Source organism: Artibeus jamaicensis, unplaced genomic scaffold (assembly GCF_021234435.1).
Source record: "Artibeus jamaicensis isolate MK-2021 breed Jamaican fruit bat unplaced genomic scaffold, CSHL_Jam_final contig_490, whole genome shotgun sequence".
Taxonomy (NCBI): domain Eukaryota; kingdom Metazoa; phylum Chordata; class Mammalia; order Chiroptera; family Phyllostomidae; genus Artibeus; species Artibeus jamaicensis.
In genome coordinates, this window is record NW_026521861.1 from 525681 (window position 1) to 668709 (window position 143029).

At 44.6% G+C, this 143029-nt stretch overlaps 4 protein-coding genes and 1 pseudogene across 6 annotated transcripts; 3 read left to right on the forward strand and 2 right to left on the reverse strand.

Moving 5' to 3' along the window:
• The first annotated feature begins 1924 nt into the window (after positions 1–1924).
• Positions 1925–26222, forward strand: WNT8B (Wnt family member 8B). The gene is made up of 6 exons (XM_037159495.2): positions 1925–1992; positions 22651–22684; positions 23444–23582; positions 24405–24530; positions 25331–25473; positions 25677–26222. Exons 1-6 carry the CDS (start codon positions 1925–1927, stop codon positions 26220–26222), a joined length of 1056 nt encoding a protein of 351 aa, XP_037015390.2.
• A 3759-nt stretch (positions 26223–29981) lies between these two features.
• Positions 29982–65021, reverse strand: SEC31B (SEC31 homolog B, COPII coat complex component). Of its 3 annotated transcripts, none has more exons than XM_053668598.1 (26): positions 64954–65021; positions 62376–62462; positions 61898–62021; positions 53867–54062; positions 53560–53655; positions 52487–52630; positions 52001–52143; positions 51012–51111; positions 50722–50883; positions 50041–50175; positions 45098–45328; positions 43783–43857; positions 43416–43514; positions 42960–43059; positions 42264–42442; positions 41870–41996; positions 41351–41496; positions 40432–40605; positions 39806–39967; positions 33892–34069; positions 33151–33465; positions 32835–32893; positions 32298–32444; positions 31904–32014; positions 31364–31435; positions 29982–31142 (listed from the first exon to the last, which is right to left on the reverse strand). In XM_053668598.1, exons 2-26 carry the CDS (start codon positions 62452–62454, stop codon positions 30963–30965), a joined length of 3534 nt encoding a protein of 1177 aa, XP_053524573.1. In that variant the 5' UTR covers positions 62455–62462; positions 64954–65021; the 3' UTR covers positions 29982–30962. The 3 variants fall into 3 exon arrangements, with proteins under 3 accessions (XP_053524573.1, XP_053524574.1, XP_053524575.1); XM_053668599.1 differs by lacking the exon at positions 64954–65021 and adding an exon at positions 64703–64852; XM_053668600.1 differs by lacking the exons at positions 53867–54062; positions 61898–62021; positions 64954–65021 and having other exon boundaries at positions 62376–62460.
• Positions 65022–67597: 2576 nt separating this feature from the next.
• NDUFB8 (NADH:ubiquinone oxidoreductase subunit B8) lies at positions 67598–72125 on the reverse strand. Its single transcript, XM_037159408.2, has 5 exons — positions 72002–72125; positions 71612–71738; positions 70338–70437; positions 69759–69914; positions 67598–67782 (listed from the first exon to the last, which is right to left on the reverse strand). Exons 1-5 carry the CDS (start codon positions 72084–72086, stop codon positions 67690–67692), a joined length of 561 nt encoding a protein of 186 aa, XP_037015303.2. The 5' UTR covers positions 72087–72125; the 3' UTR covers positions 67598–67689.
• Positions 72126–72347: 222 nt separating this feature from the next.
• Positions 72348–90927, forward strand: HIF1AN (hypoxia inducible factor 1 subunit alpha inhibitor). The gene is made up of 9 exons (XM_037159407.2): positions 72348–72436; positions 76645–76863; positions 77146–77396; positions 80636–80784; positions 82576–82721; positions 83695–83801; positions 84114–84177; positions 84406–84516; positions 85324–90927. The coding sequence occupies exons 2-9, from the start codon at positions 76687–76689 to the stop codon at positions 85366–85368; spliced, it is 1050 nt and encodes a 349-aa protein (XP_037015302.2). The 5' UTR covers positions 72348–72436; positions 76645–76686; the 3' UTR covers positions 85369–90927.
• A 45093-nt stretch (positions 90928–136020) lies between these two features.
• On the forward strand, positions 136021–136120 carry LOC119059717 (uncharacterized; annotated as a pseudogene).
• Positions 136121–143029: the final 6909 nt, after the last annotated feature.

Sequence of the window (143029 nt, forward strand, 5' to 3'; positions counted from 1 at the left end):
TTGCTAAGAGAGGGGCATCCAACCCGTGGCCCACGGGCTACATGTGGCCCAGGATGGCTATGCGTGCAGCCCAACACAAAACTGTAAATCTACTTAAGACATTATTGGGGGTGGTGGAGCAAGGGAGGGAGGTGGGCTTGGCTGGGTCGGGGGGTAGTGGTGAGAGGTAAATTGCAGACAACTGTAATTGAACAATAAAATCATTTTTAAAAAACATGATGAGATTTTTTTGTGACTATGTGTCACAGTGTATTTAATGTGTGGCCCAAGACAACTGTTCTTCCACTGTGGCCTAGAGACGCCGAAAGAATGGACACCCCATTTGGTTGTTCTCACAACAAAATTATATACCTTAAATATATACAATTTTTATTTGCCAATTATACCTTGATAATTGATTAAGTTGGGGAGGGGAAAGAGAGAGAAGGACCTAAAGTTATTTGTGTGAGAATCAAAACTGCCCAAGCTCATCTTTACAGTAAAGAATCCCAAATAAAGTCCTGGTCTAGAGTATTTCAAGTGGGTAACAAAGTTACCTGGTCAAAATATTCAGGTGAAGACCCCTAAATCATCTGGCTTGAATAATCTAGATAATGAATTAATGTAATAATTTTGTATTCTCCAGTTCAGTTTACCAGTGTAGATCTTGCCCGAGGGGGTTCCGAAGCAAGAGAAATAAGGATGAAATGAAGAATAGAGAGACAGATCATTGTCTCTGGGAGCCCTGAGAAAAGATAATGTGGATGCTATAGCAGATGATATGGCCACATGGAAGTAAGTTGGGGGCCCTCTGAGGACCCCTGTACTGTGACTGAGGTAACCCCACCTCTCTCTACTGGAACAGAAGGGAGAGAGGTGTGTGAGCAGGAGGCTTGGGTGCCCAACTGGCTTTACCACCCAAGGCTAAGAGAATAGGAATTTGACTGCCTATTAAAATCTCATCTCTTCTTTGAAGTTCATATCCTGTCTTCAGAAAACTTTGCCTAACTCAGCTTGTATGATTTAGAGTCAGTTTGTAGCAATTTAATATCTTATGAAATTGCATCTTATATTATCACCTCAGTAGGTTGTAAATGTCTTTAGGGCAGAAATCCTGTTTGGGGTTTAAAAAATGTCCACAATGCCTAGGGCAGGGTTGAGGATGCAATAAGTGTTCAGCAAGTAAGAGTCTAATGGTAAAGTTGAAAGGAAGGAACCATCGGGCTCCTGCAAGTTTCCTAAGCTTCTTTCTAACTTAGAGGAAGAATACCAGAGGCTGTTGGGTCCCATTCCCACATTGTCAAATCAGAGAGCTGAGGTTCCCATACATAGCACATGGTATACTTTTCTCTGAAGAGCACTATCCTAAATGCAAATTAAGTCTCAGAGCCCTACAAAGGACAACGGGGAAAGCACAGTCCCTGTAAATCCCCTTGGGGACCAGGCTCTTCTCCCTGAGTCCTCATCTGTGTGTGAGTGTGCATGGTGGGGGAGGCAGTGGTGGGGTGGGAGGGCATCGGCAAGAGGGAGGAGAGAGACTCCACGCAGTGATTATGTGGAGGGGATTTGCTATGTCTCTTTTCCTCCCCCCACCTCTCTTTCTTTGTCCTCTTTCTCCGTGTTCCTCTCTTTGTCCCCTTTTCCTCGTCCCCTTCTTCTGCATTTGTCTGGGAGGATCCTGGAGTGTTCTTTTGATCGACTCAATCTTTCTCTGGCACTTGAGTTCTGATTGGCTGAAGGACTTAGAGGGGAAAAAAACTTTAATTAAGTAGATAATCTCTTCTTTGGAAGTTTGGCAGCTCCATTTCACCTCCCCTTAACTCTGTTTGGGATCGCTTACACACCAAGGAAGTTGGGGTCTGAGGAGAATTCCATCCCACTACCATCTCACGTCTCTGTCTCTCAAGGTTTTAGAATTTTTCTATCTCTGTTACTCCAGAGGATTATGTTGCTTATGAGGCTTTCTGTGTGCATTTTTCTTCTCACCTGTGTCCTCCAACTCATCCATACCTGGTAAGTAACCTGGAGCTTAGAATTAGGTATGTGCATGGATTATATGGGAGAGAGGTCATTTTCACTTCTGGGAATGTAGGGTGCTTTGGGGTCTCTGCTAGGAAAATTGTTTAAGGCAGTAGGGCTCTTCCAAATCTATCACTGATTTCAGTAAGTCTGTAGACCCCTGCCAATAAAAGAATATTTGTGCTATATCACAAATATTCTAAGTGGTTTTGGGGGAAAGACAGTAGCCCTTTTAACCAAATACTGATTTCAGCCTCAGGAAGAAGAGGAAGGTGGCTCAGAGAAAGTTCTACGTGTGTTGAATCTGATCTTTGAGGTGAAGACAAAAATTCAGTGGGGTCTTATTTTGCCTTGTCTGACTGTAATGTTTCAGGATATTCTAAGTAACAGCTCATATTGCTAGACATTAAAAATTACCTCAAGCTCCTGAGTTGGTACTGGGTTAAAACACATGTTGGAAATGGGATATTTTAGAAACCTAAACATTTCTACAAATTCATTTCATTTACTTAATTTACAAATATTTCTAGTTGCTCAGAAAATTAGGTGATGTGTGTGAAAGTGCTTTGTAAACTACAACCCCCTGCACAAATGATGGATGATATGATCACCTGCACTTAGCTCTTAGAAGCCACATAAAGTCTCTATATGTGGAAAAGTTCATAAGCAAGTAGCAATAATATACAGATATAAGATGTAGAAAATGCATGTTGCTAGGGTGTTTGAAGTTTCCCCTCAATTAAGATGTAAGCTCAGTCTCTCTCTTCATCAGTTCCATTTTGACCATCTATTTAACCAGGATATGAATCCAAGTGTTACAAAAACTGTTGACAAAGCAAGAATAGAAATTTCTTTGCTGAAATCAGCTTCCTGTGCTAATTGAGAGCGTATTCTTATTATAAATAAATATAGCCATCTTTATTAGGGAGTTGATAAGAAGTATGCCAAATTGATACAATGATTTGCCAGTTAATTCAATAATTAACATATCTAATTATAAACTGAACCGGCAAATAATTGGTCAGTTTTTAATTAGTATTTTAATTAAATATTTCATGTTCAAAACAATCACTCTTCTTTCCCCGTCACGAGAACAAAAAGACAAAAGGGAGAAGCGACTATTTCAGAGCATTTCTACTGACGTTCATGGTATTCTTCAGCTGATTCAGTATCAGCAAAAGGGAAACACGAGATTCCTTCCCCCAGTCACCAGGGCAGGGTGAAGAATTGTTCTGTAAAAAAATACCTTTACTGTGTGTTCCTTCCCTGCTGGAGGAGGTCATGTTCATTTCATTCCGATACTGACACAGCCATGCTGAAAGGTGGCTGGGTTGCTTGTCTGTCCAAATTCAAGTGTCTGGATTCAAAAAGAAAGAAGAAAAAAGAGATGTGAAAGAAAGTTCTAATTTAAAAGCAGGGTTTAAGAACCCCTTCTCGCTTTGCCTGACTTTGAGAAGAAAATGTACAAATCTGCATAACGCGATTAAATTTTAATTGCATTTCCCTCATAAGCCCCAATTTGAATGAAATATTTATACTTGGCCAAGAATCTGGTTTTGGTAGCATCTGAAATGTGATTTTTGAATTTAACATTAAATTGTGATTATTCTTATAATGAAACTATCAGGGTTTTGCATAAGGTCATCTTTCCCTTTGTGCCACGCAGAGAAATTTGACCAACGGCAGCCTTTCAGATGTGTCTCTTGGTGCTTCATTATCAGCCTTTTATGTGAGGACCTCAAAAGCATTTAACAAATAGAGAACCACAATTTCTGCTTGGCTGTTCAATTGTAGGCTGCCTGAAATTACTGTCTAAAAGAGTCCATCAACAGAAATTCCTGGGCTTGAAAAGGAGAGGGTGAAAATGACATGCACCAGCAATACACGGTTTTACGAGGAATCTCAGTGCAAAATAATTGGGAAAAAAGCATTCTCCACAGTTCGGGAGCTTTTTGAAAGAATTATCCTTTAGTAACTTGAGAAAAATCTTTTGTTTGTCTTAATGCTTAATGGCTGCTCCCCGCCTCCCCCCAAAAAAAAGAGTATGGGAAAGCATGGATGCAGACAAGCAAATGGCAATGGTTATAATAGTGACCAGAGATGAAGCAATTTGACTTTCCACCTCCCGTATGGAATGAATGGACCTAGAACATGTTTTTCTTTCATTGTTCCCTTCATTTGACTCTAAATGATGTCTCATAATAATACCAGGCCTTGACCAGTTCTATCCATCACTCTCTCTTCCCTTCTTGCTCTCTCTCTCTCTCTTTCTCACCTCAGCTCAATCCCCAAATCAGAAAGATGAGCTGGGACACAGAGGCTAGCACAGGCTCTGCTTGCATCCTTTAACAGGGATCACTACCCTTAGTCTTCTCCGAAGGATTTAAACAGGGTCAGTTTCTTTTCTGCAGTAGAGCAAGAATTTATTTGGAGTCTTTGTGTTTTAAAGCAGCTTTTGAAATAATACATCATCCCTTGGTTCCTACACTTGCGTTTGTAGAGTAACCCGCTATGGCTGTTGAAATTTCACCCCATGAGGACAGGCAAAACCCGTGGTTAGCAAAGGCTGCAGTTCTCGTGGGGGTGGGGGCAGGGGGGCAACTTTGAACCCGTGTTCTCACCAAGCATCATCAATAGTTAAAATTATTTTCTGCATGTATGTGCAACAATTTTTTCAACATTTGAAAAAATTGTTGCACATACAATTTTTTACTGATCATATTATGACCAGTAAAATACATACTAATTGAAAAATAATTGAATTCATAATGATTTGTGGTCCTATTACATTTTTGTTAAGTTTGCCCCACTAACAGGTATAAAAATAACAAGGGCAGTCAAGTGGGGATCCACTAAGCTTGTCACACGGGAAGGGAATTCTCATCCTCACAGAGCCAGAGAATCTCTGAAGTTAGGGAAATTAATTCAGGAGGGAGAAATTGCTTTGGAATCTGGAAAGTAATATGCCAATAAAAGATTCACATACCTAATAGCTTCCCTGATCAATAAAGAAAAGCTCTTAGTCCATAAAAACAAAAGTGGGGACTCGTGGAGTAACTGAGCAGGATTAGGTTAGTAGCTGCCATGTAGAAAGTTCTGGGGGCTTGAGACGTGTTGCCACTCTCGGTTCCTAGTTTTTTCGCTGGTTTCCGCAACAACTTGAGACCTAAGTTCTTCCTTTCAGAGCTCCTGTTTCTCCTGCTATGAGAGGAGACACTTCGTTTCGGCTTTTCTTAGGAAACCAGTTTGTGTAAGTGATGAGGGGGAGGCCCTGCAGAGCATCTGTGTGTGTGTGTGGGGGGGTAACATGACACAAAGAAGGGTCTCCTTTTTGTGATATTATACAAAGGTAAATGGGGTAATTTAAAAAAAAAAAAAAGAGGACCAGAAGAAAAGGAGTTGCTATCCAAACCCTCTCTTCCATGGAAGGCATTTACTCCTTCCCTTCTACCCAGCTGGGATGGCTGGTGTAGCGCTGCCCTATATTGGGCAATGCTAGTCTCTCTTGGAACTGTTAATAAAACCCTTTTTTATTTTCTGGGCTCCATTTACTCTTTCCATTTCTATTACACATAGAAGAGAACTCAGAGGACTTAGAAAAAGCGGTCAATACAATTTTACTTAGGATGTTTTTCAGAAGGCAGATGTTTTTTCCTAGGTAAGAGATCAGGCTGGGTTAGCAGTTGGGGGAAACTCTGAGCTCGATTCATGTTTGAAATACACCTACACTCTGAGAGCCTCTTGAAAGAAACTATCCTCCACTCTGGACACACTCTCTAGTCTCACTATAAGCCAAGTTTTTATGGTCTGTTTTTCTCGGTCTTTATCATAGGCCCTTGTTATCGATTATATATTCTCCCTATATACTTCTTAGGTCAGAGTTTTCTCCAGGACAAGAGAAATCAGACCAAAAGGGAATCATTTAGACTCACTACTATCCAGTCAGTCCAAGTTCACTTTCCTTCACAGGTTGTTTTGCCAATGTCAGCTTGCTCCAGGACCAGCACAGACTGAGGCTATGTTCCAGTAGTCTCAGTAGACCCTGTAAGTCGGCCAATAGTTCAGTGTTTCTGTGCAGCTACATAGATGAAATTCTTGTGTTTTCCAGGCCAAGCTGAAACCATCTTGCATAAGGAAGAATTTCCCCTTCACTCAAAGCTGTAATTCTGTAACTCTCCCATATATGCAACTAGATATGGACAATTGTATTTTTAATAAATCTTTTTAACAACCTCCCCCCTGTAATTCTCTTTTGCTACCATAAATTTCAATTCTTTTCCTTTACTCAGGCTCTTCAAGTTCACTATATCAGTCTTTGAAGGTTCTATTCCATACCAAAATCCAGGATAATAAATAGCAAACCTATACTGGCCATATTATCCTGTCTGGTATTTCTTCATTTTAATCCAAGGTGTCTGGTGGAGCCCCATATTGCATAGATTATTGCTTCAGGAGTATCCTGTTGTTTAATTTTATATTACAGAAAATTTATTTTCTTTTTTTACAAATATAAAGAGAACAGCATATAAAATTAACCCCCATAACTCTGTCTCAACAGTTATCCCTTGCCTAATTTTGCTTCATGTATACTTTCTGTAGCATTTCCAACTACATGTATTCTCTCCATCTAAATCTTCCACATACAGCCATGGTTCAAAATAGGAGAAAGAGACATAAGGAAAGGAATGCCCTATCCCTTGTCCGAGAGACCTAGGACCAGTAATTAGAGTGAGTCTTGGGGGATAGCATACAGGTATGACCCCCCTGCCGTGGGATGAGAAATCAAGAACACAAATTAGCAAAGAGAATTCATTCAAATACATATTTGAGTTTATTTCTGTTTGAGCTGTGGTTAGTTAGTAAAGGCATCAGAAATTGATAGTTGGATCAGATTGAGAAGAGGACATTTTTACCGTCCATTAGATTCAGTTCCATTACATAGTGAAAACAGGTACCAAAGTACCAAAGCCTGCCAACTTTCCTACCTTGAACTGTTTGCCTAGTTGTTTTATAGGGCAGTCCATAGAGTCACAATGTACACCTACCCTCTTGATCCTGACATAAACTGGTATTGCATCCATCAGTGCAGTTAAGAATGTGAAGATTTTCTAAATTCTGTACCACAGGGACAAGATAACAAGATCAGAAAACAAACCAAAATGCTCTGCTTCCATTACAATCCTGGATGGGGTTCCTGCAACCTCAGGCTTTCTGGGAACAGTGTCTGGAGCTGTTCCTAAGCAGCTTTTACTTAGACACCACAGAACAGAGAATGAGTACAGCTCATTCCCAGTTAGAGTCCTCATTTAAATGCTAAGTGCTGAAGTGTTTTTGTTTTGTTTTGTCTTTTTGTAGCTCAGTATTTCTCAGCAGTTTGCTACAATACATAAAGAAAGAAGGAAATGAGGACAAGAAAGGACAATATCTCTCTTTAAACATTTCACTTTCAGAGGAAAAGATTATCCCTTGAAAATTTGTGATGTGCCTGGGAAAGAATCAGCCTGAGATTGTTTTGTAGATATCTACGATACACAGTTGTCCTGAAGGCTGTTACATGGTCTTTGCCAGTAATTATTTGTCAAGGGCTAGATTTGAGATAATGTGGGGTTTTAACATAAAATTTTTTAATTATATTTTATTGATTGTGCTATTTCAATTTTTCTTCCTTTGCCCTCCTCCACCCAGCACCCCAATTCCCTCAGGCAATCCCCACACCATTGTTCATGTCCATGGGTCATGTATAGGTTCTTTGGCTACTTCATTTGTAAACTGTACTCTACATCCCCATGGCTATTCTGTAACTACCTTTTTGTACTTCTTAATCCCCTCACCTCCTTGCCCATTCCCCCACATCCCCCTCCTATCTGGCAACGGTCAAAACACTCTCCATATCCATGACTCTGCCTCTGTTCTTGTTTCCTTAGTTTGTTTTTTAGATTCAAGGTTGATATATACTTATTTATTGCCATTTTACTGTTCATAGTTTTTATCTTCTTCTTTATCTTAAGTAAGTTCCTTTAATATTTCATATAATAATTGTTTGGTGATAATAAACTCCTTTAGTTTTTTCTTGTCTGGGAAGCTCTTTATCTGCCCTTCAATTCTAAATGATAGCTTTGCTGGGTAGAGCAATCTTGGCTGTAGGTCCCTGCTTTTCATGACTTTGAATATTTCTTGCCAATCCCTTCTAGCCTGCAAAGTTTCTTTTGAAAAATCAGCTGAGAGTCTCATGGGAACTCCTTTGTAGGTAACTGTTTTTCTCTTGCTGCTTCTAAGATTCTCTTTTTATCTTTAACCTTTGGCATTTTAATTATGATGTATCTTAAAGTGGGTCTCCTTGCATGATTCTTGTTTGGGACTCTCTGTGCTTTCCAGGCTTATATATCTATTTCCTTTACAAAATTAGGGAAGTTTTCTTTCATTATTTTTACAAATAGATTTCCAATTTATTGTTCTTCCTCTTTCCTTCTGGCACCCCTATGATGCAAATGTTGGAATGCTTGAAGTTATCCCAGAGGCTGCTTACCTTATCCTCATTTTGGGTTTTTTTTTCTTCTTGCTCTTCTGATTGGTCATTTTTTTCTTCCAAATCATTGATTTGATTCTCAACTTCATCCATTCCACTGTTATTTCCCTGTAAACTCTTCTTTATTTCAATTAGTGTGTGCCATTTCTGACTGGATCTTTTTCATGCTGTTGAGGTTCTCACTAAGTTCATCCTTATAATCAGTGTTTTGAACTCTGCATCTGATAGATTGTTTATCTGCATTTTGTTAGTTCTTTCTCTGGAGTTTTGATTTGTTCTTTCATTTGGGCTATGTTTCTTCGTTTTCTCATTTTGGCAGGTTTCCCGCATTTGTTTCTATGTCTTAGGTAGAGATGCTGTGACATCCTGTTTTGGTAGCATGGCCTAATGCAGTACATATCCTGTAGGGTCCAGTGGCATAGCCTCCCCTATCACCCAAGCTAGGTACTTAAGTTGCACCCCTCATGTGGGCTGAGTACGCCCTCTTCTTTAGTTGAGCCTCGATTGCTATTGGCAAGACAATGGAAGATCTTTTTCTTTCTGGGATCTGCCCTTCCAAAAAGCTCTACCGCTTCATTCGCCTCTGCCTGCAAGTTTCTTTGAAATCACCCGAGCCAGTCAGCTGCAAGGACTGGCTGTGGCCATTGACCACCAAGCTCTGCCCTTTGTGGAGGATCGGCTGTGCAGGGGCAGGGTGGTGGTGCTTTGACATGGTCTGTAGCTGTCCACTGGGTGTGTAGGCTCTGGACTTTCCTGGGTGGTGCAGGTCAAGGTCATCCCCCACCTGTGTTCACCTGGGGCCACTCTGCATGAGCTATAAAATAGTCTGAGATGGCTGCTACTTGTGCTGAGTTTGGAGATTCCCAGGTGAAGCCAAGCTGTGAATCCAGGCTGGCTGCTGCTAGTGCCAGACCTGGGTCACTTAGCCTAGGGGGTTTACTGAGGCCAGCCATTGCTTATTTGATAGGGTTTAGGAAGTTGTGAAGCAGAAGCCAAGACCAGTCATTCATATGGAGAAGACATAGTTAACAATTTGGATGGGCGTTTAAGTTGGGTGGGACAGAGTCTCAGGAGATCTCCAGGAGGCAGCAATAAGTGTTAGCCAGGTTGATGGAGTCTCAGATATGGTGCCCACTTGCTGCTTTGTGGATCTTATGGGGGAGAGCTCAGGAAAGGGACAATGGCCTCTGTCCACTTTTCTGTCTGGGAGAAAGCTCTCCCTCAGCTCCTACCTTGATGCCAGACACTTCAGTTCCTCCCTGTATGCCACTGGTGCCTCTCAAGCTGCTACCCCAGTGCTGGAGCTCAGGGAGTGAGTATGAGTAAGTCCTTGTGTGTGTTCTTTAAGGAGAACTGCTCGGGGCTTCATAAGTTTCTTCCGCTAATTCAATTCTTGCTGGTTTTTGCAGCCAGAAGTTATGGGGACTTATCTTCCTGGCACTGGAACCCTGAGCTGGTAGGCTTGACGTGGAGCTGGGACCCCTCACTCCTGAAATATCTCTCCTGCATTTTTATCCACCATACATGGCTGTGGGACCAGCCTATTCCATATCTGTGCTCCTCCTACCAGTCTGCATGAATGTGGTTTCTTTAATTCTTTAGTTGTCATACTTCCATTTAATTATATTTCTGACTGTTCTAGGTGATGGTTGTTCCATATTTTAGTTGTAATTTTTATATGGCTGTGTGAAGAGGCAAGCCTATGTGGCCATCTTGATTGGAAGTTTAATATAAATTTTAATATAAAGACTGCTACCAAAATGGCTTATAAGAGTTTTAAAAATAGGACTTCTGCCAAGATGGAGGCATAGGTGGAAACACCGTGCTTTCTCACACAACCAAGTTTAGAGACAACAAAATATTAGCAACAGAAAACACAGCCAGAACACAGAAAATTGAACTTTTCGGAAGTCTGATAACAACAAATTCTTCAGCCTGGCCAGTAAGAGGGGTGAAGCCAGCAGCTGGCGGAGCAGGGTTGCACAGGAAAACTCGGTCAGACCAACTCAGGCGCGCATATCCCAGGCGTGGGGTTGCAACAGGTGGACCCAGTGAGCGACCCAGTAAGTGACCAGCGTACCCAGCGAAGGTGCAGGGCGGTGGGTTGACTGTGGACTGCACATTCAGGCACAGATAGACCAGTGAGGGAGTGGGCAGTGAGACGGGACCCAGCAGGCCCCAGCAGTGAGAGGCAGCAGAGGGTGCCGCCATTTCTCTGCTCTGACCCCACCCCCACATACAGCGTCACAACCCAGCGACCTGGGCTGCCCACCCTGGTGAACACCTAAGGTTCTGCTCCTCATACTTACGGGCGCAAACAGACCAAAAATAGCTCAAGAAGATCTCAAAGCCCCAGAGCCAATAACTCTAAGCGACGAAGAAATAGCAAAACTTTCAGATGCACAGTTCAAAACACTGGTGATCAGGATGCTCACAGAACTGGTTGATTTTAGTCACAAATTAGAGGAACATATGAAGGCTAAACTAATCAAAATGAAGGGAATTGCACAGGAAACCAATAGTGATGAAAAGGAAACTGGGACTCGAATCAAGGGAGTGAACCAGAAGGAAGAAAATAATGGTCAAACAGGAAAATATGAAGAAACAAGAATTCAGAAAAATGAGGAGAGACTTAGGAACCTCCAGGACATCTTTAAATGCTCCAACATCCAAATTATAGGGGTACCAGAAGGGGGAAAGGAACAGCCACCAGAGGAAAACTTATTTGAACAAATAATAAAGGAGAATTTCCCCAATCTGGTAAAGGAAATAGACTTCCAGGAAATCCAGGAAGCTCAGAGAGTCCCAAAAAAGTTGGACCCAAGAAGGAACACACCAAGGCACATCATCACTATATTAGCCAAGATTAAAATGGAGAGAATCCTAGAAGCAGCAAGAGATAAGGGGACAGTCACCTACAAAGGAGTTCCCATCAGACTGTCAGCTGATTTCTCAAGAGAGACCTTACAGGCAAGAAGGGGCTGGAAAGAGGTATTCCAAGTCATGAAATCCAAAGACCTACAACCAAGATTACTCTATCCAGCAAAACTTTCATTTAGAATGGAAGGACAGATAAAGTGCTTCCCAGATAAGATCAAATTCAAAGAGTTCATCATCACCAAGCCCTTATTATATGAAATGTTAAAGGGACTTACCTAAGAAAAAGAAGATAAAAAAGATGAACAGTGAAAAGATGAACTGTGAGCAAACTCACAGTTATTAACGACCACACCTAAAACAAAAGCAAACTAAAAGGACAGCTAGATCAGGAGTGGAACCATAGAAATGAAGATCTCATGGAGGCAAGAATAGTATGGGAAATATAGAATCTAAAGAACTTGAAACACATGGTCATAAACTAAAGGGGGGGGAATGATGGGGGTGGGAGGTGCAGGGTGGAGGGGAATGAAGGGGGGAATAGAACAACTGTAATGGCATAATCAATAAAATAAAAAAAATTAAAAAAAGAGTTTTACAAATATACTTTAGGGAATTGCCTTATAATATAGAAAATTTATATTTATTAAAAATTATAAGAATTATTTATAAGGCTGAATTCCCTTTGAAGAAACAGGTGGACTTTAAATCAGTGAAATAGCTATGGGAAGATGGCCAGAACCTGTACATTCCTTAATTTTTTCTTTTATATTCTTCTTGAGAAAATTTTCACTTGGCCCCAATCTTCAATGCATTTCTCTCTTTCTTTTCAATGCCACCCATTCTCCTTCACTGAGTCTACACTAGCTGCTTTCATTTTGTAACTGTTCACACACCATAATCTGGTTTCTGTTCCATTGCTATACCGAAGTAGATCTCCCCTGTGATAATCACCTTTGTTCCCTCTTGACACTTTTTAAAAAGACTTTATTTATTCATTTTTAGAGAGAGGGAAAGGGAGGGAGAGAGAGAGGAAGAGAAACATCAATGTGTGGTTGCCACTCACGTGGCTCACACTGGGGACCTGGCCTGGATCCCAGGCATGTGCTCTGACTAGAATCCAACTGGTGACCCTTTGGTTTGCAGGCTGCTGCTCAATCCACTGACCTACACCAGCCAGGGCAATTTTTTTGAAAGATTTTATTTATTTATTTTTTTAGAGAGGGGAAAGGAGGGAGAAAGAGAGGGAGAGAAACATCAATGTGTGGTTGCCTCTCACACGCTCTCTACTGGGGGCCTGGCCCACAACCCAGGAGTGTGCCCTAGACTGGGAATCGAACAGGTGACCCTTTGGTTTGCAGGCTGGCACTCAATCCAGTGAGCCACACCAGTCAGGGCCCTCTTAAAAATTATTTAAGTAGGAAGAAATTTGTCTTTCAAATTTTGAATACTTTTCTTCCCTACAAGACTTCAGATATCTTGTGATTTCTACTTACTAATCCTCTCCCTAGCTAAACAGGAAAGAGTTTGACTTCAGTTATTTATGCTTTACAACAGATAAGAATGATCTGTTCACCCTTGAAAAACATTTGCATTTTTAAGCTTAACTCTTCTAATTGTACAGTGAATTATACCTAACTTAAATATACTTGGGTATTGTCAGAGAGGGTAGTAAACAAAGTGATCAGTGAGACCTGCCTTTTCTGCAGTTGTGTGTGTAAATATTGGTGCGTATGTGTTCCGTGGGTCATATGTTGTAGCAGATAAGAGAAAATCACAAGCAAACTGATTTGGAAAGAGCTGTGTTTGGGCTGTCTGGGCCCAAGGTATCTTGTGAGTTCCATGAAGTGAAGAGTTGGCTGCCAGGCATTCATTCTAAGAAAAAGTTGCTTCCCTGGGACACCTTCTTGCTACAGTTCCAGGAAGGTCCTGTATCTGTGATCCCTCCCCTTAATGTTTTATCCTTTCCCCCTGTACTCTCTCTGTGCCAGATCTCCAGAGGGAGATGTGTATCTACAGCCATGAACTACTTTTACTTTCCCCTGGGCCATCACCCCACATTTTAACAATTACATGGTCTTTCCTGAAGGAGGCCAACTACAGCTTCATGACCCAGAGACTTTTTAGGGACCTGAAGAAATGATTAAAGGCTACAGAGAAACCAAACCTGTTTGTTATTCAAAGACTTGTAAGGACAGTGGAGAGGGGGAGAACAAAGGGAGGGGTCAGAAGGCTTTGACATGGAAGTCTTGGGCAGTGAGAGGAAAATACCAAATTCTGGACATCCATATGCAGAACTTTGCTTTTTAAAAAAATATATGCATGGGGGAGGGAAAAGGGGTATCTTAACAAGTTTCAGCCACATCAAACACTGGGATTCAAATGTATCCAGGCACACTAGGCAAACTAGGGCAGCTGGCCTGCAAGAAGCTTGCTGCATGATACTTAGTGCGCTCCTGGGAACAAATGCCCATTCTGAGGGCAGAGGGAGTGTGGCACACAGACGTGGTCCAGGAACAAGGTTCTGGTCATGCAACGGGAGAAGGAAGTCTGGAGATAGCATGGTGCTTGGCACTCCTGACCCATCTGTATCACCGGCTCTACAGAATTAGGTGTGTGTTCTCACCATGGCAGCTAAGCTGTTGACCATACAATATGATTGCTACAGACCACCTCACAGGCTGTGCTGCTTTGGTGAACTGCCCCCAAACAGGGAGAAATGGTTGAAACATTGGATAGTGGTTTAAGCTTCTCGTCCACCATTAGACATTACTGACAGAGAATGGGAATTAGTAATTTTCTGTGAACTTCTGAAGGTGGTAAAATAGTAATAAATGATTCAAAGTGTCTTCAAATGGTATCATATAAAGAGAAGCATTGAAAATCAGAGTGAATGGATATATAGATAATAAATGTTAAGTCAAAAAAGACAAATAAAAAAACCTTGAAGATTTTCTAAAAGCTAAAAGAGAAGTAATGGTGGCATTTGTATGTGGGTTGATGCAAAGCCCTTCCCCTCCTGCCCCAGATCCCTGAAAAAAAAACAAAACAAAACAGTGACCAGACTGATTATAGAACAGGCAATATTCAGGAGATGGTATAGCCTATGTGAGAAGCTGCGAAATGTTGAAAGCTGCAGGTGTTTGAGAGGCTACAGTGCCCTAGATCAGAAAACTTTGCACAGCGGTTAGATTATGGCTATTTCATAGAAGCTGTGTTGTTGCAAGGTTAGAAGATCCTCAGAGCAGATGCAAAGGGAAAATGATGGATGGTGCACAGGGCTGTGCCTCAAAACTATCAATGCATGCGGATCTGTTGTTTAGTTGAAAAGATATTTAGTAATGAAGAGACTAGCAAGGATCTAGACACACAATGAAAGGAAAAACGTTGTTGATATTCAGGGAGGAGCTGTGGCAGAGAGTAGTGAAGACAAGGACAAAAAGGACTTGTCTGCCCAGTCTAGGTGGGAGTGAAAGGAGAAGCTACTCACAGGAAACATTACTATGAGAGTTCAGAATGAAAGAGAGAGATATGATAGGTCTTGCAAATTCTTATTATTGGAAAATTAACTTGGGAAAATGATGAGATGGCATTGATAACTTGTAGGAAAAAGTATAGACCAAAAAATGAATTAAAGACTTCATGACCAATGACAAGAGTGTGGAGGTGGTCCAAGAATGTAAAATAACAGCAATGGCATTAAAGCCTTCTGTGAGTGGTGGGAGGTAGCATATTTCCTAGAAGATTGATAGACCCTAGACAAAGACTCACAATCCTTATGGGTGCATATTCCAGCCCCTCAAAAATATTTTATTCTGGATTTCCGGCCAAGATAGAGGTATAGGTAGACACACTGTGCCTCCTTGCACAACCAAAATAAGGACAACAAAAATTTAGAAATAAGAAAACAACCAGTACTGACAGAAAGTTGAATTGTATGGAGGTCTGACAACCAAGGAGTTAAAATAGACACATTTATTTAGACTGGTAGGGTGGGGTGGTAGGAGGGGTAAGTGGGGTGGTTGGATGGAGAGGACTCCCAGCAAAGCGGCAGCAGGTGAACCCAGCGAGGCGGCAGATTGTGGAAGGGCTTGGCGTACAAGGTGTCTGGCAGACCTGGTGGTCCCACATTTGTGTGCAGATAAACCAGGCAAAACTGGGGAGTGAGACAGACCTCGCTGCAACCCAGGGTACCCAGCAAGGGGTACAGAGCCTCAAAACACCGACTAAAAACACCTGTGGGGGTTGAGGTTCCGGGAGAGACTCCCAGCCTCACAGGAGAGTTTGTTGGAGAGACACACAGGGTTCTAGAACATACACAAGCCCACCCACATGGAAATCAGCACCAGAAGGGCCCAGTTTGCCTGGGGGAAGTGGCAGGAGTGACTAAAATCTGGCAGAGAGCAGAGCAAGCACCATTATCCCCTCTCGGACCCCTCCCCCACATACAGCATCACAACCCAGGGACTGGGTTACCTAACCCTGGTGAACACCTGAGGCTCCACCCCTCATATGTAACAGGTGCATCAAGACAAAAAAAAATGGCCCAAATGAAAGAACAGATCAAAGCTCCAGAAATAATACAACTAAGCAATGAAGAGATAGCCAACCTATAAGATGCACAGTTCAAAACACCGGTGATCAAGATGCTCACAGAATTGGTTGATTTTCGTCGCAAATTAGATGAAAAAATGAAGGCTATGCTAAGTGAAATAAAGGAAAATGTACATGGAACCAATAATGTTGGGAAGGAAAATGGGACTCAAATCAATGGAGTGGACCACAAGGAAGAAAGAAACAACCAAACAGAAAAAAATGAAGAAACAAGAATCAGATAAAATCAAATTCAAGGAGTTCATCATCACCAAGCCCTTATTATATGAAATGTTAAAGGGACTTATCTAAGAAAAAGAAGTTAAAAAAAACATGAACAGTGAAAGGACAGCAAACTCACAGTTATTAACAACCACACCTAAAACAAAAGCAAACTAAAAGGACAGCTAGATCAGGAGTGGAAACATAGAAATGAAGATCTCAAGGACGGTTAGCAACAGGGGAGTGGGAGGAGGATAAGGGGGGAGAAGGTACAGAAAATAAGTAGCATAGACAGTAGATAGAAAATAGATGGGGGGGCAAGAATAGTAGGGGAAATATAGAATCTAAAGAACTTGAGACACATGGTCATAAACTAAAGGGAGGGTAATGGTGGGGATGGGGGGTAGGGTGGAGGGGAATGAAGGGGGGAATAGAACAACTGTAATGGCATAATCAATAAAAAATAAATAAATTTAAAAAATAAATAAATGAGCTTAAGTTAAAAAAATTTTTTTTAATTGAGGAGAGGCTTAGGAACCTCCAGGACATCTTTAAATGTTCCAGCATCTGAGTTATAAAGGTACCAGAAAAAGAAGAGGAAGAACAAGAAGTGGAAAAGTTATCTGAACAAATAATGAAGAAGAACTTCCCCAATCTGGCAAAGGAAGCTCAGAGAGTCCCAAAGAAGTTGGGCCCAAAGGAGGAACACACCAAGACACATCATAATTACATTACTCAAGATTAAAATGAAGGAGAGAATCCTAGAAGCAGCAAGAAATAAGGAGACAGTTACCTAAAAAGGAGTTCCCGTAAGACTATCAGCTGATTTCTCAAAAGAAACCTTACAGGCAAGAAGGGGCTGGAAAGAAGTATTCCAAGTCATGAAAGGCAAGGACCTACATCCAAGATTGCTGTGTCCAGCAAAACTTTCATTTAGAATGGAAGGGCAGATAAAGTGCTTCCCAGATAAGGTCAAGTTAAATGACTTCAAGAATAAGAAGTCCCTTTAATATATGAAATGTTAAAGCCCTTATTATATGAAATGTTAAAGGGACTTATCTAAGAAAAAGATAAAAAACATATACAGTAAAATGACTGCAAACTCACAATTATTAACAACCACACCTCAAACAAAAAGAAAAACAAACTAAGCAAACAACTAGAACAGGAACAGAACCACAGAAATGGAGATCACATGGAGGGATAGCAACAGGGGAGTGGGAGGAGGAGAAGGGGGGAGAATGTACAGAGAGTAAGTAGCATAGATGGTCAGTAGAAAATAGACAGGGGGAGGGTAAGAATAGTATGGGAAATGTAGAAGCTAAAGAACTTGTGACACCTGGACATGAACTAAAGTGGGGGAATGTGGCTGGGAGGGGGTGTTCAGGGTGGAGGGGAGTGAAGGGGGCAAATGGGACAACTGTAATAGCATAATCAATAAACTATATTTAAAAATATTTTATCCTGGTGTGGGGAATGTGGGCATAAACTGGTACCTGTGATTGCCAGGAGAACATTCCACACTACCAGGGAAAACTGCAGGGTAGGAAACAGACCCATGATTCTAGTGCTCAGCACAGAAACCCAGCCTCGAGAGGCAGTGACCAGTGAGAGCATTGAGACCCACCAAAACCAGAGTATGCTCCATCCAGATATGAAAGGAAAGAATGTCCACCAATAAGAGTTTCTGGAGCTGAGGCCTAGGAATCTTCATGTTGAATAAACTCCTCAGAGGATTCTCATGCACTCTATACAATAATCCTTTTGGATTAATTTTCAAATGCCCATACTGCTATCCATTTGCCAAATCTCCAGCACTCCAGATTATATATGTTACTTTTAACTTTTATATAGTTATAAATTTGCATAAGGTTACAAAGAAACGCACAGGAAAGTTCCATGTCCAGGTACTATAGTAGGAGCTGGAAGGGGCACAAAGATAATTAAGGCAGCCCCTACTCACAGTCAAGTATAAGGGAATAAAGGGAAACCTTAATATGAGGCAGGAAAAAGTTGCTATGAAGCTTCAGGAAAAGCCGACTATAGTTTTTGAACTACTTACTTAAGAACATGTAGGGTTTTAACACAGTAGCTCTATTGAGATATAATTAATACACTACCAAATTCACCTCTGAAAGTACAAACCAATGTGGTTTAATATATGCACAAACTTATGCAACTCTCCCCACTGTCAATTTTAGACCATTTTCATCCCCCTAAAGAGAGACCCCAGGCCCATTAGGATGGGGCATGGGGTCTCTCATGCCCCTCCCTTCAGTCCCTGGCATTGCTGATCTACTTCCAGTTTGTACAGAATTGCCTGTTCTGGACATTTTTTTAGTAAATAGAATTATACAACTTATGGCTTTTTTGTCTGGTTTCTTTCATTGAGAATGATACTTTCTTTTTTAAAAATATTGTATTTATTTATTTTTAGAAAAAGGGAGGGAGAGAAACATCAATGTGTGGTTACCTCTTGTGTGCGCCCTTCCCCCCAAATGGGGACCTGGCCTGCAACCCAGGCATGTGCCCTGACTGGGAATTGAACTGGCAGTTCTTTGGTTCACAGGCCAGCCCTCAATCAACTGACCCACACCAGCCAGGGAGAGAATGATATTTTCAAAGTTCATCTATGTTGTAGCATGTATTGGTACTTCATTCTTTTTTGTGGCCAAATAATATTCTGTTGCATAGATATAATACATTGTATTCATCTTTTCATCAGTTGATAGACACTTTAGTCATTTTTATTTGGAGCTATTATGAATAGTGTTGCTATGAATATTCATGTACAAGTTTTTATTGGACATGTGTTTTTAATTCTCATCAGTATATACTTGGTAACTCCATGCTTAACCTTTTGAGGAACGGCCAGACTATTCTTCAAAGTAGCTGCACCATTTCACAATCCCACCAGCAATGTCGGAAGGTTCTGATTTTCCCCAACAACTATTATAATGTTTTGTTTTAGCTTAGTGGGTGTGAATTCTTGTTGGACTTCCCTGATGACTAATGATTTTTAGCATCATATCATGCACTTATTGGCCAGTTGTTTATCTTCTTTGAAGAAATGTCTATTCATATTCTTTGGCTGTTTTTTATTTGAGCTGTAAGTGCTCTTTGTATATTCTGAAAGTCAGTGTCTCACTAGATATATGCCTTGCAATATTGTCTCCCATTCCGTGGGTTGTCTTTTTTACTTTCTCTTTTGGTGCCTTTGGAAGCACAAAAGTTTTTAATTTTGATGAAGTCCTGTTTATCATTGTTTTCTTTGGTCACCTGTGGTTTTGGCATCATATTTACAAAAAACATCGCCTGCCCTGGCTGGTGTAGCTCAGTGGATTGAGCGCGGGCCTGCGAACCACACGATCGCGGTTCGATTCCCAGTCAGGGCACATGCCTAGGTTGCAGGCCAGTTCCCAGCAGGGGACTCATGAGAGGCAACCACACATTGATATTTCTCTCCTTCTCTTCTTCCCTTCCTCTCTAAAGATAAATAAATAAAATATTTAAAAAAAAACATCGCCTGACCCCAGATCATGAAATCTCAATACCTGTATTTTCTTCTAAGAGTTGTATAGTTTCAGCTCCTACATTTAGGTCTATGATCTATTTTTGACTCAGTTTTTGTACATGGTGTGAGGCATGGGTCCAGTTTTTGCATGTGGATATCTAGTTGTTCTAGCACCAAGTACTAAGAGTAGGCAACATGTAAGAGGACAGCACACCCATCAAAGGCATAGAGGCATAAGTGTATGGGTGTCCAGGAATAGCAATGGGTCCAGGTTGACTAGAGGATTGAACAAGTAGGGATATTTCATTAAAAAATGAGGCTGGAGAGGTATGTATGTTCAGATTACGCAGTGCTTTGAGTGCAAGAATTGGAGAACGAAGATTTTTCATGAGGATGATAACAGCATTAGGCTTTCAGAAGGTTGATTTAGCTGCAGGCTGACTATACAATGGTTCAAATATGTCTGTAAATAACTCAGGGGTTACCAACACAAGTCAGTTTGCAAGAATGCTGTCCAAATAAAGCTAAAGCAGTATCTTATGGCAGGTGCTCAATTAAATCTGACTGGTTAATCCATTGAACTAGACAGGCATGTCATACAAACCTTCACATATTGTAGGGCCTTTGAGGAAAGAAGAATGCTCTAGCATCCTGCCCAACACTCCCTGTGATTCCAACCTAGCATCCTCTCACAGGGAGTCACTTCATCCAGGCTCGTGGCAAAGTTGTCTCCTTTGTCTGCCACTTGATTTTTGGCTTTTTGTTTTGCTTTCTTTCCTGATACCGTCTGTCCTGGGGAATGGGAACTAGCCTCTGTCTTGCCTGGTAACATCCAAGGGTCTTTGAAAGTTATTACTAACATGAAGAATGCCCTCCTGACCTGTCTTGTGTGGTTCAGTGGATTGAGCACCAGCCTGCAAACCAAAGGGTCGCTAGTTCAAGTCCCAGTCAAGGGACATGCCTGGGTTGTGAGCCAAGTTGTGTCCCCAGTACGGGCTATGTGAGAGGCAACCACACATTGACGTTTCTCACCCTCTCTCCTTCCCTTTCTCTCTCTCTAAAAATAAATAAAATAAAAGAATGCCTCCTAAGCCAGAGCAAGTCAGGCACCCTTCTATGAGGCAAAGGGCCTGGATGACTCCTCTGATGCTAGTCTTCCAGGATCAGAAATTTATCTGCAAACCCATAATGGCTTTAGCAACTGAATTCATTTAAATTGTTTTGAAAGTATTATTGTTCTTTGCTGGTACTACCACCCCCAAGAGAGTAGTACTCTTCAGTCAACTTAATTTTCCCTGCCAAGCTTTAAAAAGTGGGCTTTAGTTTTGCTAGACCATGTAGTCTTTTATGATTTTCTAAAACTCTATTTCCTTCCAAATCTTTTCCATCTTCTCTCACATGGCAGCCTCCCAGTTTATAATACTGTCTTTCAAAACCCAACCACATTTTAGGTGCTGTGTGTTTTGTATGAAGAGAGTCAGCCAACTCTTTAGACCTCTGACCAGAACCTGAGCTTTCTCAGTCTCCAGGCTGCTTTCTGACGATTGCCAGCATCTTGCTGGCCTTACAATCCCAGGGTACACTAGGTTTCATGGAACAATACTTAATGATTCCCATGTTACTTTCTTCCATGACAGTGGGAAAAGAAAGATAACAACTGGTAATACATCAGTATTTGGATTAATATTCAATGCCTATCCTGAAGTCCATTTGCCAAATCTCCAGCATTCTAGATGGTGCATGTATGCATTGAATTTATTTTTATATAATTATAGACTGGCAGACGCTTGCAAAGGCATGCGCAGGGAAGTCCCACAGAAAGCTCCCCACAGCGTTAACCAATGATAGAATAATATTTATAAAGTTTATTCAGATCACCAGTTTTACAAACACTCATAGCTATGTGTGTGTGTGCATAGCTCAGTGCAGTTTTGCCACATGGAAAGCTTCGAGTGACCACACCACAGTTAAGACACTTAACTGTCATCGAGAGACTCTGTGGTATTATCCCTTTATAGCCACACCCTTCCCTTATGCCTAACCCTTGGAAACTATGAATCTGTTCTCCAGCTCCATAATTATGTACTTCACGATTGTTACATAAGTGAAATCATGCAGTGTATATCCTTTCAAGACTGACTGTGACCACCCAGTATAATTTCTTTGCGGTTCATTCAAGTTGTTGTGTGTATCGTGTGTCCATTTCTTTTCATTGCTGGGTAGTATGCTGTGGTGTGGATCCTGAGTGAAAATAAGTTTTCATTTTTCAAGGATAACTGCCCAAGTGTGGAACAGCTAAGTCACAGGACAAGTCCATTTTAAGTCTTGAAAGGAGCAGCCAAACTATTTTTTAGAGTCAGATTATTTGTTTTTGGAATTTAATTATGACTCAACCCCTAGAAAGAGAGTCTACTGTTGATGGCTTTCTGATTAGAGAACTACCCTTCTCAAAGCCCAGTGGAGTCAGACAGACCTGGATTCAAATTCTGTTCAATCACTTATTAACTGGGTGACCTTACATACTTTTTGAGCCTCAGATTCCCTGTTTGAAGAATAGGGATAGTGATGCCCTTAATAGGAAGGATTTAACAAGATCAACACGTAAAATACAGAGAGCAAAGCATCTGGTGCACGGTGGTGGGTTAATGCTGACTCTTCCTAAGTGTAGTAAGACAATGACCAAATGCTACTCCCAACAGTTTTGGTATTTGAAATTTTAAAAATCCAAAGGAAGCCTAATACTAATTCCTTTTGTACATATTCTTTTTTTTAATCAAGTAAGTTGCATAATTTTTCCTTGGCAAACACGTTTTTCCTTTCTTACTATAAATTCTATCTTTCAAAGTGATCCTTACAATTCCTGGCAGCAGAAATGAGCTGGTGTGTCTCCATTATGGTCTGTGGTTTTTCTCTCTTCCAGGTCAGTGAATAATTTCCTGATGACTGGTCCAAAGGTAAGAAAAAACTTCCTCTGATTTGTTTGGACTTCACTAATCTTAGCATCTTGATTACATGCCAATTTCTTTTCATTATATCCACATCTTTTATTATAGCTACTACAGACAGAAAAACTGTGCATAGAGGGAGTTAGTGACACACCCCAAACCACACAGCAGATTAGTGTCAGAGCTAGGACAAGAACTCAGGAGTATTGATTGTGAATTTATTGCTAAAATTTCTGGAGCCAGAAAAGCCGACAGCCTTTCAGTGTCAGGCTGTGGCCACGAAACCTTCTCAGCGCAGTGACGGGATGCAGTTTCCTACTTTTACAATGCCGGCATTATACTGCATTATCTCTAAGGACATTTCCAGTTCCAAAATGTTATTTTCTGAGATCATAATGGGATGAAAACACCTGAAAAATCATGAATTACATAATTTGGGATCACTTTGGAGAGGCAGAACAGTCAAGTGAATAAAGTCAGGTCTAGTGTCTGACAAAACTGAATTTCATTCCTACTTCTACTGTTTTCTGTCTGTGAAGACCTTGGGCCAATTGCTTTACTTCACCTCTCTGAGCCTCAGATCCCTAATCTATAAAATGGTTTCTGTTCCACAAGATTATTTGTGATGTTAAATGAGACAACATGTTTAAAGTGCTTACGCTGTCATTATTTTGGGGGGCAGGAAAAGAGGGACTTAGCCACTTTAGGGCAGCTGTCTCCCCAGCCCAGCTGCCGTGAGTCTGAGTCCTGACCCCTGGGTCCTTGCAGGCTTACCTGATCTACTCCAGCAGCGTGGCGGCTGGTGCTCAGAGCGGTATTGAAGAGTGCAAATACCAGTTTGCCTGGGACCGCTGGAACTGCCCTGAGAGAGCCCTGCAGCTGTCCAGCCACGGCGGCCTTCGCAGTGGTAAGGAAAGCCTCGACCATAGCTCCCCGGACCCCCTGGCCACAGGTTAGAGCCCCTCTCTCCAGGGACGGCCCCTCGCTGCTCTGCACTCTAATTCCTCACATGGTCTTTACTCTCAGGCCATCTCCCTCACGGGGATCTCCTGTCCCACCTCCAGCTCCTCTTCCTACCTAGAGAGCTTTTTTCTTTCTTCCCCAACACCCTCACTGCCCAACAAATGGACCCTCCCTCACCCCCAGTCCTGTATCATCTTTGGCCTCCCAGCTGGATAAAGGCTTTCTCACAATATAAATAACATCAGGAGGTAGGTAGAGGTCATAATTCCTCGCTCCTCTTAGCCCCTTCCTTCAGCAGGCTCAGCAGAGAGGTATGAGGCAAGTGGGAACAGGTTTGGAGACCAGGTTCCCATGGAGAAGATAGAGCGGCCATGACAGTAATAAAAGAGCTGGCAGTCAGAGGTTCTTTTCAGAACTAGCTGGCACATGCCTCTTAGGAAGACAGGTTCTTGATAATCTGGCCTTTAGATTAATCTCCTCCCCCATTTCTACCTCAGGCTCTTTCCCACGTAAATCCTTTACAACCATGTACATCAGTGAAAATCGAGCCACCTAATCATAAAGTGTATGACTTGAAAAGATAGGAGGGGAGAAAAGAAGGGCTGAGACCCTGGAAGACAGTAAGGTCCATTATAAAGGTGGGGAAATACAGGACGGGGCTGGGAAAGGAGAGGATAATGGTTGTATTAAAGGGAGGCAGCATGACTGGTATTTCCTTGGGTCGCAACTCCTCCCTCTAACTCCCCCAATTTTTGGTTCCCACCAGCGAATCGGGAGACAGCATTTGTACACGCCATCAGTTCTGCTGGGGTCATGTACACTCTGACCAGAAACTGCAGCCTCGGGGACTTTGACAACTGTGGCTGTGATGACTCCCGCAACGGGCAGCTGGGTGAGTGATGGTGATACTGAGGGTGGGTAGGGCAGGCCAGTAAAGTTCACTTAAACAATGAAAAACTTGGCGGGTAGCTGGGTGGGGAGAAGAGTTGCATTCTTCTAAAGTTGAGGGAAATCAGGGCAAACTCACTGGAGCTGAACCCTACCTTGTGAAACCAGGTTAAATGTAGCGCGGATCCTCCTCCTCCTACTGAGTGTTTTTCTTACTTTAAAGGAAAAACATTCCCTGCGGATTCAATCCAGTTGCTCTGCAGAACATGTGGGGGACGTCCTTACATGTTGCCTGCCTCTGTCACCTTTCCACTCTTCACCTCCATTGTCCTAACTAACCCTACGAGCCCTCCGACTCAACTTCCAACTTAGTTTTTCCGTATTATTTCAATTGCTCTTCTCTCTCCCTCTCAATGCTCGCGCTTTCCTCACCTTTTTCCGGGCCATTCTGTCCCTTCCGGAAGTCCGTCGCTGGCGGGACAGCGCAGGGACAGGACTTTTGGGCAGCACACACTCCATCTACCCAAAGACCAGAAACTCCTTGCATAGAGGAGCGCACCTGCACCTCGTAAAGAATCCACTCGGCAACTAATTACGTCATGAAGGCCTGAGCAAGGGATTGGTCGGACATGGGCGCGTAAAAGTGGCAAATACAAATCTAGGCTGAAACTAATCTGGAGACAGGGCACTCACTTAACTTTAATCTTTCCCCGTCTCAGAGCCCCCAAACCCAATTAGAAACAAATGCCTAGGAGGTTCTGCACTGCCTGCTCAACGACCTTTCCTTCACCTGCACTTTTCCAGGGGGTCAAGGCTGGCTGTGGGGAGGCTGTAGTGACAACGTGGGCTTTGGAGAGGCAATATCCAAACAGTTCGTGGATGCCCTGGAGACGGGACAGGATGCCCGGGCAGCCATGAACCTGCACAATAATGAGGCCGGCCGCAAGGTGAGTCCTACAGTCCTTTGGGGTCAGGCAGCTCGCTCCATGTATTACCACCCCTAGGTGAGGACAACTCTGCACTTCATTTAAAAGTTTGGAAAAACGATGTACTAAAGCGATGTAGACTAGCTAGACACCTTGCGACCCTCCAGAGGCAGAAGAGACGCCCACGCGCTCAACCCCTGGTTCGCTCACTTCTCTCTCCTTAGGCGGTGAAAGGCACCATGAAACGCACTTGTAAGTGCCACGGCGTGTCTGGCAGCTGCACTACGCAGACTTGCTGGCTGCAGCTGCCTGAGTTCCGCGAGGTGGGCGCGCACCTGAAGGAGAAGTACCATGCAGCTCTCAAGGTGGACCTGCTGCAAGGTGCTGGCAACAGCGCGGCCGGCCGTGGAGCCATCGCCGACACCTTTCGCTCCATCTCCACGCGGGAGCTAGTGCATTTGGAGGACTCCCCAGATTACTGCCTGGAGAACAAAACTCTAGGCCTGCTGGGCACGGAAGGCCGAGAGTGCCTACGGCGCGGGCGGGCCCTGGGCCGCTGGGAGCGTCGTAGCTGCCGCCGGCTCTGCGGAGATTGCGGGCTAGCGGTGGAGGAGCGCCGCGCGGAGACAGTGTCTAGCTGCAACTGCAAGTTCCATTGGTGCTGCGCTGTCCGATGCGAGCAGTGCCGCCGGCGAGTCACCAAGTACTTCTGTAGCCGCGCAGAGCGGCCACGTGGGGGCGCGGCGCACAAATCCTCGAGAAAACCCTAAGGGCCTCCTCTCCCCATTCCTTTCCCCTTTGTCCTTGGCTTCCTTTAGAGACCCCAGTAATAGAGGAACCTAGGGAACGCGGATCCTGCACTCACAAGCCCAGGGATCCTGAGAGAGAGGATGCAATCTTCCGAGCTTGTCACTTTCCAACCTGTTTCCCCAGTTCTGCTGCACTCTCCTGGAGCTGTCTGAATCATCTCACAGCCCACACTCAACATGTGAGAACTCTCTGAGATTTTGAGCTGTTGATCTTCTTCCGACGAGGATGAGAATAGGCGTTCCTCCACCCCTTCCTAGTTATCTAACGCCGGACCTAGCCTATGGAGTCTTAGGAACAGGAAGACCCCTTCTCAAATTTACCCCTGGGTAAAGCCTTGGCTTTTCTCTTTTGCCCATTTTCTTACCGCCCTCCCCTCCCCAGCCCCCCTTTTCTGCTGCCATGTCTCTATCACAGATGCATCTTCCTTCTGCAGAGCCACTCCTGTGCTTCTGATTCCCTCCTATAGGCACAGACTCCCAGGGAACCTCTAATGCTTTCTCTCCCCTTCTCCCTTACCCCCTTTCCCCAAAGAGAAACTGAGAAAACAGACCCAAGGAAAAGCATGTTTTTGGGGACTGTCTCCTAGAAGCTGAAAATGGGGAAAGAGGGAACCCTAGAGTGCTGCCTTGCTGAAAACCAAGGGCGCTACTCATCGCCGTCTCTGATGGACTTGACCATTGAGACAACGACCTTCCCAGTCACCCAAGGTGATCAGACACACATACCCACAATGTCTAGAGACTGCAAGCTCGGATTGCCAGTCATTTCCTACTCATTAAAGTAACCTTACCCTGCCCCTAACCTATTTCCTCCTAGCAACCATTTTTACCTCCTCTTCACCAGTGTCCTTGTTCCTCTAAGTCGGGACAGAGCTCAATAAAACCAGTTTCCCATTCAGACCCTGGTTTGCACCTCTAAAGGCAGGTCATAAGGAAGGAGGAGCTGGGACCTTTCCTTTTCACTGACCTGGTTCTCGGTTCTCAAACAGTCAGGATTCAGGGACTTGGATAGTTTCCTTCAATAAGTAAACTTCCCGCAATGAAACAGTTGTTAATAGGAAGTTCAGTAGCTTCAATTTTTAATTTATTGCAGTCACTGTGATATGTGCCTTTTTCCCCTCAGGTATTGAACTTATTCTAGGGAACACAGGGGAAGGCAGGTGGAAAATACAACCTGTGGGCCCTCCTCTCTCTTCCACCTTGCCAGAATACCATTCTCCCTAGTCTCACTTCCCTGATGGCCTAGGACTCAGGCCCTAAATAGTTATTCTGGCCTGAGGCTAATCTGCCAAGGATTACTAAATCAGCCACATAAATCTTCCACTAATGGGTTCACTCTGTAGCTCTTACTGTAGCTCTCTGTAGTAAGAGCTACAGAGTGAACCCATTGCTGCAGTGATGCCTGAATCTCCTGGTTCTCATCTCAGAGAACAGTACAGCAGGGGCTTACTTATGAAAGAGGACTCTGGGAAGGGAAGAGCCAATCCCTGCCAGACACTCTGCAGCCCAAAGAGCGTCCCAGCCACCTCTTGCCCTAGGCCTGCCCTGGGTCTGCTCTTCAGGAGCAGAACCGGTCAGATGCTTGACAACCTCGTCCCACTTCTCCCAGAGCAGGAGAAAGCACAGAGGAGGTGTGGCTCCAAGTAACAGGCACCAGGGCCCTAGGGCCCAACTTGTGAGAGTGCAAGGGCTCCCATATCCCACATGGAGACCGGGGCCTGGTCCTACTAACACTTACTGAAGAGAGAGGTTTCCCTTCCTTTCTTACAGGGGACACCCCCCCTTCAGGGTGCCCTACTGCTATGTTTCCAGCTCTGTCGGCAAAGGGCCTCTGCAGGCTCCCAACTGCCCTTCCGCCCTCATCGAGCAGCTGCAGACACCAACCTGGCCGTCCCACTTGGCAGAATCATTTGACAATGTACAGTAAGAAAACCTGGCAAGACATTTAGAAATATAAAAAAGCACAATGTTGTAAAGAAAAGCTGCATTCTCTGGGTGGGGGGGGGAGGGTGTCTCTCAGCGTAGGAGAACTTTTGTGTTTCACATTTGATAAGGTGGGTACTTGAAACATGTCACGCTGCCAGAAAGTTCCTCACAGGTTGGTTTGTATTCCCAAATGGACATGACTGGTACCAGATTCATCTGAGTTCTATAAAGAAAACATTACTGAGCCACCTTAGATTGTATTGCCTTTCCCCCCTAGTTGCCCATTCAACAAACACTGGAGTGGAAACGGAGTGGTGAACACCACACTGCCCTCCCTGCGTTTACAGGGTCTAGGATTTCTCTCAGATTCAGTCACTGGGGCAGTGTTCCCCTTTACAAATGTTGGTGACTCCAGGACAGCTGCTTGGGAAGACACCTCCAGGTCAGCTACTCAAAACTTTTGCTTTATAAACTGATGCTGAGAAAGATGTCTGGCTCATTCCACCAACTAGTAAGTTATAGGGGGAAACCCAGGCTGTTCCCTTCTCTTGTGTGCTCTGTAGGAGGACAGAAGCGGAGGGAGGTCCTGAGAAGTGACGAGGACACTGGGGGTGGGGGGTGCAAAACACTGTCTCCTTCCTGTCCCTGGCCTATCAGCCTGCATACAAGCGGGGCTTTCTTTTCTTGAAAAGAATCCCAGCCTCAACTGGCCCTACAGCAGGTCAGGGCAAAGACAGAGACAGGGTCGTGCTCGGTGCCCGGTGGTGCCGGTGCTGGTGGGAGGGGAGGGCAGGGCAGGGCGCCCGCCTATTGTGGGTCTGGATTGGATGCTTCCAGTCATTCATTTCCTTTAATTAACCCACATTCCTGGAGGAGAAATATTTATGTTGGCTCCCATAGAGGCAATCCACAGACTGGAAAGAAGGGGGAAGAAAGCCTGCCTTAGCAAAACAATATCTCTAAAGAGCTCAAGAAGAGAAAATAAGAGAACAAAATGCCTTTAAAATAGCCTTCTACCCCCACCGGAGTCAATGAAAACTTCATTTCACATGCTAATCCCCCTCCCCGCCCCCTTCTCTTCTCACAACACCTTTTCCGAAAGTGTTTGGGAAAAGTCTTCGCAGTCAGGACACAGCTCCCTGCAGCTCGGACTCCTCCTTGTGTTAGTTCAGGGCCCCAAGTGGGGCTCTCGCTCCAACAGCGGCTTTTTTCTCCCCCCCTTTAACTTAAACAAAGACTTCGGAGTTCATCAACCTCCCACTGAAATTCACAGCTGCTGAACAAACTAATCCCTTCTCCCAGCCTTTCTTCCCTTCAATGGGCTCTTGGCTTCAAAGACACTTTGGGAAAGGACTTTGCTGGGGCTCACACTGCTTCATCAATAGAAGTTAGTGCAAGTATTATCTGAAGAGCAAGTGGCTTTACAAACAAATACTGCCTAACAATCCCTTCCTCTCAAACACACACATCCAGCCTGCAGATACGATGGGATCTACAACAGGATTAGAGATAGCACCCCGGGCTTCACACCCAGCCCCTTTGTGCTGCTGAGCTCGGCCCTGAGGTGGTGTGGGGAAAACCCTGGAGCTGACTGTCAGGCACGGATGGACACACACAGCAGAGTGGCCACGAATGCTGCAAGGAGAGTCTATTTCAGTGACACCCTCCTTTCTTCGGCTTCCTTCACTCCGCATCCGTCCCCAAGCCTCTCCCCTGCTTTATAGGGGTACAGGAAACAAGAACAAAGAGGATTAGGAAGAGAGGTTAAGAGCAAAATAGGATCCAGGAGATGACTGAGGAAACCAAATCAACAGCTTTATTGCACATTAAGTACATCAGTGCTTCAAATGCAGCATCCAACCCTGAAAGTGCAGCCAGCGGAGGCAGCCTGAGACATGTAGGGGCTGAGGGGGACAAGAGCCTCCAACCCTTGAGGAGCAGTGCTAAAAGAGAGTCTTTTGTTAATATGGCACCTATTCCAGAACTGGGCTTATACTCACAGAATGAATGAATGGTCTAGGGCCTTGGACTCCTGACTCAGAACAGGGCTCAGACAGGTCAAGTCAGGGGCCATTCCCCATAGGCAGTGGTCCCTCTGCTCCTATCTCATAGGCTAAGACAGCTCCCAGCAAAAGGCGGTGCACCCCTCTACCTTCCACCTAACCTCACCCACTCTTAATAATGCTGGCAGATGAGATCTTCCTTCTGACAAGAGCCAAAGTTCCTTCTCTTGGCTATGCTCAGCACCCTTTCCTCAGGTTCATGACTCATTCAAAGGATGAACAGTCAACTCTACTCCAGCCTGTGGGGCTCAGAGAAATACGGAGCTGGAAATACGAAGTCAGAGGCAAGTAGACAGTAAAGTCAGGCTCATAACCCACAGAAGGAAAAAAACAAAAGACCTAAAAGATGGGTACTGCAGAGGTAAACTTGGCTCCTGCTCACCCTCTTAGAAGCCATGTAAGCAGAATATCTCCAAGTGACAAGATACCCTGCCCCGGGGTCTTGTCAGAGTACAGCATTAGGGGAAGTGCAGACTGGCTCTGGGCTCTGCCTCAGAGCTGGGCAGGCCTCGGGCAGACCCCAGAAGGCCAGGCACACCGGGGTAGAAAGCAGGCACTCTGCTGGTTTGGAGCCAAGCCTACAGCATCATATACCCAGCAGCAAGAAAGAGGACTGGGAAAAACAAAGAATCCGTTCCGAAATTCCCTTTTCTGCAGGGAAAAGAGTTGGGTAACAATAGAATTGACCTCCTGGTACCAGAGGCTGCCTGACTTAGACGTGCAGCTTATGAGCAATGGTGAGAATAGCCTTCAGAGCAGGCATAAAGCTGGAGACCTCGCTGAAGCGGCTGCAGCCCACCACCTGGGCATGCACTGCAAGGCCCTGCTCAAAGTGTCCTGTGTCCACACATCGGGCAACCTCGTGGAGTCCAGCCAGCACATGAGGCGAGAGCTGTGGAGGGATTGGCCCTTAGGTTAGTAAGCCCAAACCAGCCCCTAGCCTAGCAGCATGGAAAGGATAAAGGAAGACTTAAGCCCCAAACAGGGAAGGTGGATGTATTTTGTGGGGAACCCAGGTTGGTGAGACCCAAGGGGAGGGGACACTTGAGTTCCCTTTGGCATGGGTGATGGTAGAAGGGCAAGGGGCAGAGGAGCACCACGGAGTGTACTTACTGTCCCCTTGCAGAGCTTCTCATATAGACATTCAAGACGTTGGGCAGCCTCATCCAGCTTCCGTCTGGTCTTCTGCAGGGAGGAAAATGGATTCTGGTTCTGCCCTGAAGCCTGACACTACCCAGGATTATAAAGGATCACAGTAGGTTAGAGCTAGAATGGCTTAAGGCTGCTTCTTTCATTTTGGAGGAGGAATTAGAGGCCCGAAGAGGGTGAGTGACTTCTCAAGCTGACACGGCCAGTTAATAAATAGCAGCAAGTTTCCTGACTCCTGGTGTGACCCTTCTTCCAGTATTCCCTGCTGCCTTTCCAAGTGTTGAGTCTCCAGGATGCTGAGTCCTACTACCAAGGAGCTGGACTTCAGACCAGAGAAGCTCACCCCCTCCCTCGCCCTGCACGGACATCAAATAAGTATAAGATTCAGACAACATGTCAAGGGACAGCGAGAAAAGAGGCACACAAAGAACTGACGCAGAGCTAAGGGGTCCTGGAACCAGCTAAGCGTGTGAGGAGGGCACCAGGGTGAAGGTTCAGACTTACTAGGTCAGTGGCAGACTGGAAGCAGTGCTGTAGAAGTGCCTCGAAGCTGGTTTTCAAGGACTGATGCTCTGGGGGCAGGTCCTTCCTGTCGATCTTCTCTGGTGGCTGTTGCTGAGGAACAAGTGGAGAGACAGGTCAGATAGGCAAGCTGTCCTCCTCATAGCTCCCTGGAGGACTGGTCCTCAGTGACTCAGCATCACACTGTTCTTGCCAGAGCATAACAGAGTCGGGGAGGGGCACCCTCTACAGTGAGGACATTTGGTGTCTGCCCTCTCTATTCCCCAGCTCATAGTCTAACTCCACCTTTAGGAATGAGGCCCATCTACCAAGCCCCTGCTCTTCCATACCCGAGGAGGGCGGGAAGGTCTCCACAAGGAAGGGAACGTATCGTCACCTGCAGGCCGAGTTCTCCCGGTGCTCCAGGGGCAGCATGACCCGCGCCAAGGACAGGGGCCTGTGAGGAGAGGGCACCTCGTGGCTCCGAAGTGAGGCTCATAACTGGAGCAGTAATTGGTGCTGGGGACATAAATGTCTCTGGCACCTAAAGACAGAAAAAGAGAGGCACATGAGTCTAAGCCGAGAGTCTTCCCAGGCCCTGGTTTGGGAGAGTGGCAGACATTATGAGTGACAGGGGACAGAATAGTGAGTAGGAAACCAGGAAGTGGGAAGACTGGTGTATACAGGGTGGGGCAGAAAAGTAATACAATAATGAACAAATAATAATATAAGAATTGTGTTTTGCATACTCACAACTGTAAACCTATTTTTGCCCCACCCTCTATATGTAAGAAGGAAAGCGGAGCAAGGCAGAGGGGAGCAGTGAATGTGGAAAGAGAGGGCAGAATGCCTGCCGGAGAATGGGAAGGACGGGGCTGAATTCTGTGTGGGTGGCTGGTAAATGTATGGGGGCGGGGCGGGGAGGTGCCCTGACCTGCCTCCTCTGGGGGTCTGCCCGGGGAGCTGCAGCACTTTTCAAGGGATCTTGAGGTCCTGTATAATAAAAAGACAAAGGTATTTAGGGGCCAGGTCAGGAACATTGGAGGTTCTTAGTCTGAAGGCAATCAAAATTATTTTAGCTGGAGGCCACCACACCTCCTTCTGAAGACCAGCCACACTCTCAGTTGACATTCTCCAGCCCAAGGGCCCCAGTTCATTGGCAAGAGGAAGAGACTCCCTAGGTGGTAGCTGGGAGGGGAGGACAGGCAGACAACGACCGAGAAAAGGAAAGCCATGGGAAGAAGACTGACCTGGCTGAGGGGTCAGGATGCCAGTGGTCCGGATGGTACTGGAGCACGGAGCACCTGGCCCCCACAGTGGGTGTGCTGCAGGGAAGCTGACGGGAGGGGCCGGGGCCTGGGAGCTCACAGGGCCGGGAGCTGGGGGTCTCACGGGAAGGAAAGGGAGCAGGGGAGCAGCCTCAGGCAGGGAGGCAGAGCCAGGCTGCATGATTCCAGAGGGTGCCACGGGTGGAGGGGGACCAGGAAGAGGCCATGTTCCAGGGAATCCCATGGGGTTAGGAGCTTGTGCCCTTTGCCCTCTTAACAGCTGTGGCTGAGGTAAAGCTGAAATAGAACAAAAACAAGTCATTTGTCACCAAATTTCAATTTGAGAGAGACTCAAAGGATATGAGGGGGGAATAGATAGCAATAATAATTTGTAAAAACATAACGATAGCAATAATAAATGATGAATTAATACCTGTATATGGAGATCTACCACATATAAAGTACTTTAAACTGTATCCCTTATTTGACTCTCAAAACAATGCTGTGGGGTTAAAATAACCAATATAACAACTACTGTTACTTTTCAAAAGAAACAGTATATTGCCTAATGTATAAAGCCAGTAGTAAGTGATAGTTCTGGGAATTCTGACTTCAAATTCCAAGCTCCCCCCACTAAATATGCACACTGCCACCCAAATCCATGCTGGTCATGCTAATCGTCTTCCTCTCTGCTCTGCCTAAACAGATCCCTCACTCACTTACCAGGCCTTACCCCAGAGCCCAGGGCTAAAGGCTGGGCTACCTGGGGCTCAGGTGCCCAGAAGTCTCTTTTATTCTGCATTCTGGAGCCTTGATAAGGGCCAGGATGGGACAGTGCCAAGGGCATCACTAGTGGTGACTGAGGTGTGAAAATCCTTGGCCTTGTAGATGGAGTGGGAACCTGTGAAGGAAAAAAAGGATAAACATTTGCAAAAGGGAAAAAAGGAAGCAATTAAAAACAGAAAAGCTATTTAAAAAAAAACAAAAAGCTAGTTCTTCAAAAAAAAACAGCGTTGATAAATCTCTATAAAAAATGACAAAGAGGGAAGACAGAAGTCATCAAGATCAGTCATCTCTGATCCCAGACTTCAAATTATACTACAAAGTAACAATAATCAAAACAGAATGGTATTGGCCATGACACAGACACAGAGACCGATGGAACAGAATTGGGAGCCAAGAAATAAACCCAAATGTATGTAGGCAAATAATTTTTTATGAAGAAATAAAAAATATACAGTGAAGGGGAAAAAAGCCTCTCCAATAAATGATGCAGGGAAAACTGGAAAGTCACATGCCAAAGAAGAAACCAGATTGCTGCTCGTAACCATACACAATGGATTAAAACCCTAAATATAAGACCTGAAGCAATAAATTACATAGAAGAAAACATAGACCTTATGGAACTTGGTCTTAGGCAGGATTTTATGAATTTGATCTCAATAGCAAGAGAAGTAAAAGCAAAAATAAATGAATGAGACTATATTAAACTCAAAAGATTCTGTACAGCACAAGAAAACTGTCAACAAACAAAAAGGCAACTAACTGAACACAAGAAGATATTTGCTAACAACACCTCTGATAAGGGGTTAATAACCAAAATAGATAAAGAATTCATACAACTTAACAACAAAAACCCAAACAATCCAATTTAAAAATGACTAGAGGACCTGAACAAACACTTTTCCTAAGAAGACATACAAATGGCCAAGAGATACATGCAAAGATGTTCAACTTCACTAGCTATTAGGGAAATGCAAATCAAAACTACAACGAGAGCCCTGGCTGGTGTAGCTCAGGGGATTGAGCTTGGGCCTGGGAACCAAAGGATTGTGGTTCGATTCCCAGTCAGGGCACATGCCTGGGTTGCAGGCCAGTTCCCAGCACAGGACACATGAGAGGCAACCATACATTGATATTTCTCTCCCTCTCTCCTTACCTTCCCCTCTAAAGACAAATAAATAAAATATTTTTAAAAAACTACAATAAGATACCACCTCACACCTGTTAGAGTGGCTATTATCAATAAGGCAAGTAATGGCAAGTGCTGGAGACGTTGGGGACAGAAGGAACCCTCACTCACTGCTGCTGGGAACGTAAACTGGTGCAGCCACTGCAGAAAACACTATGGAGGCTCCTCAAAAAATCAAGAACAGAGTTACCATATGACCCAGCAACCCCCCAAAATTTAAAAACATTTATTTGTAGAGACACATGTAGCCCCATTTTCACTGCAGCATTATTCACGGTGGCCAAGACACAAAAACCACCAAAGTCTCCTCACGTAGATCACTGGACAGAGAAGATGTGGTACTTATGCACAATGGAATGTTCCTGAGCCGTAAGGAGAGATGAAGTACTACCATTTGCAAAAACAAAAATGGATCTGGAGAATACCATGCTTAGCAAAATAAGCCAGATGAAAAAAAGTCAAGAACCATATGATTTCACTTATACGTGGGATGTGAAACCAAAAGCAACAAATGAACAAACAAGACAAACACACACCCTGGCTATGTCGCTCAGTTGGTTAGAGCATCGTGCCAATACACCCTGATATGCCAAGGCTGCGGGTTTGATACCCAGTCAGGGCACATACAGGAAGCAACCCATAAATGCATAAATAAGTGGATGAACAAAATGATGTCTTGTGCTCTCCCTCTCTCTCTCTCTTTCTCTCTCCCCCCGCTATTTCTCTCTAAAATCAATTTTTAAAAATTAAAAAAAAATTTTTAAAAGACAAACAAAGACTCATAGACACAGAAAATACTATGGTGGTTACCAGAGAGAAAGGGGAATGTGCGTGGGGAGTGGGGAGTGGGGAGTGAAGGGTCAAAGGGGTCAAAGACACAGTGACAAAGAGATTTGACTTTGGGTGGCAAACACAGTGCAATATACAGATGATATATTATAGAAACGTGCACTTGAAAGCTACGTAATTTTATTAACTAATGTCACCTCAATAAACTGTATTTAAATTTTTTTTTAAAAAGATCAGGAATGAAACAGGGAGTATTACAACAGACCCTGTAGCCATTAAAAGGGTAATACAGGAATACTACAAAAATAACTTTACATTAATAAATTTGACAATTTAGAAAAAAAGGGGTCAACTCCTTAAGAACTACAAACTACTAAAACTCAATCAAAATTGTAAATAGATAACAAATAGTTCTTTCTCTAATTATTAAAGGAATGAAATTTGTAATTAAAAAGCTCTCCCCAAAATAAATCCCTAGGCCTAGATACTTTCACTGGAGAATTTTACTGACCACTAAAGAATTAACACAAAGTTTACACAATACCTTTCAGAAGACATAAGAGACATTTCCTATGTCTCTTATGAGAGACATAGGAAACATGAGAGACATAACTCATTTTATGAGGTCAGTACTACTGTGATACCAACACCCAAGACAGCATAAAATAAAACTACAGGCCAATATTTCTGATAAACTCAGATACAAAAGTCCCCAGCAAAATTTAAGCGAATAAAATCCAACAATGCATATTAAAAAATAATATACCACAATCAAGTGGGATGTATTCCCAGTCATGCAAGGCTAGTTCAATATATTTAAAAATCAATCAGTGTAATTCACCCTAACAACAGGCTAAAGAAGAAAAATCACCTGATTATATAAAATGATGCAGAAAAAACACCTGGCAAAATTCAATGCTGACTCATGACTCAGCACGCCAGGGTTAGACGGGAATCCCCTCAGCCTCATAAAGACTGCACACACACACACAATCACAGCTGACAGAGAAGACTGGCAGAGAAAAAGATGCAGAACATCTCACTAGTCTGTCTTTGACTACTTGTTGAGAAGATAACAATATGTTTGGTTAAATAAAATATATTCACAGATAAAAAAAGAATGTGTTCAAAAACTCTAGACATTGTACTTAATGGTGGAAGATTGAATACTTTCCTTTTAAGACTGGAAACAAGGCAAGAATGTTCACACTTATCATTCTTATTTTAGTACTACAATAAGAGAAAGAAATTAAAGGCATACAGGTTAGGGAGAATAAAAAAAGAAAGAAAACTATTTGCAGACAACATGACCGTCTACATAGAAAATCCCAAGGAATCCACAAAAAAAACTAGAACTATTAAATGAGTTCAGGAAACTCATCACTGAACATTAAAAAGTCACAGGCTACAAGATTAACACACACACACATACACACACACATCAATTGCATTTGTATACAGTGAAAATGAACAGTGGAAACCAAAATAAAAAATGCAGTATCATGGGATTTTAAATTGCTCAAGAAAAAATTAAATGCAGTGGTGCTTCAGTACTTGTCATTCATTAGTTCCAGAACTCATAATGAGTGCCGAAACTGACAAGTACCAAACAAATTTTCCCCATAAGAAATTTCCCCTTGTGGGGCTGCACTGTGACTCATACAAGTTCTAGCAAGTGTGACGAGTCCTAAGCAAGCGCCGAACTTGCTTGGCACCGAGTGCTGAATCATCTTTTTCTCATCAAAATATGACATGTACCAGCTGTGATGAGGTCTAAAGCCTATGAGTACTCAGGTATGACTGTACTTAGGTTTGAAATGAACAAAACATGTCAGGATCTGTTCATTAGTTTAAACAGATGAAAATCATAAAATGTTGATGGAGATAGCACTGGAGAGACATACCATGTTCATGGATGAGAAGACTCAGCATGGTGACGATGTCAATTCTCCTTACATTATTTTATAGTTTGGATACAATTCCTGTCAAAATTTTAGCAAGTTTCTTTGTAGACATAGACAAACTTATTTTACAATATATGTGGGAAGGGCAAGGTCCTAAAATATACAAAGAAGTTTTAAAAAAGAAAAATAAAGTGGAGGAATTACTCTTCCTTGCGTCAAGGTGTACTATACAGAGGAAGTGATCAAGACAGGGTGGTACTAGCAGAGGGATAAACTCATAGATCAATGGAACAGAACGAAGAACTGAGAAATAAACCCACATGAATATGCATGATTAATTTTTTACAAGGGCACAAAATGAATTGAGTGGATGAGGAAAAACTTTTTCTATGAATGGGAATCCATTGGCAAGAAAATAAAGCTTAACTTAAACTTCATTCTTTACATAAAATTAACTCAAAGTAATATGAACTTAAATGCAAAACTATGTAACTTCTAAAAAGAACACAGGAGAAAATTTGGGGACCTTGGACTAGGCAGAGTTCTTGGACTTGACACAAAAAAACAAGACCCATAAAAGGAAAACAATATATTGGATACTATAAAATGAAAAATCTTTGCTTTGTGAAGGACCCTGTTAAAAAGGTGAAAAGACAAATTCTCACATAATCACACACACAAGTACAGGTAAAGCTGGTGGAATCCGAATCTAAAATGTGAATCTATGGGTTATATTGTGTCGATTTCTTGGTTTTGTTATTGTGCGGTGGTGGCTGCGGGATGGTGGGGTGGGGTGGAGCTGGGACGCATGAGACTTACCAGTACATTTGTTTGTGACTTCCTATGACTCTGTAACTATTTCACAATAGAAAAACAGACAAAGAAGAAAATAAGGAGAGGAGGAAGTGGGAAGAATGACGAGGGAAGAAAGGGTCTTGGCAGTGATGGTGGGACAGGATGAATCAGTCACCAGAGCTTCTTCTGCCTGATACCTCTAATTACAGTCTCATTGGATTTTGTTTCCCAGCCTCTCCAGTAGGCTCCTGGTATTGTATGTTAATACCACCCTATCCATCTGGACAGACCTAGGGGCCAGGAACCTAGGGACCAGTCCACTCACTTCACACACTCCCCTAAACTACCGCCAATTTCTGTCAATTCTCCCTCCTAAGTATCTCAAATGCAACCTCACTCTCCAGATTCAGGTTATTTCACATTCTCACCATGTTTTGCTATATAGCCTCCTAAATGCCTCCAGCCTTCCCCTTTCTTAACACAGAGCTAGTCATTCCCCTGCATAAGACTATTCGATAGCTCCTGACTGCTCTCAATTCCAGGGTCAAGTCTAAGATCTTTATCTCAGACTGCCAGGTCCTTCCTGATCTAACTCCTGTTACCCCAGCTTCATCTAAGCACACTCCACCACCACAAGGCCCTGTTTTGCAGCCCCATTAAAATGTCCGTAGTTCCTCACGTGGGCTTCTCTCACCGTCCCTTCAGTGCTTTGGCACATGCTACTCCTTCTGCCTAAAATAGCCCTCACCTACCCTTCCTCTGCCTAAGTAACTTTTAATCTTCAAGACTGAGATCACACATCATACTCACTCTGAAATATTCCCCTACCCTCTGGAGAAAATTACTTTCTTATGTGTGACCCCATGATACCTCATCATACAGCAATTACAGCCTTTATGAGTTTTATTGGATTTTTTTATGTGTCTTTCCACTAGACTGAGCTAATTAAGGGCAAGGATCATGGTTTGTGTGCCTAAGAGCCTAGCAGTTGTTCAATAAATAGTTATTAGAAAAATAACTGAATCTGTGCTTTATGAAGTCAGGAGTTTCCATCATTTCTGTTTGCTAATACATTCCAAGTGCCTAGAACCATGCCCGACGCTTGGTAGATAGTAAGGAGTATTTTTGAATGAATGAACAAATAAATTAACAAACAAGGTGGTAACAAATAAATTACCTGGTGAGAAGGCTGGAGTCCCAATTTGCAAGATGATGTCTCTTTAGAGTGGGGCGTAGCTCCCACAATGACTCGGGGAAAGGGGAAAGGAGGAGACTGTTGGCCCAAGACATCGGCACCCTGGGCATGAAAAAGCCGATCTCTCAGCTGCTGAATTTGTGGCTATGAAAGTCATAATAATGAAGAACTGAGTTATATAAAAGTAAAACAAGCAAACATTCTCTCTTACAAGCCTGGCCTCAGAGAGCATTCAAACTTCAGCTGACCCTCTACACTCCAGCCACCTTACATGACTCAAAGATCCCTAATCCCTGCCAAGCCTCCCTTTGATGTTCTCTTTGCCTAGATCACTCTACATCTGCTGGTAAGCTGCTTCTTCTCTTTGAAGGCCCAGCTCAACAATTTTAACCAATCAGAAGCCTACCTTGACTTCTGCAGGCAAAACCAGCCCCTTCCCTGTAGTCCCACTGTGCTTATTATAAGCTCCTACTATGGCACTATGAGTTGGTGACATCTGACTTTCCCCCAAGAGATTGTGAGCTTCCTGAGGTACTAGATCTTATTCATCCTGGGAACTTCAGCACTTACCGTGGGGTGCTCAGCCAGTGTTAGATGGCCGCACTCACCTGAGCACAGTCGCTGGGTAGGTAGCTCATGGCGGTGGCCAGGTTGCCCTGGGCTGCCAGGAGGTTGACATACTGAGTGAGCCGGTAGGTGGTGGCAGGGCCTGGGCTCACGCCATCAGGTCCCTGCATTAGCTCCAAGCTCTTGTTTAGGACCATTACCTTCTCCATCAAGTCCTAGAGGAACAGGGATGAGGGTGGTCAGCCTTCTTCAAAGGACATCCTGCTCTCTAAGCCCAGGTAGCTCACCCAGGGACTTCCCAGTGTGGGGAGGAGGGTACCTGGCCACAGCCAGGAAAGACAGAGGTGATGGCATACTGGAGATACGACAGGTAAAGAAGGGCCTCACCTCTCAAGCTGTTAGCATTGGGCTCAAGTGGGGCCATCAGGGTCTAGGCTCTCGTACATCTCTACCTCTTCTTTTTCTTGCTTTCTTGACCCTTTCTGATGGTAGTACATCAGCACTTTCAGGCTCAGTCATACTATTATTTTATGTGTGACCTTGTCTCCCCATGAGTCTGTGACCCTCATCTTCTCTAGTCACCTGCAGAATGTCTGTACAATTTAGAGCCATAGAATTTTTTACAGCAGTTAATAGAAGGCTCAGGCTCACAATTACTCAAATACAGAATAAACCCGTGTATAACCAAATCTGAAATAGAACAGCATTATGAAATTTAATACCTAAGTAGCTGCTGCTAAGTCTCCCTGACTGAGAAGGAAGGAAGGAGATGATATAGCTCATTCTTGGGAGGTCTCAGACATTAAGGGTCCATCTTTTCCCTAATATGTTGACCCCAGCCTGGGTACACAGAAGACTCACTCTGATGTCTCTATACATTCCCACCACTGGCCTCTCCTAAGGGCCTGGAATGGAGGGACCCTGGAATGGAGGGCTGGGGGACCTGCAGAGAAGGGGTACCTGTAGAGCCACGGGGGTTGAAGCCTGGCGGGATTTTGCCCAGCACTCCACCAGCCTCTCCACATTCCCTGAGCACACATAACAGAGTCTGGCTTCGGAGGTGAGTGCCCTGCTGCCCTCCTGCTCCATGCGGGCACCCAGCATGTCTGCAGAGAGATGGAAACTTCTTTAATGTCACAGCTTCCCTTTGCTCCTCCTCCTGTTCCTGTCAGGAAATGGGTAGAGGATCATGAGCTATGGGACAAGTAGCCACAGTAGCTTTGGACAACACTGAGGCTCACCGTTCTCTACAGTGAAGGACAAAGCTCTTGCTTCAAGACATGACAAGAAAAAGTAAAACAGTACAACAAATGAAAGTAGGGGCTAGGGGCATGCACTACACTCCTTGTCCCCCGGCTGAACCAGAGCTCGGCTCTGGTCTCCCAGAGCCTCGGCTTCTCTTTTGCTTCCTTCATCAGCATGCCCACTGACTCCACCCTGGAGTCACGCCACTCCATCCTAAAGCCTAGGGCCACCTACCACAGAGCTCGGGAAACTTCTCTGGCCCTGAGTATGTCAGTAACAAGGCCAGTGCCTCTCTCCAGTTCTGCAGGCTACAGGAGCACACCATATCCTTCCAATCCTTTCGTATAACACAGCCAAGCAGCTGGAATGGGCAGAGAAGAAAGGAGGCCATCAACCATCCATCCAGCACAGGCAGCAGGAGTCACGCGCAGGAATATGTTAGAAAAGCCACTCATGACCAGGCTTCCTGTCAAACCACTGACTGGGGACTCAGGGTGAGGTCAGTGTGGTTAAAGTGGAAAGAGAAAGAATTTGGCAGATCCTTAGTACACCAGTCCCAAGGTGTGGGCCTATCCACCTGACAGGTCCAAGTAACCCCCTCCTCTCCTCCTACATGGTGGGCAGTTACCGAGGAGATTCTGGTTTTCTTCCTGGCCAAGTAGCGTTCCTGTGTTTTCTTCAGCAGATCTGCACCCCCAGCATGGGCCAAGATAATGGCATCGGCAAAGCGCTCTTCCTTCAGACACAGCTCCACAGCAGGGCCCAGTTCGCCGAGCAGGAGAGCCTGGCTCAGTAGTCCGTCTGCGTCTGCAGGCAGAGGCGTCCCCTCCGCGTCAGCCTGCCTGCCCCTGACGGCAGCTGCCTGTCCCCTGCGGAGCCCGCGGCACACCTGGATCTGTGTCGCTCAGCTTCCCTTGCCCCAAACAAACTCCCAAGTTTCATTCCTCAACAACCAAATGTAGTGGGGTGTCCTGGGGTGCCCGGGTCCAATGGTAAGTCTCTAAGGAGAGACCCAAGGTGAGGGAGAGACTCATGTGGCAGCATCACAGGTGTGCTGTGTGACTGTTCAGCAAGAAAGGGGTCACAGTTCCCTAAAGCAACAACACAAGAGGAATAAAAAAATATCTTAGTAGATGGCCTTCCATCTACTAAGGAAGGACATATCCATGAAGGTCAGAGAGTGCGCCAACCAGTGACAGAACCACCCAGCATCAGTGATGGCGGAAGGGAGGCAGGAGGCAGGGGACAAGAAATGTCCTCAAGTCTGAGAACTCGGAGCCCACCTACTCCCACGCAGAGGGTTCTCCCCTCAGGGTCAGGGTACCTTCTGTGATGGAGATCTCCCATGGAGTCATGTTCTGAGGGACCAGCTCATCAAAGAAGGTTGAGGAGGCAGAGGCTTCCTCTGTGGTGTGTTTGGAGGCCTGTACAGGAAGCGCAGAGGTGGCTACTTAGGAAATGAACCATGAAGACAGAGGGCTGCCTTAGGAGTGCTGTCTGGAGGCCCTACTATATTTGGCCCTTAATGGGTAAAGCTAAAAGAATAAACAGGTAAGGTTTTGGGAGGGTCTAGTTCATGGTTAAAACACAGTTCTACTCCCAGATCAGAAGCTTATGGACTCTATGTCTCACTGTGATTCTAAGAGAGGAAGGAGTCCCAGGACTTCTACAGAAGCAGAGCACTTCACGAGAGCAAAGCAAGGGGCCAGGACGGGGAAAATGCCCTCAAAGCAGGTCTCCGGAGCTACCGTAGGTCTGGCTGGCTGAGCCCCTACCACACCTGGCTGAGGAAGGCCTGCTGTCTGTGACTGCTGAGGTCATCCCCCTTGGGCTGAGGGCTCTCACCCAGCCCTGAGTTGCTCTTCAACCAAGTGGCCACCTGCAGGGAGAGACCTTTGAGTATCAGTCTCACCAGGACAAGGTCAAACAAATAAACAGTATGCTTTCTTCCCACCTCCAAACCCCACCAACTAGACTCTCCAAGATCCTTCAGCTGCTTTCTTGGAAAAGAGTCCAACTCCAGGAGGTCTGATGTGTGTATATGCATTAATGAAGCCCAGGAAGGGGTATTTGAGACAGTTTTCAGGGACAGGATTCTCTTCTTCTCTGCAAGTTAAGTATGTAATTTTGATGTCTAAGCAGCTTACCTTCTTCTGAAGCTCATCTTTACTGTATCCCAATAGCTTTAGAAATTTCATTCTGGAGTCTTGCTCCAAGGTCACCTAAGGAACCACGGAACATAGAAGACTCCATTAAATGAATGTGATTAAGCCTCTCCCACTGAAACTGGACATCTGTGCCAGTGTACCCTCAAATATAGTTCTTTGTACCACCTGAAGTGCCCTACTAAGGCCAACACCATCTCTCCCTTTTCCTCCTCAGATTTGAATCCTGCTGGGCTCTGGGCTTAGTGTTAACAAAACCCTTCCTCCCTTCTGCATAAGAACTGAACCTTCAGTTGACTTCCTAGGTCTGTTACCCTGGTAACCTGATTAGAGTAAAATGTTAGTTATGTTTCTAGGCAACATTGCTTGTGACTAGTAAATTGCATTTGGGCTTGAACTACATAAACTATAACTAATTGGCATGGACACCATGCTCTGGGCTTCCCTGATTGCAAGGATTCTTGTAACTGAGTGATCTCTTGCAGAGACTAGAACACGGGCAGCAAACTTAAGGCCTGAGGGCCAAACCCGGCCCTTTTCTCCTCCCCAGATTCCTGGTGTCTACCTTCATTAAGTTCTACTCTGTCTGAAGCACAGTCCCACGTCTTTCCCAGACCCCCAGGACAAGGCCCTGTTCCCTCTGCATTCTGCTCTGCAATCCCAAAGGTCTGAATAGCCCTCTCACTGCCTGTCCACTCAGTTATTTCTTTCTTCTGTATCCCTCTCCTCTCATCTGCTCATTTCCTTTGGCAGCTATAGTGCTCCTTCTGGTGCCCTTAGCAACTTGAAATTGAATTAGCACCAGAACGGAAGCCACGCCTCCTGAACAGAGCAATGCTTGAGCCCCAAGTCCCATCACAGTGACTGGCTTTGGGTTGCTTGAAACAAACACGAAGCCTTCTTATGATGATATACTCTTCCGGCTCATCTTCCTCCCTTCCTTTCCTTTACCTTCCCTCCTCCTCCCTCCCCATTACCTTACCTGCCCTTTGGCATGGTCTGGGAAAGCGTCACCTTGGCTCTGGTAAAGTATCCAGGACATAAGCAATAGCAGCAAAAAAGGCAAACGTCACTTGTACTCATCAGCTTGCCCAGCCGCAAATAACCTTTAAGCCTCTGGTAAAGGATGAAGGTTCTGTGCCCAGAGGGTGATTGTTGTGTAGGAAAAAACCTAACAGGTGTTGGGGCCTCTGAAACCCAGGTCAGAGTGGGGTTATGCATCTCCCGGAGTTGACAGAGGCTGGAGTACCCAGCTTTGGGGAAACACTTCTGAGCATCCAGCCTTCAGGCTTCCTACCGTCAGGAACTGCCAAAGCATCTTTTCACTTTGCGGTGACACTCGCTGGATCTTGTTCTGACAATAATTGAGGAGATTTCCGGGTCCCAGGGCCTCCTGCAGCTCAGCCGACCGCATCAGGAATTCAGATTCTGTGGTAACTTGACTGATGAAGACGAGGTGGAGGCAAGGCTGTGGCAGCTGATGGGCAGAGGTGCTAGGAAGGCCAAAGGTAACCAGCTTCCCCCCAAACTGGTAAGGAAAAACAAGAAGGGCATAGGTCATGGCTTCAAGTTAAAAATGAGCAGCAAGTAAGGATCATGGGAAAGGCTATGTGCTGGTCAATCCTAGGGTAGGAAATCAATAATAAGAGCTCTACTGGGGGATGGGATAGGATCAGGAAATGAGTAGCAAATGTGCCCCCATACCAAAACCACCTCTGTGTTTTTAGCACCATCAGCTTAAAATTTTAGCACATGGTACTCATCTTTTCCTCACCTGTCCTGGTGCCGCCTTTCTGCCAGTCACCTGGACCAAACACCTGGGCATCGTCAGTCTCTATACCCACCTCAGCCAAGCAGCAACAGTCTTACCTCTTCTTGCTCCATGTCTCTCACGCAGACCCCTCTGTCTCATTCCCAGTGCTGGCACACCTAGATTGCTGGGATAGGCTGCTAGGCTCTAGGTTTTTTCCTCCCCTAATCCAAGCATTAGACTGACACCCTGTGCTTGTTGCTCCTCAGGACCTTGATTTTAAGAGGCCATGGGAGAGACCTGAAGCTTCCCTGCCTGTTGTGTACAAAATCCTCCAAACTCATGGCCAGACCTGCCTCTGCAGGACCCCTCTCCCTGCTCATTCATGTGAGCATTCCACATCCCCTAAGGGCCTGCTTCATTCCTGCTTCTGTGCCCTCCCCCACCGCAACACCTCAACTCGGGCATCCTTCTCACCGAATTAAGTACTGTATAGAAAGCACTCAGCACAAACACGGAGCTTAGAAAAGATCCTTCACTCCAGCACTTCCCCACCTTGGCTCCACATTAAAATCACCTAGGGAGCGTTCAGAGTTGCCAGGCTGTACCCCAAACAATAAAACCAGAATCTCTGGAAGTAGGACTAGGCATCAGTGTTTTTAAAATTCTTCAGGTTGGTCCAGTTGCAGCCGAGGCTGCCAGCTCCTGCCGCATTCCTGAGCCGTTCACTACGTCCCTTCCTAAGGCCCCTCCCTGATGAACTTCCCCAGGCAGAATTCTTCTACTGACCACTACAACACAAAGTCTACATGTCAATTAGTGCTAAACACAACCAGCTTAATTTGGATCAATGTCTTACTGGATAGTTCGACAAGGTGCTTACGTATATTCTTATTCAACTCTCATGTCAGTAAGCTGGGCAGATATAACTAACTCCATTTTACAGATAAGAACACTGAAGTCCTGGGTTAAGTGACTTGCCCAAGGTTACCCAGCTGATAAGCGACAGATCAATATTAAGAATTTAAGCCTCTTGGTAGGTAGACACACTGTGCCTCCTCACACAACCAAAATTAAGGACAACAAAAATTTAGAAACAAAAAAACAACCAGAACTGACAGAAAATTGAACTGTATGAAAGTCCGACAACCATTCATCTACACTGGTAAGAGGGGCAGAGTCAGCAGCCCAGGGAGAGGGGTCGCAGCAGGAAAAAGCAGTGGCAAAGCTAGGCATGGGGTGGCAACAAGGAGACCCACTGAGTCACGCAAGGCAGCTGGCTGATCAACGGTCACATATTCACATACAGATAAACCAAGCAAAAATGGGCAGTGAGACAGACCGTGCAACCCAGGGCCCCAGCGCTGGGAAATAAAGCCTAAAAGCACTGATTGAAAACACTTGTGGGGGTTGAGGTGCCGGGAGAAACTTCCAGCCTCACAGGAGAGTTCCTTGGAGAGACCCACAGGGTCCCAGAATGTACACAAGCCCACCCACCTGGGAATCAGCACCAGAAGGGCCCAGTTTGCTTGTGGAAAGGGCAGAAGGGACCGAAATCCGAGAGCACAGCAAGCACCATTGTTCCCTCTCCAACCCCGCCCCCACATACAGCGTCACAACCCAGCAACTGGGTCACCCCGCCTTGGTGGACACCTAAGGCTCTGTCCCTCCTGTGCCACCAGACCCGTCCCCCAAAAAATGGCTGAAACCAAAGAACAGATCAAAGCCCCAGAGCCAATACATCTAAGCTACCAAGAGATAGCCAACCTATCAGATGCACAGTTCAAAACACTGGTGATCAGGATGCTCACAGAACTGGTTAATTTTGGTCGCAAATTAGATGAAAAAAATGAAGGCTACACTAAGTAAAATGAAGCAAAATGCACAGGGAACCAGTAGTGATGGGAAGGAAACTGGGACTCAAATCAAGGGAGTGGACCAGAAGGAAGAAAGAAACAACCAAACAGAAAAGATTAAAAAAACAAGAATTCAAAAAAAATGAGGCGAGGTTTAGGAACCTCCAGGACATCTTTAAATGTTCCAACATTTAAAGGGCCTCCAGCTGAGCTGCAGGAGGCCCTGGGACCCGGAAATCTCCTCAATTATTGTCAGAACAAGATCCAGCGAGTGTCACTGCAAGGTGAAAAGATGCTTTGGCAGTTCCTGACGGTAGAAAGCCTGAAGGCTGGATGCTCAGAAGTGTTTCCCCAAAGCTGGGTACTCCAGCCTCTGTCAACTCCGGGAGATGCATAACTCCACTCTGACCTGGGTTTCAGAGGCCCCAACACCTGTTAGGTTTTTTCCAACATCCAAATTATAGGGGTACCAGAAGGGGAAGAGGAAGAGCAACAAGTGGAAAACTTAATTGAACAAATAATGAAGGAGAACTTCCCCAATATGGCAAAGGCAATAGACTCCCAGGAAGTCCAGGAAGCTCAGAGAGTCCCAAAGAAGTTGGACCCAAGAAGGAACACACCAAAGCACATCATAATTACAGTAGCCAAGATTAAAATGAAGGAGAGAATCCTAGTAGCAGCAAGAGATAAGAGGACAGTCACCTACAAAGGAGTTCCCATCAGACTGTCAGCTGATTTCTCAAAAGAGACCTTACAGGCAAGAAGGGGCTGGAAAGAAGTATTCCAAGTCATGAAAGGCAAGGACCTACATCCAAGATTGCTCTATCCAGCAAAGCTCTCATTTAGAATGGAAGGGCAGATAAAGTGCTTCCCAGATAACGTCAAGTTAAAGGACTTCATCATCACCAAACTCTTATTATATGAAATGTTAAAGGGACTTATCTAAGAAAAAGAAGATAAAAAAATATGAAGAGTAAAAAGACAGCAAACTCACAGTTATTAACAACCACACCTAAAACAAAAGCAAACTAAGCAAACAACTAGAATAGGAACAGAACCACAGACATGGAGATCATGTGGAGGGTTAGCAACAGGGGAGTGGGAGGAGGAGAGAGGGGGGAAAAGGTACAGAGAATAAGTAGCACAGATGGTACATAGAAAATAGGGCGAGGGCAAGAATAGTATGGGAAATATAGAAGCTAAAGAACTTATGACACATGGACATGAACTAAAGGGGGGGAATGTGGGTGGGAGGGGGTTTGCAGGGTAGAGGGGAGTGAAGAGGGGAAATGGGACAACTGTAATAGAAAAACCAATAAAATATATTAAAAAAACAAACAAAAAAGATATTCATCAAGATTAGTTGAACTCAAGAAAATGTATTTAATGAAAATATATCAAGAGTAAAAAAGGGCAGGAGAAAATGCATTCCTTTAAGTCCAAAATATATATATATATATATAATTAAGAGGTAATTTATATATAGAGAGAGCTTTACAAGCTAAGAGTATCAGCCTAGCAATAAAAAATTTTTTTTAAAGAATTTAAGCCTCTCGACCTCAGAATCCTTTAACTCACTGCCTCCTGATTGTGTTGGTCTTACCTCCCCAATAAAACTATTGGCTCTAAAAACAAGAGCCTCTCCATTCATGCACCTGCTTTTAATTCGAACCTAACTTTAAAGCACCAGGCTAGGTGTTGATATGTTAGGGCCCCACTACTCCTCAGATCAGCAGCAAGGACATCACCTGGGAACTTGTTGGAAAAGCAGACCTTGAGCCTCATCCAAAAACAAATGAGCCAGAATATGAATTTTAGTAAGATCCCTAGATGATTTGCATTCACATTAAGGTTTGAGAGGCACTGCTTTAGAGATAAAAATGAACAAGATGTGGTCCCTATCCTCAAGGAATCTATTACTTAGTTGGGTCTTGAGACATGCGTACAAATAACTTCAGTACAGTTAGAATGCATCATTACAGGGGTGTGAATCTGTGAGATTCCAGAAGGGAGGGTAAGTTTGATTAGAGGTAAAGACAGGCTTCACGAGGCACCTGGAAAGGCTGTAGAAGGATTCGGTGGCCTGAGCACGAAGCTGAAGGGTGGCACGCAGACAGTGGTGGCAGAGTTCGGGAGTTATTCATGGAACAGAAGGGAGTCAGATTTATTTGGATCATAGAAAACATGTAAAATAGGGTAGGAATAAAAGATGGAAAGGTACTCATAAATGGGGCTCTGTGTACATTTTGGGTCAAAGGTTTTGAGGAGTGACAGGATGAAATCTGCATTTTTAAAATCTTTCCTGCTTTGTATTCTAACCCTTGCATAGCTGGACTTACTACCAGTCCAGACCTGTAAAGGTTAGAGAAAAATCAGGTGGAATCTCAGGTAGTTCTGCATAACTGGGAGGTCTAAAGCAATTAATTCCTTTGATGTGGGATTGGCACCCCAAGCAGGTGAAGGGGGAGAGAGGGAAGCTACAGTAGAAACACTCTGCTTGAGCAGTAAAGTGGGATCTGATCTGAGATACAGGTAAATGAAAAAATACCTCCTACGGAACACAGCTCCATGCTGGGCACATGGCAGGCTTCACAAGCACTCACACACACAACCATGAACACACACTACACTTACAGCAAATGAAACGCCTGCTGGCCTTCTCATCCACTTGGGGGCTTTTTTCAGAGGAGGTATCAGTGATGCTTGGGCCACCTGCTCGGGCACCTGTAACGGTGAGAGAGGCTGGCCTCTGCTGAAGGAAGAAGAGATCTGTGGGCAAAAGGAGACCTGCATCACTAGCCTGAAATGGTGACCTAGTCGGGAACTCCACCTACGAACTCCGTTTGGGGAGGAATCCTTGAGATACCTAATGTAGCCCACAAAGGCCAGACTCCCTTATTCCAAGGGACTAACAGTGATCGTGGGATTCCCACAAAGGAGGCTTTTGGAAAGCCCACTGCTTCTAAGGTCTACGAAGCAATGTGATGTAAAACGGATATACAGGAGAGAGGGAGGTAGGACAGCTTGGACTTCCAAAATCATGGCCCCAGTATGGAGGTCCAATGTCCCTGAAATGCCACAGGGAACATCCAAGAACAAAAGTCAAGGCGAAGGCCTCCTTTGCATTGTGGCAGGAACTGACAACCTCTCAGGAAGATGGGCACTGGAGCAGAAGCACCGCTCTCCCAAACCTAGGGTGCTGCCCTCCCACTCTTCAATAGTCCTCACTTCTCCCCAGGCTGTACGTCCTGCTCTCTCCCCAGAGAACCAGAGAGAGCCCCTCCCGTCTGGCATTCTCCACTAAGCCCTTCAAACCTTGTCAGCCTGTCTCATCTGCTGGACCTCCCAGCTCCTACCCATCACAGAGTACAAACTGATCCAGCCATTGAAGGAAGCAGCAGAGAATACTGAAGGCTCCCGAGGGCACCACTGCACATCAAAGCACCAGCTGCTCTGTGTGGGCAGTTTATATACCACCTATAAGAGGTAACACACCGTCAGGGAAGCCCTGACACAGGTAAACCACCCCAGAATACACAGGCGTCACTGGGTTTCCCTCACCACCTCATCTCCCATCACGCACGCCCACACAAGCGCCAGCCTACCTCGCTGCTCCCCAGGTTCCAGCACAACACCTGGCTGTCCTTGGCACTACTGAGCAGCAGCTCAGCATCAGCCTGGCTCCATGATACTGACAAGATACCCCTGAAAAGGAAGGAGAAACTAGCATTTGCTGAATGCCTGCTATGACTAGGGTACCTTACATATCTCCAGTAAATCTCATCCCTACAAAGTGAGCAGCCTGATTTCATTTTACAAATGAGGCTTTGAAAAATTAAGGAACTTTCAGCAGTCAAGTGGCCAGAACCCAAGTTCATTCCCAGGGTCTGTGCACTGTATACCATATCTCTCTGCCTCCCATAGGTCACTGCAGTATGGCCGGCTTTTTCACCCGGGTTGTTGAGTAGGGACTATGAATCAGCATGGATCAGAGAAGCGCCCATCACTATGGGTGCTTTTAGCTCAGGAGGGAAGTGAGTACCTAACTCTTAAAAGTCCCAAGGAGGTATGAAAGAGCTGCCTGTCTGTCCTGCACACAGCTTTTCTTCAGAAAGAACCAACAGTGGGGCTGCTTTCTCTGCTGCAAGCCCACAAGCTCAGCTCAGAGGCAGGCCTGTGTGTGAGACAGACAGGCACCAGGGCTCCTTCATTAAGAGGATGTCCTGAAGAAGGCAACCTCATCACCTACACAAGTGAGCATTATCCTCAGGAGGGAGCCTAGAGACTCTCTAGGGGGCTAAACACTGGCTCCAGTATTTCTCCTGACCCCATCTCCACTCCCATCCCTAGAAATTACATGGAATCTCAGGCTCTTCACCATGACCTCAGGGTCTAAAGGAACTCCTGTTGGTTGGGGCTGGGGCTGGGGCTGGGGCTGGGGCTAGAGCTAGGGCTGGGCGACTGTGAGTTCATTGGGATGGTTCTGAAGACAGGGAGGGCATTTGGTAGCTAAAGTGAGGTATTCATTGCCCCCTACCCAGGTCATTATGCCCCTGCCCTCCACCAGGGATGTAGATGAAGTTTGAGATGCTACCTGCTATGGCTCTCTAGCACCTTCAGGGGCGAGGAGGCAAAGCGCAAGTCCCACAGCTGAATCACTGGGAGGCAGTCGTCTTCTGAACATAGCACCAACTGAGTGGCTATGTCTGGGTGCCAGGCCAGGCCTGAGCAGTGCATCTGTGAACAAAGCAGATGCCATGGGTAATGTCTCCTGCTCCTCCTAGTTATGAACCTTTTCTGCCCAGCAGAAATGGGGGCACTCTGAGGGCAGGTTTTGTGGTGACTGGGAACACCACAGCCATCAGAAAATAAGGGACGACCATGGATAAGTAAGGAGAACTAGAAGCCCCCGTTTCAACTCCATATAGCCCGTAGGCTTTCACCCTCAATAGGACATCTACTAGGGCTGAATCCACATGTGTAAGAGCTGAAAACAGCCCGGGCCTGGGAGGGGCAGCCACCACCACCAGGCATGAGAGAGAAGCCACAGCCCAAGCCTGCCTTTTGCTCCATGACTCACCCTGCTGCTGTGATCACTGACTTTGATGATAGGTTCATTCTTCCTGAGATCCCACACAACTGCCTTGCCGCTGGGGTGAGCAGAAGACAAAATATGTTGAACTTGCCGGTTCCAAGAGAGTGCCTTGATGTCTTCTGGGGGCTGCTGAGGCAGGATGGGGGTAGGAGGTGGAGGACAACTGTCACCCCCCAGACCAAAAGACAGCTGCATTCCGCTGCTCCCGACCACCCACAGAAAGCCTGAGAGTAGACATGGGGCCACCCAAACCAAGACAGTCTCCAAGGGCTGGGAGCTGAGTTTCCCAGAAAGGACCCCTCAGGGTCCTGGTATAGAAGCTGAGACGGCAGCTGGAACACGTGGTTTTACTCCTGCCCCAGGTGCCCCTGAGAGGAGCTAGTGGAGACTTGAAAACAGCCCTCAGGGAGAGAAGGGAGGTGAGAAAAGGAGGGAAGCCAGGGACAACTGTCATAGAATGACAATAAAAAAAAATCTTAAAAGAAATCCCCGAAGAGTGAGGCAGAAAGAAAAGCCATTGCTACCTTTAGGGCATGGGATGCTATCAAATTCATTCTTAACTTACCTCACGATACTGTGAGCACACGCCAGAGAAAAGCCAGGAAGCAAAGGGAGGCCCCGTTATAGACTGACAGGCACACTCAGAGACAGACACACGAGACCCCCGACTGCATGGGAGAGCCAGACACAGGGACGGGGCTGACCCTCCCCCCCAGAAAGGGCAAGGCTGTGTAGCTGGGAGTCCTCCGATGGTGTCCTCTGCACTGAGCCTGCTTAACCTTAAATAGCACCCTCCTTCCTTCTCTCAGTTATTTTACTGCCCCTGCTCTCCTTCATTTTCCTCCCAGAAACTCCAAAGACAGTTAATGACAAGCTACCCACCCACCCCCAACACACGCACACACACACTCCCTCCCTCCCCTCCCCTCTGTACTGTAATAATTTGGCTGTTAGCACATAGTCTGTGGAGCTTTGTTGCCCTCCAGTGGTAAAGCCGGACATCTCCCACACTCTACCTGCCTCCAGAATTCAAGCAGCAACCCCGGGAGTTTCCTCACCTGTGACTTGGATCCTGGGGTCATTGGCACACTCAGGTTATTCAAATCCCAAATGAAGATTTCAGAATTACTGGCCCCTGAGGCCAGGAGGTTGCCCTGTATGAAGAACAGGCCTTTGGAACCGCCATCCCAGAAGGAGATAAGAGCAGGAGAGGGGGCAAGAGACCCGTAAATGAGGCTTCCAAAGCCTCCCCCGAAACAGCCCGGGAAGGGCTCAGCCTTAGAGACTGAAGGTCACAAGTGAATGCTTCCGTTCAGAGCTCTTGCTCCAGTGCGCAGCCATGCCTGACCAAATGAAATGCAGTACCTGGAAAGGATTAAAGTCAAGGGCTCTGACAGCCCCTGTGTGCTTCTGTCTCTGGGCAATCACAGGCTCCTTCCCCGAAGACAGGATGTGGGTCACATTGTATAGAGTAAGCATGCCATTGTCCCCGCCGCCTGCAATAACCCCGGAGCCTTCCAGAAGCCCACTGCCAAAGCTCCCCCAGATCAGCTTGTGAAACCTACAAAGAGGAGGAACTAGCATCAGCACCAATTCAGTCCACATGAGTAAGCATCTACGTGGGCAGGCACCCCCACCCCTGGCGGGGGCCGCCTGTCTCCTCATGTCCCAGATGTGGAATGAAGGTCTCCTCTGCCTGGTCCTGCCTTTGAAAAAAGGTTCCCTCTGTGGTGCACTAGAAGCTGGGAAGCCACTGCCTCAGAGTTGTGTGGGGATTTTTTTAAAGGTTAATATTTATTATATAGGCTTCATGATAAATACTTCAAATAGATGACTTCACCTGACCCTCGCAACTCACATCAACATTACTGAATACTTCCTATGTACCAGGCACTATCGTAAGTGCTTTACATTCGTAAAGTGTTAATATTCAACAACCCCTTAAGGTGTTACTATTAATTCCATTTTCAACTGAGGGACAGAAAAGTTATGAAAATTTGCATATACAGCTAGTAACTGTATCCCCATTTTACAGCTAGGAAGTGGCAGAACCAAAGTTCAAAGTCGGACCCATTTTATTTTATGCCTGAGATCCCTACCGTCTTCTGTTTAAATGAAGACCCAAACTTTTCTGTACCTGACTAGCAGCACAGTCCCTAGACCAAGAACTGTTGTCCCCTCTTCCTTCTCAAACGGGGAGTGAGAAAAGCCCCAAGGCCCTTCCCACCCCACGCCTTTCCCACATGGCCAGGCCACTGAAGCTGTTACGTGGCTGTAAGGGGCCAGCCCTAGAGACAGGAAGGACTGAAGAATATACTTCTTGGGAAACACTTCCTAGCCTTCTGAGCATGCTTCTAACAAGACACTGCCGGTTACCTTACACAAAAGAAGAAGAACATGAACCCTGGACCGCCTGCAAACAAATACGGGTCCTCTGCAAAGGCCATCAGGAAGGCATGTGAACCCCCAAAGCCCCATAGGGGGTCTGTCCTCCATCTCTCAGCTGCTAGCCAAGAATATTTCCACAGTCCTTCAGAGAAGTCAGATTTCACATCAAATGATGTCCTAAGGTCCCTAATTGAAATAATAATCCCCACACACTAGGAGTAGTCAACTAAAAAACGAGTGCGGTGGCCAGGCAGGAATCTGTTTGGCCAGTCATAAAAGCAGAGCCTACCTGCCAGAAGTGAAGAGCTGAGCATCAGTTCAGACCAGGTTAGCATCTGAAGCAAAACAGCAGAGCTAGGATAACAGTATTGTCTTTGCCAGAGGGGGTGAGGAATGAGGAGAGGATGAGGAGGGTAAAGGGGTCAAATATATAAATATATGGTGACGGAAGGAAATTAGACTTTGGGTGGTGAGCACACAATACAATTACACTTGAAATTTTTACATTAAAGAATGTCATCTCAATAGCATTTTCAAAACAAAGCAAGAAGCAGCAGAATTGACACAAATGGTGGCCCTAAAGCTACTGTCAGAAAGGCTATGTTTTCTAAGGGCGTCTGATCTTAATAGGGCAGAAGAATGTCCACACTGGCTCAAGAGGCTGCTCGGGCATCCTGGGGCTAGAAGGTGGTGCTGGCAGAGGGCACGTCAGCAGAGGAACTACAGAAGTCCATAACACGTCACACAAGAACCAGAGGGGGGTGTGGCCAGTGGAACCCCACATGGGAACGGTAGAAGAGGTGCAGTGACCTCCCAACATACAAGCCAGAGTACAAAGTACCTAAGGCCTCAAGGAGAGGGAGTCACCTGACGGGTTTGAGAAGAGCACCCAGTCACTCTAAAGTGGCTGGAATGCAGAACACGGAGCGTGACAAAATGATTTTGTTTCTGTAAGCACGTAGGCAGTGAAGTCCCACAGGTGGCCACTTCACGAGGGAGATGAAGCTGGAGCCCGAACGGGATGTGACAGGAAACACCTGGGAGAGTGGGCGGACCTAGGGTGAGTCAAGCAAGGACTGGGACTTGATCATTCAGTGGCTCGAGGTGTGTTAATCATGTCTGCTCTGCAAACGGTCAGCGGCCAAGACACTGTGTGTGTGGAGACAGACAGCGTGCGGCAGGACGTAAGCAAATGTGACAGAATGTTAACGACTGATGAGTCTAAGTGAAGGTACATGATTGTTCACTGTACCAGCCTGTCTATGTTTTAAGACTTTAAAAGTAAAAAGGTATTTTTTTTTTTTTAAAAAGATGGCCTTGCCTGAAAAAACAGAGATTTAAGGGAAAAGCACAGGAAGAAGAGTTTCTGTGGGAAGCTGGGAATTTTCAAAACATAAGAATACAGGTGGGATTCTCTGCCAAAGAGCCTCCCAGGATGATGATGGCAACAATGGAGACCACAGGGCATCACAGAAGGAGGGGTGGCACCTAAATACAGGTTCTTTGATTCTTGTGAAGCAAATTTCCAGACACAGAAGCTCACAGCCTAAATTTCTAGCAAGACCCTCAAGGTGATTCTAATAAGCAGCCAGGCTTGAGAACCAATGCACTGGATACATCAGGCTGCATGCCGGTCTGCAACAATGGGGAAGATGCTGAACTTCATAGAGACAGAACCAGCCCTAACACCCAGCTCATGGCTCCTGGTGAAAGGCAAAAGACAAGGCTGGAAACTAAAGGCCTGTTCAAGCCATGTAATATGAAAACTAGAGACATTTACTGAAGGAGATACAAGAAACATTGTACATAGGACAATGACACTGCAGTTCCTGTCAAAGTAGGCACGTTGGGACCTTACACAGTTCTCCCAGCATCTCTTCCACTGTTTGACATACTCTGCAAAATCTTTTGTTGGAATCCCCATCAGCTTTCCCATCATATTTTCCTGGATCTCACTGATGCTGTGAACTCTCTTCTGTTTCAAAGGTGATTCTAGTTTTGGGAAAAGCCAGGAGTCCCAGGGAACCAAATCTGGGCTGTAGGGGGCCTAAGTCACCTGGATGATTTGATGTTTCACCAAAAAACTACACAAGATGCAATGCATGAGCAGGTGCATTGTTGTGATGAAGCTGCTAATCACCAGCTGCCTGCCCAAAGCTGTGGCCGTTTTCATCGTATTGTATCTCCTAACCAATGAGAACATCGAGGTAGTACTCCTTATTAATTGTTTGGTCTGGAGAGGTATACTTGTGATGGACAACACCCCGCCAATCAAAAAACATAGTCCACATGCTCTTGATCATGCTGCAACTTTGCCGTGCCTTCTTTGGGCCTGGAGAACCAGGCAACTTCCAATGGACGACAGCCTTTATTTCCCAATCATAGCTGTAGACTCATGATTCATCTCTGGTTATGACCTTCTTGAGGAAATCTGGTTCATTGGTAGTGGTTCGAATCAAGTCATTAGCAACTGCAACACAGTGTTTCTTCTGCTCTGGTAGCAAGCTGTGAAAAGAATTTTGCCAACATATGTTTCATGCCAAGATCCTGCATCAAAACATTAGACACAGTAGTTTTGGGAATCCCCAGATCAGCTTCTAGTTCTCGCACTGTCAGTTGCAGATCTTTGTTGATTGCAGCCTGTACGCATTCAACATTCTTAGATGTTCTGCTTGTTGCAGGCCTTTCAGAATGTGGATCACTTTCAACAGATTCTCAAAGATCTTTGAAGGTTTGTGCCACACTTTCATTTGCGCTGCACTCATCGCATTGTCCCCAAAAGCCTTCCAAATCATCCAAATAGTTTCTGTGGAGGAATGTTCAAGCTTAACACAATATTTTATACAGATTCATTGCTCTACTCACTCAGTCATTTTGAATGTGACAGCTACACGAAACACACATTCACTCAATGGTGTTCACCACCCCCACTGACTAATACAGTGAAGTCGTCATTGTTCATGCATGTGCCTTCCAGTCCACTCTCCTTGACTGCCAGGTTACACAGATGTCACACAAACCATTTGTTATTTTAACAATGGCTGGGATATTTTTGGATAGACCTCATATAATAATGTATATCAACTCTAACTGAAAAATTAAAAAATAATTAAAAAAAGAGACAGGCTGAAGAGAATAAACTAAAGCCTGTGAGATCAGAACACACCACCTAAGCTCATCTGAGGCCAAGCTTCAGTTACCTTACAATTAGGAATATGCACTATATACTTATTTCCATAATTTATGTGCTTGTTTTAGAGTTTGCTTCTATTTGCTTAGAAAGACTGCTTTGAAAAATCCCAGCCTTGTGTTAGTTAACTAAAGTGAAAATGAGTTTGTCCACATCTAGTCCAAAATAGCTGAGAACTGCCAGTTTCCTTAAACGTCGCAGGGAGCCGTGAAGGCAGTGTTCTAAGCTAGAGAATGAAGACAGTGGAGTGGGGCAATGGCTGTTTGAGAGAAGAACTACTTTTCTGAATGCAGAGTACGAGCCAGACTATTACGTGCCTACTCTATAAGGGGGACAAAAAAACCTGGTATTTATAAAAAATTGTGTATTTATTCTCATGTTTAAACTTCAGTCATCTTCCAAGTGCTCTGTACTTGATGCAATACACCTATCAAGATGTTTTTTCCACCACTCAAAGCAGTTCTGAACTCATCAATTCTGATGCCTTTTAGTGCTTCTGCCAATTTTTATTTCACCTCTTCCACATCAGCAAAACATTTCCCTTTAAGGAATTTTTTCATACAGGGAAACACAAAAAAAGTCACTGGGGCGAGATTGGGTAAATAGGAAGGGTGGGGCATGGGTGCTCATAAATCACTCACCATGAAATGAGCAAACTTGTTGAAAAAGTCTTCCCCCAAAATTCACTAAAGCCAAATACAGCCTTTCACAATACTGTCAGCTGGGACACTGATGAAGATGGGTTCCTAGAACATTCACGCAGTGGGGGAGGCCTCTACTCCAAGAGCCTGCCCATTCAAAAATAACTCCGGAGTTTCTATGGGGGTCCCCCACTTTGTATATCCTGAATTTACAGCAGAGAAAACGGGGCCACATTAGTTAAATAATACACCTAAGAGGACAATAGATGGAAAAACTAGGATTTGAACCCAGGTCTGTCCAACAGCAAAGCATATGCTCTCTGTATTCAGTGGTCTTGGCGTCTTCTGAAGAGAAGGCAAGTCCCAGAAACAAGAAAATTAAGAGAAGTATACGAAGTGATCTTTTTCCACTTGGTGTTGTCCCTCACACAGGCACCAAGACAGGCCAGAGTGCTCCCAAAGAAGACAGAACTGAAATAAAAGTACTGGAGGACAGATCACCTACTTTCTCCATGTCCCTAGTGGCCACACAGAGGCCACTGAGAGATCTAGAACCTCAGGGTAGACGGTGGGAGAGAGCAGATCACACAGAGGCCTCTGATATCACTGAGCCACAGCAGGTATGTATTATGCTCCCTGAAACCTTTCTTCTTGAGTGAGATTCACCTAACAAGTCAGACATCACGTGCTTCAGCGTGCATGCTAACCCACGCTGATTCTGACCGCATCCAGCGACAGTTATCTGCGCACTCTCTTCCATTGTTTTACAGCTTGAGGCTGTCCCTTATCCTCATCCACGCAGAACACTTCCCTTCAGTCAGGCATTTCTAAATGGGTATTTCGCTGATGCTTCATGGATGGAGGAGAAGGGATTTCCAGGATTCAAATGTGGTTGAGGCATGGGTCTGGTGAAAAGGCAAGCACAGGAAAAGGGAAATTGTGAAAAGTATGTTTAGTTAATAGTGAAGAGACACAAGGAACAGTTTTAAAACAATAAATAAAGGGAAAAAGGAAGGAGACTAACCCAGAAAAAGAAAGAAAAAGAAACTAAGACCTCAACTTTGAGCTCAGCATGTTCTTAGAAGTCATCTGGTAAAGCCTCTTCTTCACATGCCAGTGAGGAAACCTGAGACCACTGACAGAACTCCATTTGCCCAAAGTCACAGAGTGTTCCTCAAGGCTGCAACTCAACGCTGCTCTGCTTTCCACCCAACTCACAGACGACAGTACAAAAGAAGAGAGGGAAGAAAGCATAAAGCGAAGGATGCGTAGTCCACCTACTCTGATCATCCTGGTCAAGAGCTTGTGATACTGACTTTGAGGACGTGAATTAATGCAGGTTGAACAGAAAGGAGCAGGTGTCTTAGACCCTAGGGTGTCCAAGAGGATCTCTTCTGAAAGGAGTCAATAGGATGGCACAAAGGTAACACCTCAGGTCTTTGGGAATGATAACCAATCTTTAGAAGCAATTATAGAGGTAGGGGAAAAAAGTAAAGATGAAATACTATCAACATTATTAACTATAACTATACTATTTATTTTGGTTACAGTCCACAGATCCCTTTGGGGTAGAGCAGGATATGAAGTGAAGTTCATGACTCCCACCTCTAGTACCAACACTTCAAAAAGGGTCCCTTCAACTCAGGTGGCTGAAAAGCTCTTAGACTAACTAAGGACTTACAATAACTAACTAAAGTGGTGGACAGAATGCTCAGTTTGGTAACCCAGAAGTTTCTTATAGCAATTATTTATTCAACAAATATTTATTAAGCACCCAATACCAAGCATTATTCTAGGTGCTAGAGAATAAAACATAAATTCTCTGCCCATGTGAATCTTAGGGTTCAATTTCAAGGTATCTTAAGCAATTATATGCCTCCTTTTAAGGAGCTCTATGCCTAAGGAGCCACTACTGTGCTAAAACTGCTTGTCTGGTCAAGAATAAGACCCCTCACCCGCTGTGCCTTTTCCTGCCTCCAAGAGCATTAACATTATTGAATTAGCTCACCCCTGTAAGAGGCTCTTTCCGGCATGCTTGCTTAGAGGCTAAGAATATCTCATTACTATTGCCTGCTCTGCAAAAGGTACAGACACCAGAAATACAAAGATATGTAAAAAACTGCAAAATACAGGTCTGTCATAAAGTAGCACAGGGGCTGAAGAAGAAGAGAGCAATAACTAACCTTCATTATTAGATTAAACCATGAAAATAAAGAAGAGGGTACTTTTTTCTAAAAATCTTAACTAATCTCTCAGATTCACCCCAAAATTCCCAAGAGAATGGAACATGCATTCTAAACCAGGATCAGCAGGATAATTCTCTGGGCTATAAGAAAAGGCCATTTTTAATTTAAAAAATGATGTAAATAGCACTTTATTAACAGTACAATAATACATTTACATTATTTATATTGAATATAGAACTTGAGTATAGTGAATATTCACATACTTCCAATGGTACACAAATTTGGAGTCCATTGCTTTACACTGTAAACTTCATCTTTCCAAAACCTGTAAAAGAGCAGCTGAGTAATGGAGAGAAGGCAGGCTTTGGAGTTAGACAGGTGGAGACTTAAATCCTAGCTTCTCAGAGTTTTGGCTCATAGGAGGGAGCCAAATGAGAAATGAGAGTAATGTTATTTATGGCTTAAGCTCATTCTGAGGAATGGATAAGATACACAGAGCCCTTAGCATAGTGCCTGACATATATACATGTGCTCAACGAGTGCAAGTAAGTGAATGCCAGCGCTCCGCACCTGCCAGAGCCATGAAATCCGTTAGTACCCAATCAGTCCCTGAAAGCAGTGAGGGGAGGATCATTCATCCTCCTCCCTTTGGCAGAAGAGGGGGATACTATGTAAGGTTTTTATCTTCACAAGAGCCGAGGGAGAGAGGAATCAACATCTCTGGGTTCTGAGAGAGAGACCAGGTACTCTTGGGAGCAGGCACTTCTATCACATGATTCTGGCTAACACTGCTGCTGCTAACCAGGAGTGGGTGCTTTTAAAATTGTTTTGCAAAATGAACCCAGACTTAACTTCTCTCTAACTTGGTGAAGGTCCTTCTCCCCTCACTTGTCTCCTCAGGAGCCCTGAGAAGCACACACTATCCCCGGCGTAACCCATCAGGATCTGCCCTGCACACCCATGAGGACTTCCTACCCATGAGACATTGTACCTGCTTGAGGCAGAAAGGACTCCCTGGCGTTTCAAGTCCAAAGAAGGGTCCCTGAAATCAACCTCAAAGATTTCCAATGTGCCATTTGTGCTAAAGGAGGCATCTAGCTGCTGGGCAGATGTTCCTAGGCATAAGAAAAGGTAGGGAAAAGCAGCGAATAAGCAACAAAATATGCATGAATTTGAGGTATAAGTGGTAGGGAGTGGAGAGGAGGAGAAACAGGAAAAGACTCAGTATACCTTTTTTCAATGATAACTGCAAAGAAAGACCCCTTTTCAAATGGTAACTGCAAAAAAAAAAGCATGAGGTGCCTAGCCTTGAGCCATAGTCCAAGGCTGTCCCCAGGTTCCAAAACACCTAATGTCCCCTTGCTCACGCCGTGAGCCAGCCCTTGGACTCTAAACCACTCTCTGATGCACAGTGAAGAATTCTGCATACTGAGTTTCCCCGTGGCTCCTAGTCCACAGTGTCACCATACCTGTAGCCAGATATACAGGGTATTGGCTGGCCGGGCTCCACACTTGGACAGCTGCCCTCTCAAGTTCCTTCAGCTTCATGGTCTGACCTGTAGGTGGCAGAAAACTGACATGGCCCTAAGCTCACTGAAAATAGAAACCAGCAAGCTTAAGGAGCAGATCCAGGGAGCACCTGTGGACACGAGATCTTGTTACTTTCTCTCCGTCACAGGATAGGGCACCTCAGGGCAACACAGGATGACAAACACATGACCATCTGCATACCTGTCAAGCCAGTTCAATTACTCAAATCCTGAAATATAATGCTTTAAATCCAAAAAGATAATCAACCACACTGGTTGCCATAGGCCCCATGGTGATGATAACCATCAAACCAGATAATCTCTCAGTGACCTTATCAATTCCCTTGGCTTCAAATATTATCCATATTCAGATGACTCTCAAGTTCATATCACCAATACACATCTCTCCTCTGAGCTCCAAGTTTTTATACACAACTGCTAATCAAGTATTTCCACTCGGATATAGCTGATACCTAAAAGTCTGTCTAACACGGAATTTTCTATTCTACATCATCTCCCCCAAAATCTGTTCTTCTCTAGCATTCTTCATCTCATAAATGGTACCACTATCTACCCAATTGCTCAACCCAGAAACCTGAAAGTCACCCTTGATTCCCTCCTTTTCCCTTCTAATCCATTATTAAGTCTTCCTGATTTTACCTCCAAAATGTATCTTAATCAGTCTCCCTTAATCAGTCCTCCCTTTCCACCACCACCACCACTCTATTTGATGATACCATCATCTCTCACCCAGATTACATCAACAATCTTCCAACTGGTCATGTCCCTGATGCTCATACCACCACTTACTTTCTTCTCTACACAGCAGCAGGAGTGAAGTTTTAAAAGCAAAAATAGGATTTTCACATTCCATGCTTAAAACCTTTCAATGGCTTCTAGCACACTCAGAATAAAATTCAAACTCCTTATTATGACCCTGCTCAAAGGCTCCAGCCCACCACTTCAATTTTATCTCTTGCTACCCTTCCCTTATTCATTCTGCTCCAACTGCATTAGCCTTTGTGCATTTCCCAGCTTTTCCTCACCTTAGAGTTTTTGCAAATTGTTCTTTATACTTTGAATGTTCTTCCTTTCATTGTCTGCAAGACTGGCTCCTTATCACATCTTTCTGGGCTCCACTTCTCATTTTCTTTTGATTGGATGAGCCATCCAATCAAAAACAGCCTCAACTTTTTTCTTCTTAGCAATTTACAATCATATATTTATTTATTTACATTTAGATTGGTGGTCTCCTCCACTAAGTAAACTCCATGAGAGCTAGCACTGTGTCTGCTTTGTTTGTCATGTTATAACTAGTGCCAGAACAAAGTCTGACACAAAGTAGGTGCTTGATAACATTTGCTGAATGAACGCAGACATCCATTTCAACTCTGTCATTTCCAATCCAATTCTACTGCACATTCAAGGTACCATCTCAATGAGTTCATAAAGCAGGGGGAAAAGTAACACAACCTGTGGGAAGAAACTTGGGACCTATGGCAACCTGCTTTAGCAAGCCACAGTCACATTACTTTTAATGTACAAAAACAGTAAGTACATAGTTTACTTAATCTCTAATGTACTTTCCACTTAAAGTTTAAAATTGGCAATGTAGCCAAGATTTCCAGGACGCCTCTGAGCCCTTGAGGCTACATCCGGCATCTTCTGACACACTCCCTACACATCATACAGTAACCAGTGCCACCTGCTGGTCAAAACCATTTTCACGTTTCTGGGGGAAAATCCCTTAAGAAAAGTAAGCAGTTGCTTAGCACTGTGTAATTGACATGCAATACTCATCAAATTCTCACTATGGTTCTATCCAGTAAGTTCTGTTGTTATCCCTATTCTACAATAAACACACACACACAAACAAACAAACAAACAAACAAACGGGGTAGGTCATGAAGTGAGTCCCCAGAGCCCAGTCCTTTTAATAATTATACCAGTCTAAACTAAACTAAACTAAACTCCATAAAGTGTTTAAATCCTGACAGTCTAAAAATTGAGAAAATGGGCTTTTAATCTACTTTGTTCAGAGACATCTGCTCACAAAAAGGCCTCCCCTGGGGTCAGACTGGCTGCGGGGTGGGGGGGACGGGGCATTGAAGGTGGGAGAACTATGACCTTTCAACCAAGAGCTGAATGGACTATTGCAGTGATGTAGGGCGGTCAGGAGAGCTTCTCTCTGGCCTTTCCCCGAATCGCGGTGCGCGGGGCATCTACAATGACCGGCCTTCCCTCCCAGCGAGGATGCAGAGACTCACAGCGGCCCCCGGCGGATGGGAAGGCGCGAGGGCGGCGCTAAAGAGGGACCAGGCGCAGAAGGTGGAGCCGGATCCGCGTGAAGGAGGGCGCAGTGGGGGCGGCGAGAGGCACACCGGCGGAGCCGGGGCCGCGCGGGGTTCCTGCAGAGGGCATCCTTTCCCCGAGCTCTCCCCGGGGGAGGAGCGGCGCTGCGGGTCCCCAGCTCGGTCTCTGCTCTCAGGGACCCCCCAGGTCCCTAGGGAAAACCAACCTGCCGGGAGAGCTCAGGTCAGGGGTCAGGCGCAGCCTGCTGGAGCGGGTCTTCTCAAAGTGCTTCGGGACTCGGCTGGGCTTTGCGGACGGCGGCTGTGGAGGGCCAAAAGTAGTCCTGGCCCGCAGGGCATCGCAGGGCGTTGTGGCCCACAGGTGCAGCGAAGCTGGGAGCAGCGAACTTGGCCAGGCCCGGCCCGGCCGTACCACGGAGAAGGTTGTAATAGGCCTATAGCTCTTAATAGGCCTCCCTCACCTGTTCTATGATTGCTCAGTTCCGCCGTTGTGGGTCAGCCCTACCATCAGTAAATTCTGGTTTATTCAATTTGAGCTAGGGCCCCGAGCCAGCCTCTGAAAAGGGAAAACACTAATTCATTATCCACTTATTGAAGCGGAGAAGAGCTGACCCTATCTCCAGGAGCTCTCAATAGAACCCTAATTGGAAAAAGCAATTGAGGCCAAAGTAGCTGTGACACACTGTAGCCTCAGCAACTGCTGCCCAAAACTATTGATTGAACTAAAGGCTATAGATGTGCGGAGGGCAAGGTACTGTATAGACCAGAGGCTTCCCGGGAGGTTTCAGGGACATGAGACAGGTGCTATACTTTGGAGCTGCAAGATAGGTAATGTGTCTCAGCAAGGAGGAAGGGGACCAACCTGCTAATAGTGGCCCTCATCATATCCCATTCTAGGAATGAATGAGGATATCTGTAATTGGAGGAGTGGGCTGGTTACAGATTGTGAAATACCAATTCAACTCAGATATTTGGGAGTTATTGAAAATTATAGGTATGGATGCAATTAGATTGTATTTTGAGACTAGTAGTGTGGATCCACTCTGGGAGAGAACAGAGGACTCAAATTAGGAGACTAATAGAACCAGTTATCAGGTGATGAAAGCCTAGATTAATATAGTGGCAATGTTTATAAAAGAAAATTGAACAGGCTTTTGTGACTGATAAAGTAGTTGGAGGGGGATGTGAAAAGGTCATATATATTTCTCATGTGGATTGAGGGCATTTCCAAATAAGACGTCCTGTAGGCAGCTGAAGATCTGACATCGAAGTTGATTCAAAATTCCCATTTAATGAATTCTACCATATTCCTGTGTGATATCCTCCAAAGATGGTGAGCTAGGGTTTTTGTTTTTTTTTCTCTAAGATTTTTAGACAGAGGGGAAGGGCAAGATCGATTGGTTGCCTCCCATGTGTCCCCAACGCAACTGGACGGAACCACCCAGGCACATACCCCAATGGGCTAGCAAACTCAAACTCTCATTTTGTGGGGTGATGTCAACTACCTTGTGACAGCCCCTCAAGTCGTCCGTGACATAACCCTAGCCTTCATGTGGATGGTCCAAGTCAAAACAGAAGACAATTTGCTGTGCCTGCCCACTCTGTACTATGTACTCCCTAAGTATTCCTTTAACTTAGCACCACTGCAGTGGATGAGACCTGAGGAAAAATAAACACAGCTTATGCCCGAACCTCAGACAATACCTCAAATTAGGGAATGAAGTGTAAGTGTCACTGATGAAGTGCTTTGAAAGAAATTTGAACCAAACGCAGTCAGTTTCAAGTAGGACATTTTTTTAAAGTGCATTCTTCTCCCAATTCATACAACTCTTATAAGTTCTTTCCACCTTGTTTTTTAACTGCCAGTCTCCTCTTCTAGGTAACTACTTGAAGGGAATTATTTTGGCTGGTTCAACTTTATACACCCAGGGCCGATCAGTGTCTGATACATATGAGGCACACAGATGTCTGTTAAATAATTACAAAATGCTCTGAATGACAGAGAACGAAGACACAGACAGTGGAGAATTCCAGATAATGGCATTTTTGTAGGACTACCCATTCCCTGACCTCATAAGGGCCACTGCCTGGGCAACCACTAAAGGGCCCCTTATCTAACTTGAATGGGCTTGCCTTTACAAGTCTGTTGAATGTCTGCTTTTTTATAGGTCAGGTTTTAGAGAGGAGAAGGGAAAGACTGATTTTTAAGAAAATGTCCCTAAAGGGAAGAAAAGAACATAAGTTGGTTCACTTAAAAACAGATGTACTGAGACTCTGAGAAACAAGGCTTTCCTCTTTCAAAGGCTATTGAGGAGCATGGGTGAATCATTAAAGCCACAGGGTCAGTGATAACTCACTGAACTGTCCTTTAATTCATAAATATAGGTGATATTAAGAAGCTAGAATTCAGAAGTTGCTTTGGAGTTAAGAAGTAAAATTAGAAGCAGTCACAGCCCTACACCAATCCCAAAATACCTATTATTCTATAATATACTTACAACATGTTAGAATATAATGTTTTGTTAGCTAACTACTATCATGAAAAAGGTTTTTATGGGGAATAAGTGTTGTTCCAACTTGGGAAATCAGGAACATTATCTTCTTTCTCAACCCTGAAAATGAGAAAAGGAGCTACCCTTAACACCTATACAAGTGGAACTCTCAACTACTTTCACAGTCTCGGTGGAGTTAACAAATTAACATCTTCTGTGCTTAACTCCCCCATTCTCCCAACCTTCCCATCTCGGTGGGCGGAGGCAGTGGTAGGGGTGCACAGACAGCAGGCAAAAAAAAGACAAAAGGATGAGGTTCTGCACAGCAGTGGCTATTCCTGGCAAAATGAGGCATATATAGCACAGCACTATTTTATTAGGGATTTCATTAAGGTTAAATCTCCAGGAATGAGGGAGTCAGTCAGGAGGCATGAGGTCCAGGAAGCCTCCTCAGATTTCATAGTGAACCACCGGCTCAGACTCTTTGGTGGGATCGCCGCCTCGTTCCAGGTACAGATTATTATAAGGATACTGCTTTGGCGCCTAAGGAAAAAACACAGGTCAGTAAGAGCAACATGCATCCAGCCAATGCCTGGCCACATCCCACTCTGAGTTTAATAGTCATGCACAGTAATGGGGGTGCAACAGCCTCTGATCAGACCCAGCTGGGCTTGAATGGCAGAAGAGCACTCCTCTTCCCTGCTCAGCCCAAGGCAGAAAGAAAGCCTAGACTGTAAGACAAGTGGTGCCTACCCTCTCTGTGTGTGTGTGTGTGTGTGTGTGTGTGTGTGAGAGAGAGAGAGAGAGAGAGAGAGAGAGAGAAACAAGGAAGAGCACCAGGGAGAGTTTTCTAAATGAGACGATGCATCCATCCATCCCACTCTCTCTCGGGGTCGAGACAGACTCAATCTCCTTTAAGTCACTCAGCCTCTAATGGTTCCACCACTAAAGTGGCCTAGCAAATGAGGCGTGCAGGAGCAGCAGTGGGGGAAAGCACAGAGGAGACATGGCTGGGACGTGCTTTAGGGGCTGCTGGCTTTACCAACAAACAGCTGTCAGAGAACACAGCTCAAGGGGAGAAGAAAAGGGTGATGTGCTTACAGAACTGAAAAATGGAAGAGCCACACTGTGTTTCTTGCTCTCCTGAAGTGAAGTTAGTGCTCACACCAGCCCTGTGTGCACTCTCCAGCCTGGGGCCCCTGGGGCTTGGTGGGAAGGCTCGTGTCAGTGCACACAGACATACCAGCTACCATCAGGACATTGATTACCTCTGCAGAGGTAGCACTGAGCAGCCAACTGCAAAGACAGCAGCTTCCCTGCTTTCAGTTCCTTTCCTTACAATCTATCCTGTAGATTACTCCCAGATTAATCTTCCTAAAAACCCAGCTTTTACCATATCATTCTTCTGTTCAAAAACCCAAATGGCTCCTGGCTGCGCGGAAGCAGACCAAGTCATCACCGTATCCCCAACACCTACCATAGGCTGTACCTGGTACACCGCGGGGCTTCAAAAATATTTGTTGAAGTAATGTGTTACTATACCATCAAGTCCAAATCCCTTAGCAATGCAGTAAAAGTTGTCCGACCTAACTGATCAGCTCACCTCACAATAATTTTTAACACAGCAACTTCCACACATAATTTCCCAGGACATCAGAATTATCCACGAAGTTGTTAAGTATTGATTCTAGAATTCCACTTGGAGCTAATAAATTAGGTTCTCCAGGAAGTGGAGCCCAGGAATCTGAATTTTAGCAGCTCTCCAATAGTTATCTAGGAATTATTTTATATGCTTATTCCACTCCAGCTAACTCACTCTCCTTTTTCTTCCTTCATTCTGTTTTTCTTTTGCCCCAAATTTTCTCTCCAACTTCTCCCCACCGTCTAAAATATATCATTTTTAGCATCTAGTTTAACCCTTCTCTTTAACAGCACTTCATACACCTTAGCACATACAGATACAAAAACTATGCCAAATTCATATGTATTTGTGTTCAAATGGTGCTTGTCGTATCATATATCTCAATTTTCTCCTTATTCAAATTCAACTTTATTAAAACTAAACAATATTTTTTTCTGTCTTTTACAGTCTCCAAAATATAACTGTCTATGCTTGTAGTAAATTTTTAATTCCTTCCAATACCCTTTAGGAGGTGCTCTTCACACCTCCAAAGAGGATAAGGCTTCAACTCTAGATTCCATAACTCTTACCTTCAAAGATCACTTGGTGAAATGATTGGTAAGTGCAGTCCCCAAATGGCAACTCTAGAGACTGGCTGACTTCCACATTCTTATTTCTCACAGAGTCCTTAACTGTTTTTTCTCACTCACACTGACCCAAGATGCAGGCATGGAGCAGTGCTCTGGTACTAATGCCTGCCAGTGTGAAGGCCCTCCATAGGTCTTACCAGGAATCCAGGGTTAGTATTGGCCAGATCCCTATTCCAGTGACTTCACTCCCTCAGAAAACAGGGCCAAGTAAGTGTGTCTAAGAGAGGGAGCACTTCTCAGATACTCACCACCGGCTGGTAGGTGGGACACACCTCCCCGACCCAAAACATGAACAGCATGAAGGCCACGAAGCCGAAGAGGTGCTTGCACATGACATCCCAAGAAACAGGTGTGGGGGACGTGTCCACACGATTCCTGATATACATATCTAGGTCCCAGTGAATCTAAGGCAGAAAGGCAGATAACTGTCACATATTGCTCTTCCTGCAAAAGGCAGGCAGTCCAGAGTGATCAGAGCCTGCTACAAGGCTTGACAAAAGTGTTCTACTGCCCCAGGCAATATGCTGAGAGCCAAGTTACTCTGGCCCCCAAAACTAGATGCTAGTTTCTAGCAGGGTTTTGCTGACCAGAGACAGCTCCATCATTGAAGTTTACAACTTTCACAACACAGAGCTTGTTAATTCCCGGAAATCCTATTCTAAATGCCACACATGGAACCTCAGGTCTCAGATCAATGTATTTTCCTTCCTTGTGCACAAAACCTTTGTGTTACTTGGGCAGAGAAGTACTATTTGAGCTAAAGAAAGAATCCCCAGAAATACATTAGAGAGAAGGAAGAAAGGTTAAATGGGATAGGGTTCTCTCACCGGTTCACCCCAGTTCATTCTCAGGTCTGGGTGGTCCCATTCATACCACGGATCCCTCTCGTGCTGTGAGCGGTCAGGGAGCTTTGGGTAGTCGCCATACCTGAGAGACAGCAAGAACTTCTGGAAGAGGCTCTGAGCACTGTCTCTCTCAGACAATTCAGAGTCTCCTCATCTCAAAGAAACCAACTAACTGTCTCACCCAAGGACAGAAGAACTGATTTTCACAAGATCTCAATTTCTAGTCACTAAGCATAGACCCCAGAAGTCCAAATTGTAATGAAAAGTTCATGTCAAACTCTGAAACATTATAACATCATTAGCTTTTCTTACCTTCTTTCAACAAAAAGAAAAGTCACATAATATATATGTTAGCTTTGAAAGAGCATTTAATTATCTATCACTCTGATTTCCTCATTAGACAGAAAATGAAACTAGTTCAGGGTCTGAACCCACACTCACCCAGCTAATTGAAATAAAAACAAAAAGGGTACAGATTTCTTGCTAAGTTGGGTCTTCCCCAACAAATCCAGGTTCAACTTATACAGACGGCTACCAAAGCTGCTCTTGTCCACAACACAATAAAAGATATAGGAAATAATGACAACTAGACATATATCACAGAAAATGACTGGGAAACAAGATGAATAGGAGCTGCAGAGACCACAATAGAAAGAGTGATGCTAGGACAGAAAATGAGAGTGCTGGTAATCACTTCAGATAATTAACCATAGAGATGTTCTGCGGCTATGAGGGGCGGGGGGAGGATGGGTGAATAACATCGCTTGGTGTAAGGGAGTTGACTTTAATCGGCTTTACCGTCTCTAGGATTTCCACAGCCCCAAGAGCAATGATGTTTTTAAAAAGAGAATCATACACAAACATAGAGTACTCCATCTACAAATAAGGTTCTCGTGACAGGAGTACAGTTACCGCCGGGTCACGCGTCTGGACGACAGCACCTGAGCCCAGCAGATGCTCAAGCCAAATGAAACCTTGCGCTCTGGATAGAGCCAAGGAAGATTCCTGCTATTCAGGGGTCCTCAAGGGAGCTATTAAAATCTCGCTTCCCCATTTGAGGAAACAGCTCGAGCCAAGGAGAAAATTGAAGTCCTCTCGGCTGCAGCTGCTCACTCACCCCCCTCCCACCTACCGACAAAAGCACCTACACCGTTGATTCTCAGGGGTCATGTGAAGGTTCGGGTAGAAAAGGGCCGAGCCACCAACCCAGCCGCCTTCTCCCATCACTACCCAAGTGATGAGCCTCTCTCTCTCACCCCATGCCATCATCCGGGTACGGCTCATAGTCTTCCAACCGCATATTATACTTCTTGGCGGCGGCAGCCCTTTCTTCTGGGGTATTGGGATAAGGCCCCGGGAGCATGTCCTTGGTAATGTGGGAGGCTGGAGAGCAGACGAGGGCAGGTGAGAAGGAACCCGGTTCTGCCTGCGGCTCGGAAGGTATCAAGCGTCGGCGGCTGCGGAGGCCCGAGCGACATCCAGGTACCAGCGAGACCCTCCACCCGCTTTTCTGGATATACCACCTCCACCTCCGCCCTCCAGCCCGGACATGGCCGCCGCGGTATCCACGATACCCATCCTCCCCCCGACACACCAACCCTCAGGCATCCCCTTCCCAGACTGAGGCCTCGCCGGCTCTCGCGGACCTGTCCGTGCACACAGCGGCACCACATTCCGGGCTGCCCTTTGCAGCCATCGGACTCCCAGGACCCCCGCTCTGGCCGCCGCCATCTTGACCTTCCTCCGGTTTCCCTCCGCACATGCGCAAAGGGCTGTCATGGTGGCTGAGCCGGGCCAAACGCGACCGAGAAAGCAGGGAATGAAGAAAGGGGTCTTAGGGGTTAAACATGGCTTAAACAGTGCTGGGAAGCCAGACAAACAAGATGTGCAGGTGGATAGAGGCAGAGAGGGAAAACTGGAAGGGAAGAAATCCAAGCAGGTCACTGCTTTGACATTTCAGATGTTGTGTCTCTTTTTTCTCCCTCAGTTGACTTAGACGCATCCCAGGATAATGAGGACTCAGAACCTGAGCATCTCATGTGGACAGCTGACCCACTTCTCCTCGGAGCAGTACAAGTAAAGTGAGCCTGGGTTAATCTCTGATTGATTGCTTTTTTTTCCTTTCCTTTACTGGAACTTGCTCCATTCATCCCCTGACGTGATCATTCTTCAAATTCAGCCCTTGGTCTTCCATGTTTTTGTTCCGTTTTCCAAATTGGTTGATCCCTTTCACTTAGATGAATAAGTGTACAGCAGATAAACTGTACAGCAGATAAATCGGCCTGGAATTGGCTCCTCGTTTTCAGTCCGTGTTTACGTATGAATGTTCCAGTCACCTCAATCCGACAAATGTAAAACCAATCCTATCACCAGAGGCGGCTTTTCGAAGCCTGCATAAAGCCCCAGATTTGCTAGGATAAATACCTTTTAAACCGGAACACAAGGAAGAAACACTAGGTTAATAATGGGAGACATTATTGTGTTTGCCTATTAATATGTTTTTATTTTATTTACACACGTGGAATTTGCATAGTTTACACAGTATAAACATGTACATCATTGTTTTGGAGCAGAATCCATTATTAAGGACATTCTCAAATATATTTCAGAGCAATAAAAACTGATGTATACTATTCGGTATATAAATTTTGGGGAAGGCTAGTCACAGCAGCTTGCCCTCTTCTAAACCGAGCATCACTAGCTGATGTTCAGGATAACTGGACACTACCCACATTCAATCACTAGGAAGCCCTGATCTAGTTTGGGTTAAAAAAACAGCTGTTTTAATTTACTTATATATTTTTGTTAAGATATAGTCTACATACCATAAAATTTACTACTTTATATAATTAAGTTATTTTAGTATATTTACAAAGTTGTGCAATTATGACCACTAATTTTAAAAAATTTATCATACCCCCCCAAATATTCCATACCCCTTAGCATATTTCTTGTACCCCCTCCCCTTGGCAACCATTAATCTACTTTCTGTCTCTATGGATTTGCCTATTCTGGACATTTTATATAAAAGGAATCACTTAAAACATTTTCAAGGTTTGTCCATGTAGTGGCATGTTTTGGTTCTTCATTCCCTTTTATGCCTAAGTAATATTTCAATATATGAGTTATAACATTTTGTTTATACATTCATCAATTGATGGACATTTGGATTATTTCCACTTTTGACTATTATGAATGTTTCTGTTAATATTCCTATATATAAGTTTTTGTGTGGATGTATGTTTTTAATTCTCTTGAGTATATACCTAGTAGTAAAATTGCTGGGTCATAGGGTAACTCTATGTTTACTTTCCGCAGAACTACAATACTGTTTTCAAAGAAGCTGCACCACTTTATATTTCCTTATATTTTCACTAGCAGTGTATGAAGGTTCCAGTTTCTCCACATTCTCAAAAACACTTGTTATTGTCCATCTTTTTTATTATAGCTATTTTAGTGATAGGAATAGTATCTAATTGTGGTTTTATCTTGCATTATTCTGATGAAGATATTGAGCATCTTTTCATGCACTTACTGGCCATGGTACGTCTTCCTTGGAGAAATGTCTATTCAGGTCCTTTGCCCATTTCTTAATTGGGTTGTCTTTTTGTTGTTGAGTTCTTTATGTATTCTAGATACAAGTCCCTTACCAGATAAATGATTTGTTGTAAATATTTTCTCCCATTCTGTGGACTGTCTTTTTACTTTCTTGATGGTGTCCTATGGGGCTCCATTTTTATCCTGAAAGGTATTGGAGTTTGTCAAAAGCTTTCTCTGTGACTGTAGGGGAACTCACTAGATGCAGTAGGGCTCCAGCAGCAAAGACATCTGGGAAATGTTGGACTCTTAACTCTCTGTACCTTCAGGCTTGGCTGATTACTTAGAAAACTGGAATGTCATCCAAAGATATACATCATGCCCCCAAGAAGGAAGTTAATGAATGTATAGAGTGTGGATGACTGCCTGATATCATCTGTTAACTTAGGAGTGTATTGTTCATTCTGGTGGTCTACAGTGACTACCCACCATATGGTTTTACTTTTTACTCCATCTGAAAAAGAGACCCTGTTCTGAGAGGGTTGTAGATTCTTCCTGGCTGGCCATTCCTGGGAGCAGCTGCTTTGCCCGTGTATGTAAGTGTTAAAGCTCTTATGAATCTGAATAAGGCTAAGTGTCAATTATTCGGAATTGATCCTGAGTTTAGATTTCTAGGGCTTTCCCCCAACAGTATCCATTCAATTGATCATGGTTTTTTTTTCTTCTATTAAGATTGCTAATTTTTGGATGTTGAACAAACCTTGTATTCCTGTAATAAATCCCACTTTTTATATGGTGCTGGATTTGATTTGCAAGTATTTTGTTGAAGTTTTTGCATCTATATTCATAAGGGATATTGGTCTGTAGTTTCATTTTCTTGTGATGTCTTTGTCTCGTTTCGTGTCAAGGTAATGCTGGACTCAGTGAATGATTTGGAAAGTGTTCCCTCTTCTATTTTTTGGGTGAGTTTGTGATGGATTGGCGTCAATACTTTTTTAAATGTTTGGTAGGTGTCAATGATGGATTGGTGTCAATACTTTTTTAAATGATTCACCAGTGAATCCATCTGGTCCTAGGCTTCTGTTTGTGGAACATTTTTTATTCTAAATTCAGTTTCTTCCCTTTTTATAAGTCTATTAAGGTTTTTCTATTTCTTCTTAAATCAGTTATGATAGATTGTGCCTTTCTAAGAATTTTTTTCATTTCATCTAGGTTATCTAATTTTTTGACATACAAATGTATGCATATAGTATTTCCCTATATGCCTTTTCATTTTTGCAAAGTCACTTCTTTCATTCCTGAATTTAGTCATCTGAATTTTCCCGGTCTAATTTATTTGTAATTTTTCACATTAATATGTTCTTGTAAGAATTCAAACATTGCAGATAAAAATTAAAGCCTTGATTGACACCCCCACCCTCAAACCCTCCACAGAGGTAACCCTATTATCAGTTTGGTGTAGCCTAGTTACTATGTAGCATAGTTACTATGTAGCATAATTACATAGTTAAGCCAGTGTGTTGGTTTTCTATTGCTGAATGACAAATTATCATAAATTTAGCAGCCCAAAATAACACAAATTAATTATCTCACCTTTTCCATGAGTTTGGAGTCCAGGATGGGCTAGTCGAGTTTCAGCTCAGGGCCTCACTAGGCTGAAATCAAGGTATTGGTTGGGGCTACTATTTCATCTGAGGCTCTGTCTTTTTCCAAGCTCAGTAGTTGTTGGCAGAGTTCAGTTCCTTGCAGTTGTACGAGGACTAAGGTCCATTCTTTCTTGCTGGCTGTCAACCAGGAAGAAGCCTTTCTCAGCTCCTAGAGCCTACCTGCCATTGTCTGCCACTTAGTACTTTGTTTCTTAAAGGCCAACAGAATGTCTTCTGTGGCTTCAAATCTCTCTCACTTCTGTCTCCAACCTCTAGACCCAGATTTAAAGAGCTAGAATGATTAAGTCAGGCCCACCCAGGGCAAATCTCCCTTTTAATAAACTCAGTGAACTGATTAGGGACTTTAATTACATTTTTGCTATATAACAATCTCATTTCAGGAGTGCTACCCTATTATATTCACAAGTCCTGCTCGTATTTAAGGGGAGAGACTTATATATAGGGCTTATTTACCATGGAATGGAAGTCTTTGGATTCATCTTAGAATTTGACTTACGACATTTTATAATCAATTACAAATTGTTTGAAAATGTGGGATGTTCATGCTTGGCAACTATAATAACATTGGACCCATAGCAAAATACCTTTAAGTGTGAGACATAGTGACACAGGCAGAAAAATCAAATGGTACTAAACAAACAAAAAAACCCGTCTTCGATTTTTAAAACTTTCAACTTGTCATAATCTTTTGGCAGGGGTCTTCAGAGAAACCTATGCTCAACTTCTATCAATCTGACAATTGCTTTTCCTTCTGGCTTGCTTAAGTAGGTCAAGAGTTTGCTCCTCTCCCATCCATTAGTGTAAAATTTAATGCCTTATTAAACTTGCCTCCTTCTTTGCCTTTTGTGTAGGCCTGGACACATCGAGGCAGCAGTAATGTTTTGTGAATTGGTTAACCACATTAGCAAGCCTTGAGACTAACATCTGGCCCAGGTCTTCGGGGGGCGAAATTCAGGAGTGTACAACTGTTGGTTACCATTGGTAGGAGCGCTCCCCCGTCTCGGCATCGCGTTTTTAGGGTCTGTGGACCGCTCTCTCTCTCGCAGCTCATCTCTATGGTTTCCGTTGTGTTTTATCCGGAATAGGCGGAGCTTCCGGTTCCGGTAGGGCCGTCCCTAGCGGCGGAGATGGCGGCTACAACGGCGGAGGCTGCGGCCTCAAGCTCTGGAGGACCCCGGGAAGAGGCTGAAGCTCCCAGCCCCTCCTGGAATGAGTCCCAGCTGCGCAGTTATAGCTTCCCGACCCGGCCCATTCCGCGTCTGAGTCAGAGCGACCCCCGGGCGGAGGAGCTTATCGAGAATGAGGTAGGGGGCGGGACCGTGTCCCAAGTGGCAGCGGGGGAGGGAGTAGGTTGGGAGGAGAGGTTAAAGGCGAACGTTGACAGAAGTAAGGAACTGGCCGGGTGGTGGACTGAGGCCTAAGGAGAGCTGGAGAGGAAGTCGAGAAGAAATGGGACTTGAGGGGTTCGTGTTGGTTAGCAGGAGAAATTATTCTGGAGTTGGGAAGTAGGTAGAACCATGGAACTAGACTCCACTAGCTCCTTGGGACGACTTCTTTTTTTATTTCCATTTGCTGTTTTTGCCTAGGAGCCTGTGGTGCTGACCGACACAAATCTTGTGTATCCTGCCCTGAAATGGGATCTCGAATACCTGCAAGAGAATATTGGCAACGGAGACTTCTCTGTGTACAGTGCCAGTACGCACAAGTTCTTGTACTATGATGAGAAGAAGATGGCTAATTTTCAGAACTTTAAGCCAAGGTCTAACAGGGAGGAAATGAAATTCCATGAGTTTGTTGAGAAACTGCAGGATATACAGCAGCGAGGAGGGGAAGAGAGGTAAGTTCCCAGATGACGGTTTTCTGTTGACTGTAAGGCATAGCTTTTCCTCTCCTGTACTTGAGGGTATGGAGGAGTTGGGTGAGTTTTCTAAATTGAAAGATGAGGGATGCTGATCTTGAACTCTGACTCTCTGCTTTTTGTCATCTTTCACAAAGTGAGAGTCCCAGTTGCTTATAAAGGTCAGGTGATGAACGAAATGAGTGAAGTTGCGTACATTCAGTGAGGTTGAATGTATATGCCCTGTTCAAAGTGAGATGTCATTATTTGACTTGCTTCCATGGGAGTTCAGTTTTCAGATTGCCAGATATGCTGATGTCTCAAGAGAAGCCAGAAATCAGGATTTTTACTTTAAATTTTTTTGACTTTTGAATGTGCACAGCTAATTCAGATTTTTAAAACTGCTGCAAGGAGCCAAACAAAAATGTTTGTGGTTGGATTTAGCCTTGGGATGACCTGTTTGCAACCTAAAATTTTAAACTGGCTGGGGATAGTTCAAGCTGAAAAGTTGTATAAATTGTTGTGATTCGGGGTGAAGGAGATCGAGATCCCCTGTCTTAAGGCTGATTAGATTGAGAGGGGTATGTTGATGCTCCCCCTTGCACTGATGACAGCAAGCACAAGACATACACAGGAGTGATTCTTCCTCTGCTTTTATCGCTATTATGAGGATAGCCTCTTAGGTAAGTCCCGGACAGCATTCCTTTCCACCATTGTGCCTGAGGAATTGCATTCACTGAGGACTTCATGGAGAATGACCATCTCTATCACACATTTGGTGCCCAGTCCTGGCCTTCCTGCCTGCCTTCTCTTTCCGACTCTGTTAGCAGTATGCAGCTGAGTGAATGGATTTACTGTATGGAAATACTGTATGTATCATTTTCCCTGTCTTCCTGACACTTAGCAGTTATCACAATGATGGGACTTTCATTGAGAGTGTTCAGAGTATGAGCTATGGTTGAGCTGTTATTTATGTTTTATTTTAAAGGTTTTATTTACTTTTTAGAGAGAGCGGAAAGGAAGGAGAAAGAGAGGAAGACAAATATCTATGTGTGAGAGATAAATCAGTCGATTGCCTCTTGCATACCCCCAGCTGGGGAACCTGGCTGGCAACCCAGGCATGTGCCCATATTGGGACTCTAACCTGCAAGCTTTTGGTTCACAGGTGGGAGCTCAATCCACTGAGCCACACACGAGCAAAAGACAGGTTTAGTTGGTCATTTTATACCTGAATTTTCTTAAAATTAATAGCGTGCTCGTGTACATGTGCACACATGCATCCAGCATTCAGGTTGAGAGCTATTTAAACAGTGCTGGTGGAGTGTAAATCCATTTAATGAACATGTGCACTGGAAAGAGCATAAGCAAGACACATGGATCCTCTGGTTCCCCAGTCACTTTAAGTTTCTTATCTCCTATGGTGAAAACATTTTCCCTCACTCTGAGTGTAGCCTGTACTCTGGGTGATTCAAGGAAAAATTTCTCCTGACTGCAAGTTGTGCCCTAACAGCTGACCAGCACCAGCCAGCTTCACTGCATGATGGTACAAGTTGTGATTCTGTAGTAAAGGGTATTAGCATCCTCTTTGAGCTCTTTTGAGTATTTATTGTTAATATGACAGAAATTGTTTAGATTCAAGTTTCATGCGTGGTCTTGCCTCTTTTAATCTCTGGGGAGAGTCCATAGGTTGCATTCAAATCTTGAGGGCTCCTTGTTGCCAAACAAGTAGCTAATGTTTCCAGCTTAAGATTTCTAGTTAATGTTGCCCTGGCTTGTGTGGCTCATTGGATTGAGTGCTGGCCTGCAAACCAAAGGGTTGCCAGTTTGATTCCCAATCAGGACACATGCCTGGGTTGCAGGCCAGGTCCCCAGTAGAGAGCACGTGAGAGGCAACCACATATTGATGTTTCTTTCCCTCTTTCTCCCTCCCTTTCCCTCTCTCTAAAAATAATTTTTTTTAATCTTAAAAAAACAACAAGATTTCTAGTTAGTGTTGCCTTAAATATCATGTTGTAGGCACTGAGATACCTTTGAGCCTTTTGAAGTCAACATTCTCGGGGCCAGGAAAGGGCTGCTTTTGTATTTGCCTTCCAGTGCCCTTATTAATGTGTCTTGGGCTTGATTAAGTATGTCTAGGTTTTCATATACTTTAAGAAACTTCTGATAGTCAGGTGTGTTAGGAGCCCTGGGCCTGCAGAAAGCCTGATGAAGCATCTTCCTTCGATTGTAGAAGGCTGCTGTAGAGAGGTGGCTGAATCAGTTAAGATAAACTAGACTTCAAGCCAGAGCTCTGCAACTGTTTCTCTCACTCACACTACATGTTCATCACTGGTCACCTGGAGGAGGCTCTTCTCTCACATGATCTCTTTCACTTTGGGACCTAGATTGCCCCAGTAGTTACTATCTGAAACTTTGCAGTTGCTGTGGCAGAGGGGAAAAAATATGGTGGTAGCATGGACTGACTCTTAAAATTATAGTTTGGAAGCAACACAAGTCACTTCTGTGGACATTTCATTGGCCAAAGCAAGTTAAATGACTTCAAGAGGGTACAGAAGACTACCTCCCACAGGGGAGGAACTAGCTCTTGGTGAACGGTATTAACATGATCTATTACAGTGGTCATGGAGGGCCAAAGGGGATGATCTGGGCCCTGACAGTCTCTGGGGCAGACTGATTCATCATTCCAGGGTCTGTGGGTAGACTTGGAGGAATCTAGGAAAGAAATTGTATGAAAGTTCTGTCTGTGTGTGCATTTTATGAGGAACCTTTCTTGGATTCTTAAAGGATTTATGCTGTGACCCAGAAAAAGTTAAGATTACTTCTTTAAAATAAGAAGTTGTGCTGGATAGCTCAGTTGGTTAGAGCATCATCTCGATATGCCAAGGTTGTTGGTTTGATCTCTGGTCAGGGCACATACAAGAAGCAACCAGTAAATGCATGAACAAGTCCATGGTTCTCTCTCCTTCTCCCTCTCCCCTTCCCCTCCTTACCCACTTCCTCTTTCTCTAAAAAATCACTAAGTAAAAATAAAATGAGTTTGGTGTTGAACAGAGTCCAAAGAAGGATGGGTAAGGATTTGGTCCTGTGAGAATCCACGTTGGTTAAGTTTTGCATGACAGCGGTTATTCTCTGTGGGAGATGCTGGTGTGGGTCTGGGCTCAGATTTCCAGGTGTGGGGAGGCCATGCCAATGGACCGTGTGTACATGCACTAATGAGATCTTCTTCTTGGGGAACATAGGTTGTATCTGCAGCAAACACTCAATGACACTGTGGGCAGGAAGATTGTCATGGACTTCTTGGGTTTTAACTGGAACTGGATTAATAAGCAACAGGGAAAGCGTGGCTGGGGGCAGCTGACCTCCAATCTGCTGCTCATAGGCATGGAAGGTAAGACATCTTTCAGAAAGCAGCATAGCTGGGAGTCAGTCATACAGACCTGGTTCCTAATCCTGTGTTCCACCGTTTGCTCTTTGACTTTCAACAAGTGACTTGACTTTCTCAAGCCTCAGCCACCTCATCAGCAAAATGACCATGAGAGTATCTTATAAATAGCTGTGAAGATGAAGTAAGATAATTTATGTTGTCTTTAAGCTAGTTTCATGCACACTAAAAAAAAAGTCCCCTTTTCCCTTCCTCAGATGCTGCGTGAATGTGTATACTCAGATACCAGGAATCTCTGAAATACTGCTGTTCTCTTTCGAATGTGCCTGTATTCAGAACATTTTTATCCCAGTAGAAGAGGGAATGTATTTTTCCAATATAAATTGAATCTTAACTTCTGAAAAGATAATACATTCACAGGGTTAAATTCAAAAGGTATAAATAGGAATGTAATGATAAATCTCTCTGCCACTTCTATCTCTCAGGCTCCCAATTCCCTTCCCTGGAGGCAACATGTGTTATTAGTTGTTTGTGTATCCTGCTTGAGAATTTTATGCATGCACAGAAAATATGTAACTATATTGTTTTGGGTTTTAATCTTTTGAATAAAAGGAGAAGCCTTTAAATTCCAGTCAGAAGAAGGAGAGAGCCACTTACCTCATTCTTATTTTTATTTCCAGAACTACCTCAGTGCCAGTCCCTTACTTAGTAAATGGTGACTAAATTGGGTTGAACGAGGAAGCAATTACTCATTGTCATTCACCACTGGGCACTGAAGTCTGTTCCTCCTTTGATTATCCTTTCTTCAGATTCACTGCATCTTAGGATTGATCCTTAACCTGTCCCTTTGAAACCAGCTCTTGGTTCACCTGCCAGGAACCATTTCTGGTTTACTTGACTCTGCTTTTCTGTTGCCTTCCTGTCTTGTGTTAGAGTGCAGGAAAGCAGAGCCATCAGGTAGAGTTAAGAGAGCAAATGCCCCTTGGGGGGCACATAAGAAGGCAGCTGTCTTGGCCCACCCAGGCAGACCCGGAAGATGTCTTCCACACTCCATGCCCTGCGGAGGGCCTTAAGGATTGTGCAAAGGATGAAAAACAGACATGGCCCCAGTTACAAAGAGAAGGTAGAGCATACTCACACTATGGCAGAACTAATTCAAGGTGACATTTAAAATAATTTGCCTTGTTCAGGTTACACAACACTCTTTAGATAGCTGATATGCTTACCCCTGTGAGAATCAACAGCCCCTGTGTTGCTCTAAGAAGTGTTGCATCCCACAGGTGTGTTGAAATGGGAGGAAAGGTTGAGAATTTTTACACTCCAGAAGAGCTACCCAAAGCAAGTACGTATTCATACAACTTAAAAATGACTGGTTAATTCCATCAAAGACCATGCATACATTGTTGATACTAGTCATTTCATTTGTTTCTAATTCTTGCTTTGCTACCCCTGAATTCTTGCCCTAGTCGTTAAGAGTATAAGTATATATATTACTTTGCTAGACTTGTATCATTTCGATGTGCTGTTGCTTCCAGTAAGAGCAGTAGCCATTATTTAAGAAAGTCTACATTGCTAATTGATGCTGAATCCTTACTGCTAGACTTATTACTGATTAAAAGTGTAACACCTAATTTGCTGAGAGTTGTAATTGCCATCTCCCTGGTTCTGCCTGATATTTTTCATTAGGAACTCTTAGCTGGATGGGCAGGCTGCACTTCTCCCCAGCACTGCGCCCTGTGTTCCAGTCTGTGCAGTAGAGCCACTGCTCTGAATAAGAAGATGTTTTTCTTCTTACAGGAAATGTGACGCCTGCTCACTATGATGAGCAGCAGAACTTCTTTGCTCAGATAAAGGGCTACAAGCGATGCATTTTATTCCCTCCGGATCAGTTCGAGTGCCTCTACCCTTATCCTGTTCATCATCCCTGTGACAGACAGAGCCAGGTGAGCTCGTATGATCTGAGAAAGAGAACTCCCTGTGGACCCAAGGCTGGCACGTCTTCCCCTTCCCTGTGGTGGTATGCCAGGTTTGGACAAACTCAGAATAATTTCACGGTGTAGCTCGTAACAGGGTGGGGCAAAAGTAGGTTGACAGTTGTTCACATGAAAACTAATAGTAAATGATAATACAAGAATAAACTCTTGTGTTTCCTATACTCACAACTGTGAACCTACTTTTGCCCCACCCTGCATACTCCAGGTTCCCATGGCAGTCCCCAGGCAATTAGAAGTATAAATAGCCCTGTAGTAATTTCTAGAGGGCTGACCATAGCGCTGCTGCTGCTGGAGGCAGGTCACTCTGTGGTTGGACTTTAAGTTCATGGAACAAAAGGCATTCTATCTCTATTGGTTTTAATAATTGTTTTGTCAGGGATGCTGCTTTTTGATGAAAAGGAGGGCAAATAGAATTGAGATATATCACTTAACGTTTTTTCTGGATTCAAGTCAGGTACAGGTTGACTTTGTTGCCAACCAGAAAGGTCATTTTCTTTCTTGAGGCAAAAGCTGCCTAGCTACTTCATGTAGGAGTCTTGACTGGTTGGAGTGTGCGTGTGGAAGAAAGTTCTGGACGGTTTGGGTGAAGGATGGGTCCTAATCGCACATCTCTGCAGGCAGTGAGTAGGTTTTCGAACCTACGAGCTGTGATGACTGGCTTCTGACCTCAGGGTCACTGAGGCCTGGGATTCTTTATTGCTCAGCATTTGAATATGGCCATATTCAAATGTAAGGATAATGTAAAAAACATTATTCTTACATTGTTTAATGTATGTTTTGTTTTCTACTGGATATAAATTTTAAAGTAATCTTTTTTCTTTTTTAAGGTGTCTTTTTTTGACTATCAGAGTAACTTGCGCATAGTAGTTAACGACAAAAATTTGGTGATTGACCGACTTTTTCTTTCTCTCGAACCTCTCAGGTGGACTTTGACAATCCCGACTACGAGAGGTTCCCCAATTTCCAGAACGTGGTTGGTTACGAAACAGTGGTTGGTCCTGGTGATGTTCTTTACATCCCAATGTACTGGTGAGGAGCAGGCTAGGACTGGTGGGTTCTTGGGGGTGTATTTTCTCAGACTCTTGAAAGCCTTGTCCGTATCCCTTCCGAGCTGGGGCAGGATTGGTCTTAGGTGATGAACAGGAAGGTTGGCACATCCAGGTGTGAGCACGCTGAACATGGGGGAAACGATGACCCTATCTCTAGCCCCAGGGTGTGTTTGAGAGGCTGAGCGTAAAGATACTATCTTCATTATTTCCCCTAGCTGGGCTCTACCTAGTTCTCCATCCCTCCCTTTGAAAAGTATTGGTGGCAAACAGGAGGCTATTTATTTTCTTGCAGGTGGCATCATATAGAGTCATTACTAAATGGGGGGATTACCATCACTGTGAACTTCTGGTATAAGGTGAATATGGGTTTTTTCCTAGGTGGGACTGGGGTGAAGTAGGTGTAATAAATTATTTGGGAGCAGGGTGGGGAGGTTGGCTATCTGTGAAAGTGATTCCCAGGTCTTTGGAAAGATGAAAGGGGTGGGTTTGAATTGCGTTTCTTAGAAGGGGGGATTCTACCTAGGAATAGGTGACACTGAAGCCTTCTGTTAAAGACATTGCCTGAGCTGCGGCTTCCTTTGCAGGGGGCCCCTACACCTAAGAGAATTGAATATCCTCTCAAAGCCCATCAGAAAGTGGCCATAATGAGAAACATTGAGAAGATGCTTGGAGAGGCTTTGGGGAACCCACAAGAGGTATGTGGCTGCCCCAAGGTGGCATTCCCATGGTTCGTTGGGCAGTGACCAGGGGAAGTCAGGATTGGTGTCGCAGTCTCCACAGCTCCTCTGTTTCAGTATCTGGTGTCCTATCCATAGAGGTTACTGGTATGTTCAGAAAAGCCTTGTTTTCTGGTGAGAGCTGGGCTTGACTGGCGGATCAATTATAATCTGTTCCATGCTAGTGGTAATGTTCCCCATGGGGCTTGTGTGCCAGCTGGGAACCCCTGAGGGGATTCTTCTGGAACGGGACTCAAGCAGTAAAGCATCTCCTCACTCTCCCAGCTGTGCCGAGGCTGCTCTCAGTAATGTTGCGACCTGCTTCCCACACAGGTGTGCCAGTGGCCCACTTGTGTGTGTAATGCTCTTGCCTCTATCCTGTGGTTGGCTTCAGCATCCAGAGGACCTGTGGGGTTGGGAGTTAGCACTCGCCTCAATTTCAGGTGTTCTTTTCAGGATATAAAGGCACTCAACATTCTTGAGGCACATTTAAGAAATGTGCAGACACACACTCTTAGGTGTCTGACCTTCTGTCCATTTGGTGCTGCTTACAGATACAGGATATTGTGAGAGGGAAGGTAATACAAGGTGGACCCAGAGTCAAGGGCCATGCCCCAGATCACGGGGTTGACCTCCAGGAAGAGACCTGGTTAGAGGGTTTACAAGATTGAATGAAAGCCTTATCCCTGCTCTTGGCTGGACATCGCATGTCCCCAGACATACCTATGTCTGGCTCCAGGGTCAGGGAACAGGCAGTTCTGACTGACTCCTCATGTCTTTTCACAGGTGGGGCCCTTGTTGAACACAATGATCAAGGGCCGATACAACTAGCCTGCCAGGAGTCAAGGCTTCCTGCCAGGTGACCGCTAGCCCATCTACACTGCTTCATTGATGAGGACAGGAGACTCCAAGCACTAGTATTGCACTCAGCACTTAATGGACTGGACTCTTGCCATGGCCCTGGAGGCAGGTGTTTGGGGCAAGGCAGGGTGGTTGGCACTCACTCACATTTGGAGGAATTCTATACCCTTGCCTCTGTGCCCCAGCACCTTCCCTCCATACCCCTCTAAAGTCCTGCATTCAGTGTGTGGAGTTCCAGCTTCTGGTTGTCATCATGTCTGTGTGTGTCAGTGTGTCAACCTCAGGATGTGTGCATGTGTGTGCATGCACACGCATTGTGTATCTGTTCCTTACACCCTTCTTTCAGGTCAGGACCCCACATCTGGCTCTCAGCTCTAACTCCTGCAACCTCTGTGCCTCCGCCTGAGAGAGAGGAGATGCTCTGGGATGCCCACTATATCGGGGCTGCAGGACCAGAGCTATCCTGACCTTTAGGTCAGTTGGCTTCCTTCAGGTTTCACAGAGTCAGGCTCTGGGCTGTGTGGGAATGGCTACTGGGATTCTAATGGGGAGAGTGAAAAGGAGGCTTGCTTTGAGGGCCTGGAGAGCTTTCTGTGAGAGAATTAGGTTCCAACTTGGACCTTCATGCTCAAGCCATATATAGAAAAGAGCCTTGGGAAACAAGAGCCAAGGATTATGTAAGATTAAAATTTGAGACACATACCATTCTCTTTCAGCACCAGCTCTGCTCCCTGTGCTGAGTGCCAAGGGAGTCCCAGCAGTGGCTTCTCTGAGTTCTAGGGGAGCACAACTCCACAGGGTATGTGTGCGTGCGTGCACACTGGCCTGCCTCTCTGCTTGCCAAGTTTCTCTGCTGCTTAATCTCATCCAGGGGGTGGGTACACAGTGCGAGCCCCAAGGCAGTACCCCCTGACCTAACCTAAAGAATTGAAACTCAATCTTAGCCATTGGACGTTGGTCAGGACTCACTGCAACCTGCCTGAATGAGGCTGGCTGGCTAGCCGCCTCTGCCCAGGCTACATCCTCTGTCTGGGGAGCTTCCTGGCTGAGGAGAAAAAATGGGGTCTGGCTTAGGCAACTGAGTCACCACCTGTCACCCACCTCACAGCAAGGACAAAAATGTAGCCTTGTCTCTTAAAGCCAGCGCCTCTGCCGGCCCCACAGCAGTGTTTCACAAACCCCCTCTCAGGGCTGCAACTTAACAACTGGGCAGCTGTGCACTGCACAACTCAGCCATCATTCACATCCGTTCAGTGGGATTGGGGCCCCTGGAATTGGGCAGTATGGTGGGCCTGTGTCTTGTCGCCTCCACTTCCATCTCCATGTCCCTTCTCTCTGGAAGGAAAGAGGAGTTGGAGTCTCTGGGTTTATATTTTTCTTTTTCTCTTTTTTTTGGCCAAAGGTTTACTTCTGGTGTCTGAGCTATGGCTCTTACCCCCAAAGCTCAGTTTACAGTTACAGTGCACTGATGGACTGCGAGGGCCTGTGTGTGTGTGTGACCTGTGTGTTTCACGAGGGGTGTTCATCTTTAGTGCTCCATTCTGGGGTTCTGTAATGCAGTGTGTGCACAAACATGGTACCTTCTCAAGTGTAGTTCTTTCAAATACAGCCAATGCTGGGAAATGTGATTGCAGCGATTTCCATCCCTCCGTCTCTTTGGGGAAGGATAAGTGCACAAAGAAAACAGGGCATATGGAGGATGACCTTGACTACAACCACACTTTGAAAGACAACAGATTGTTTTTTGACCTCAGCAGGTCTGCTTCATTGCCGACTCCACCTGCAAAGATGTGGGTTGATGTACAGCAGGGAAGTGTGTGCCACTCAGCTGGTCCTTGCTGGGTGCGATGCTGACATAGGTTGTACCTAAGGGGACAGAGGGGTATACCTGCACAGGATTGGTTACGATCCTTGGGTAATATAGTAGTAACTGCTGATTATTGGACACCTAATGTGTGTGCCTAGTGCTTTTATCTTTGTTTCTCACTATCCTACAAGGTAGGTATTCTCATTTTACAGCCAAAGAAAAGGGCTCAGAGAGGTTAAGCAATCAGTGGCAGGATTCCAACCTAGTGCTATTTGGCTGCAAACCACCTGCTGCTCCTTTTCAACCAAACTGTTGCTTCTTTTACCTCCTCCCCTGTACTGCAGGCCAGCCTCAGCTCTCACCCCACTGGTGTTGTCTGGTGCAGAAGATAGAGCACAGCGAGAAAGCTTTTCTGGGTTCCATCTAAAGACATCTGGGGAAAACTTGGAAGCCATAAAATGAGTTAAGAGTGCTGGAAGGAGCTATGGGGAGACTGAGCTCTAGATCCCATTGTGTTACTAGTATGTCCTCAAATAGGTCCCATAATTTGTCCAGCATGCTTCTGCATCAGTAGAATTGAGCTAGGTGACCACTAAGAACTTGGATTCATGTTCTGCGCTCTCCTTTTCCCCCCAAGAAGAGGTTGAGGCTCTTCACTTAACTAGGTTAGGGCATTTGGGCTCAAATTCTCATTGGGGCAAAGGAAATATTTCTTCCCTGTTGCTGATCCCTGTTGTAGAGGCAGATACCATGGGAAGGTGGGGTTTGGGCCCATATGGAGGTTGGCTATGTTGCATGCCCCCCTTTTTACACCAGTAGGTACAGAGGAAACGACTCCTGTGAAGTCAGATATTGGGGGGTCGGAGTTTGGGGGCTGGAGGAGGAGCCGTTCTGGGCATTAGTTGAACAGATGCCCAGGATGCCCGGGGGAGACCAGCTTCCCCTACAAATCAGAGCTCTAAATTACAGGGTTTTTACCAGTGCGAACAGTTGGGGGAAGTCGTCTGCTCTCATTTGCGTAATGGTTTCTGTCACTGGTGATTAGACACAGGATGAAGGAAAAGAAATTTGACAATTAGGAATGAGTAATCATTAATCTGTATCTGTTAGCAGACAGAAAGGGGGAAGGACCCTTATTGGCCATCCCAGTGTGGGGGAGACTCTCCTGTACCCCCCAGAGAATCTTGGGTCACCTACCCTTTTATTGTATCCACAAGCAGACTGAGCTGGTGTTTTTTAACACCAGAAAGAGTAGGTGGGCCCAGCCTTGGCTGGTGTAGCTCAGTGGATTGAGCATGCGCCTTCGAACTAAAGGATCGAGGTTTGATTCCTAGTCGGGGCACATGCCTGGGTTGTAGGCCAGTTCCCAGCGGGGGACACATGAGAGGCAACTATACATTGATGTTTCTCTCCCTCTCTCCTTCCCTTCCCCTCTAAAGATAAATAAATAAAATCTTTTTAAAAATCCATTCCTTAAAAAAAAAAAGAATAGGTGGGCCCAGTCCCCAGCTTGAGGTGGATACAGGAACACATCTACGGGTGTGAGCCAGCATAGAGAGACGGGTGTGAAGAGCAAACAGTGGGGCAGAGGAAAAGGTATAGTTTTGACATGTGCTATTTGTGAGAAGTGCTTCTGTAATCTACTCCCGACGACCAGCCAGTGGAGAGTGTTTGTTACGTTCCAGCACTGCAGAGTATGGAGAGAACCTGGTCTCTATGCACTAGGAGCTTCTCAGTTGAAGAAACCACGTGAAACAACCAGAGGTTATGAAACCATGCGCTGGTGCACTGTGAGGACGAAACCAGAGGCTGTTGAGGAAAGAAGAAGATCAGTAAAAATCAGATCTCTTCTTCCAGGCTCCTCCAAGTTCGTGGACTCCACAGGGAGGGGCGCTTCCCTCTAAGCTGTCCAGCCACATTGGTGTCTCCCACGGAGGGCACTGAAGCCCCCGCCCAGATGTGTGAGCAGGTGATGAGATCAGCTTAAAGGCTGTGTCTTGGATGTGGAGAGTTCCAACTTGGATCTTCTCAGGTCTCCACATTTCCTCTTCCTCTGCGTCTCGGTGCAGACTTCAAGGACAATATTAATTTGTATCAGTTGGCAGTTACTCCTGTTTGACGACCTGTACGTAGCGGGGTCCTTAGATCAGAGGCTCCCTCGAGTATTGGGTACAGGCGTGGCAGTAGGATGGTTGTCTTCTCAGAATGCAAACTTCCCAAGGATGGGACAACTCTTTGTAAATTCCTTATCTTTGGCTTCCCTTCACAGTCCAGTGCAGAGTTTAGTAGGGCTGCAGGGAATGGCCTTCAGCTTTAAAATAGACCAGTTTTACTCAAAACTGTGGATGCTGGGATGCACCTAGAAGTGACTCATCGGGTTCCTGAGGCCCTGGCTTAATTTCAGCCAATGTCCCTCTTTCTTCTTTGGGACATCTAGTGCTTGTCCTCCCATCTCTGCCCATGTCTCTGGTGTCCCTGCAAACAGTCTGCTCTAAGAGGTGTTCCAACTTCCCTTTCCTAGAGTGCCCCCAGTTTCTCCTACTCAGCCTTTCCCTGCCCAGTCTCTTCAGCAGCCCCTTCACCTAGGCCCTTTTTCCTAAACAGTTGCCCTTCTCTCAGATGTTCTAGACTGCAAGTTTGTGGATAGGCTTTCTCCAGGATCTCTCCGGGGTCATTGCTATTTTAACCTTAGAGTCATCTTCCTTTTCTGGCGTGCAGTAGCTCTGGTTACCCAGGGTTTGTCCATTTGTTTTGTGCATGCTCTGTCCTCTTGTCATTTTCTGTATCTTTTCTAACTCGAGTGGCTCTTACTGCTTATCTTAGCCAGCTCTCTTTAATCCTCACAGGTTTGGGGGAAGCCCTGCTGAAAACTTAGTGCATTTCTGGGGGACAAAGCCTTAGACACTGGCAGCCTTGAGGCCCAGGGGTGTATGGTCGGTGATGCCTTCAGAGACGGGTGAGGAGAGGGTACTTAGAGAGTTGTGAACAGTGGCGAGCCAGTGAGGGGGGCTGAGCAGGAGACTGCAGGAGTGGGACTGGGCAGGCCAGGGTGGAAGAACCAGAGATTGTGTTTGTGCCTTGGGGTCCAGCATGTCATGGATGGGGGGCATTTTGTGGATGTCTCCTAATTTCTCAGGGGGTTTTGGCAGTGCTCTGAGTCACTGAGGTTAGCTTACCTCTGCATTTCAGTGTTTGCCGGAAGGAAAGAGCATGTCGAGTCATCACGGGCCAGGAGTGGAGATCTTAGGTGAGAAAGGCCCTGGAGGCTGGGGCAGGAGGCCACAGGGGCGCCGCCCAGTGGTCAGCTTATACCCAGACTATCCCTTCACTCCACCAGGTGTTTGAGGACGGTAACTGATTAGGAACCTCATCATCTTCCCTACCCAAAAGTTGGTCTGTGGGTAACATTTTGGGCAGGAGAAGGTGTCCTTTAACATGAATGTGAAACATCTTAGCACAGTGTTTAAAAGCACGGACTTGGGAGTCTGATGTCTTTGGTTCTGGTTTTTAGCTTTACTGCTTTGCCAGCTGGGTTTGACCTAGTTGATTGACTTAACCTCTCTGAATGTGCTTCCTCAACAATAATGGTATGTGTGGTGGAGAAGGGGGGTGTTAAAAATATCTACCTCAGGGTAGTTGGCATAACCGAAACAATGTAAAGCTTTAGCACAGTGCCTGGCAAGCACTTAATAAATGGCATGGTGGTGGCAGTGATTCTGTTATTACATGACTTACTCAGAAACTTGATTTCAGTGACTAAGGTCTCCAGCGATTCCTTCCTTCTCAGTGAAAGCACAGGGAAGGGTAAGGAAAATACCCTGGAGAAACACGTGTTGCGGTGTTGAGCTGGGGGCAGACAGAAGAGCCTCTGTACCGAAACCTGCCCTAGAGGGAGGGGAAAGGGACGTGTCAGACGTCTGCTCCCTGGTCAGCTAGACTCGACTGTTCTCCACACGGGGTGGGGGGGCAGATGGGGTGGGGGGGCCAGGGCTATCGGCGACCGGGCTCTCCTTTGTGAGGGGGGTGAGGGCATCTGGATGAGTGCGCCTCACACCTGGAGAAGCTGTTGCCACCCTTACACTGTGAGACCCTGGCAGTCAAATCCGGCCCCCTTGGTCCAATTTTATCCCATACCTTTCTGTGTACTTAAGCTGTGTGCGCTAGGGTCGTTCCAGGACAGGAATTCCAAAGAGAATGCAGAAAGATACAAGACGGGGATCTTAACAGCCACCATTTGTGGAGTGCCTCGGAGCATTTCTGTTCCAGACCCGCGCTTGTTCTTTCCCATGTGCTCTCCGTTCAGTGGGGGGCGACAAGTGGGCAATTAGCATTGCAGGTGCACAGAGGATGTGCACCTGACAAGCTCAGGTGTTCGAAGTAGGCTTCCTGCTGGAAGTAACATTTTAAGCTGATAACCTGCAAGATAACCAGCCTGGAAAGTGGTAAAAGACGTGAATTTCTCCTCTGACTTGCCTCTCTCCCAGTCCCAAAACACACACTCTGCTCCTCCACGTTTAAGGGTTTTGTTAAATCACTCCTGGGAACGAACCACCAGCCAGGGGATGGACCTCAAAAAGAAGAAAGCCCTTTGGTTAGCCACAGAAGTCTTTGAAGATCATTTTGGTTTCTGGTCCAGGTTTGGCCTGGGTTGTGAGTGGACTGGACTTGGTCATTTGTCATCCTTTTTCAGAAGACTAACCTCTGGAGTTACCCTGCCACCCTGCTTGGAAGAGCTGTTGGATCCAGTTATTCCCAACTTGGCCTGAGATACATTCTGGCTGCCTGGAATTCTCAGCCTTTTCTACACTGAGATCCCATTGATCTCGTAGGTTCTGCCTGCCCCCGCCCCCAGACACCCCCTCTCCCCACTCTGAACCAAGCCTCTCTACAGTTCCCCTCTGTAGCCACTCACATCCTCTTGCCTCTGACCCTGGTCCCTAGCCCATAGGTGAAAAAGACCCCTCTCTAGCTTATGCTAAGTTCTCTCTGAACTACAGGCTATTCTGTATTCTGTAGTCACCTTGCATTCACCTATTTGCTTCCAGATTTCTTTGGCCTTAGAAAAAAATTGCTGTATTTTATTCAGTTTCCTTAAAACCTATTCACTTGGTTGTTGAGGTTGGTCCTGCCCTTCAGGGAAGCTCTGCTGCTTAACCAAACATCTAAACTAATCAGGGCTAGGTTTTTATTGCCTTGAGTATTACAGAGTGCAGTGTAGGGTAGTGGTTGAGAATGAGGGCCTGGTGTACTTGTCTTGGCCTTGAATCCTAGGTGTGTCATGCTGAGTGACCTTGGGCAAATGACAAACTGCCTGAAACTCATGTATAGGGATAATATGAGCTACCTTGTCAGGGTTACATGAAATAAGGTGTGTTAAGAAAGCCTCGGCAGAGTAACTATCCATAGCGAGGGCCTAGTCATCATTGGCTTCCAGCGGTCCCAACCCTGAGGTCCTGCTTCTAGTATCAGGGCAGGTTTAGTCATCAGCTCATCAGCAGAGCAGAGGGCTGAGCGTGAACTCTGCTGTTTATGTTACCTGTCCCTACTCCTTAGTGGTTCCTAAGACTAAGGTAGCACCTCCTTCACTGGGGAATGTTCTTCCAAAATGTCTAATATTAAGAGTACACAAAACACTGTCAGTGAAAATAGAAGACATCAGACCTGCTGCACCCAAGGGGTAAGAGGCACTGAAGGAGTGTGCGAGCTGGGAGCACGGCAGGCGGGGGGCACAGGAGTCAAGGAAATCGGTGCAGAGGCCACTGTGCTCATCTAGGGACAGTGAGACCATGGGCCGGAGAAGGTTCCTTCGAGTTTTTTGACAGTGAGCTTTTGACTGTATTTAAGCAAAACCCTACCCACTTTACAATCAGCGTGGTAATTGTTCTCACAAGGGTTTGTGTAATGTCTAGATAATAAGGTGTTAGATATGACCACAGTCTGAATCTCTATCCTAACTCTAGAACCTTAAGCAAGTTAAGATGTCGAGGTCTTGGGCACTTTCACATCTGAGGGGTGGGAGATAGCACGTGGCTTGCAACATTGTTTTGAGGATTGTGGTGATGTTTTTAAAACACCCTGTTCTGTGTGGGCACAAGGGAAGGGTTTATCACAAAGACCGGGTGTCTGCGAATAGTGTTCAGTTAGTGCTTGAATGAAAGCTTTCTGGATCCTGCCGTGACTCTCAGGATGCTCAGAGTGGCATCACAGAGATGACTTGGAATGGGGGGGAATAGAATGGAAAAGATCGTGAAAGTGTCCAACAAATGCTAGTTTCCTTTCTCTCTGCTCCTTAGGAAGCATCCAACTGACCCAGCATAAAAGGGACTCAGTTGTTCATGCCTTAGTATAAACAAGTAATGTCAGTTTCCCCTTTTCTAAGGTGAGATCAGTTGCCCTAAGGCAGTGATTTTTCAACTGACGTGCCATAAGAATTTTTTTTTAATGTAATACCTATTTTAGTCAGGGGCGCTGACCTCTTTTCCCCTTAGATTGTCAAATTTAAAAAATGACAGCCAACACAAAAATAGCCATCTGGTATGAATGAATAAAAATTTTGCCTATTTTGTGTCAGATGCCACCGAATTTTAGTAATTAGTTTATGTGTGCCATGAGGTGAAAAAGGTTGGAATTCACTGCCTTAAGAGAACAGGAGTGAGAATGGGGAAGAACCGTGGAGAACGGAACAGGACGCTACGGTATTGGAGGTGGAGTAGGGACCTTACGATCATCTGGTGAGCACAGGGGTGGGTGAAGATAAGGTGATGCTGAGAGAGGAGCTGGGTGCTGCGAGCTAGAGGGAGAAGCCAATCAAGGCATGGCCGTGTGGAGTAGAGGACAGGGCAGTGATCTAAGGGTGGGGAGGCCGAAGTTCTGTAGGAGAGCCTGAGGAATTGTGACTGCAAGTCAGGGCTGTGAGGGAAGTCCTCAGTTCAACCACCTGTCACCTTAGTACCTGCAAGAGTGTGGTCCTCTCCAAAAGAAAATGTAAAATAAGAGCAGAAATAATCAAGATGAAAAGACTTCAAGTGTTTTTCAGAGCCAGGGAAATACACCACCCAATCAAAGTACATGGAAGCCATGGTGGGATTCTGACTTCTGCGAGGAAATGCAATTAGATACTGAAGAGCATCACACCCAGGGGTGCGATCTGGGTGACCACCTTTCTGACTGATGGAGGCCCTGTAATGGGGCTTTCACAGGCCACAAATAAGACCTCTGGGTCCTTTCTTAGAATCCAGTCAGTGGCCCAACCCATGCTTCTGGTTGCTTTACAACCCTGGCCATCTGAGAATGCCACCCGCAGAAACTGGGGGCAGCACCAGTGTTTCCTTGATCAGTGCACACCTCCTAACACCGAGGACTTCCAGGGAAGGGCAGACATGTTTAAGAAGGGCTAGCCCGCAGCATTACCAGTGGCTTTAAGGAATATATACAGTTTGCATTTTGCATCCTTTACACGTGGAAGAGAATTTGCCTCTAAGTTTAACAGGTTTACCTTGTAATACCAACTGAAGCGTTGAATAATTTATTTTGACTTGAATTTTAAGTTGGTCTTGCTAAGTTTCTATATAGTTTTTGAACATTTTATGTGATTTAAGATTTGCTATATTTATAAACTTAATTTATTGAAGATACAGTAAATATTTGGGAAGGTTCGTTTTAGTCAGGTAAATGAAGTTTAAGGAAATCAAATAGTCATCTTAATTAAACTTGGTTTTATAAGCAAAAAATCAGGTTTGTAAAAGCTAAAGTTAAAGGCTTGGATAAGAGTTAGGATTTTGAATATGTAACTTTGAAAGCTTAATATAACTTTTAAAACCAAAGTAATTTCTGGGTAATTATTTGTATGCACAAAAATAACCCTCATGGATATCAGAATTCTGGCAGGAAAATCCTGACGTAGTAGTTCTACAAACCCGAGCCGCCGACCCTGTCCTGGCCCCTGGCAGCTGGCTACAGCTGAGGTGTCTGCCACGGGTCAGATCAGAGCTAGACGTGTTTTTTGAAAGTTTAAAAGAAATTAGTTGGCAGCGTTTAAGATAAACTTTTCATCTAAACAACTAGATTTTTGGCTTCTCTGGAAAATCAGAAATCTGGCGACAGTAAATCACATTTTCCAAATGACTACAGTCAGCTGGAGCTGAGTAGCCCCTACCCCTCTGTGCATGTTCCTCCCAGCTCACTGCAGTCGCCACTCTGCACCTGGCACTTCCTGCCTGGTTTGGCTGGCTTTCCTGACCTGTCCCACTTAGATTCTTGAATGTGTGACCCCCTGGAATGGAAGGTCTTTGAGGTTCCTAACAGCTGACGTATTGCCTAGGATAAGGGCTTGGGAAAAGAGCAGGCCCTTACCTCTGTGTTCCTACCTTCCCCACTCCAGCTGGGCTATCTTTCCCCACCTGACCTGGGCCCAGGACTGGTTTCGGCCTCTGTAGGAAATATCTAAGAAGTTCCCAGGCTTGGACTTCTCTGTGTTTGCTGCCCTTGTCTGTGACCAGACTGGTGGTAGGTCTTCTCTTACCCATACGGTGTGCCTAGGGAACTCATGTCTCAGTTCCTGTGAACTCCCTGACCACCTCATAATTTGGCCACAGCCTCGCTTTCGTTATGTGAGGTCTCCCAGGCTCTCTGCTTTATGAAACTCTCATACCCGATTTTACCTGATCTCGCAGGCTAGGTTGTGAATCCTCTGACTGACTCTCAAACCCCGACCCCATCTTCACCCTCACTGCCGTGATGGAGCAGTGTGGTTACTCAGCTGAGGCCTGGAAGATTGCTGAAGGTTTGAGGTGAGGCTGGCAGTGACCGGACTGGGAGACAGAACCCAAACGCAGGTTAAGGAGACAGCTCATAGAAGGCCATTTTTGCTAAGTTAGGCCATTGCTCGTATGTAGGCAGAAGAGAAGGTGGCGGGGGAGAGTATGTGAATAAGGTCTCAGGAGGTACTGGGGTGATGGGTTAGGAAGTAACAACAGTTGTTTATACCCAGGGCGATTCTGAAGTTCAGAAACATCTTAATACCCCAAGAGATGCAAGAGGGGGCCACTGTTGGAAGTCTGCAATCCCCAAAGGTATGGTTAAACAAATGCTGCTAGAGGTTTGGAGAGGAGAAAGAGGGCATGGCCATGATGTTGGGGCCACAGTCTGGGGCAGGAGAAATCTTCAGCAATAAGTAGCCGACAGCCTCTCAAAATATCTAGGTGTAGCAGCAACATCTGAACCAAATGATGAAGCCTGGTGAAGAGCCAGCGAGAGGTGATTAATGGACCCATGTCATCCTGGACTAGAGGGAAGTCTCCAGTAGTGTGCCTTCGGGCTCAGCCTGGGCCTGTGTCCCGCCTGACATTTTTATTGACAGCTGACTGAGGAGCAGGCTCATCAAGTTTGCAGGTGATAAAGCTAGGAGGGGCAGCTAATACTTTGCATGAAAGAGTCTGAATTCAAAATGATTTCAACAGGCTGGAACCAACAAGATTAAATTTAACAGGGATAAATGTAGAGTCCTGCACTTAGGTTAAAACAAAATCAATGACATAAGTACTGGGCGGGGGGCAGGCCCAGCTTGACAGCAGTTCATGATGAAAAGACCTGGGGGGTTTAGTTGACTGCAAGCTCAATATGAGTCAGCGGTGTGATGTGACTGCTAAAACCTCTAATACAGCCACGTACTGCATTAACCAAAAAAGAGCAGCCAGATCAAGGGGAGCGCTCACCCCACTGCTTTGTGAGATTGTCAGGCCACCTCTGGAACACTGGTCCAATGCTGAGGTCCTTTTCTTAAAGGTCAGTGACAAATGAGAATATTGGGACAAGTCGCCAGCATGGCAATGGTCCTGAATACTACCAGATACTTGCCAGAAATTCTATGGTGCTGAGGTTCTGTAATGAAGGGCAGGGAGTGTGTAATCCCATCCTGGGGAACTACAGTTGTATCTGGAGCAGTTTTCTGGGCTTTACGAGAAAATACGGGGGCTGCTTTTCTTCATTTCCCATGGGTACCCAAAGACCTTGCTGAAGTCAGGGGGTTAGGAGTTACTTAGAATGAGTCAAGGATGTATATCAGTGTGGGAGTGGGTTGGAAACGGGGCTGTGAAATGGAAGGAACCTGCAAATTTGGACCTCAAGAACCACCTTCCGGTCACTGTTCTCCCCCCCCATCCCCTAGTCATGCAGTCCCCACTTCGGTCACAGTGTGTCGCCCTCGCTCCATGCAGGGATCCTGACCCTACCTCAGGGGCATATTGGGCAGGTGAGCCGCAGCTGTGCTTCCCGAGCTCCCCACTGCGGGGAGCACGTGGGGCCGCTCTGCTTAGGTGCAGTTTGCCTGAAACTCGGGTGTGCCAAGAAGACGACTGCGAGGTGGAAATGCTTGACTGCGGCACCAACACGTGGGATCCAGATGTAGCTCCGGTTAGGGCCATGCATTCTGGCCTGAGCTACTCTGCATGTGGCCTGTTGTCTGCCCTAACACGGAGTCCACAGTGCAGAGGGTTGCTCCTATGGGACAAGGGTTCCAGGGCACCAAGAGCTCTATCAATCTGTGGGGTCATGGACAAGGCCAAATTCCCTGCATTCCTTAACTGTCCAAAGTAGAATAACACTGCCAAGTTTATGGAGTTATTAGGAATGAATAAGGCATCTAGAACAGTGTTTCTGGACTGTTACAGAAGTCACCAGAGGAGCTTGTTGAAAATGCAGATTTCTGGCCTTGCCACCGGTCATTAAAGGAGTTCTGGGTGGAGCTCAGGAATCAGGCATTTTAACTAGCTTTTTCATGTGGTTCTGATGTCCATGGTCCCCTTACCTCATTTGGAAAAACTGACTTAGGATATGCAAGGCTACTTAGTATGCTTCAGTTCTCTCTCTCTGAGCCCTCAGGAGGGACCTTGTGCCCAGTGTGGTGGTGAGCTGGCAAGAGCACACAGGCTTGCTCTCCAGGTGACTGTAGACAAAGTGGTGGGAGGAGAATGGGGTATAATATGTAACCTCAAAATGGATGTTTAGGACCTGGAAGGTTGAATGTACTGAAGGTCATAGAGATGTTGGGGTGCTGGCGCCACAGATAGGGGGTGCTTGGTGGTGGTGGAGCAATGGGGCTGTGAGGTGTACTAGAGGGTTGAATGCAATGTGTTGCTAAAGGGCATGAGGTCAGGCTGCACTGGGGGAGGAAGAGGAAGGAGCAAAGAGGATAGGATGATGTGCATTGGCATTTTCTTGTGGGGCCAGGGATGGAGGTTGGTTACATCATGATGTGGACAAGGAGACGGGAGTGATGGAGACTGCAGTGCTCAAGGGAGCCCCTTGGGGGCAGCCATGCTTTGTGATTTGTGGTGGGGACCTGGGCCCAGGCTTATGACTGTTTTCCTTTTTGGTGTAAGGGGAGAAAAATGTTCCTTAAGAGCTTCTGGAGGAAATTTCCTGCCCCCAGGGATTATAGGTAAAGTGCGTGCATGTGTGTGTGTGTAGGGGAAGGTTATGCAATGAGATTTTTTCGAGTCCCTTCCTGGATTTCCTGACTGACTTAGGAGAGGGACTCAGTCTCCAGAGACTCCCCCCCTGCCCCTCTCCATGTACAGAATGTCTGACCTGCCTGGTTTCTCTTGGGTCCCACCTCCCCAAAAGGGGCCCTCTTGTCAGTAGCTCATGAACATGTGAATGTCCGCTCACTGAAAATACCTTCCAGAAATTCCGAAGACCTTCCCAGTGGAACATTCTAGAAAGGACCTTCAAATTCCAAATTCTTGAACACTAGAGATAAAAAAGAACTTGGATAATATCTGATGTCATCTGAGTCTCCCTCAGCTTGGTGCTGGGGAATAGAGACCTTGTGTGGATGCCTTGTTCTCTAAGCCTCTTAGGATCCCAGAGCCTGAGAGACAAGACTTACACATCACCTAGAGAAAAGACATACCCTGCAGAGTCAGTAGTGGGTTGTGGGCTCGGCCAGTAAACACCCCGCCAGTCAGAGGCGGGTAAAGTGCAGCAGGACAACTGGAGCTGCACTTTAAAATGGGGAGAATGTATTTTCAGTGGTTTTTTTTTCTGACTGATTTTATGGAAAATGAAGGGAAAATATTGGAATGAGAAGGTGGGGCTTATTGGTCTGTCTACAGGGGAGCAGAGCTACAGAACCCCGAATTTATCTAAGGACAGCAGGGAGGTCAGCATGGGTGGGGCGCTGGGCAGAGTGAGAGAGGGCCGAGGGCAGGCTGCGGCGGGAGGCGTGGGGCCGAAGCCAGAGGCAAGAAACTCAGGGCTGGTCTCATAGTGGGACAGCGAGGACTGGCGCCAGAGGGGCAGACAGGAGCACCCAAGGAGATGGGGAGAGAGGAGAGTTTCAGGGGCAGGTACAAACATGCCAGAGAAGCACTTCCAAGGAAAACAAGAAAAGAACCAAGAGTTTGGGGGTCGTTGAAATGGAGGGTGGTCACAGGCTCAAACCCTGAACCGGAGTAGGAGGGTGGGGCTGAGGACCCAGTGAAGGACATTAGAGTTGGCAACTGAGAGGTCAATAAAACTGCAGGGGCTAAAGAGTGAGTTGGTGGAGGAGAAATGGGGACAGCAAGTGTAGACAGCTGTAGGTTATCTTTTGAGAAATACACAGAGGACTGGAGACAGGCCCATATTTTGAAAAAGTTGCAGCAAAGCTTTGTTAGTCAAGGGGAGAGGAGGAAATTAACAGAGGACAGAGTTAAGGAGCCATTGGAGAGGGGTGATTGAAACTACTGGAAAGAACAGACAGGGAGAATAGCCAAGATCAGAAGGAAAGGAAATAAAGGGAGCCAAGGCTGGAAGAGGTCGGATCTTCAGGCAGGAAGTCCTGGGGCTCCAGCTGGACCAAGGGGTTGATCTAAAAGTGGGAGTCAGGGTTGAGGTGGGCTCCTTCAAGTAAGGGTGGCCAGGGTAGAGCTGGGCTGGAGGGACACCGAGGAAGGGGTGGAATCAAAGGGGCAGTCTGGACATCTGATGTGTTACCCAGTAGGCCTGGGGTGCAGGGAAGCTGGGCTGGGATTTGCCTTGGGCCAGGTGTGAGGCTCTGCATTTTGGGAGCAGGGTGGAGAAGCAAACCACAGTGCAACCCAATTACCACCGTTTCAAGAGCCCGGAGGCCAGTACACCATGAGAGTAATGAGGGGCCTCCCTGGGGGAAAGGAGGGACAGCTGCCAGAGCCCAGCCCAGGAGGGCTTAATGGAACAATATGGGCAGCAGTGTGGGGGTCAAGGGCCTGAGCTCAAATATGAGGAATTACCATTGTTACTATTTTCTTAGTTTTAGTTTTAGACGGGAAGGGAAGGAAAAAGGCAGAGAAGCATCAATGAATGTGAGGTTGCCTCTCACTTGCCCCCCACTGGGGACCTGGCCTGCAACCCAGGCATGTGCCCTGACTGGGAATCAAGCTGGTGATCCTTTGGTTTGCAGGCCAGTAGTGCTCAATCCCCTGAGCCATGCCAGCCAGGGCCCACTGTTACTATTTTGAACAATATGAGATGGGCTCTGAGTGGGGAGAAGAACCTGAGGTGCAGAAAGGGAGCGTTGCTGTGTGCCAAACACTATGTTAACTGACCTAACCTCTGAAGACCATTCCCCATGAATCAGGTGCCATTACCCCATTTTACAAATGAGGAAATTGAGGTTCAGAGAAGGGAAGTAACTTGGCCAAGGTCACACAGCCAGTTGGTGTGTGACATTTGAAAGATGTTTCCGACTCTAAGGTATGCTTTCTGACATGCCCTTTTACCAGCTACTTACTGGGTAGGTGGCTTTGGGCAAGTTACTGAATTTCTCCCTCACTTTCCTCATCTGAAAAGTGAGGATAACAGTAATACTATTACACATATTTTTGGGAGGATTAACTAAATTACTATATATAATGGATTTAAATTAGTATCTAGTGAAAGTGCTGCTTAAGGGGATCCTATTTATTATTGTTCCTATCACTATTACTGTTCCTTACTCCAGCCAGACGCTAAGAATTTTCAAGAAAGCGAAAGGAGGTTCTAGGGCGTATTGTCAATTTAGAGGGTCTTATAGTGAAGAAAGGAGAGAGACCAGCATTCAACCAGTGGTTCTTAAGCAGAGACACTTCTATTGTCACCGAGGCCAGGAGGAGCCCGGAGTGTTAACAGTGGTCAGTCACGTCCCAGTTGGAAATGTGCAGGAGAAATTCGCCAGGAAAGGGCACTCAGGATTTAACTCCTCAGAAGGGAAGCAGTTTCAGAGGCTGGTGCAGCTTGAGCAAGTGTGGGGCATTTGGAATGAGCTCGGGCATCTGTCGGCTGGAGAGTCAGGCCCTATTGGAAGGAGAGCTTCCTGGAGGGGAGGCCAGGGGGAAGGCGGTGAAAGTAGGACAGAACCAAACCCCAGAAGGCCAGGCTGAGGGGTCTGGACAGGGAACCGAATTCAACATGAATTTTGGGGACAAAACTCATAGGTTACAGTTTTTGTCCCCTATAGCATGGAGGATTTAACCTAGTTATAAAATGACCTAGAACCAAGAGCTAAAGGTAAACTGGGAGACGAGAGGAGAGGAAAGTGTTCCAGGTGAGAGCCATGGGGTTTGGACAAGGGGCATGACATATTTAGGAAGATCACTCATGGAGCCAGGGAAGAGGTTGGGTGGTGGGGGAGACTCTCTGGACCCATTAGGGATCCACACTCAGCATTAGGGAGTGAGGCCAAACCCTGGCAGGAAAGGCATGAGAACTGGGCAGGGTTTGGGGTTGGAGTGTGCAGATAAGCGGCAGTACCGTGGGTCATTTAAAGGGAAACCCATTGTAAGGCTGCATGACTGGAGAGTGGGCTGGACTGGATCTAGTGGGCACATGACCTGGGAGGGAATTCTGGGGGAAATGGACTCATTATGAGCTCAAGATGATCACAGTGAATTTCAGGTGATGATGGACACTCTGGGAGGAGATGCCGGTTGGAAGTCAGCACTGAAGTGCCAATTCAGTCATTAATCCATACCTGTTGAAGACCCATCATGCTCAAGTCACATACAAAATAAGGCCCTGTGAGGGTCATTCCTGTCCGGTTGCTAGTTGAATTTGGAGTCCTGCTTGTAGATAAATTGATAATGGGAAGAGAGTGTGGAGGGGAAGCACTGAAAACCTTCAGACTGAGCCTGGGCCCTTTAAGCAGATAAGGGAGGAAAAGGGTTGCTGGGAGAGGATCCATGAGGTCAGGGAACTAGGAGAGGGCCAAGAGCTTCCAGAAGGGCGTCAGCAGCAGAGAAGAGGCGTGGAGGCCGCCTGCTTCCAGGGCAGATGACTTCAGGACAGCAGCAGGATAGAGGCTAGAGATAGACAAGGAGAGCCACGGAAGGAAAGAAGCAGTTGGTGAAGATGGCTGGGGAACTGGAGAAGTCTGGGAGTTGGAGGAAAGAAGCAGGGAGCTGTGGTTCTGCAGGAAGGTGTTGAAGAGGGTGTATATGAGAGAGGAAACATTGAGGCTGATGGAGGGAAAGGAAAAGAGAGGGTGGTTCTCTGAGCTAAAGTGTCCCAAGGAACGAACCACCCCCACCTTACGAACAAAGTAGTGGATTTCTCCAGCTCGGTTCTCTGGCCTTTCTCTGCTCCACCTCCCCTCTCCCAACCCCCGGTTTAGGCTATTTCCTCAGCCCCAGCCTCAAGGAGCACAGAGAAAAACAGCTCTGTCCTGTAACTATCCTGATTTATCTGGCCTTCCTACCCCATCCTCCAAACTCAGCAGTTCTGACTCCTGGGCTTCCAGCTTTCCCTTCCCCAGGAGAAAGTTCAGCTCCTGCAGGTGACATGACTGCAGAGCGGTTTCCTGTTTGCCATCCTCAGTGCATGCGGTCTTTTCAAAAGCTTGGACCACCCTGTGCCCTTCTCCCCTTTCCCCCATGTCTTGTGCTACTCCTTTTCAGGTTAGACTTGCCACTTTTGGCCTTTGCTTTGATCACAGTCCCCTCTGAGAAGTGATGCCCTGATCCCCGCCCCCCACCTTCCCTCCACCCCCAGCTCTCTGGTCTCTTTGAGTCCGTCAGCAGAGTCGGGAGTCAGCAGAGGATGTTGAAAAGTCCTCTCCTCTGGGAATACCCTCCAATTGGGCTCATTCAATTCTTACTGATCCTTTCTTCTGTTGATTCTGCAGATGGGGGGTCCACTTAGATGACTTTACAGATAAAAAGCAGCATGTGCTCTGGTATCTTACTGTTGTAGAACCATTTTGCTTTATATTCTGAAAGGGAACTAGAGATCACCTAACCCAAGGACTTCATAGAATGTTTTAAACTTTAGAACCTTCTATTCAATTATGAAAACAACACACACACACAGAGATAAAAGCAGAAGTGTGATGGCTGAATCTTGCTTACCTTTTCTCCAACTCTTGCCCATAGCAGCAGTCCCTAGAGCTCCACTGAGCACATCCTGAAGGTCTGATGTCTTTATTTACAAGTGAGAAAACAGGTCCCAGTGAGATGAAGGGACCTGCCCAAGTTTACACACCAAGAGCAAACAACTGAGGACTTCCCCAAGTTCCTCTTAGTTCTAGCATTCTAGGACTTAGAGACTTCTAACTGAGCTGTTCTCTAGTGTTCCTTTATATACTCTGTCATTCACTCACTAACAAATGTTTGTTGAGCACCTACTATGCACTGGGTACACAGTAGGCCCTCGGGACTAGTAGGTACCAGTTCTGGGAGTCAGTGGAAGCCAAAGTAGACACTACCTACCCTCACAGGGCTTCAGTCTAGCAGTAGGGCCAGAAAAATGACATCTGTGAAAAGTGCCATGAAGGAGAGGTCAACAGTGTGATAAGGAGGGTTTGTAAGTGGGCTGTTGGTTTGATCCGGCTGCTAGACCAACAAGAAAAAAACAGACTGGGTGGCTGATGAACAACAGAGGTTGTTCCTCGTGGTTCTGGAGGCTGGATGCCCAAGATCAAGGCACCAATAGATTTGGTGTTTGCCTGGTGAGGGCCCACCTTTGTTTGCAGATGACTGTCCTCTCGCTGCATCCTCATACGGTGGCAGGGGTGAGGGAACACACTCTGGAGTCCATTTTATAAGGGCACTAACCCCATTCATGTGGTCTCTGCCCTCAGGACCTACTTGCCTCCCAGAGCCCCACCTCTTCATGCTATCACTTGGGCATTAGATTTCAGCATATGAATTTGGGGGGGGGGCACAGAACTCAGTCTATAGCATGGGTAGGGTTTAACCTCATTAGAAAGTGACCTGGGGCAGTGTGCTCTGCTTTGGGTGGCGGAGGCGACGCACAGGAGGAAGGATGGAAGACTTCCAGGCTGCAGAAGAGACCGTTTCGTTGTTGTTGAGGTGAGCAACGTTGTAAAAGAGGCTATAGAAAGGGCGAAGCCCATCAACACAGCAGAGTGAATCAGTGGACCACAAATGGAGTAGAACAGACTTTAAGCCAACTCACCAAGCTGGGAAAACCATTTAAATAGACTGGAGTCTACGCCGAGCGATGGGAGAATGAGACTGTGGACAGCGCTGTCAGCGCCTTTGGACTGACTGTCCATCTGACCTCGTCCACCCGGGCCCGTCCCCCTTCTGTCTGAGCATTTCTCTTCCATCTTCGTCAACCACCAGCCATGAATTCAGTGCACACCTTTCCTATTCTCTTTGTGGGTTTTTTTTTTTTTTTGTGGCACTCTCAGAATGTAGAGAAGAAACCCAAATGACTGCACCATCCTATGATCGGCACGCCCTGGGTCAGAGGAATCGTTCTCCTCGGGCCCTCAAAGACCCAGACCACCACTCGTCTCAACTCTGAGTCTCTCTGCTCAAAGGTGCTTACAACTCAGAACTGCTAGCATGAAACTCTCTCCTCTCTGAAATGATTCAACACACTAATATTCCATACTTAGTACTTTTGTTAGAATAAATTAATCCAATTTTAAAAAAAGAAAAAGAGACCTGGAACCAAGAGCCAAAGGTAAACTAGAAGACTGGAGGAGAGGAAAGTGTTCCAGGTGGAAGCAGCAGCGTATGCAGAGCCCTGCAGCAAGAGGGGACGGAGGGGACAAGGGAGGGGAGTGGGGCGGTGTGGCTGGAGCGCGGGAAGCAGGGAGCTGTGGTCGGACAGGAGGGCAGGGGCCGAATACCGGACAGGGCTGTGCAGGCTGTTAAAAGGTGCTAGAACTTTATTCTAGGGTTGGATTTGTGTTTCAAAAAGATTCCTCCAGTGGCAAAAGGTAAGTGAATGCCCTGTCCCCAGCCCTGCCCAAGCCGGGGTCCTTTCATTCCATCTTCTTCTCTCTGCTTTTCTGACATCTGCCACATGCTGCTTGGGAAATTCTGAGCAAGTCTTGTGTCTGCTTTTTGTGGCATATGCATTTCGACTCTAAGGTGTTGTGAGTGGGTTATAACTGTATCATTTATTCATTCAATAATTATTAAGTGCCACTCTGAGCCCAGTTACCATTTGATTAACACTACAGGCAACCCACATGATGGGTGATAATACGTTCTAGTGTGAGATGTGGGTGCACTGTGCCATTATGTGTGTGCTTGTATGTGGATGTGTTGACTGGCGCTATAAGTGATGGCCACTGTGTGTGTTATATGGCTGTCGGTGTAAGTCTCCTCTAGGTGCCATTGTGTGTGGCTGTCATTGTGGGCATTGTGTGTATCTGTATGTGTCAACAGTGGGTGTGGCTGAGGTGGGTAGGTGCTCGTGTGTCACTGTGCGGTGTGAATGTAGGGCAGTCAGCGTGTGGCATGCATGCCCTGACTTGGTCAGGTTCGGTTGGTGTGATGTGTCCCCGTGCCTGTGGGGTCTTGAGAGACCCCAACTTCTGCTGTAAAGCCACCAGAGAATGAGCTTCCCTGAGACTGTTGGAGGTGCTCTCCGTGGCCCCTGGGTGACTGACGTAGGGGGTGGAGCTTCTGCCGGGTGCGGCCCTGGGGTGTTGAGTAGTACAAGTCTCCCCCTCTGGCACTGGAGGGGGAGAAGGGTGATGAGGGCAACCGGGCAGGTCAGCGCTGGCCAGACGGGGCCAGATTAATAAACAGGGACCCGAGGGAGGGAAGAACAGGCAGAAGGCGGCTGAGATGAAAGTGGCCCGACCGGCGGCAGGCAGGTGGCCTCTCCCCTGCCCTGTCAGCACTTTTTAATGTCCCCTTGGTTACAATGTGTGGGAGGAGTGGAGTGAGGGGAGCCGGAGCTCACCTTTCCCAGGCCCTGGAGCAGGGGGCTGGGGCAGCCACCAGGTGGGGTTTCTTTTGGGGGTGGGCGGACTGTGGCGTGTAGGTGTAACTGAGAGGAAGAGCCTGGCTCGTGCCCCCTCTCTGCCCACTGAAAAATCACCTCAGCTGTTTCTCTGGGGCGAGCAGAATTAGGAATCCACTGGAGAAACAGAGAAGGCGGAAAGGAAGGTGAAAGGGGATGGTCGCGTGTGAGCTCCCGTGACTTTGTGTGTGGCGCCACGGACCGGTTATTGTCGGGGGCGTGAGTTTGAACCTGCGCGAACAAGTGAACCTGTGCAAGTAAATGAGCGGAAGGCTGAGTCCATGAGACCACATGAGCAAGACCGTGTGTGTTTGTGTTAGTTCAGCTCTCTGCGTGTGGGAATTTCCGTTTTAAACCTGACGGCTTGCATCCTGGCTTGGCCTGTTGCTGGAGTGGGGCTTTGGGCAGGTCATCTAACCTCCCTGAGCTTTGTGGCTGCATCTCTAAAGCAGGGATGGGGGTGTTTGTTTCACAGGGTGATTGTGGGGCTTAAATAGACTGAAATAAATGTTCAGTTCTAAGTCTCTCCATAAACATGAGGTGTCATTGCTAATAATCGCACGTGGGGCCTGTTGGTCGACCGTGTGTGGTTGTGTGGGTGTGTCTGGGGGCTGAGTGTCTTTGTGTAGCAGTCATAGCGGGTGTCTGGGTGAGAACACATATTCGAGTAAGTGTGAATGATCTGTGATGAGTTTGTTGTGCAAGTGAGTGTACAGGTGTTAGATTGTATTTGGTAGTTGTAGTAAAATATATGAAAATATCTGTGTGGATCAAGAGTGGTGAGTGTGAGTATCTGTGTGACTGAATGTGTGTTTGTCTTTGAGTGTCGGCCTCCTGGTGTGCATCTGTGCACAATAGGTGATTTTGTATCTTGAGGTGTGTGTGAGTTGCCTTGGCACCTCAGTCGGACGTGTGCATCTTGGAGTGTGCACTGGCTTTGTGTGGGGACGGGTTTCGTGTGTCTCTGGGTGTGTGTCCCAAAGCGAGTGTGGTTGAATGTGCCTTTGTCTTGGTCGTGTGAGTGTGATGGTGGTAAGTGGTGCCTTGGTGTGGCTGTGTGTGACTGTGTGTATGTGACAGTGTGTGTGCGTTTGCGTGCGAGTGTGTGTTTGGTGAGCGGCTCTGCTGCCTTAAGCACCTTTCGAATACATTGGCCACAGCTCATTGAATCCTTTAACAATCTGACTCTGCTCTTCCTTCCCCGTTCTTTCTAATTCAGTTCCTCTTATTACAAAAATAAAAAATAAAGCGCTGCCCCTTTCCAGTGGCTGGCCCCGCGGAGCCCCCGCCTCGGGACCAGCCTCGTTTCACTCCATTTCGGAGAAAACGGGAAGTCGGTAATTTTAAAAAATATTTCTACTTTATTTGGGATTTAATGTTCTTACAGAATCCTGCTGCCTCTCTGTACCCCCCACATCTACCCCCGGCCCCACATGCAAGAGGCGTAATGGCCCGTTCAGCATATTAGGGAGCCAAGCGTGCTCCCGTTTGTGTGTGTGTCCATGGGGTGGTCCACGCACGCACACACACACACGGATAAAAATGCTCAGAGACCCACAGCAGACACACATAGGAATAGACAGCAATTCGAACATATACTCAGACATGAACTCAAACACTTTAGCCTAACACACAACTATCACACACAGACAGAGCCCCACCCCAGACACGGTCACACTCTGAAGGGAAACAAGTACAGAGCACTGTCAGGGAGGGCCTCCAGAGACATGAGGAGAGCCAGACGGGCAGAGAGGGGAAGATGGAGAGAGACATGTTCCCAATGAGAGACAGATCGGAAGCAGCTTTCACACATAAAGAAACGTGAGTAGAGTAGTTCCAGGGAATGAGGGGGGTTAATCATCCCTGGGCCAGGCAACACACGGTCAAGAAGTGACTACTCGAGGTTATACAGAAAGTTAAGACTCACTGTGGGGACAGAAATAAGGATCCTGCACCACTTCCCTGTGCCCTGCTGTTGGGGGTCCCAGGGCAGTCAACTTTATAAATGTGCGCATGTGTGGGTGTGTATATGTGTGAGATGTGCTTTTGAATAGCACTAACTTAAGGGCCATACCCGCAGTAAGGCTCAGCAGAGGCTGGCAGGGCCTGAGTATGGATGTGTATGTCTGTAACTGTATCTCAGAAAACCTGTGTGTGCACACACACACAGGAGTATCCATCACCGTGTGTAGGCCTGTGCAGGCGTGGCTGTGTCTATGCTGAGACTATAAGCCCCATAGGGACAGGTACCATGTACCCCCTCTGTATCCCCATCACCTAAGAATGGGCTTGGCACATGGTAGGCACACAATAAATATTTATTGAAGAAGGAGTGAATTTAAAAAATCACTCCAGGAGCTCAGATAACTTAGGGAAGGCCTGACCTCCCCTGGTAGAGAGCATCAGCAGTCCAGATTCTGAGCAGGACCTGGGAAGTGCAGAGATGGGGTGATCAGGTGGGAACTTGGGTACTGTATTTTTCAGACTATAAGACACAAACACCCCCCAAATTTGGGGAGAAAGGGAGGTGCATCTTATAGTCTGAATGTGGCTTTACATTTACATTGGTGAAATATTGTGTTATTTATGTTATTAAATATTTTACCACATTTTTTGCTCCAAAAATTTTTTTCCTATTTTCCTCCTCTAAAACCTAGGGGTGTGTTATGGTCCAAAAAATATGGTAATCTTTTCCTGCTGCCATCTCTCTTGCCAGGAGATGTGGGCCTTGTGGTCTGTGCTTTGTCCAGAGTGATGAGTTTCAAGAGTTATTTAAGACTATTCTGTGGTGGAAAAAAGGAAATGAGTTATCTATTTGTCAAATATGGGACAGGTAAGGGAGAGAAGGGCAGTAGTGGACAGAAACTCAAGATGGATGGATAGACAGAGATAGATAGACATACTGATTAAACACAAACTGATGAATACATTTATTTGTAGACAGACCAAAAGACAAATAGAGACACAGATAAATAGATATACAGATAGACGCACAGACTGACATGAAAAGTCAGGCAGGCAGACAATCCCCAGGAGTGACTGACAAACCAATAGGCAGGCAGACCAATCAATAGATAGAAAGATGGACAGGTGATTGCACAGAAAAGATGGATGTACAGCTCAGCATACAGAATAGTCCTACTCATCAACCACGACTTATGTTCCATCCTTACTAATGTTCCTTCCTTACTAATGGAACCCATTTTTTTGTTTGGTGTTTGGAGACCAAGTCCTTTGGGGAGGGGTGAACCTCTCCATTGTCCCAGAGGTTAATCTTAGTTACTCCAGGGAAATCATGGTAATTCCATTTCCATTGCTGGCTATTCATTTAGGAATGGACATATAATAGAATTATGAGCATTTTAATGTTGCATAAGTCTATTAAGGAGATTTTCTTTGTGGAAATTTTACCTCACACATATAGAAGGACTCATAGAAGAGATGTGCCCCCTTCTCTCCTTCTGGAGTTTGGACTTCGCTATGTGAAGATATAATGTGCTGAGGTCTTGTAGCCTTTTTGAAACTTTGATATTTCTCCTTAGTTGAAAGTATGTCTCACATTGACCAATTTGAGAATCTCTCTCCCAGACTCGTTATATGAAATAATATTTTTCTTATCATCTTAGGCATTTTTGGTAGGGTCATCTGTTACTTGCAGCCCAAAACATCCTAATTGCTACACAAATCAACTGATAAATTGGCTGACAAATAATAAAGAATTGAGGAGATACATGGGTATAGAGACCAACCAGTAGAGAGAAAGGCATATAGATAGATGACCAATAGACCAACAGTTAGACCAACAATTTTCAACAGTATGCCACAAGAATTTTTAAAATATGCAATACCTGACTATTTAGTCAGGGCACTGATCTCCTTTCCTTGAGATTGTCAAATTTAAAAATGACAACAGCCAATTCACCAATAGCTGCCTAGTGTGAATACCTTGTCTTGAACAATAAATATATATATGATCATATAATAGAATTGCATCTTATTGGTCACATTGCATAATAAGGTGGTATCTGATTGTTTAAATCTTGGTGCCAGGAATCCTTATATACAAGTATAGGCATCTAATTTTAAAAAAATAATAATAAAAGAATAAAATACCTAGGAATAAACCTAACCAAGGATATAAAAGACCTGCACCCAGAAAATGACAAGACACTGAAGAAAGAAATAGAAGAAGATACAAATAAGTGGAAGCATATACTGTGTTCATGGATAGGAAGAATTAACGTCAATAAAATGTTCATACTACCCAAAGTAATCTATAGATTCAACACAATTCCTATCAAGATCCCAATAATGTATTTCACAGAACTAGAACAAATATTTCAAAAATGTGTATGAACTACAAAATGCCCCACAAAGCAACAGCGATCCTGAGAAGAGTACAAAGTCAGAGGAATCACACTACCTAATATGAAATTATACTATAAGACCATAGGCATCAAAACAGCATGGTACTGGCATAAAAACAGACACATAGATCAATGGAACAGAATAGAGAGCCCAGAAAGAAACCCACACTGACAGAGGAAGCAAGAACTTACAATGGCTAAAGATAGTTTATTCATTAAATGGTGTTTAGAATATTAGATACATGCAGGAAAATTAAATTAGACCACTGTCTTATACCACACACAAGGATAATTCAAAATGGTTCAAAGACTTAAATGTTAGACCCAGAACCCTAAAAATCCTAGAAGAAAACATAGAAAGAAAAATCTTGGACATATTTTGTAGCTATATTTTATTGGTTATGTCTCCCAAGGCAAGGGGAACAAAAGAAAAAATTAAAAAATGGGACTACATCAAACTAAAGTTTTTGCACAGCAAAGGAAATCATTGACAAAATAAAAAGACAACCCACAGAATGGGAGAACATATTTGTCAATACATCTGATGAGTGGTTAATATCCAAAGTCTATAAAGAACTTACAAAACTCAACACCAAAAAACAAACAATCTAATTTAAAAATGGGCAAAGGGCCTGACTAGACACTTCTACAAAGAGAACATACAGATGGCCGATACACATATGAAGAGATGCTCAATGTCACTAATCATCAGAGAAATGCAAATTAAAATCACAATGAGATGCTATCTCACACCTGTCAGAATGGCTATCATCAATAAATTAACAAGTGCTGGCTAGGATGTGGAGAAAGGGGAACACTTTTGCACTGTTAGGGGAAATTTATACTGGTGCAGCCACTGTGGAAAACAGTATGGAGATACTTCAAAAAGTTGTAAATGGATCTGCCTGTTGACCCACTGATCCCACTTCTGGGAATATATTGGAAAGAACCCAAAACACTAATTCAAAAAAACATAAGTACCCCTATGTTCATTATAATTGCCAAGATATGGAAGCAACCCAAATGTCCATCAGTAGATGAATGGATAAAACAACTATGGGACATTTATACAATGGAATACTACTTGGCCATACAAAGAAGAAGATTTTACTCTTTGCAACAGTGTGGATGGACCTGGGGTACATTATGCTAAGTGAGATAAGCCAGTCAGAGAAAAACAAATACTATATGGTATTAGGTTACCTACTAATACTGTACTAATACCATACAAATACCATATGGTATTATTTTGTTCATTTCACTCATATGTGGAATCTAATGAACCAACTGAACTAACAAGGAAAATGGGGAGAGACTCATAAACAGAGATCAGCATGACAGCTAGTGGAGGAGGTGGAGGCATTGAGCAAAAAGGAAAAATGAGTCACGGACATGGACAACAGTGTGGTGATTGCTTGGGGGAGGGGGTATAAGGGAACTAAATGGTAATGGAAGAAAATACAATAAAGATTAAAGAAAAAGTCACATTGGAGCAAAAAGGGTAAGTAGTTATTATTTTTTGTAAATCAATAATAATTGTATCTATTTTTTGGTCTGATCAGCCAACAATATATTTTTTGGTATGCTGCAGATTTAGTAATTATTTTGTGTGTTCCATGAGATGAAAAAGGTTGGAAATTGCTGAGTTAGACAATAAACAGATTCTTCAGTGGGCAAAGAGATAAGCAGATGGTTTGCAGATGGACACTAGGTAAGTAGACAGATGGACAGAGGTGCATTAGACAAATGGAAATATGGATGAGGGCATGGGGGGGCCAATGGAAGGACTGGCAGTTGGAGACATACGCAGACATACAGGCTACTGACAACTTCTCCAGAAAAACCTTCCCTGACCTTGGTCGGATTTGAATTCTCTTTCCTAGTGTTCCCATGTCTACCCCTGCACAACACCATATCAGCCCTTATCCAGTGTGTTCCAGATTGGTTTCATTATTACTCTTTTTCATGGTGACTTCCAGGTCATGAGTTTTTTGAGGGCAAGAATCACATCTCACCCACCTTTAATGTCCCCAGACTAGCACAAAGCTGAGCACACAGTAAGTGCTCAATAAATATTTATCAAATGAACAGCTGTAGATGGATAATGGAAGAAAGGAAGAAAAGTAAAGAGGGATGTAGAAAGGGAGGAAGGAAGAAAAATAGGAATACAGACAAAAAGTTGTACAAATATATAAATAGAAATGGACAGTTTGGCAAAAGCAGGTTGACAGGCCATCAGAGAGGCAGATAGAGAGTATGTTCACGTGTGTGCCAACAGCAGACGGATGAACAGAGAAACAGAATGATCAGTAAATAGGCAAATGGGTAAGAGAATATTAGTGAGTGTGATGAATAGATCACTAACAGGCAGGATGGATAAAAAGGCCAGCCAAGTGGTTACATAGATCAAAAACAGGTAGAAAAACAAATCAATGGGCAGGTAGACAAAGACAGACAGGCAGTCAAGCCCAGGACCTGTAGATAACTGGCTAGTTGGACAAATTAAAAAGCAAACAAATGGAAACATGAATGGCTAGATAGAGTGAAGCACAGAGAGACAAACAGGCAAATGGTGAGCAGATCGTTGAAAAGACAGTCCGACTTGGTGACCCTAATGTTTATGCTTATCGTGTATTAGATACTTATTTCCATTAACTATATAATTTTCTTATGTGGGGAAATTTCTGACTCCCTCTGCTTCCTCCATCCCTCCCTTTCTCCCCGCTCCCCCCCCCCCGCACTGTATCCTACCTCCTCCCTCTTTTCCTCTTCTCCCAAGCCCCCCCCCCATGACTTCTCCCCACCTCCTCACTTGCTTGTCTGTAAGAGTTCCCCTACCCATAGCTGACCTTCTACCTCCCTAATAAGACATGTTATGTGTGTGATAGAGGCTGCTTCTGAGCAGGGCCTGGGTTTGGGATGCAAAGGAGCATGGGCATGGGAAGGCAGTAAACCTCCTCTCACCCCCACCCCTGGCAACTCCAGGCAGTCTTTCTCCAAAATCGAGCGACTCTGTCCTGGCCTACGGTTCTTTTTCTGACTACTGCTGCTCTCACCCTCCCTGCTAGAGATTCCAGGAAACTGGGGTTAGGTAGCTGAAGTGACTTGGAAATCTCATTTCCAAGCTTTAGGCAGCTGAGGTGACTTGGCTGAGTTCTCCCAGTCAGTACAGGAAACATTCAGGAACTGAATTCAGATATCCTTAATTCCAAATCCATGCCTTTTCCAAGAAACTTTGATTTGAGGATCAGGAGATTAGGATTTGGAATTTGTTCCAGGGGTGTGAGATCTCATAATTCTGGTATTTTGGGGGCTATGTTCAGGGAGCAACTTGAGTATCAGTATCTTGTTTTCAAAGTGGTCACAGTGTATGACAACCTCGTCATCAAACATCACACCCTTTGCCTTCTGAAATCATTGCTCTGGCCCCACAGTATGGTTTGAAAGTTTCTGGAGGGTGGGGGTCAGGTAAATCCTGAAGGACAGCAACAGTCACCAAATTAATGACCCACCTGGGGTCAGGAAGTTCGCTTGAAGATGAGTTATGCAGTTAAGAAACCATGACCAGGTGGATCAATGGAGAGAGAAGGTTTTGTCACTACCCCACATTTAAAGAGCTGTACCCCTGGGGCTGGGGCTCATGGGGATGGCTGTCTCCAGTAGTGCCCTAGCCTGGATCACTTTTCTCAGGGAGCTTGGAGCCAAGGTGGGGAGACCTAAGCACTGGGGGCTTCCCCAGGGAGCTGATTATGAGATGGAGATGGATGTGCAGGGTGTTGTCGGGAAGCTCCTGGGGTCAAAACCTTGGAGGGAGAGCGAGGAATCAGGACTGGGCAGAGGCTGACCCTTGGCACACACTGGAGCCTTCTCCCAAACAGGGCCAGAGGGCTCAGCTTCTATAACAGCATGTTGATGGGTCATGGGATGCAGGCGCCCAGGAAACAGATGTGACCTTGGGCTGGGCAGCTGTCTTCTGCTGAGGCCATTCTCCAGTGGGAGCTGAGAGCCTGGGACTGCCTGCAAGCAGTCCCAGCAACTGGGGTAAGTCCCTCATTGATGCAGGTTTGTGTGGCACATTATAGCGTCTACTACGGGTGCTCACCCAAGCAGGAGCGGGGTTGAGGACACTCAGGGAAGGCTTCCTGTATGAGACAATGCTTGAGCTTTTAGAAGAATTAGTGGGGGTTGTGAAGGCAAAAAAAAAAAAAAGTCAGGTGGTGGGTCATGTAGGAAAAAGGGAGTTTCTGGTGGAAAGAACAGCATGCACTAAAACCCAGAGGCAAAGCTGACGCAGCAGAGGTAGGCAGGGCTCAGATCTGAAGGTCTGCGCTGCTAAAGAACTTGAGGGTTTTTTTAAAATTAAGAGGATGGGGAGCCCTTATAAATTTTAGGACAATGTGTGAAATAATTAAGATTTGCATTTTAGAGTAATCTGGGCACTGCCACTTACTAGTTGTGTCACTAGTAAATGACATAACCTCTCTGCCTCAATACCTTCATCTGTAAAATGGGTATAACTATGCCTGCCTCTTGGAGTTGTTATAAGAATGAAATGAAATAGTATGGGTAAGGGTGGCATGTCCAACCTTGCTGAAGATTAGTTATTGTGATTGGCTAGTATAGGCCGGACTGCGGTGGGAGGAGGCCAGTGAAAGGAAGAGTAAGACGGTATTCAGGAAAGATGTGGTACGGGCACAGCTAGGACAGAGGCAGCAGAGACGGGAAAGAAGGGGCCAGTTTAAAAGCTTTTAAGCTGTCAGATTCACAGGACGTAGTGATGGCTTGGATGAAAGGGGTGTTGGAAAAGGTGGCAAGCACAAAAGACTCCCAGGGTTCGGGTCTGGGTTTGGTTGACCAATTCTGGGAACATATGAATGGATTCAGAATGGGGGAAGGTGGTAAGCTCAAAGTGGGTGGGTTGAAACTGAGATTCTTGAGGAATCCAGCTAGAGATGCTGGGCAGTTACTCAGAGTTGAGCTCTGAATTATCCAGATCTCGGCTCTGAGAAAGTGGGTGGTGTTTGCGTGAAGGTGGTCAGAGGAGCCGTGGGCCAGATGAGGCCCCAGGGTGAGTGCACGGCAAGGGAAGAGCTGTGGGCTGCAGATGGAACTGGGTGAGCACCATCGGGAAAGGGAGCTTGAGGGGGAGATCGAAGAGAGTCCAGAAAAGCAGGGAGGCAGCAAGGAGATGCTACTGTCATGAAAGATGAAGAAATGAGACCCAATAGGTACCAGCCAACACAGCACAGTGACACAGAGGGGACAACAAAGATAAAACTGGCAGAATCTGTTAGAGAGGCAAAGGGGTTCCTGGTGATTGATCTTGAGAAGAGGGTTTCATCCAAGTGGTGGGTAGAAGGCAAGTTGTGATGGTTTGAAGAGTAAAGAGGAAGCTGCGGGTTATACATCTCTGAGTGGACAGACGTAGCTAGAGAGATTCCCCAGGGCCAGTGCTGGGCCAGTCCAGACTCAGGCTTCCCAGGTAACCTTGCTGGCGGCCTTCTCTCACATTTCCCATTACAGATGGCCTATATCCAGCACCCATCACAGTTGTCTCTTTCCCTGCCCTCCTTTTCTACCAGACTGTAAGCCCCTTGAAGGTGGGACCCTCACCCTCATCTAGGTCCTTCCCTGCACCAGGGGTGGTGCTGCCTGGACCTGCAGGTGACCAGCAGCTGCTTGTGGAGTGAATGAGTGATGGAAGTGACACTGTGAAGCAAGTTTCCTGGTTTGCAGACTGACCAGTCAGCAGGCAAGTAAGGAAACTGCGTTCATGGCAGAAGATGCGTGATGGAAAGAGGGATGACTGAGGATCTGGGGAGGTAGGGATCAAGGGACTTGGGGCAAAATACATCCAACTGATCTTTGAGCAGAAGTTCTTAACCATTTTAGATCCTGGACCCCCTGGAGCTGCCAATATGAAGAATGAATATATGCTCTAGGAAAAACGTGCATCCCAGTCGTATTCTGTCTGTGTATGATTTCAGGAGTTTCACAGAACCCAAGGCCCATCTACAGATCTGCCCAGTGGTCTATGGGTTCCACGTCAAGAATGTGCTTCCAAATGGAGTATTTCCCAGTCCTGTGACCTGCTAGATACCGACCTAGCCCATAACTTACCCGCTCTGGGCCTCCATTTCTTCATCTGTAATATGACGAATATGAGGCAGAGGTGGAGAGTGTAAAGAAACTAGCAACTTTGTGAGTCATCTGGTACAGGTGTTTTACATACACAGATATTCTACACTGTTAGTGGGAGGAACTGTCCCCACTTTGAAAGGAGGGAAATGGAGATTCAGTTCGAGACACTTGACCAACTGTACACATGAGTAAGTGAGGAAGCTAGACTTTACTCAGATCTGTCCGACTCCAAATCCCGGCCTCACTTCTGTAAACTGGGCGGCATGCCTACTGGGTATAATATTATCGATGCCCGTCTGCCCACCCCTGGCATGGTTAATGCACCAATGTACATGAAAACAATTTGGAAACTGGACAGCACTTATGCAAATATAAGGTATCACATTGGTATCATCATAATTGATCGCCCGTATCTTAAAATCCCTTCCTTGGCATCTGCTATGTTCCTTCCCCCAACTTCAGGCCACTTACTCATTGCTTCTGTCACCTGCTGCTCCTCTTCCTCCTGTCTCCTGAGAGTGGGTTTTCTCTAGTCCCTACCTCTTGCTTTCTTGTTTTAAAACTCTAAATCACTTCATTCTACAACTTCTGAGCAGGCAACTCTCAAATCTGTACTCTGGCCCAGAGCCTCATTCCAGCCACCTCCTGGGAGTCTCTCACCTAAACCGGTGGTCTCAGACTAGCCTGTGCCTCAGAATCACCTGGAGTTTGTTCACACAGATTCCTGGGCATTAGTCTCACAGTTTCTAACTCAGTAGGCCTGACTTGGGGCCAAAGAGTATGTTTCACAGCACTATACAAAGGATAATTAACACACAATAAACTGCACAAATTTAAAGTGAACAATTTGATAGTTTTGACACATGAACACAGTCATGAAGCCAGCATCATGGTTGAGATAATGAACACATCCTTACCCTCAACGTCTCCTTGTTTCCTTTTACAACCCCACCCTCCCTCCCCACTGCCACCTCCATCCCGGGGTAACATTTAACCTGTTTGTGTCACTATAGGTTAGTTTCCATTTTCTAGAATTTTATGTAAGTGGGACCATAAATGATACACTCTTTATTGTTTCTGGCTTTTTCACTCAGCACAATTATTTTGAGATTCATCCATGTTGTTGCATGTATCAGTAATTCATCCCTTTTGTTTCCCCGTTCTTTAATTGATTGACATTTGGGTTTCCAGTTTGGGGCTATTCCAAATAAGCTGCCAAGAACACTCTTGTAAAAATATTTGTGCTTTTATGTCTCTTAGAAGTGGAATGGCTGGGTCGTATGGTAAGTGTACGTTTCACTTTCTAAGGAACCGCCAGACTGTTTTTCAAATTGGTTGTACCGTTTGACACAGCCCCCAGCAGTGCACGAGAATTCCAACAGCACCGCATCTTTGCTAACATCTGGTAGGAGCCTTCTTTTTCATCATAGCCATTCTAGTGGGTGTGTTAGTGGCATTTCCATACTACGTAATGATGCTAAGCAGCTTTTCAGGTGCTTATTTGCTGTCCATATATCTTCTTGAGTTAAGCGTCTATTCAACTCTGTTGCTTATTTTAAAAATTGGATTGTTGTCTTACTATTGACCTGTGAGTGTTCTTTATATATTCTAGAACATATGTGCTTTGTTGGGTATAGGTTGTGCAAATAATTTCTCCCAGTATATGGCTTACTCCTCCATTTTAAAGACAAAATCTTTCTTTTAAAATTAGCAATAAATATCTTGTTTAATCTAATAATTTTTCTACAGTTTCCTTGAATCTGGATTTAATTTAATTTTATTTTATATAACATTTTATCTTTTTAAGTTTGATGAAGTCTGATTTATTGATTTTTTAGAAGATTTTATTTTTATTTTATTTTTAGAGAGAGGGGTAGGGAGGGAGAGAGGGAGAGAAACATCAATGTGTGGTTGCCTCTTGCATGCTCTCTACTGGGGACCTGGCCTGCAACCCAGGCATGTGCCCTGACTGGGAATTGAACTGGTGACTTTTGCTTCACCGGCCTGTGCTCAATCCACTAAAGTATAACAACAAGGGCTGATTTATTGATTTTTTAATAGTTTGACTTTGGGGGTAACATTTAAGAAACCTTTGCCAAACTCAGATCACTAAAATGTTTCTCCTTTATTTTCTTATAGAAGTTCTATGGTTTTAGCTCTTATGTTCAGTCTATGATCTTTTTCAAGTTAATTTTTGCATATGGTATGAGTTGGGTTGTTGTTGTTTTGTTTTGTTTTTGGTGGTTTTTATTTTTTGTATATGGCTATACTATTGTCCAAAATAAATTTATTTGAACAACAATAAAATTTAAAACAAAATCAATTTATTATTTGTGTATGGGTTTATTTCTGAACTCTGTATTTTGCCCCATTTATCTGTTTGTCTGTCTTTCTACCAGTACCACACCGTATTGCTGTATCTTCATAAGTCTAGAAGTCAGGTAGTATAAGCCTTCCACCTTTGTTCTTTTTCAGATGTTGTCTTGGCTATCCTAGGATATTTGTATTTCCATATGCATTTTAGAACCAATTTGTCAATGTCTACAAATAAAAAGCTTGTGAGACTGAGACTGTACTGAATCTATAGATCAATTTGGGTTATAGATCATCTTAAAATATTGAGTCTTCCAATGCATGGACATAATATTTCTCTATTAACTTGGGTTTTCTTTTTTTTTAAGATTTTATTTACTTAATTTTAGAGAGAGGGAAAGGGAGGGAGACAGAGAGGGAGAGAAATATCAAAGTGTTAGAGAAACATTGATCAATTACCTCTCTCACGTGCCCCAATAGGGGAACAGGCCAGCAACCCAGGGGTGAGCCCTGATGGGGAATCAACTCAGCGACCTTCCACTTTGCAGGACGACTCCCAACCAATTGAGCCATGCGAGCCAGGGCATTTGGGTTTCCTTTATCTCAGCAATGTGCTATACTTTTCAGACTATAGGTCTTGCATATCTACAGTCAAACTAATCCCTAAGTATTTGATATTTTTGATGCTATTGTAAATGATACACTTTTACATTTTTATTCCTATTTTTTGCTGTTGCTACATAGATATACACTATGTATTTGTTAAAACAGATTGTTAGGCCTCAATTCCACAGTTTCTGATTCAGTAGGTCTGGCATGTGGTCTCAAAATTTGCATGTCTAGCAAGTTGCTAGTTGATGCTGATGCTGTTTGAGAGCCACACTTTGAGAACTATTGACATAAGTGTTCTGCCTGCACCTCTTGTTCCAAACCAAGCTCATCTGGCCCCAAAGAAGCTCTTCTGATTTCCCCCTTCCCAGAAATGGCCACACAATCCAATTCCATGTCCGGTGGTTAGCTGTCTGAATTTCCCATTGCAAAATCAGTCTGTGGTTTATATTAACACAGTCACAGCCAATCAACTGCCACTCTAATAATATATTTCTGAAATATGTCTCCCCTCTGTTCTCTTCACTTTCCATTTCCTATCTTCATCACTACCCCCTTGACCAGTGAAATCACCTCCCAACTGATCTTTCTGCCTCTGGTCTCTTTCTACTACAATCTGTTCTCCATGCTCCCAGACTGACTAATTATTCTAGTCAGCAACTTGGATTGTGCCAGTCTCCTTCTAAACAATCCCCCACAGGGCTCCCACTGCCAGATAAATTAAATCTAAACCCCTTGTTCTGATGTTGCAGAGACTTCCAGTTGCTTATTGGTATCCATGGTCTTTAGAAATAGATCTTATATCTAATCCAGAAGAACAAGATGCCCAGAGTCTTAAGAATTATATTTTTCATTATCCCTTGCAGATCAATGGCCATGTGACTAAGTTCTGGCCAGTAAGATATAGATATAAATTGTTTCTGGAAAGTTCCATAAAGGTTACATAAAGAGGGCAGATAAATGGACAGATTGCCTGTCTTCCTTCCCTTTTTCCTCCATGTCTGGAAGTGTGGAGCTTCAGCAGCCATCCTGGACCATGAGGCAACTTTAAAGATGGCAGCGCTTGCTATGGATATAGGCAGTCTGGTGACAGTAGAGCTGCCGTACCAATTCCAATCACCAAAATTTGAAGTTATTTTAGTTAGAGAAAAATAAATACTTATGTGTTTAAGCTACTATAACTTGGCTGCATGCAGTCAAACTTAATCCTGACTGATACACATATTCAAAGCTCTCCAAATATTAGCCCCAACATACTTTTCAGTCACCTCTGATTCTACACCCACATCTACAAGTACGCTATGTTCTAGCCAAACCAGAAAAGGTTCCCACAATTAATTGGTATCAAATCGATCAAAAATAAGTTTCTGTCCTAGGAAGGTAGACAATCCTTTTCCTATTCCTTTTATTGGGTACTACTAAAACCCCTAGATATCTTATATAAAGTAAACAAAAGAAGACTCTAAAAAGTGGAGAGAGGCCCTGGCTGGTGTAGCTCAGTGGATTGAGCGCAGGCCTATGAACCAAAGGATCATGGTTTGATTCCCAGTCAGGGCACGTGCCTGGGTTGCATGCCAGTTCCCAGCAGGGAATGCATGAGAGGCAACCATACATTGATATTTCTCTCCCTCTCTCCTTTCCTTCCCCTCTAAAAGATAAATAAATAAATTTTTTTTTTAAAAAAGTGGAGAGAGGCCGCAAACCAGCTAGAGACCTTGGTGGTGAGTTTCCTGAGTTTTCTTTCTGTCTCACCTAGAAATGAAGACCTAGGGATAAAGAAGCCAGCAAGCCAGAAATACCAATAAGTACAGACAAAATAAGTTCAACAGACTAAGAAAGGGGCATCTAGCAAGATAGCTTTTAAACAATAACCACTCAACACCAACCAAAAAGCACAGAAAAATCTTTGGCCACACTTCCACCTATGCCATCAAGGGTGATGAGTGCTAAGCCTAGCCTTCCACCCTGCCCGGGCTATAATGAGGCATCCCAACCCCCCACAGAGTGGTGTCAGAGAAGGACAAGTAGGAAGCCTGAATGCTGGTGCTTGCTAGTGCTGAGCTTTCCACCCCTGACCCAGCATTAATGTAGTGACCCTTTCCCTTCACACTGGGGTGGTGTTACAGGAGGCCCAGTAGAGATTAAGGACTTTGTCAATGAAAGCTCTGTGGATAACAGTAACAAATCACTCCTACCTGCTCACAGCCGGGGAGGTATCAGAGGAGGCCAAATGGAGAGCTGTTACTTTCACCTTCATCCAGCAGTAAGGAGGAGAGAGGCCAAGTCGGGAGCTTGGACTTCTACCACACCTTACATTTGCAAAGTAGTGCTCTCTCCCTTCCTCTGCTAGAGCAGCATCAGTAGAAACCAGCTAAAAAAAGATTTAAATAAAATCAAGAGTCTTATAACAATACTGAAAATGTCTAAGTTTCCATTAGAAAAAATCACTTATCATATGAAGAACCAGGAAGATCTCAAACTAAATGAAAAAAAAAGGACAATAGATGCCAACACTGAAATAACAAAAATGTTAGAATTATCTGACGAAGATTTTAAAGTAACTATAACAAAAATGCCTCAACAAACAATTATGGCACTGGCTTGTATGGCTCAGTGGGTTGAGTGCCAGCCTGTAATCCAGAAGGCTGCAGGTTCAATTCCTCATCAGGGCACATGCTTGGGTTGCAGATCAGGTCCCTGGTTGGGGGCACGTAAGAGTCAGCTGGTCAATGTGTCTCTAGCACATCAATGTTTCTCTTCCTCTCTTTCTCCCTCTTTTACTCACTCTTTAAAAAAAAATTTTTTTTAAGTTAAAAAAAAACCAGCCCTGGCTGGTGTAGCTCAGTGGATTGAGCTCGGGCTGTGAACCAAAGGGTCCCTGGTTTGATTCCCAGTCAGGGCACATGCCTGGGTTGCAGGCCAGGTCCCCATTGGGGGCCATGTGAGAGGCAACCATACATTGATGTTACTCTCCCTCTCTTTCTCCCTCTCGTCCCCTGTCTCTAAAGAAATAAAATCTTTTTTTAAAAAGTTAAAAAAAACAATTATGAACACACTTGAAACAACTAAAAAAGAGAAAGTCTCAGCAAAGATATAGAAAGTCTTAGCAGGGACTTCCAACCAAGATGGAGGCATAGATACACTGTGCCTCCTCCTACAACCAAAAGAAGGACAACAACAAGTTTTAAAACAAAACAAACAAACAAAAAACCACCAGAACTGCCAGAAAAATCAAGCTGTATGGCAGTCTAACAACCAAGGAGTTAAAGAAGAAACATTCATTCAGACCAGTAGGAGAGGCAGAGACAGGCTGCCAGGGTAGGGGAGGACTCACAGCAAAGCAGTGGTTGGAGGACTAGGGCAAACAAGGCAGCAGCTCGCAGACTAGGTGAGATGGGAGCTGGTGGACCAGGTGGTCACAAATTTGCATGTGGATTAACTGGTCAGAACAACTGGGGAGCGAGACAGATCACACAACCTAGGGTTCTGGCTCAGGGAAATAAAGCCTCAAAACCTCTGATTGAAAAAACCTGTTGGGGTTGCACCAGCAGGAGGAACTCCCAGCCTCACAGGAGAGTTCATTGGAGAGACCTACAGGGTCCTAGAACACACACAAACCATCCCATCTGGGAATCAGCCACTGAAGGGCCCAATTTGCTTGTGGGTAGTGGAGGAAGTAACTAAAAGCCTGCTGAGAGCCCAGCAAGTGGCATTGTTTCCTCTTGAACCCCTCCACCACATACAGTGCTATGCAGCGATGTTGGTTGTCCTGTCCTGCCGAATATCTGAGGCTCTGCCCCTTACTACTCAACAGGTGCACCAAGACCAAAAAAAAAAAAACACCCAGAAATGGCCCAAATGAAAGAACAGGTAAAAGCTCCAGAAAAAAAATACAACTAAGTGATGAAGAGATAGTCAACATATGCAGAGTTCAAAACACTGGTAATCAGGATGCTCACAGAAATGATTGAGTATGTCGCAAAACAGAGGAAAGAATGAAAGCTATGAACAGTAAATTAAAGGAAAGTGCACAAAAAAACAACAGTGATGGAAAGGAAACCAAGACTCAAATCAACAGTTTGGATCAGAAGGAAGAAATAAACATTTAACCAGAACAGAATGAAGTAACAATAATTCAAAGATATGAGGAGAGGCTTAGGAATGTATGGGACAACTTTAAACATTCAAACATCTGACTCATAGGGATGCTAGAGGAGAAGGGGAAGAGCAAGAAATTGAAAACTTATTTGAGAAAATAATGGAAGAGAACTTCCCTAATCTGGCAAAGGGAATAGATTTCTAAAAAAGTCCAGGAAGCTCAGAGAATCCCAAAGAAATTGGACCCAAGGAAGTATACACCAAGGCACTTCATAATTAAATTACCCAAGATGAAAAGGAGAGAATCTTAAAAGCAGTAAGAGAAAAGGAGAAAATTACCTACAAAGGAGTTCCCATAAGACTATCAGCTTATTCATCAAAAGAAACCTCACAGGCAAGAAGGGGCTGGAAAGAAGTATTCGGGGTCCTGAAAGGCAAGGACCTACATCCAATATTCCTCTATCCAGCAAAGCTATCATTTAGAATGGAAGGGCAGATGAAGTGCTTCCCAGATAAGGTCAAGTTAAAGGAGTTCATTATCACCAAGCCCTTATTATATGAAATGTTAAAGGGAGTTATCTAAGAAAAATAAGATGATAAAAAATATGAACAGTAAAATGACAACAAATGCACAACTATCAACAGCTGAACCTAAAATTAGAATAAACATTAAAGAACTAGAAGGGGAACTGAATCATAGAAATGGAGATCACATGGAGGGTTATTAGCAGGGAATGGTGGGGGGGAAGTTACTGGGAATAAGAAGCAAAAATAGTAGGTTCAAAATAGGCAGGGGGAAGTTCAGAATAGTATAGAAAATGTAAAAGCCAAAGAACTTATATGTATGACCCATGGACATGAACTAGAGGGGAGAAATGCAGATGGGAGGGAGGGGTGCAGAGAGGAGGGGAATAAAGAGGAGAAAAATTGGACAACTGTAATAGCATAATCAATAAAATGTATTTTAAAACTGATATGTGATAGGATGGAAGTATTGGCTAATGCTGTGGTGGTAATCATTTTTGCAATATTTATCCAGAAAAAGAAAGTCTTAGCAAACACATAGAAATATAAAGAACTAAATGTAATTTTTTTATTTTTTAAAAGATTTTAGGAGGGACTTCCGCCAAGATGGAGGCATAGGTGGATAAACCGTGCCTTCTCACACAACCAAGTTTAGAGACAACTAAATATTAGCAACAGAAAACATAGCCAGAACACAGAAAATTGAACTTTTCGGAAGTCTGTTAACAACAAATTCTTCAGCCTGACCTGGAAGGGGTGAAACCAGCAGCTGGTGGAGCGGGGTTGCACAGGAAAACTCGGTCAGATGAACTCAGGCGCGCGGAATCCAGGTGCAGGGTTGGACCTAGTGAGCGACCGAGTGAACGACCGAGTGAGCAACTGTGGGGAAACAGCGAGGGAGCAGGGCTGCGGGTTGACTGTGGTCGCGCATTTGTGCGCGGACAGACAAGCGAGGGAGTGGGCGATTGGACCGGGACCCAGCAGGTCCCCACAGCTAGCGGCAGGGAGGGCGCCACCATTTCCCTGCTCTGACCCCACCTCCACATACAGCGTCATAACCCAGCGACTCTGATTGGCCCAGCCCAGGTGAACCACCTAAGCCTCTGCTCCTCACCCAGCAGCAGGAAACAGCAGAGGGAGCTGCCATTTCCCCGCTCTGACCACGCCCCCACATAAGCATCACAACCCAGCGACCTGGGAGTCCAAGGCTCTGCTCCTCACACTTAAAGGAAACGAACAGACCAAAAATGGCTCAAGAAGATCTCAAAGCCCCAGCGCCCATAAATCTAAGCGATGAAGAAATAGCAAAACTCTCAGACACACAGTTTAAAACCCTGGTGATCAGGATCCTCACAGAACTGATTGATTATAGCCACAAATTAGACAAATATATGAAGGCAAAACTAATTGAAATGAATGGAACTGCACAGGAAACCAATAGCAATGAAAAGGAAACTGGGACTCAAATCGATGGAGTGGACCAGAAGAAAGCAAATAATGGCCAAACAGAAAAGAGTCAAGAAGCAAGAATTCAAAGAAATGAGGAGAGAATTAGGAACCTCCAGGACATCTTTAAACACTCCAACATCCGAATTATAGGGATACCAGAAGGGGGAAAGGCACAGCCACCAGTGGAAAACTTATTTGAACAAATAATAAAGGAGAATTTCCCCAATCTGGCAAAGGAAATAGACTTCCAGGAAATCCAGGAAGCTCAGAGAGTACCAAAGAAGTTGGACCCAAGAAGGAACACACCAAGGCACATCATAATTACATTAGCCAAAATTAAAATGAAGGAGAGAATCCTAGAAGCAGCAAGAGCTAAGGGGACAGTCACCTACAAAGGAGTCCCCATCAGACTGTCAGCAGATTTCTCAAGAGACCTAACAGGCAAGAAGGGGCTGGAAAGAGGTATTCCAAGTCATGAAATCCAAAGACCTACAACCAAGATTGCTCTATCCAGCAAAACTTTAATTTAGAATGGAAGGACAGATAAAGTGCTTCTCAGATAAGATCAAATTCAAGGAGTTCATCATCACCAAGCCCTTATTATATGAAATGTTAAAAGGACTTATCGAAGAAAAAGAAGATAAAAAAAATGAACAGTGAAAGGACAGCAAACTCACAGTCATTAACAACCACAAGCACACCTAAAACAAAAGCAAACTAAAAGGACAGCTAGATCAGGAGTGGAAACAGAAATGAAGATCTCAAGGAGGGTTAGCAACAGGGGAGTGGGAGGAGGAGAAGCGGGGAGAAGGTACAGAAAATAAGTAGCATAGACAGTAGATAGAAAATAGATGGGGCCCTGGCTGGTGTAGCTCAGTGGATTGAGCACGGGCCTGCAAACAAGAGGATCATGGTTTGATTCCCAGTCAGGGCACATGCCTGCGCTGCAGGCCAGTTTCCAGCAGAGGACTCATGAGAGGCAACCATACCTTGATATTCTCTCCCTCTCTCCTTCCCTTCCCCTCTAGAGATAAATAAATAAAAATCTTTAAAAAAAAAAAAGAAAATAGATGGGGAGGCAAGAATAACATGGGAAATATAGAATCTAAAGAACTTGAGACACATGGTCATAAACTAAAGGGGGGTAATGGTGGGGACGGGGGGGGTAGGGTGGAGGGGAATGAAGGGGGGAATAGAACAACTGTAACAGCATAATCAATTTAAAAAAAGAGTACACTTACAGAACTTATGTTTATTTATTTATTTTTAAATATACCCATTTTATTTTTATTTTTATTTTTTTTAAGATTTTATTTATTTATATTTAGAGGGGAAGAGAAGGAGAGAGAGGGAGAGAAACATCAATGTATGGTTGCCTTTTGTGCATCCCCTGCTGGGAATTGGCCTGCAGGGAACCCGGCTTGCAACCCAGGTATGTGCCCTGACTGGGAATCGAACCGCGATTGTCTGGCTCGCAGGCCCGCGCTCAATCCACTGAGCTACAACAGCCAGGGCAGAACTTATGTTTATAAAATAACTGTTAAAATGTTAATGTTATTATTCCCAAATCTGTCTTCTCATAGTAATAATTCATTTTGAAATATATACAGCAAGGTTTTAGAAGTAGGCATAAACTAAAAAAAAAGACCTTTAAACTTATATAAACAGAAAACAAGTAGTCATCACAAGCTAAAAACACTTTTGTTTCTGATACTGGGAAATAAAAACATGCTGACACTCAAAAAAAAAGATTTTATTGATTTATTTTTATAGAGAAGGGGAGGTAGGGAGAAAAAGAGGGAAACATCAATGAGTGATAGAAACATTGATTGGTTGCCTCTTTCACATGCCCCGACTGGAGACCAAACTCACAACACAGGTATGTGCCCTGACCAGGAATTGAACCAACTGGCAACCCTTTACTTTGTGGGATGATGCCCAACCAATTGAACCACGACAATCAAGGCACCAAACGTAACTTTAGAATTCAAAAATACAATAACAGAACTAAAGTCCTCAAATGATGGGCTCAAAATTGGAATGAAAAGAATAAAGGAATCATTGAACCGAACTAAAAGGTAGGACAATAGAAATGACCCAAACTGAACAACAAAGGAAAAAAACACTGGAAGTAGACTGCAAGACTATACAAAATATATAGCATTTTTATTATTGAAGTCCCAGAAGGAGAAGTCACCAACAGTAGGGCTAAAAAAATACTCAAAATTGCAGAAACTCCCCCAAATTTGGCAATGATTTAAGCCTAAAGACTCAAGAAGTTGAGTGAATTCGAAATAAGATTAAGCCCAAAGAAATCCACATCAAGACACATTATAGTCAAACTTCTGAAACACTGAAGACAAAACTCTTGTAAGTAGTGAAAAATGACAGGGGGAAACCAATTCAAGTGCAGTGGATTTCTCATCAGAAACCACAAAGGCAAGAAAGAAATGGCACGGCATTTTTCAAGTGCTGAAGGAAAAGAACTGCTAACCCAGAATATCCAGTGAAAATATCCTTCAGAAATGAAGTGGAAATCAAGACATTCTCAGATAAAGGAAAACTAAGAGACTGTATCGCTAGTAGATCTACCCTCATAGAATGGAAAAGAAGGAACCTTGGAACATCAGGAAGGAAGGAAGAACACAGTAAACAAAAATATAGATAAATACAGCAGAATTTTTTATCCTTTTGAATTTTATAAACTATGACTATTGAAGCAAATAGTTATAACACTGTCTAATGATATGTATAGAAAATACTTAAGACAATGATATTATAAGTGGGAAAGATAAAGGGATGTAAAATGAGGTAAGGTTTCTGCACCTCACCTGAACTGGTAGAATGATGACAGCAGCAGACTGTGATAAGTTATGCGTTTACCATGTAAAGCCTAAAGAAACCACTAAAAAACTGTATATAGACATACACTCAAAACACCATAAAAATTAACGTCAGAACTCTAAAAAATGTTCAAGTAATCCACAGAAAGGCAGGGAAAGGAAAACAAAAATGAAAACCAGAACAATCAGAAAACAACAAAAAAAGGGAAAACTTAGGCTCTAATATATCAATAATCACATTAAATGTAAATGGTATAAATATATAAATTAAAAGACAGATTGGCAAAATGATTTAAAATTATGACCTAACTATATGCTGTCCACAAGAAACTCACTTCAGATGTGAGACAGATATGTGTATATATTCAGGTTGGAAGCAAAAGGGTGGAAAAGGATGTATTACGAAAACACTAATTAAAAGAAAGCAGGAGTCCATATATATATATATCAGTTTATATGCTATATTAGTATCAGATAAAGTACACCTCAGAGCAAATAAAATTACCAGAGGCAGAGAGGGATATAGTGATAAAAGTGTTAATCCATAAATAAGATGTACAATCCTAAGTGTTTACACAAAAAGCAACAGAGCTACAAAAATATGTGAACTTAGAACTGAAAGGAGAAACAGACAAACACACAATTAGAACTGAAGACTTCAATGCCCCCTCTGAATAACTGATAAAACAACTAGACAGAACATCAGAATGGATGAACGTTCTTCAATGGGGAAATAAACTGTGGTGCATCCACATCACAGCATACTACTCATCAGTAAAAAAATGAATGAACTATTGATACACACCGCAATCTGGATGACTTTCTAGAGAATTATGCCAAGTTAGAAAAAAATCCCAAAATGTCACATACTGTTTGATTCCGTTTATATGATATTCTTGAATTGACAAAAATTATATGGTTGGAGGACAGATTAATGGTTGCCAGGGTTTAAAGAAGGAGTGAGGGCTGGTGGGAAGTGGGTGTGGCTATAAGAGGGCAGTACAAGAGATCCTTGGGGATGTGGAAATGTTCTGTACCTTGCTTGTATCAGTGTCAATATCCTGGTTTTGACACTGTGCTATCATTTTGTAAGATAAGCCATTGGGTGAAACTGGATAAAGAGTATCATAATATTTCTTACAACTGTACAAATTAAAACGCTTAATTTTTAAAAATGATATAAGAAAATTAGCACTGCTTTGCACAAGCCCTTCATAGACCTTCCCCTGGGAGACAGAGCCCAACTAAAAATATATAAAGAACCACCGAAGGGCTAAATAAATTCATGCACGATAGATCCCCAAGGCAGTCTGTGACATTTGGGGCTCCTCCCTGATGCCAGGGAGGGCAGCCATGCCCCTCTGACACTCCGGGATTTTGTAAATACCGGGACTTGAAATTCAGGGAACTATAGGGCAAAGCTGGAGGGCAAGTCGGGTTTTACATTGGAGGAAGATTTGAAAGGAGGTGAGAGACAGATGAGGGAGGACAGAGGCAGCTCAGGAGCTACCTCCTCCAGGAATTCTCTGCACAGTTATCCGAGTTAAGTATCTCCTTCCCTCTGTTCTATAACCTGTATTATAATCTATGACTAATAACTTAATTTTCTGTCTCCCCCTCTAGATCATACATTTCTCGAGTGCTGGGATCACCTCTCATTTTGCCTCTGCCTGCCTTAAATATTTTATTTTTAGGTTTAAACAAATAATTACCCACCAGTTTTTAGATGTAGGGCAGTGACCTTTCTTTGTGTATGGTTGTGCTGGTTGGCATTGCATCAGCTCTCTTGCACAAGCCACACCCAGAATGCACTGACTGCCATTTTCAGTTTTGATTTCTTTACCATGGGTTGGAAATGGAAAAGTATTAGAGAAACAATCTGGATACAGAGTCCTAGATTTTTTAAATGATTTTCTCCCTTCCTTTTCAGTTGTCTCCCCAATATATAATTTGATAACAAAACTTTATCAACTTGCTGTAATGAAATCTTTCCAAACAGCAACATTAGTTTTGCACTCATAGTTTATTGGTTGATGTAACATTTAGTTAAACTATATAATAAGAATAATATACACAGCTGGCATAAACAGGCTGAGTTAAAAACAAATGACTCTTGGTAAGCATGCAATTCAACCAAATGGGGGAGCGCAAGTGCGTGGCGTCTTCGCCATGAAGGCTTGATGAGCCATGAGTGGAAGTCAGTATGTTTTACAAAAGAATTGATGGTGTCACTTAAGCCAGTGAGCCAGGTAAGTGCAGGTTGTTTAGTCTCATTTTAATATCACCAGTAACAACTAACACTTACTGAGTGCTTATTTTATGCCAGGCATCAACCTGAGTGCTCCTATTTATATCTCAATTAACTATTACCCAAAGAAAGTATTATCATTCCCATTTTATAGACAAAGAAACTGAAGTTTGACAAAGTTCAGTAACTCTTCCAACTTCTCATAGCTATTAGGTAGTAGACCTGAGTTTGTGTCCAATTATAAAATCCATGCTTTATATGCTATAGTATATTATTTCAAGTATTTGTCTTACGGATGAATGAATGGATGTGTACAGAGGACAGGGAAAGGCTGGGGGTTGGGAGATATTTTCCTACAGTCAGGAAAGTGTCCCTTAAGGACCAACTGACTCATTCTTGGCGGTTTCATGAGATGAGAGGGGTTCCCAAGGAGAGGGTCGGATGTTCTCAGAGGGGTTGGGAGTGTGGGGAGGTCCACTGGCAGCAGTGGAGGGAGCCTACTGGACGAGGACCTGTCAGTCCCGTCTCCTGTATCTATTCCAGATTTCTTGCCACCACCACCACTGTTGGCCTCCCTTTAGTTCAGTTCTGCCTTCTTTTATTCCAACTGAATCTGGCTGATATTTTAAAATCTTTATTACAAAATAAGGAGAAAACATCAAAGTTATACTCTTAATGTCTTGACTCATGACCCCAACATCCTAGCAGCTGAACCACAGACCAGCTTGGTGGCAAGGTGTATGGGCCAAACCCCTTCCCATTTCAATTTCTCACTTTAGCCCTAGGTGGATCAAGCATGATGGATTCTTGCTGGCACCACAACAAAACTGGGGGCCTCAGTTCTTCCCTAGATTCTGTCTCAGCTGACCTCTCTGATCATATGTGGGACAGAAGGTCTCTCGTCCCCTGACCCCAGTGAATGAGCCAGTGAAGGTCACCCAGCCACCCACCTCCCCAATGGACTCATTCTTTACAAATTCCAAGAAGCCTTCCGGCTTCCTATCCTATAGATTTTCCAAAATTAAAAAGTCCTGTATTTAAACAATGTATTAGAAATAGTAGGCTGGGTTATTTTGGCTGTAACAACTCCCAGTTTCAGTGGTTTGAGGCAAAGAAGATTTATTTCTCATGCCATGTGTTTATCATAGTTGGGGGTTCTGCTTTGTATTGTCATCTCTCAGGGACCCAAACATGGCTCTAAGGAGTCCAGTGGTTAAAAAAATGCTAAAGTCCTGCCCTGGCTGGTGTGGCTCAGGTGGTTGAACATGAGCCTAGGAACGGAAAGGTCACTGGTTTGATTCCTGAGGGCCGGGTCCCCTATCAGGGCTGCACGACAGGCAGCTGACCAATGTTTCTCTCCCTCTCTTTCTTCCTCCCTTACCCTCTCTCTAGAAAGAAAGAAATAAAATCTTTTTGAGTTTAAATCCTGTTTATATTTACTCAACCCCTGTTTCCCGACTTATTAGACCACAGAACCCTTTACCTTACGTAACACCTGTTTACATCCTATGGGCCTCGTGCCCGTAAGTACCAGCCTAAAGGGGTTATAGCATAACAAGCTTTTGTGGCACATCTCATAGGTGATAAAAATATGAGGAAATCAGTCTCTGCTCATATCTGTTGATTTCTAAGATGCATTCAACAAGTATGTGTGGAGTCCTTTGTGCTGAATGCTCTGCCAGGTGCAGGACTTGCTGCAGTACATGTGCTCCTTGCTGTCATCAAGCTTTTCTTCCAATGGGAAACGAATGGAACCAAAAACAGCATGATGTAAATACTATATTCCAAAGTGTTATGGAAGAAAGGCATGTATTTGCTATGAGAGTGCATAACAGGGTGAGCTTACCTGTCCCAAAGAAAAATTGATCTGCTATTTGCAAGATGAGCAGTTAGGCAAAGTGGGGGTGGAAAGTAATGGTTGTAGGTAAAGATAAGAAATGTACCAGGCAGAGAAAACAAGATGTGTAAAGGCCCGGGGGCAGGAACAGAGGGCTCAGTGAAGTTGGAATACATTGAGAAACGGCCAGTGAACAAAGGGCCAAAGGGCAAGTGGGCACTTTGAGTTTTATAAGAGCAGTGGGAGCCAATGAAAGAGCTCCCAATCAGAGACAATACAGACACAGTCAGCTAGTTATTATATGGCTTTTTACAATAAGATATTTAATTGGCATGGTACTCTATGCTCCACAAAATATTTTCATGTCATTATCTTATGTCTTCTTTGCAGCAGCTTTCTGAGGGAGATAGTTAAATATTAGAACAGATGGGGACCCTTGACTGGCCCAAGGACACATAGGGACCCAGCTGGAGAGCAGGCCTCCACACCCTGAGCATCTCACTCCTCGGGCCAGTCCTACAGAGAAAGCTCTGGCACTGGAGGTGTCAGTCCTGGATCGATGTCCTTCCCAGCAGGGAGGCCCCTTTTTCAAAAGACTGTGTAGAATAGTTAAGTGCTAAGACTAAGTTCAAGTCCCATCTCATCAACCACTTGCTAGCTAGGTGACCTCTCTGACCACCACAATCCTTATTTGTAAAATGGGAATGGTCATACTAACCGCACAGAATTGCTATAAAGATTAGGAGACAATTCAGGTGGAGGTATCTGACACAGAGTAGGAGCTCAACGAACACCAGTCTGACTTTTTAGAGAGATAACTGGCTCTTTTATTTTGGAACCTTTGAATATAGGAAGGTGGACGTTAAATGAGGCTCAAATCCCTTCATACCAGGGTTCATTGTATATGAAATAGGTTGAGTCCTTGTGTGATTTGCAGATGTTCAAGATGGTACAGAGGAGAAACAAGTGCCGAGTCCATTCTTTTTTTTTTTTAAGGTTTTATTTATTCATCTTTAGAGGCAGGAGGGAAGGAAAGAAGAGAGGGAGAGAAACATCATTGTATGGTTGCCTCTCCTGCATTCCCTGCTGGGAACTGGCCCACAACCCAGGCATGTGCCCTGACCAGGAATCGAACTGCAATCCCTTGGTTTGCAGGCCTGCACTTAATCCACTGAGCTATACCAGCCAGGGTGAGTCCATTCTTGATGACAGTGCTAATGCTCAAAGTCCTTACAGCAGACACTGCTACCCTCTAGACTGTGCAGGGGAGTCCTGCAGGTGACCCTTTCCCTGGGAGCTGCACACAGGGGAGTAATTGTTAAGGTGTTCTCCCAAATGGATATTATATGGTGGCCTTGAGAACCACATTCAAGAAGCTGTCTAGGGGTCAAGACCCTGGAGAAGCAACACTTGAAGGTCTCAGAGGCCTGGAAAAAATCAAAAGGCTTTCTCAGAGAGTTGATGGGGGTTCTAGGATGAAGAACAGGGAATATCTGTGATTCATAGGGTATCCTTGACCACTGCATGGCCTCCAGTCTAGGGCAGTGTGGACCTGCCCTCCTTCTGGGGACATGAGGTCCTACTTTGAGAACTTTGTATGGAAAAGATAGGCCTTGAGTTTTTCTAGCTTTGCAATTAATCTTTGCTCTTGAAGATGGGTCTGGTCAAAGCCGGTGGTAGGTTGAATGAAGTCTCGGGGAAAAGTTTCATCGGTGACTCCCAGATGTTTTTACCCTGGTGCACAGACTGAAACACATTTTGCATGGTGACCCAGCACACTGCACACACACAATTTCAATAAGCAGCACCTACACGTACATACATATGTGATGTACCTTGGTATTTCACTTTCTATTTTATTCTATTTCATTAAATTGATTTCATGACCCGCTAATGGATTGCAACCAGCACTTTGAGAAACATTGGTCTAATAGATGATGACTTGTCCTTGAAGGTGATGGAGGAAGATGCTGTTCATGAATAATGACATTCAGATGAGCAATGCAAAAGTCTGCACGGCCTGACTTGTTCACTTTAAATGCTCACAGCTTATCTAGACTCTAGTTTTGTGTCACACCTAAATATTGAGGCTGGAGATAGTAAAAATAATAACAATAAAACAAATAACATCAGCACTTACCAAGGGCCTACTCAGTGCAGAGAACTGGGCTGGGTACTTGAGGGGGATAAAAATACAAATAGTAAATACTCCCTGTCCTTAAAAGAACTCATAACATCATGGGAAAGGTGAAGTGGACCATGAACACAAGAATATCAGGGTATTTTAGGTCAGTGTGACAGACTGAGGAGGTGTAGGAAGATGTCCCCCACTAGAAAGATAAACTTTATAATTTTACAAGGTCTGTCCAGAAAGTATCCCACCATGTACTATGAAAAATAGAGACATTTATTGAAGAAGATACAAGAAACATTGTGCATGAGGAGAGTGATGCCTCAGTCCCCTTCGAAGTAGGTACCTTGAGATCTCACACAGTTCTCTCAATCATCATCAGCTGCCCTGTTGTATTTTCCTGAATGTCATCAACCGTCTGAAATCTCTTCCCTTTCAAAGGTGATTTTAGTTTTAGAAAAGCCAGGAGTCACTGGGCACCAAATCTGGGCTATAGTGGGGCTGAGTCACCTGGGTAATTTGATGTTTCGCCAGAAAACTATGCATGAGACGTGATGCATGAGCAGGTACATTGTTGTGATGAAGCTGCCAATCACCAGTTGCCCAAGAGCTGTAGCCTTCTGAATCATTTGAATAATTTCCATGGAGGAATGTTCAAGCTTAACATAAAATTTGATGCAGAATCTTTGCTTTACTCACTCAGTCATTTTGAATGTGATGGTTACACAGTACACATGCTCACTCAGTGTCGTCTAGCACCTTCATGGAGTAATACAGTGAAGCCATCATTGTTCACACACGCACATTCTTGTCCACCCTCCTTGGCTGCCTGGTTACATTGATGTCATGCAAATTGTTCTCATTATATTAACAAAGGTTGGAATTTTTCCAAACAGACCTTGTATATGATAAATTCAAAATATATAAAATATGACAATTGAAAAGTATATAATCACATCCTAAAACATTAAATGAAAGTCTCTAAGTGCCAGGAATGAAAATAAAACTCTGATCCAAAGTGATCAGTGGGTCCTTGCTTCAGCAGCACATATGCTAAAATTGGAACAATACAGAGATTAGCATGTCCTCTGAACAAAGATGAGAGACAACCTTGTGAAGAGTTCCATATTTTTATAAATAGCAATGGGAGGAGACTAGACTCTGGGTGGTAAAAACACAATATACAGATGATGTGTTATAGAATTGAAACCTATATAATTATATTAACCAATATAACTCCAAGAATTCAACTAAAAATTTTTGAGTGACCAGTAGGAGCTCACAGAGGCCTTAGACCTAGTATGTAATAAGACTAGAGTTTAACAGCAATGAGGATAGAAGGGTAAGCCCCAGGCTCCCACATTTTGGGGGGCTGAAACTGAGCTCCATTTATGAAGTTAGGAGCCAGGAAGAGTGACTTATCCATATAACAGGAATCAGAAATCTCCACTTACTAATGAGCATACAGCAGAGAAGCTTGTCGTTTTTCTGGGGCTGAAAGTAGAATAAGGGTCATCTGCGAGAAACTACAACCCAAGTCTATGCCAAACATGGATGAGCAGTGCAAATCTGCATTAGTTACAAGGTGTGCAAAACTCAATTCAAGAAAATAACAAATAAACTGGTCCCCAAACGGTAAAACCCGTAGAGTCCCAGCAGAAACAAAACCACTTGACATGAAGTCCTTTCCATGACTAAGGTCAAGCAAGCTTCCCACAGAAGCCAGTTCCTACTGGAAACAACTTCACACGCAAAACTAGAAGCTACAGGAAGAAATGAACCACCATGAGAAAAGAGAATCAACAAAGATAGTACATCAGAGAACTCTAATAACATGATGTATAACAAGGCAATGTGAAAAATACTTTAAATAAATATATTTTAAATGTTCCTTCCCAAAAAGAAAAGAATGAAATGTAAAAGGCAAGAATAAGACATAATGAAAAAGAAAAGTAGTTGAAAAAACAATAGAATTTCTAGAAATAAAAGAATATTTAAATAAAAACTCAATGAAGGAATTAAACAGCTGATAACACTGCTAAAGAGAAAACTAGTGAATTGGAAGAGAAACTGGAAAGTACCCAAAATGTAGCTCACAGAGTTAAAGTCATGGGAAATATGAGGAAGTTAGAAAACATGAAGAATAAAATGAGAAGGTCCAACAGAGGTACTAGAAATACCTCCAGAGAACACAGACAAGAGGGAAAGAAGCAATATACAGTGATGAATTCACCAGTACTGAAAAAAAAAATGAGTTCTTAGTAAGAAGGGGCACAACTGGGTTTCTGAGCAAAGTATATAAAAATAGGTTTTCACCTAAACACATTGTAAAAATACTGCAGAATATTAAAGACAAAAGTCTTAACAGTTGCCAGCATAATGACAGTCAGACAGGCAGCAGGCTTCTCATTAGTAGCAATAGAAACCAGGAGATGAATCATTATAGCCTCAAAATGCTAAAGGAAAACAACTGTCACCTTACGATACTAAAACCAGATAATTATCACTCCACACAGAAGAGTAAAATAAGGACAATTTTAGATACAAATGAAAGACTTTACTATTCACAGATACTTACTAAAGGAATTTCTGAAAGACTTCAGTGAGAGGGAAAACAAATCCCAACAGAAGAACTGGGTTAATAGAAGCAATAACGGGCAAAGAATTTGGTAAATATATAGATAAATCTAATAATAATAAAATAATAATATAATAATATAAATATAATATAATAAAATAATAATATAATAATATAATTATTATATACCATGAATATGATAATTATAATATAACTGATTGTATAACTATAATAATAATACAATATAATAATAATAAACTATTTTGAAAAGCACAAAACTGGGTGGAACTAAAATATTAATCAATAAATAACAAAAAATAGAAGAGGTTAGTTTGCAGTCTAAGGTCCTTTTATCATTTAAGAGAACAGGAATACAGATTAACTTTAATCTTTGTGAAGTATAATATGCCTGTTTATAAAATTGAGTAATTCTGTTTTTCTAGAAATGGAATGTTTAACTTCCAAACCAGTAGAAAGGAAAATAAAAACCAGAGAGAATAAATAAAACTTTATCACTGTTATGATGGAATACTATGCAGCAGAAAAAAAAATGAGCTCCTACCCTTTGCGACAGCATGGATGGAACTGGAGAGCATTATGCTAAGTGAGATAAGCCAGATGGTAAAAGACAAATACCATATGATCTCACCTTTAAGTGGCACCTAATCAACAAAACAAGCAAGTAAAATATGACCAGAGACATTGAAATTAAGAACAAACTGACAGTAACCAGAGGGGAGGTGGGAGAGGATAATGGGGGGAAAAGGGTGAAGGGTTGTCAGGAACTACTATAAAGGACACATAGATAAAACCAAGGGGGATTGTACTTGAACAACAATTAAAATTAAAAAAGAAAAACAAGGCAGGTGAGATCACGGGAGGGAGGAGGGGATGACTGGGGTAGAGAGGAGGTGGGGGGGAAATATAGACAACTGTACTTGAACAATGGTAAAATAAAAAAATATTAAAAGGTTAAAAAAACTTTATCAATGCTGTAGAAGGCATGAAAGAGGGAAAAGAGGAAAAGGAAAGAAAAGGAAATAGAAAACACAAAGTAAGACAATAAAAGTCCAAATACATTTATCACAATAAAGGCAGACATCAAATCTACCCATTTAAAGAGATTTTCAATTTGGATTTTTTAAAAATCCCAGATATAGGCTAGTTTACAAGAGACTTGCCTAAAACATAAAGTCATGGAAACATTAAAGAGATAGCCGGACGGGCCCCAGAAGCAAACACAAGCCCAAAAAAAAAAAAAAAATGAAGATACAGAACATGATACACTGGGTAAATCTTAACCAAAAGGAAGCTGGGCTAGCAATATTGATATCAAACAACAATTTAAGGGCAAAGGCATTTACAGGGATGAAAAAATATTACTTATTGATAGAAGGAATAATCCAACAAGGAGCTTTACTTATCACCACACTGGGAAGGTCCCACTTGGGCAGCTGAGTCCAGCCAAGGTAGGTTCCTCTGTCCTGGCTGGTGAGCTGAAGGACCACCTCCTGCTCCAACTGCATTTTCATTGGCTCGTACCTGCCTGGGCTGGGGAGGGTAAACCAAGACAGGACACTGATGCAGACAAAAGCATGCTATCTTTCTTGGGTACACTTTATAATTGTTGCATGGTCTAGGTATATGTTTATTGTAACCTTTTACTGTTTGGTATTGCAAAGTCTAGGGATGAGAAGAAACCACTAACTAGTATTCCTCAAATGTGGGCATGGGTAAAAACATGGACTGGGAAAGAACCGAATCTTCCATGAGGTCTCAAAAATACCAAATATCACTTATGTGTCCTTGGTGTTTCTCTTGAATTCTGTGAGTGGGCAGGACCTAAGGGGCTTTGGGATTTGAGGCCAAAGTACAGGGTTTGGTATATGCCCTTCAGTGGATCAGGTGACAGGAAAGTAAAGTGGCAGGAAGGAAGGTGAGGCTTACCTCTGAAGACCCAGAGTGCTGTCCCTACTTCTGAAGCTGGACCAGCATCTGGGGCCCAGCCTCTCAACCTGACCAGACATCTACGGATACTCCGAACTGATCATTCTGGACATATTTCCCCTTGTGCATCACATTCCTTCCAGACCTGTTACAGTGTGATTGGTCCATGAGATTGGTCCAATATTGCCTTTTGGCCCCATCGTTCCACTCTGGCCAGCATACCCTCAGGCCAAGGCCTTGCCTTTTATGATGGAGTTGTTCTTCTCAAGAGAGTTTTTCTGCCCATCCTTTGAAGAGTCTGTGAGTTTATTTTTGTGGCATTCACCTCTTGGAGTGTTTGCCCAGCATCTTTGAGAGCTACCCTCCCCAGCCATAGAAGTGGATGCCTAGGAGCCATATTTGGCCACAGTTAACTGAGGCAAGGTCAGAGACCCCATACAAAGTGAGCCATTCAGATTCCTACTCTTGGGAGTTAGAAATTTGAACTGATGGAGCCAGAGACTGGAATGCAAGAGGAGTTGCCTTGATGGCAATATGAAGGAGACTGCTGAAGGGCTTCGGCTTCTAGAGACGCAGAGCTGCCTTGGCTTCTGCCCTACCCAAACCTGGATGTGGGATATTTCTGGGTATTTTCAGTAGACATATCTGTGTGCTTTAGCTAACTCATGTTACTTTCTGCCATTTGCAGCATTATTTTTTAAAAGATTTTTTTTATTTATTTTTAGAGAGGGAGGAAAGGAAGGAGAGAGAAAGGGAGAGAAACATCAATGTATGGTTGCCTCTCCAGAGCCCCCTACCAGTGACCTGGCCCATAACCTAGGCGTGTGCCCTGACTGGGAATCAAGCTGGTGACCCTTTGGCTCACAGTCTGGAACTCCATCCACTGAGCCACACCAGCCAGGGCACTTGCAGCATTATTAACATTGCTTGGTTAAAGAAGGGATCTCCCCTTCAGTAGGAAGTATCTTCTCCTAGCAATTCATTAACTGCCAATTTAGAAGCTCTGGTTCATTAAGGCATAAAGGCTCCAATATGGTGGCAAGTCAACCCTCTTCAGAACAGGTATTGAGTCTGCCTCTCATCCATTGAGTAGGACTGTCTTGTCTCATCCCAGGAGAGGTGCCTGGAAGGCTCAAACATGGGTTTTCCCTGCCCAGCAGGCAGCTAGTCCTTTCATTATATCAGAGGCAATAGGTGCACCAAAGTATTCCATTAACAGTGCCAGGCAACCAGTAAGCTATCCAGAACTTAAAATGCACCAAAAGAGCTAACAGGGAATCAGGGCAAGAAGCAATCATGAGTTACATTGTACACCTGGAGCTGTATGCAGAAAGCAGGATTCTCTGAAAACACTGGCTATACTTGATTCTGTGGAGTGGTAGTCTTTGAAGACTTCAGGTGCACCTGATCCTGCACTCCATCTGTGTTGTCCAGGTACATGGATTACCTGTTCCTGCGGGGTGTATTCTCAGAGACCATGGGTATATCTGATTTTGCAGGTAGTTTTCTAGGAAACCATGGCTGAATTCATTTACATGAGGTGGGTCCCTTATAAACCATAGGGATACCTGGCTCTATAGGAAGGTGTCCCCGAGGACAAAGGTAGACCAAGGCTGCTGGTCAGTGACACTGCTCTCATGGTGTCTCCAGAAACCACAGTCACACCTCATCCTGATAAGCACAGCATCCCCGCTCTTACCAAGGATATCTGGGAACAGCCTCCCTTATTAAAAATAAATGCCACTACAGAAGCGAGCCAACTAAAGGTAGAAGAGATTTTAGAATTTAAAAATTCACCAATTTGTAACCACGGTAGTCATAATTGATTCAGGCAACAAATGCTAAACCTGCTGGATACAAGATGCTTAGAGAAGAGGATATTCAGTCTCAAATCCCACCCCCTACATCAGATAATGTGTTATTCATACAGGGCAAAGGGTACCTTTACAATGGAGGAACTTGGGTGATTCCACCTTAGAGCAATTCAAATTATCATTGCAGATCCTTGGAAGAACCAGTATCTTGTGTCTCCTGGTCTCATGCACTGAAAAGGAAACGTCCCCTATGTGACATTCCTGTCCAAAACGTTAGCCTAAATTTAACCATGAGGAAACAATCAGATGAATCCAAATTAGGGGGCATTCTGCTACTTGGGGTTTCCAAAACTATCAAAATCACGAGGGGGGGGGCGTTGGAGAGCCATTCCAAGATAAAGATTAAAAAAACAAAATAACTAAATGCAAATGGAAGATCTTGGGGTCTTGGATGGGGGGATTAAAAAGGACATTATTGGGACAATGGAGGGGTTTTTAATAAGTACTCAAGATTAGGCAAACATTAAATTTCCTGAAATCCGGATGAATGTCCTTGTTTTTAAGAGCTAAATACTAAAGTATGTAGGGGTTAAGTGTCATATGTCAGCAACGAAGACACAGGTGTTTCAGAAAGAGGAGAGAAACCAACTTACAAATTGCTAATTTGTGTCAGAGTATATGAGTGTAAGAACAATGAGCTTTTCTGTAGGTTTCACAAGTTTCAAAATAAAAATTTGGAGGAAAGAAATAATTTTAAATATAACAACCCCTAATGAAATAATGGATTGAGTCAATGGCTGTTAAAAGCCATTAAATGAAAACCTGATGGAGGGAAAAAAACTGAAAAGGAACTTTATAATGGATAGAGGTGGCTGGCAGCTACTGAACCCACTGATTAAACTTAATATTATAAAAATTAAAACGACAGGAAATTGTGTGGTCCTGATCTGATGCAATAGGAAGTTCACAGCATGTATAAAATATCCTTGCCAAAAAAAAAAAATCAAACTCAAAGCCAATCACTCTAGAACCTACCACTTTAAAGAGACAGAGAAACATGTGAAATGGTATCACAGGAGTACTATTGGCAAGATCCAGAATGAAGGAAATTCCAAAGACAAGTGGCCCCTAGTTTCTTTAATAAATTTCAAAAGAAAGCATAACTTATAAAATCAAAGAAACTTAAGAGCCACATTGACCACATACAGTGAGCAGACCTGGATTAGAAACCGATTTAGGGAAATTTGAATATCAAATGGATATTTGATGAGAGTAGGAAATTATAGCTAATTTTTATTTAGGTGAGATAATGGTATTGTGGTTATGTTTAAAGAGCCTTTAACTTCCAGAAATGTGCATTGAAATATTTATGGCTGAACTGATTTGATGTCTATGATTTGCTTCAGAGTAATCTTGGGGGAGGGAGAAGAGGGTATAGATAAAATAAGATCAGCTATATATTGATAGTTGTTGAAACTGGGGGATAGGTACATGGATTTAAAATGGGTACATATTTGAACCGGAATGAAGGTGTAACAAATAAGTACACACAAGCCACTCCAATACATTCCCAACACATTTCCCTGAAAGAGGCTCCTCGGTGTTAGAAAGAACGGCTGACCCCGACAGGTGGGCACAGGTGAGATGAGGGAGAGATGTTCGGAGGAGTTGGCACCAGGGCCAACTCGGAGCGCTAATTCTCT

Excerpts from the sequence above, each read along its gene's own strand:
- HIF1AN (XM_037159407.2), top strand. The coding sequence starts at position 76,687 with ATGGCGGCTACAACGGCGGAGGCTGCGGCCTCAAGCTCTGGAGGACCC. Across the intron at positions 83,802-84,113 it reads CTTTACATCCCAATGTACTG|GTGGCATCATATAGAGTCAT; the intron begins GTGAGGAGCAGG and ends ATTTTCTTGCAG. Across the intron at positions 84,178-84,405 it reads CTGTGAACTTCTGGTATAAG|GGGGCCCCTACACCTAAGAG; the intron begins GTGAATATGGGT and ends CTTCCTTTGCAG.
- NDUFB8 (XM_037159408.2), bottom strand. The coding sequence starts at position 72,086 with ATGGCGGCGGCCAGAGCGGGGGTCCTGGGAGTCCGATGGCTGCAAAGG. Across the intron at positions 71,739-72,001 it reads GCCGCTGTGTGCACGGACAG|CCTCCCACATTACCAAGGAC; the intron begins GTCCGCGAGAGC and ends TCTGCTCTCCAG. Across the intron at positions 70,438-71,611 it reads TACCCGGATGATGGCATGGG|GTATGGCGACTACCCAAAGC; the intron begins GTGAGAGAGAGA and ends GCTGTCTCTCAG.
- SEC31B (XM_053668598.1), bottom strand. The coding sequence starts at position 62,454 with ATGAAGCTGAAGGAACTTGAGAGGGCAGCTGTCCAAGTGTGGAGCCCG. Across the intron at positions 43,858-45,097 it reads TGCTTTGGCAGTTCCTGACG|GTGACCTTGGAGCAAGACTC; the intron begins GTAGGAAGCCTG and ends GTGGTTCCTTAG. Across the intron at positions 39,968-40,431 it reads TACCCAGCGACTGTGCTCAG|CCACAAATTCAGCAGCTGAG; the intron begins GTGAGTGCGGCC and ends TGACTTTCATAG.
- WNT8B (XM_037159495.2), top strand. The coding sequence starts at position 1,925 with ATGTTGCTTATGAGGCTTTCTGTGTGCATTTTTCTTCTCACCTGTGTC. Across the intron at positions 24,531-25,330 it reads CTCCCGCAACGGGCAGCTGG|GGGGTCAAGGCTGGCTGTGG; the intron begins GTGAGTGATGGT and ends GCACTTTTCCAG. Across the intron at positions 25,474-25,676 it reads ATAATGAGGCCGGCCGCAAG|GCGGTGAAAGGCACCATGAA; the intron begins GTGAGTCCTACA and ends CTCTCTCCTTAG.